General features: G+C 39.9%; 1 protein-coding gene, 2 non-coding genes and 1 pseudogene across 3 annotated transcripts; all 4 read right to left on the bottom strand.

Annotated features, from left to right (window-relative positions):
* Positions 1–836: 836 nt before the first annotated feature.
* LOC141617599 (uncharacterized) lies at positions 837–1,736 on the bottom strand. Its single transcript, XM_074434779.1, has one exon. It carries the CDS (start codon positions 1,734–1,736, stop codon positions 837–839), a length of 900 nt encoding a protein of 299 aa, XP_074290880.1.
* A 58,877-nt stretch (positions 1,737–60,613) lies between these two features.
* Positions 60,614–97,375, bottom strand: LOC141621442 (glutamate receptor 3.4-like; annotated as a pseudogene).
* On the bottom strand, positions 83,002–83,110 carry LOC141625112 (small nucleolar RNA R71). The gene has a single exon (XR_012534909.1). It is a non-coding gene; the product is annotated as a small nucleolar RNA R71 (small nucleolar RNA).
* A 17,544-nt stretch (positions 97,376–114,919) lies between the features above and the next one.
* LOC141624845 (small nucleolar RNA R71) lies at positions 114,920–115,027 on the bottom strand. Its single transcript, XR_012534649.1, has one exon. It is a non-coding gene; the product is annotated as a small nucleolar RNA R71 (small nucleolar RNA).
* Between the last annotated feature and the right edge of the window lie 29,152 nt (positions 115,028–144,179).

A 144,179-nucleotide genomic window follows, 5' to 3' on the forward strand; every position in this document is an offset into this window, starting at 1 on the left:
GTTGATGAACTCCAACCTGGTGTAAATGGTGTTCCTGAGCTATATGTTGATGGTATTGTGCTGGAGTATGTGTGGACGGCCCATAACCTATTTCATAAGATGAAATAGCTAAAGCAGCAAAAACTGCCCAAGAAGAGAAAGGAAGATATGGCAGACACACGCCAAATGTTCGATACAATGCTTGAACAAACCGAACAAGCTAATGCGAGCCAGCCCATATGTCAAGCTGCGGTAATCAACAATGAAAATACTCCAATCCAGAATGACCATATCAGTCACAAGCAATAACTATTTGCACCACTGGATGCATTGGATGCCTATTATTTCAATGATTTGGTCATCATAAATGTTAATCGAAAGCGTTTCTCTAGGCTTCATAGTTTGATCTTCCAGAGTTGTCTGCCTTTGGACCAAACGCTTTACATGTACGACGAGTTCTATAATAGTATGTAATATGATATCTAAACCAATTTGTTTCTATCGGTTAGTTTTTTACCCTGCCATTTTGTTAAGATGGGTTAGCAATTCTGGATTCTTCACCTACGTAAAGCATTTTGAGTTGAAAATGAAACGGAGAGAAAATCTACATTATAAAGAGGTACACAGTTGGGAGAAATTGGAGGTTGAATTAGACGTATTAACTGGGATTGATGGCCTAGTAAACACATTTCAATCCTCTTCTTTTCATAATTTTATCAATTGCCTACTTTTTAGTGCACTTAAATATCAATTTCAGGATCATTGCACTTAACCATGCTCATACTGATACCATTAGTATCCACCTCATGACCTTGAATTTTTTTTTTCTTTTTTTTGATAGCAATAAATAGCATAGCTTACAACAATACTTCCTGAGCAAGATTATGAGCTATCCTATTGACTCCCCTATGACAGAAACTAAGAGAGCAACAATGAAAACGAGACGCAATAGACTGAATATCATGGATAATGCAATTAATAGATGCAATCGCCTTCTCCGCTCCAGCAACCTGCATAACCAAGTTAAGACAATCCGTAACAAGTTTAACATGAAGGTACCCTTTGTCCAAAGCCCATTTGAGCGCCATGATAGCTGCATGTCCTTCGGCATCCAGGGTAGAAGAGGCAAACGAGCGAGCGTGAGCAATATTCCTTAAGGTCCCATTATCATCCAACAAGCACCACCCCATGCCAGAGCTTCTATCAGCCCTCCAAGCAGCATCACACTTCACAGTGCAAACATTTCCGCACCCAGGACCACAAACAATCCAATAGGGGAAGGAGTTTCTAATCCTCTTAGCTAAACCAAAATCAGCAAAGGAGTCAAACAAGGGCGCTTGAAAGAGGCTAGCATCCTTACTGCACACAACCTCATTCATACACTGAATGTCACCAAGTATAGAATTGAGAGCACTCATAGGCCAAGGTCGACGGTTCCTGAAGACCATATCATTCCTATAACACCAAATTCTCCAGAGGGTAGCGATAAGAGGAAAAAGGAGGGAGTTAGGATCTGGGCCAATTAAGAAATAAGTAACCCAGTTTATGACCCAAACCCTAACATCAATGTCCATCCCCCTCGTGATTGTAAGTCCTAAAGGACAGCCAAACCATAGAGCCTTTGCAAAACTACAATCTATGAAAAGGTGAGAGATAGATTCCACACAAGGAGAAGAGTCATCACAAAGAGTACAGGAGGAGCGCCAATTCATTTTTCGTTTGAGGAATTCAGACCCCACAGGAAGGGCATTAGCCATAAATTTCCATAGAAACACCCTTAGTTTGTTAGAAATAGGCAACTTCTAGAACTTTGATTTGCAAAAAGCTACACTTGTTGCGGGCACTCTAGAGCGATCAGTATTCGAGGTAAGTCCATTAGATAAGGCCATAGCAGCAACATAATATCCCGACTTGACAGTGAAATCACCATGTTTAGTGAATTTCCAGTAGAAGGTGTCATCCGAGGGTTGACACGGGATATAAGTTTCGAGGATTTTCTTTGTAACTCCCTCACCCGGATCGAAACCAAGAGAGGAGAGGTCCCATCTCCTATGATTATCATGAAGGTCACCAACCAGGAGCGTGGATTCATTAGGAGCATCAATAAAATCCCCACAAAGATCATGAAGACTAAAACCCTCTATCCATTTACTCTTCCAAACATTAAGACGAGAAGAAGAACCAATAGTCCAAGCAATATTGTTGTGGATAAGGTCGGAGTCCCAGACAAGGCTTTTTAGAGCCCATGACGACGCTTGGGGAGCCTTCCAACGATTCTGGAATAAATTATCATCCTGGATACCAAGTTTGGGACCAATAACTTTACTAATAAGGCTTCCCGGGACACTTAAGATTCTCCAAGCAGACTTGGCAAGAAGGGCTTGGTTAAAACATCCAATATTGCGAAGTCCAAGACCCCCTTCTCCCACAGGCCTACTAAGGAAGTCTTTACTACACCAATAAATAGACTTATTAGTTCTAGTTCCACTCCACCAAAAATGCACCATCAAGGACTGTAGTTTTGATGTTACACTTACCGGTATGCGAAATACTGATAGAGAGAAAAGAGATAGTGAAGAAAGAACAGAATGAACAAGAGTCAATTTCCCAGCCGACGAGAGCAGAATGTTATTCCAGGAGGATAACCTTCGCTTAGTCTTGTCAACAAGAAATTTAAATAAATCCCTCTTAGAGGACCCAATACTCGTTGGTAAGCTAAGATAGTTGCCAAGATTATGCTTAGGCGCAAATTTAAACTCAGATAAGCACTTCTTGACCGTCATAAGTGAGCAATTTGGACTGAAAAGTAAAGAGGACTTATCTTTATTAAGGCATTGCTCAGATGCAGCACAATATTCATCAATGATGTTCATGAGAAAGTCCAAATCCTCATAGTCACCACGAATAAAGAAGAGCGAATCATCCCCAAACAATAAATGGGAAATTTCCGGCCCGTTCTTGCAAATTTTGATACCCTTAATAAGGTTGCCATCCTGGGCGTATAGAATCATTTGATATAGGACTTCCGTGCAAAGCGTGAAGATATAAGGGGATAAAGGATCACCTTGCCTAATCCCACAACAATGTTCAACTTTATCCATAGGTGCACCATTCATCAGAATTTCGTAAGAAACAGATTCAATCGTACTCATAATAAGCTGAACCATAGATCCCAGCAAATTTAAGTAAGAGAGCACCCCTCTTATGAAGTTCCAGTTCAGTCTATCATAAGCTTTACTCATATCAGCCTTTAAAGCCATCATTCCCTTCTCACCATAACTCCTATGATTTATAACATGAAGAATTTCTTGGGCAATGACAATATTATCATCAATACTTCTAGTAGGGACAAACGCACTTTGAAACGGACTAACAAGATCATCCATAACCCCTTTTAATCTATTAGCAATACAGTTAGTGACAACATTCATAATAACATTGCAAAGGCTAATCGGCCGAAAATCCCCAACTCTCTCCGGGCAATCATTTTTCGGAATAAGAACAATAAAGGTTTTATTGAAATCCTTAAGCACAGTACCCGAATTTAGAATATTGAGAGCTCCTTTAGTAACATCATTCTTAACTATAGACCAATACCTTTGGTAAAAAGCCGCCGGAATACCGTCAGGACCCGGAGATTTTAAAGGTCCTAATTGGAAAACAGCCTTACGTACTTCATTTTCCGAATATACACGGCCTAACTTAGCTCTCTACTCCATGCCCACTTTACGCTTAAGATTATCAAATAAGTAACCGTACTTATTTAAGTAATCTTCAAAACACTCAGGCTCGGAATCAGAATTAAAGATAGTGGAAAAGTGTTTATGAAACAAACCACCAATCTCCTTCATATCAAAAGTCCATTCATTAGACTCCTTCTTAATACCCAAGATAAGATTAGCACCAGATCGTCCTTTGACCCAATTGAAAAAATACTTAGTACACGTGTCACCCTCACAATCCCATTTCAATTTGGTACGTTGTCGCTAATAAGTGCCAGCAGCAAGAGAGAATTCCATAAACTTTTTGTGACATAATTCGTAATTAACAGTATCACCACCCTTCTCAATATCCAAAAGATAGGACTCAAGATCCTGATCAAAAGCACTCCACTTTAATCCCCATTCATCTTTTTTGTTGCAAGCCCAAACTCTGAAAGCGTTATTTATACGCCGTAATTTTGCCAAAAGAACATGAGAAGCATCACCCTTATCTTTTCTTTCCCAACTTTCTTTAACCAGGCCACTATATTCGGCATGATCAAAACACCAAGACTCAAGCCTATAAACTTTGTTCTTGGTATTAAGAGTCATATTTGTATCAAGGATTATAGGCGCGTGATCCGATATTTGAATAGGCAAGTGTTTGATAAAAGTATTTGGGAATAGAGAAAGTCAATCATTGGAAGCAAGACCCTTATTAAGTCTTTCGTATATTCGATGTGGACTCTCCCTATTATTGCACCAAGTGAATATAGGTCCCTTAAAAGGGATATCCATCAGACAGTGTAAATTCTTCCGGTATGAGAATAAATTTGCTCCTCTAATCAGTCTATCAGTACCACCTAACTTATCAGAAGAGAACTCAACTTGGTTGAAATCACCTATAAGCAAGAAGAGTTTGTTAAGGGAATTAAGGCGGCAGGTAAAGTTTTCCCATACAGCACCCCTCTTTGTATGACTGGGTTCACCATAAACACAGCACAAATACCACATGCTACCCTTACACTGATTAACCAAGAGAATAATAAGATTGCAACTAATAAAGACACATTCTAATTTACAACTAGTTTTCCAACCAACCCAAAGCCCCCCTTTAAGCCGTCAGCATCACATCCAGCAGACTGAAGGAAACCCATCGGTCGGAGAAGAACATCAACTGACTGTACATCACACTTAGTTTCAGAAAGAAAGACGAAATCTAAATTATTATGAAAAGACCTACATATCGCTCTAATTTTAGGAATAGCAGGGGCAAGCGGATCCTTAAGACCCCTACAATTCCAAGCCAAACCTTTCATGGAGAATAATGAGGTTGAGACCACTGCATCCGGGCCATCCAACAACATTGACAGACCCCGACTTCACCCTACCAAGCACATCTCATACCGGAACCGAACAATCGTAAACTAACACCAGCATAACCACCATCTCCTAACCGTCTAACCCAACCGAGGAACCCAAAACAAGACCACCCGAACACAAAAGAACCACTACACCCAGACTCACCATTCCGAAAAGAAAGAGACAGGACAAGACGACCACCATGACAACCCACATAGGAGCCAAGAACCATCAGCAGCCACACACACCAACACCATGACTGCCAAAAACAACATGTCTCGAAGACTCGAAGCATCACAGACACACTAGCCAAGAGTAGGAGCAGGAGATGAAGACCCTCCAACAAGACAACAAGGTGGACCAAGACACAACTGAGACACCCGAAACCCAAAGGATACCTGTCCTTTGACCACCGCCAATCAAGAAAACAGATACAAGGAAAAAAGGGAGAGGGAGCGACAGGTGGGGGAAATGGGGGGATCACCGTATCGGACCCAAAAAGCAGCCACTTAGGAGCGAATTAACTCCGACGGATGAGTAAACTCATCGCCGCAAACAAAGAAGGACAAAGCAGGACATAGAAAACCAGGGGTGGGGGGAATAAGAGAATCACCCCTGAATTGAGACCGAAAAACGGCGGTGACAGGACAAGATACCGGAGAAACGGGACTAATCAAACATAAACTTATACAAATGGTGACAAAAAAACACCATTTTTTGAACCCAATAAAGGTTCACCTCCAATTTTACTCCTTTTTAATAAACTCTTAACCAAGAACCAGACAAACAACAAACAAAGACGAACACACAGAAACAATCCCAACACCACACATAGCACAATCAATGGGCCGACAAAAAAAAGCACCAGACACAAGATCCAACCCATGACCCACAAAGAAACGGGTTAAACAATCGAAACGGAAAGGAGGGTGATTGGGAAAACTGGACTTAAACAAGAAGGAACGAGTAACTGACCGTCACCGGAGCTAGACCAGGACGGACCCAACCCCGACGGCAGAGCATCGGCGAAGGAACGGCGGGTGGACAGGAGATGCGCGATTAACGGTGAGAAAAATTGGGGGTTATAGAGTATGAGCTGTGTCGAATCGCCGGAGATAGGCTAAGGGACAAACCCATCTCCGACGATTGAGTAGGGGAAAAAGAGGGGAGGCAAGTGTGGACGGTGGAGACGGCGGAGCAGTCGGATCTAGGTTAGGGGTTTTTCTTGTTTATTTTTAGAGAGAGACTCGATGCTTTATTATTCAGGCGTTAGAAGATTAGAATATGATTGACCTTGAATTCTTGTGGTAGTAGTAGTAATGAGAATGCTGATTTGATAATTGTCCACTACATGGACTTAAAACCTGGTGCTTTAAATGCTATTCACTTATCCCATAAACTTGAGCTACTTTTTATGACATAATATGCCCTGTTTTAAGTTATGACCTTGGTGATTATATGAGTACATGTAGGATATCGGATCAATATAGATTATTTGACCCTGAAATCCCAGTAAGTGATACTTCAATCTTGTTTTTCACCTACACCCTTGAGGCTAAGGGTGATTTTAGGGGTGGCGAAGATACTAGTAGGGAATTAATTGGAAAGTGTTCAACCCTCTAACCTTATGCTCTCATTTTAATGCTAGTAGGACAAACAAGAGTCATTTGTTCCTTAATTTTGTTTTTGACCCCGGAATTTTGTTTTGGCAATGTGATTTGTTGGACGTTCATTTACATAATATTTTGTATTAGAGTGGACCAAATTTGGGGTTAAGCTTGGGATTAAGCTTGGAATTTTTTGTGGGTTATTTGGTGGTATATGTGCTAGATGAGTTATGAAGTTCAGTCATTTGGTTGTCACTACTTTTGAACCTATCATACAAGAAGAAGGATTATGATCTTGACTTTGAATTTCAACCACACCCTTGAGAACATTGATTGGTTGTTTTAAGGAAGTGATGTGAGAATTGGCAATGTGTTAGGTCTAATAAGGAAAATGCATGGTGATAAATATTATGGCATTTGTTGCATTTTGTGTTGATTAAATTATTGGAACATTGCTGTTTTGGTATTTTTTTTACCGAATTAGTTAATTTAGAGTTAAAGCGGTCTTATAACTTAATCGCGTGGTTTTGTATGCGTTTGATTGGTTGTATTGTGAATAGTAATGATCGTAAATAAATAAATTGACACAAGAGATTTGGTGACGCGGAACACCCAATGTGGGAAACGAACGCGGGAAGGTGACGGTACCCTTCCAAGGTTTCACTAGCAAATATAATGATTAGGGCTACGAATACAAGAGGAACAAGACGGCTGAACTGCTAGTGATATGCGTGAGGCTACGTGTTTGTTAATGAATGATCTCCTCCTTCTCCTTTCCGTCTTATATAGGACTAAACCCTAGTAGGGTTTAGCTTTCTTGCTTCTCAAGTCAATCGCGGTCTTCATAATGGGCTTGTACTCTATTTCCAAGGACAGCTACCTTTGACCCATGATTCTCCTTCCTCTTGCGTTGGGCTCATGCGACCATAGACTCCTTCTACTCGACACCTGAGCTACCCAACTTACCAAACTCCATAGCCCAACTGCTCTCCTTGGCCCAACTACTCTCATTGGCCCAATATGCAAGATTTGGCCCAAAAAATTTGCCCCTAATTTCTTGCGAGTCATGCTTCAGACTGACGAGCGGGAAATTATCTGACTGAAACGTGTACAGTCTTTTGCTCGGCTTCTCATGCACTCATCATTACCCTACCTACTTCCCTATTAATTCTCCCACTTTTCCTTTATTTACTCTCCCTCCTAACCGTCTTTCTCTCTCTCCTATTTAAGCCCCACAATCCCTTCCTCTCTCATCCATTATTCCCTAAATGCTCACTTTTCCCTAAAACCCTTCCACTTCGTCTTCTTCTTCCTTCACCGCCTTTTTTTGGAAATCGCCACCTTTGCCGGAACTCCAACCTCTGCTTCTAGAAAACTCATTCCTCTTTGCCATTTAATTTTATTTATCATTTTCAATGGGTAAAACACGTCAAGCCTCCTATTCCTCCAACCCGATCAAATTAGAACCCGATGAACTCTTCCCGTCCCAAAATCTTCTAAAACACTCCCATAACTGCGACTCTTCTCTCATCCCCGCTGTTAGGCCCAAATTCTGGATATGGGCTGATCTAGGGAAGCAGGTCAGGGGCAGAGTAGTCAGGAGCTAGAGCAAGGGCGGTGGGCGTTGAAGACGTGGGCCCGGATTTGGTGATTTACCTATGTGAGAATATTATAAGGAAATCCTATCACTTACCATATTCCGAGGAAGGAAAGTCCTACCTTGTGCCAGATTAGGAATACTTGGTGAAGAAGCAAGGAACCCTAGACGGAGGAACTCCACTATATAAGGGGCATCAATGCAAGGCAAAGAGGATCATCGGAAAATACAGAGAAAAACCCTAGCCTTCATAATATAGCAAATTCATCCATATTGTTTTCTCCAGGGAATTATAGTGCAAATATTGGTGGGATTCCGTCTCCCCCCGCGGTTGTTTCCCACATCGGGTTTTCTGCGTAACCAAAATTGCTTGTGTTCTTCGTTTAGTTACGCATACATTCCAACATACATACAAAAATACAATAATCAACCAACAGTAATATTGATCTAACGCTAAGACCACTTTAACCCTAAATTGGTAGAAATTTACCAAAACTGTTTGGCGCCTACCGTGGGGCATAGTGGTCGTCTCCGTTAATCAGTATACAGAACGAAGCTGCATGTCAGGACAACCGAAAGCAAATCTAGGCAGGACGGACGGCGTCCCAACAACACGGGCACCGTCTCCCTCCACCACAACAGCACGCGCAACCTCAACTCAGCAAGCCAGTGCTACACAGATACCGGCCGTCAAACACATCCAAAGCTCCCAGACGGTGGCAAGTCAACAACAACCAGAAAGGGCACAGATCAGAGACTCGGGTGTCGGCCTGGGTAGATACGGGATGGGACAACCAGAGAAAGGATGACAGTCTAGAAAACAGGTCCCAACTCCAGTAAGTCCTACCAGTATCATGATAAGCGGACTAGATACCCTGGCAAGGACCATCAGAACAATGCAAAGCGAGAATAGGAGCATGAGATCCCAGATGGAAGAAGATAACAATCTCCTTCGGGTCCAAATCAACGAGCTGCGACACCAAACTTCCAGTTCGGCGGTCTGGATGTGGGAAGCCAGATCCAGAGTGACACCAGAGGAAGACAGAGAGCGGAGGTAGATACGCATACTGCCACATGACGTGGTAACTCGGTTAGACATGAAAACAACACCGCAGCCGAGAAGAGGCCTTATTCCAATAGGGTTGGGGGCACTAACACCAGATGACGAGCCAGCACGCCAGGAACCAACACCCATGTCAGGTACTCTACCTACAAATAATTTGATGCGTTCTGACAACCTCTCTGGTGCTGGTGAAGGAGAGCATCAGCAGGGCAGGTTGACATCTGCAGCCCCGCTGGCCAGAGGACCAGTCGCGAACAGATCAAAATATACGTGGACAAGTGGCCTGAGTCCAGCAACATCGCAGATGCACCAGCCAGCAGCAACTGGACAATAGAATTTCGCAGGAGCTATGGACCTGCAACCACAGACGCATCAGCAACTCACCGGAAGGGAGGCATATATAGAGCAGCAGTACCAGGAACTACGTAGCCTTCTCCGGAGAGTCCCAGGAATGCCACTACCTATGGAGATGGCAACAGCAGAAAGCTACGCTGATTCGTCCTTCACTGATGCTATAGCTACTATCGCTTTGCCGAAAGGATTCAATGTCCCAACGATGACTCTCTTTGATGGAACCACAGACCCCTATGATCACATTAGCCAGTATAAGCAGAAGATGATGGTGACTACAGCAGCGGGAGTCTCGAAAGAGGCATGTATGTGTAAAGGATTCGGATCAACCTTATCGGGGGCAGCACTGCAATGGTTTGTCAGTCTACCCAATAAATCCATATCCTCATTTGCTGACCTAGTCAACGCCTTCAACCAACAATTTGCCAGTAGCCGACGGACTCCAAAGCAGCCAAGTGATCTTTACAGGATTGTCCAAGAAATTGGGTAATCAATTAAGGACTACATCACCAGGTTCAATACAGAAAAGGTTGTCGTACGGGATTGTGACACATCTACGGCCATTAACGCCTTCAGAGAAGGCTTAGATAAGGATTCAGATATCTACAAGGAGTTGACAATGCATCCCTGTAAGAGATTTGAGGTAGTTCAGCAGCGAGCTACAGCAGCATTAAGGTTGGAAGAGGATATACAGTCTAGAAAAGGACCTTCAACCTTCGACAAGGCAAGCAGAAAGATCCCAACATAAAAGAAAGACGAGAGAGCCATGCCGTACAGTAGACCAAACATCAGCAAGGTAGCAGAGAAGACCCAACAAGTGGAGGATTCTCAATATCCTCCCAGTTTAGATGAATATGGATTCAACACAGGAATGGAAGGTTTATTGAAAGCACTAAAAGAGTTGGGTGACTAGGTAAGGTGGCCTAAGCCGCCTACGCAAAGCCGGCCTAATGACGACCGAGACAACAGCAAGAGGTGTGAATGGCATTAGGATATCGGGCACTGGATAGAAGATTATTTCAGGCTACGAAAAGGAGGTAAAATTTCTGGTACGAAGAGGGAATCTGGATCACCTGTTATCACGTGGGGGCAAGCAGGATAAGAGGGAAACAGCAAACCAGGTGCTCCCTTCTGCTCCGCCCATATGAACAAAAATTATTATTGTGATAACAGGTGGATCTGAGCTGTCAGGTTTAACGTACTCTGCGGCCAAGAGAAGAGCTACCAAAAGTAAAAGAGACCATCCAGAAACTTCATGCAAAGTGAGCCAAAGTGACTTGCCCATGGTGACGTTCGATGAAACTGACGTAGGGAATGAAACAGAGCAGCACCATGACTCCCTTACCATAACATTGTCCATTGGAAGCTGCACCGTGCGAAAGGTACTGGTGGACAGCGGGAGCTCCGTGAACCTCATCATGTTTGAAACTCTCAAAGTAATGGGCTTCGACAAAGAAAACCTGGTGAAGAAATCTGTGCCACTAGTGGGATTCAGTGGTGAGACAACGCATTCGGTAGGCGAGATAACCATTCCAACTTATATTGAAGGAGTCAACAAATTAGTGAGATACCTAGTCACCGAGGGTCCAGCCACTTACAACGTAATATTGGGAAGACTGTGGCTGCATCAGATGAAGGTGGTCTCCTCAACATATCATCAATGTCTCAAATTCCCAACTCCGTGGGGGCGTGGTCGCAGTGAAAGGGGATCGTGAGGAATCTAGAAGCTGTTATAAGCAAGCCCTAAAAGCTACGACTAAGCTCCCCTCATAGCAATTACAGGACCGGGGGACCTCAGAGGAATACAAGGAGCCACCCTCGGAGGAGTTAGACCAGGTCCACCTGGATTAGGTGCACCCGGATAGAGCAGTACTGATTGGAGCAACCTGCAGTGGAGAGCTACGTGATCAGCTAATTCAATTTCTAAAAATGAACATGGACTGTTTTGCTTGGTCTCACGACGACATGGTCGGCATAGATCCATCTATTATCTCACATAAGTTAAGCGTAAATCCGGGCTGTACCTCAGCACATCAGAAGAGAAGAAAATTCGTGGCAGAATGGAACGAGGTTATTAATAGGGAAGTAGACAATCTCCTGGGGGCAGGAAAAATCAGAGAATTCAGCTACCCTGAGTGGCTCTCTAATGTGGTAGTGGTGCCCAAGAAGAATGGAAAGTGGAGGGTATGTGTGGATTTTACAGATCTAAATAAAGCTTATCCCAAAGATCCTTTTCCACTACCACATATTGATGCAATTGTGGATGCCACGGCCGGGCACGAAGTGTTTACCTTTCTAGACGCTTGGAGTGGCTACAATCAGATTAAGATGCACCCGCAGGATCAAGAGAAGACAACATTTATGTCAGAGCGAGGCATATATTGCTACAATGTCATGCCCTTTGGCCTAAAAAACGCTGGCTCCACCTACCAGCGCCTAGTAAACAAAATGTTTAAACAACAGATAGGAAAGACGATGGAAGTTTACATAGATGATATGGTGGTGAAATCTAGGAAAGCCAATATTCATATGGAGCACTTGGCGGATACCTTTAAAACATTGAGGGAGTGTAAGATGAAGCTTAATCCATCCAAGTGTTCATTTGGAGTATCCTCCGAAAAGCTCTTAGGATACATGGTAACTCAGAGGGGGATCGAGGCCTGCAGAGAACAGATTAAAGCAGTCCTCCGGCTAGAGTCACCGCAAAGGCCAAAGGATGTACAACGATTAGCAGGAAAAGTGGCAGCCCTTAAGTGCTACCTGAGCACGCCACCACTATTGGCAAAGCCAGAGCAGGGAGAGCCATTGTTCCTGTACCTGTCAGTTACGGAAGCAGCGGTAAGCGTGGTTCTGGTCAAAGAGCAAGAAGGGATGCAGCATCTAGTATATTATATCAGTAAGTCTCTGCTTCCTGCAGAGACCAGGTACACACCTTTCGAGAAATTAGTCTTAGCTCTGGTCACTCCTTCGTATAAATTGCGCCCATACTTTGAATCTCACACCATCCACATAGTGACTAATTATCCACTGAAAACTATCATGAGGAAGCCTGAAATATCTGGAAAAATGACCAAATGGTCAGTACACTTGAGTGGCTATGATTTACAATTTGAACCTAGGACGGCAATAAAATCCCAGGCGCTGGCAGATTTTGTCTCAGACTTTTGTCCCGCTACCCATGTGGAGGCAGAAAAAGGGATGTTAACATTACTAGGGGACCAAGAAAGCGGAGTTTGGGCCCTATACGTAGATGAAGCCTCTAATGCCCGGGGAGCTGGGTAGATTTGGTCCTCCGGTCCCCAAAGGGCGATATGATGGTACAAGCAGTCAGGTGTGAGTTCAAGGCAACTAATAACGAAGCTAAGTACGAGGCACTTATACTAGGGATGCAAATGGCACAGGGGCTCAAGGTGAGGAACCTAAGGGTGTAAAGTGACTCATTGCTTGTGGTAAATCATGTGAACAATGAGTACGTGGCGCGTGACTCGAAGATGATAGCCTACCTGAAGATAGACATGGAGCAAAAAATGAAATTCAGGTCCTTTAAAATTACTCAGGTGCCAAGGGATCAGAACGTGGAAGCAGACGCTTTAGCCACATTGGGAGCCACCTTCCAGTCCGCAGAACTCTCCAACATACCAATTACTCATGTATTAACTCCAGCTATACAGAAGGAGTTAGAACAGGGTCATCCAGGGGAGGAAGCGCACATGCGACACGTAAGTAGGGAAGGAGTCCTGATCTCAGATGGAAACCAGCAGGGTGTTCTAGACTGGAGAACACCTTATGTGGAATGGCTAAGGGATGGGTGACTTCCGGAAGACAAGAAAGAAGCACAAAGTTTCGAAATAAGGGCCTCCAGATTCGTTCTGATAGAAAATGTTCTCTTTAGAAAATCTTTGGCAGGACGTTATCTCAGATGTCTTAGTAAAGGGGAAGCTGATACAGTGCTACAGGATGTACATAGCGGGGAGTGTGGAAATCCCGCTGGAGGACGAAGCCTGTCTTTTAAAATCGTAAAGCAGGGATATTTCTGGCCCACTATGAGGGCAGACTCTATCAATCATGCCAAGCGCTGTGATTCGTGCCAGAAGGCGGCTCCAGCAATTCACCAGCCAGCAGAACCAATGCATCCAATCATCTCTCCATGGCTATTTATGATGTGGGGGATGGACATAGTAAGGAAGCTGCCTAGGGCTCCAGGCAACAGAGTATACATGCTCGTCATGACTGACTATTTTTCAAAATGGATTGAAGCTGAGGCTATGACAGACGTAAAGGAGGCACAAGTGATTTCTTTTATAAAGCGTAACATCATTAGCAGGTTTGGAATACCATCTGAAATCATATGCGACAACGGATCCCAGTTCATATCAGATAACACTAAGGGATTTTGTTCACGTTGGAACATAACGCTAAGGAAGTCTGCTCCCCGATACCCACAAACCAACGGCCAACCAGAATCCAGCAATAAAATCATTGTGGAAAACCTCAAAAATCGGCTGGAGGAGCTAGGAGGTAAGTGGGCAGACGAGTTGCCGTTGGTACTCTGGTCAGACAGGACAACACCGAAAATGGCAACGGGCCAGACGCCATTCAGCCTAGTATATGGGGCAGAAGTAGTGATTCCATCAGAACTTCTGGTACCTACACATAGGTACGGCTGCCAGGCAACAGAGCAGAATCAAGTCGAAATGACTAGGAGCATGGACACAATTGATGAGCTAAGGGAGAGTGCTTACATACGTATGGCGTCATACAAGCAATCTTTAGCCAGAACATATAACAAGAACGTCAAAGTAAGGACCCTTGCGGTAGGGGACCTGGTACTCAGAAGGGTATTTGAGAATACCAAAAATCACATGGCAGGCAAGTTCGCTTACAAGTAGGAAGGACCATATCAGGTCGAGAGCATCGTCAAGAATGGAGCATACAGGTTGATGACCATGCAAGGTCAGATCCTGAACAAACCCTGGAACATCCGTTATCTGAAACAGTCCTTTCTCTGACAAAGTGCTGAACCTTTAGTGTACAGAGGACCTTTCAACAGTCCGTAAAGCAAAAAAAAAAACAACAACAAAAAACAACAAAAAAATTTCAAAAAAAGGGGGTAGGGGTAGTATATGCTTTAGGTGTTGGTTTGCTTTTTAATTTTCTTAAATTTTAGTTTTTCGTTTTACAAAGCAAATTGAGTCATTTTTAAACCGAGTAGTCCAGGCTGTGGCTTCCTGGATCCAGTTGTTGCCATGGAACACCATGAGATAGCACCAGGTAATTTGTACTACTTTGGAATTTTACGCTTCTAGGAAGAAAGGCTTTGAATATTAATGTTGGTTGCTTGTCAGGCAAGGGAAACTCTAAGGGTCCAGCCCCTGCCATGTGGGCTACGAGACGTTTACTAAGTCAGCTACATGGAGAGCATACGGTAGGATGGAGGTAGCAGGGCACGGTGATACTAAGACCATCTGTACCTCACCGTTAATCTCAGTAAATCCGTAGCTACGACGTAGGGCAATACACATAGGTGCATGCACGAAACTACAAACGCTGGAGCCACAAGGAACGCAACATTCCTTGTTAACCGGAAAAGGATAATGAGAGGTACGCTTTAACTAGCTATCCTATTGGTAAGATATTTTACGTCATGGGTAAAATATGTTATCAAACATCTGCCACCAGGGGCAGAGGCTGTGCACTTGGAGCCAGGTCAGCCTCCTGGGTAAATCAGAGTGGGAACAAATCCCAGACACCAAAAGCACAACACAAAGATATAGCAAAAAGGGCCTAAGAGCTAGGCCCAAAAGTAATTCAAAATAAGGACACCTGCTACCTATAGCAGGTGCCACAGTAGTTTCAAGCCTGCACACCGGCAGGCGCAAGCAAACGCAAAAAAAAAAAAAAGAGTTCAAAAGTATAATTACAAAACTTGCACCACGTAGGGCCAAGTTCCCAGAAAATATGATTAAAATTTTTTAAGAGAGGTCAATCCTCTCAACAGATGCACTCTGACCATTGTCTTGCTCCCCATGCTCCATCTGCTCCTCTGATGTAGGTACTTGGACAGCTACAGGAGCCATAGCAGCGCCGCCACCAGCCTCCTCTACTAGGATTTCCTCTACAGCATTGGCCTCAGAGATAGGTCCAGAGATGTCCATGGCAAGGAACTCGGGTTCAGGATTGGCAACCTCAGCATCAGTAGGAAATAGGGCACTCAGATCCATACCATTGGGGAAAGCACAGGCAAATTCCGCCTGCTCCTCCTCCAAATTTCATGAGGTGTGCCTCCCTTCGGTGTAGGCCCGGATGCAGTCAAGCCTCCCCTCAAAGGCGGTGTAGGCTCCCACGTTTTTCGCCAGTTCAGCCATCTCCTCAGCACGAGCCTCAGCCTTGGACAACCTAGTGGTCAGAACACAATTAGCCTCCTGCGTCCTGGCAAGTTGATCCTTGACTACCTCCTTTTCCCTCTTGGTTGCATGGAGTTGCTCCCTCAGTTTAGCACAAGTGGCCATGAGCTCCTTGTTCTTCCTCACGGATGCCAGACATTCAACCTTGGCTCTCTGCAGCATCTTGCGAAGATAAAAGGGACGACTGTAGAGCCTGGGGCACATGAGGAAACCGTCAATCAGAAAGAAAATGGGATATTTTGGACAACAGACGGGGGCTATAGAAAGCAGACTTACGAGGAAGCAATGTTCAGCAGCCAGATCAGTCATCTCCTGAGGATCTGTCTTGTCAAACATACGGGTGTAGGTTGGTGTCAGGAGCCGCTCGAACGAAGGCCAGTAGCTGACACGTTCAGCATCCCCAAGGCCGGCAGGAAGGCAAATTAACTGGTCATCAGCACGGGTAGGGGAACTAGGAGCGCGTGATAGGGGAGTAACCTCAATGGGTTCTGGAATAGGTCTGGGGGCAGATCTCCTTTTGGACGAAGCAGGTGAGGGTGTAGACTCAGATGTCCTTTTCCTTGCCTGACGCATCAAGATATCGGAGGCAGAAGGGCGGTTGCTTCCTACAAACACGCCAAAACACAAATATGAGTATTCAAAGTGGATGGTTGCGGGACCAAGCAAGAGTAAAAAAGAAGCACTTACCAGAAGACATGGTTTCTTCAGCAGTGGAATTATCTAGACCAGAGAGCAGAGCACGAAACAACCTTTGTTCTTCAGGGATGGAGAAGAGCTTGGCAACGGAAACGTCCTCGTCCACAGATTTCTCAGGGTTCTTGAGTTCTGCAGCAAACCACATAGTAAGAAAAGTGAGTAGCAGAGGGAATCACAGAAAGAGACATGCAAGAATACTTACTCTTGGCCCGGATCCAGTGCTCAAAGAGATAGTCAACGTGTATAGGAAGGGATTGAAGCTTGATGAAAAAGAAGTCCTCATACCGACCATCGTCTTTGCCTTTGGCCGCAGACTAAAGAAAGTTTTCAGTCTTTTCCATGGCCCTAAAGGTATATTGGCCATTCCCAAGTGACCGACACTCAAACCTGTGGGCCAGATCTGGTAGCCCGATTTTAGCACCCAGGCTGTTATTGAGAGCAACGGTGGATAGAAGGATCCTCCATGCATATGGGACAATTTGGACCATTTGAAGAGAGTTCAGACGAATAAACTCTTGGATCATTAGGGGGAAAGGAAACCTGAAACCAAGGATGAACGGGTACGTGTACAAGCATATCCACCCCTCGCGGAAGGCGTCAGCTTTCTGACCGGGTCTAGTGATGTGAATCACCACATCATCGCCCAGACCCAAGAGAGCTTTGATTCTGGGGATGTCATTTTGGGTCAAGTGGGAGTCACAGGAATGCAGTTTTTTGAGGATCCCCTGGGAAGGAAAAACATCGTCCTCAACAAGGTCGATGGTGGCGGACGAAGATGCGGTGAAACGGGTTTTTTCCATGGAAAAAATGAAGAAAAGAAGAGAATGGAAGTACCTGGAAGATGGAAGGAGAGGGCGGCGATGACGGCGAGAGGAAAAGGGGGAGACGAATTTTGGGAATCGAGGTTTTGAGGGTTTTAAGGAGATGCAAATGATTGATGAGAGAGAAAAAAAGGGTGGGTGAGATTAAATAGGAGGAAGTAGGTGGGAGTTTAAAATGTGGATTAAAAAGAAGTATGCGGGAAGTCATTCAACGGTACACTGCAATTTCCCGCTCAAAATAAGTAGGGATAGACTTTCGCGAAAAATTGGGGGCAAGCTGTTAGGCCCAAATTCTCGATATGGGCTGAGCCGGGGAAGCAGGTCAGGGGGCAGAGTAGTCAGGAGCTAGAGCAAGGGTGGCGGGCGTTGAAGACGTAGGCCCGGATTTGGTGATTTACCTATGTGAGAATACTATAAGGAAATCCTACCACTTGCCATATTCCGAGGAAGGAAAGTCCTACCTTGTGCCAGATTAGGAATACTTGGTGAAGAAGCAAGGAACCCTAGTGTGGACATGGGCCCACGGGGGCGCTTGGGAAAACAAGCGTTTGCATTTGTGGAGTCGCCACCAATTTATTGTGGAAAATTGGAAACCGTTCGAATACCTCATGCCATGTCAAGACACAAAGTAGTGACATGAACACCAAGAACTCGTTACCCTTAGCATTCTATGCCTAGAATGACTCTCGTGGATGCCATTGAACATGGATGTTCATAGAGATCTGGAGTAAGGGGTGAGGGTACGTATTAGGAAGCTCTTTTGATCGAACACGTAATCCTGCCCGCCTCGATAGCGGCCTCTACTAATGATTCGGGAAATTGTCTATACTTGATATATCGTCGATTATATGCATGCAATGCAACATCCAAGTTTTAATCCTAACATGTGAAGATTTAACTAAGTCGGTGAACAATTAATTTAGCATACAATAAATGTCAAAGTAGGGATTTAAGCTCAATTATATGTGAAGCATACAAATGATACAATAAAAGAAATACAATAAAATACAATAATGAAAATTACAATAATTACAATGGATTCAATTGATTTACGTCGAAAATACTTCCAAAACGTTTAATTTGAGAAAGAAAAGAATAAAGGAATAAGCGAACAGGAATTAGGCGATAATACGATTAATAGTTAATTAAATACATAAGCTAATTAAACTAGGTCAAGGCAGAACGGAAGTTCAGAGACAGAAATCATCCTAGAACAGGCGCGGCAGAGCTGCACCCTCTGGAAGAGGCGCAGCAGTTGCTGCGTCTGTTCCAAGGGTGAGGTCTGGCTGTGAAGCCGGAACTGCAAATCGTTAATATTCGTTAGTGAATTTAAGGATTGATTATGATATTAGACTCGGATGAAAGTGATTTATTGTGTTAATTACATGCAAATGAGTCATAAAAGTAATAAAACATGGATGAGACGAACGCAAACGAATTAATTACATGAACGAAGGATTGATTAGTGACATAGGTGAACTAAATAGGTTAAATATGACAAATTAACGACGAATAGGACAATAGACAGATGGAAATATACCAAAGATCGAATTCCAGAAACTCAATATGAAAGAATCGAATCTCTACAACCCGGATTGATTTTAATGACGAAAACCCGCAAATATTGGATTACTTGGGATTTAAGTCGGGATTAACGGTGAATTATACGCATTAATGATGATAAACAATATACATGTGAAATTATTGCGCTTGTATGTCAAAGAATTGAAGAACAAACGAAAACAAATAACGAACAATGAATTGACAGAGGACGAAGGAAGAAGAAAAGAAGCAGGAAATGCGGCAGCCTCACGAAGAGGCGCAGCAGGTGCTGCGTCCTTTCAAAGAGGCGCAGCAGTTGCTGCGTCCTTTCTCGACGGTCATCTTCTGGTAATCCGTAAAAAGGGTTTTAAAGCATGGTTTTATAAATCGGTTTTAAGAAGTATTTTCGACATAAACCTTACATTAATGATACAAAAAGTAAATAACAATAATAAAAGAGAGATTTACACCCTCAGACTTACATGTTTGACGAAACGAGATGAACTAAGTTTATGATTAGTGATGCTCTACTCGAATGTAACGAAAGTGCCCTCGTAAGAGGAAAACGATTAAGATTAATTAAATTGATTGATGTGGAGGTGGTCAAATTGGTCGGTCATGCAAACGAGGCTGGTACTCAAAAGAATCTGAGCTTACGTGGTCGAATTTTCAAGCACGTAGACGCCAAAAAGTAAGAACGTGGTCTAGAATGCAAAGGGAGAAGAGAAGGGCGGACACTCGCGTGAGAAATATGAGGAGCGAAGGCACCTATTTATACTAATCACGTGGAAGAATAGGGTTTTCGGATAAACTTTGGAAGTGAAGCTCGAAAAGATATGAAAAGATACAAAAAATACGCAGAAAAGGACCTGGGAAGAGGCGCAGCAGTCACTGCGTCTCTTGGAAGAGGCGCAGCACCTGCTGCGTCTGTTCCCAAGTGGTTTCCTCCTGCGGAAGAAAGATTTCCGTGTTTGGTCTATGGAATGACGGGATAATCTTATTTTCCTTAATATTTTGTATGAATATTACGGGAAATACTTTACCAAATAATAAAAGATTGTGAAAGATTTATAAAATATGGAATAGAAATATCCGGAACATTCCAGAACATTCTGACTCGAGACTTGGCGGTTATTAGAAAATGAAGACGGTTTTAGGCCCGGACTCCAAATGTACTCTAATTATTGTCAAAACGACCGTATCGGCGGGTAGATGACAACTAAGAGGTAGACATCAGTGTTTGAGCAATCACTTGACAATAAACTTACGAACTGTCACAAATCGTTCCGCGTACCAAACATGCGGCCCAATCATCACCGGGTGGTTTGCGGAAGGTGCAGAAATGAGGTATCTACAGAGCCCCCACTTTGACTGAGGCTTGGACAAGGCAAAAGTCAAAGTATAGCCATTAGGTCAATCAAAGATTACAACCTGACGACTATGGCGACGCGAGGCGGCTCAAGGGGTCTGAGCCAAGGACCTGTCGTCGGGAACATTTTAGAGTCTGTCGACTATCGGGGAGGGTCGTTTAAAGTCCATTAGACTACGTAAGGAGGCTCGCCAGCCATAATAAGAGATCATACCTGAAACTTCTTGAGAGACGTTTCCGGAGGTGCATAAGAGCTAAGGGTAAGTGTAGGAGCTAAAGGATAAGCGTAGGAGCTAAAGGGTAAGTAAGGATTTTGCTAGGGTGTGGGATCCCAAAGGAAAGCATCAATGGGAAGGAGGCCCAAAATGTAATTTCAAACTGAGGGGTAACTAAGGCTTGAGTGTAAGAACTCTGCTGGTCTGGGAACTTCTGGAGAACGACACCTTTATCGCACTCCGCGGGGAAACAAGAAATATCGTGAGTAGCAGGACACAGGCGGGAACTGCTGGGAGAAATCTGCTTGGGTAGTCTTCAAACAAACTTCAGAAGAACTCGAGAAGGACGATTGTATGTCGCGAACTCTCGTTGGGAAAAATCTTATCAGGAATTTATCTCCATGTCTCAAGAGGGATTGTCTATCCGCTTATTCTCGCTGGGGGAATATAATGGAGGTGTGTCGAAACATCTGTCGGGGAATACTTGCTCGTTGTGACAAGCAAGGTCTTGGAAGCAATAAATAATGTATAACAGTCTGCAGTTGTCTTAGAAATGCGGGTCTGAACGAAGAATAATCGTCAAACGGACCAAAAAAGATAAAATGGAAACGGGGAAGAGGCGCACCAAAGATGGGCCCACAAATAACGAACTCATAACGAATTTTTGAAAATTCGTATGAAGGGAAGTTAAGGAAGAGGCGCAGCAAGAGCTGCGTCTCTTGGAATAGGCGCAGCACCAGCTGCGTCTGTTCCTTAGTGTGTCTTTTCTGCGTAAAAACGCGATGAAACAGAGGGTTTCATTCATTTGTTTCGAAACATAAATTCATCCATTTCTCTCTCAAACTTCAACCATTTCCGCCAAAATTTGATCCAAAAGCTTGCATTCGCCATGACTAATCGAGGTATGTATATCATTCTTACATTAAACTTCTATAACGGACGAATTGGATCGACAAAATTTGAGGTTTTCAACCCTAAAATGTCGAATATTTGGGGCTTTTTCCCCAAAAATGTCGAAAATTTGGGGCTTTTCCCCCAAATTATCTTGCCTTGTAAAATTGACCATGTAAATGGCTAATTGGTAGTATAAGGATCATAACCATGTATTTGTTTCGACTTTTTGTTGAGTTTTGAGCATTTGAGTGAAATTGAGACGGTTTCACAGCTAAATCGTAAATCGCTTCGAAAATGGCCTTAGGCTTGCCCATTTGCGATGAAACTTGACATTTGGAATCCTTGAATGATGGGTAAACTTCCTACCATCTCAGAATTTTGGTTTGTGACGGCTTTTTCAGGGCACTTTTCTAGGGCATAATCGTCGTTATAACGAAATGCTGCCGAAATTTCGACTTGAACCCATGACTAGGCTTCAACTTAGGCTGGACTTAACCCAAATTATCACATGAGTGATCGGGTTTGTGGGAATACGCCCAAAGATGGCGAGAAAAGAGGGATTTCGGGGCTTCTAAAACTCGAAAATCCCCTAATCAAGGCTCGTCGTCACTTGACGCGGCCTAAAATTACTTTAATTTTGCAGGTGACGAGGCTTCTACCTCTGAGAGAGCTCCCATGGAGATAGACACTGCTGTTGACGCTTCTCGTGCTCTCGAGGAGGCTTTTGCTGCGGCTAGGGCAGCCGGGGAGGTTGTTGAGGACGAAATCCTCGAGGAGCAGGTTGCTGAGGAGGAGGAGGCCCCGAGACGGGCCAACGTGGGGCGAGGAGGTCGCCAGCTGAGGGGAGCACCTTCGTGGGCTAAAACCTGGGACAGCAGGCACTTGCTTTGGGCGGCGGAGGGTCACCTGTCCTATAGGACGGTGAAGAGCTTGGTAACCTTGAATTCCTTACTCATCACTCATATTCTTTCGTTTAATTCGCTCCAATTTCTTTCCCAATTTCATTCAAACTAAAGATAGCTTTTGTTTCAAATCACAATAGGAGGCCGAGAACATCAGATCGTTCTCGGGCTACACGACGGCTATGGAGTGCTACGAGAGGCTGTCGGCGGAGGAGCGGGCCATGATCGAGCGTGGAGCATTCGGCGCCCTGGTGCAGGCTTGAAGGGATATCGCGAAGAGGAAGCTGCGAGCTAACCTCAGCCTGGTCCGCGCTTTCTTGGACCGATTCTGGGATACGACTTCCACTTTTCACATGCCTTTTGGTGAGGTGGAAGTCACGTTGGAGGACTACGACATGATCTCTGGGCTGCCGTGTGGGACCGAGGAGGTGGAGTGGCCGGAGACTGCCATGAGGTTGGACTCGGCCGAGGCTAGGAGGTTGATCGGCTGGAACTTGGCACCGAAGGCTATTACAGTGCCTGGTTTGGTGCCTAGTTCTTATGTCCGAGACTACTTTGCGGAGAAGACCCCGGCGCTGGTGGTGATCGACGGGAGAGAGACGGCTCCTCCTCGCTGTACAGCTGAGCAGAGAATCCGCTTGTGGCTCTGGTGGTTCTTGTCTTCGATCTACCTCGGAGACAAGGTAGAGAGGCTGTCGACGAAGCTTCTTCCCTTCCTTTCTGACCTGAGCTCCCTAGGGCGTTGGGAATGGGTCACTGCTGGTTTTGTGGTCCTCATTCGCTTCATGAGGGCCATGGTTCGTCCAGAGTTAATGGAGAAGGGGACTTCTCCTGGTGCTGTCGGCCCTGGACTACTGTTGGAGGTATGAATCTTCATTTGGACTAATAATCACTTCTTTTCCTTATTGAATCACGAAAGATCATTATTGACTATCTTGCTTCGCAGGCGTGGGTGTACTCCTACTTTCCGAGCCTCTCGCGCAAGAGGACGGAGCCGCTGGAGATGGCCTATCCCGTTGTGAGGGATTGGGTGATGTGTCGCACGAGGAGCAAGCGTTCCTCTCACGGTGTCTACCGGCGGGACGTGAACGCTCTTCAGCTGGACAGCGTGAGCATCTCACTTATATTCGTTTTGCTTCTTTATTACTTTTACCGATCATAAGAATGATTTCTTGCTTGTCTTTACCCAGTGGGTGCCCACGCCTTGGGCGGAGTACGCTGGCGCTCCTCCTTTTGTGGCTGAGGTCCTTCGACCTAGGAGCTCAAGCCGGTTGCTGTTGCGGACGTTGATGGGTCCTGTGTGGTACTTGGGCGAGCGCTTGGCTCGTCAGTGCTCTCGGGATGTCTTGACGGTTCCCATCAATCCTCCTAGGACGATGTTCAGGGAGCCTTCTGAGGCTGAGAGGGAGGCTGACTTGGCTGGCGTTGGTGGTGACGCCCTTCTTCTTCCTGGTGAGGACTACTCGGCGTTCCTCTATGGGAGGTTGGCGTACTGGCCGGTTGTGGTAAGTGCTTTTATCCTTCTTTATTTTGATTTTTGAGAACGCGATGAAAGATCATCGATTAATGAGAATCACTTGACTTTGCAGGAGGTCGAGGCGGTGGGCATCGAGCCCCCAGAGTACCCCGAGACCCTCGAGTACACTGACGCGACCGGGAGGACGACGATCTCCGAGCTGCGTGACTTTGACGTAGTTGTGACGGATGCTGGCCTGGACGACTGGCAGCATCTGATTCGGAGGGTGAGCCTCTAATTTGTATGATTTTCTTGTGTAAGAACACGTTTGATTGTATTTATCCCATTATTAAGAACTTCTTATTTGAAAATGCAGGTTGCGCCGTCCAGGTTTGTGGCGTTATGGAGGGTGACCAACCGGCTGCGAGCTACTGCCATCGAGGCACTTGTCGGCGGTCGAGGTCGTCAGGTATGAACCTTTCTTCATTTTTGAATTTTCTTATTTTCTTATGATTGAAATGAAGTGATTGACATGAGCCAATTTTGTTGCTTGCAGAGGGAGCGGGAGCTTGCCCAGTCTTGGGAGGAGACAGCTCGTCTGCTGAGAGAGCTCGAGGTCCGTGACGCCGAGGTTGCTGCTCTCGAGGCGAGAGTTGCGGAGTTAGGGGCGACCAGCAGTAGTTTTGTTATTTGTTGTTTTTGTTGGCTGTATTTTGCACATTTGAACTTTTAGGACCTACATTTTGGACATTTGGACTTTGCTTGGGGCTCGAGCCCCCAGTTTGTTGTACATATCCCTTTTTGGTTGGATATGATGGCCTGAGTGCCTTTGCTGCTGGGTTGTGTTGCTTGTACCTGCAGGTTAACTTTGAACAGGTTTGGTAGATGACGGTTTACGCCGTCATGGTGCCGAAATTTACATAGAAATCACATAGAACATGTAAGCATACATATGGCCTAAATTAGTGCAAAACAAATGACTTGAAAATGCAAAAATGCAAAAAAATTGCCGGAAATGACCGGACGGTAGGGAGGGTTCCCCCTAAAAAAATAAAACAATAAAAACGTATAAGTTTGAAATGGAAAGTGAAATGATTTCCTGAAAAGAAAATTAAAAGAAATGTACAAGTGTGTTAAAATGACGAAAATGTCGATATTGTCTCGAAATGCGCATCCGCGAAATTAGGAAACACGAAATATGGCAATTTTGACGTATTTACCAAAATAATAACCCATATGAATAGGAAATTATTCGCTAAGGAATTTAGGAAAGATCCAACGCGGAAAATCACAGAAACAATGCTGAGGAAGAGGCGCAGCAGGTGCTGCACCTATTCCCAGGTGTTTCCGTCCTGGCGGATTTTAGGAAACAGATTTTAGTATAAATAGAGACGTCGATAGAGATTTCATTCACATAATTCTTCTGTCTCTTCCTCGTCTTATTACATAAAGTCCTCAAAAACAAACATTCATCATGAATACTTTAGAGATTCGCCTAAAAGAGTGGACCAACGAGTTTTCCAACATGGAAAAACATGACATGGGTGCTTATAATCTTGGATCATTGTTGAGTTTGAAGCTCATAAAGGTGGTCAAACCATTCCTAGATGCTTGTCTTGATTATTGGGACCCGAACTATCATGTCTTTGCTTTCCCCGGAGGTGACATTTGCCCATTTCCTGAAGAAATTGCTGCGATCGGTGGGTGGGACCCAGAACACTTGCCTGCTATTCCTTCTACTTCACAAGGGTATAAGAACAAATTTAGAGACTTGCTCGGATTGACAAGAATTGAGGTGGACCGTCTAGTGACCTCGAAAGGAGTGCGAATGTTGGACTTTATTGACCGATTCATTAACAAGGCCGACCCCACCGTCTCTTATGTTGCCAGGCGAAGGGCATTCGGATTTTGCTTGTTGCATGTGTATTTCCTTCAAGGGCATGTTGATGAAGATTTGAGAGGTGATCCCCGTCTCTTGGGCCTAGTTGAGCAAATGGAACTGCGCAGGAGCCCAGCCTGTTTATGCTTATGAGAGATCTTATTGTGTTTGGATAACAGGAAAGCCAATCGCGACCTACCTTATTTGGGGAGTCCCATTATTCTGCAGGTAAAAGAATACTTTTCTTTTTCTTTCTTTCTTTTTTTTTCGTTTCGTCTTTTTTTTTTTTTGTCTAATACCCGCTTTTGGTAGGTCTGGCTTATGGAGCGCCTTCGATTGATCGAGCCCCCAGTTCATGTTCCTTCTTATCATGCTCGCTCGATTGCAATGAGGACCAGGCTTTACATGGTGGACTTCACTCTGCCCCGCAATTCTTTCGGGAAAACAAACTGAAGAGTGATGATGGCCCTTTGATTAGATGGGTTGTACCATGGTGGCATCTCAAATCTGTCACTAGAGTATCTTCCTTGGATCCTACCCGATCTGTGCGCATTCCTGGCTTGGAATTCATGGTATGCATCTTCCCGGAGAGGCTGATGAGAAAGGTTGGACTGAAGCAGATGATCCCGAAGCTTGACACTGTCCCGCAGACTGCCGTGGCGCTTACTACTGAGAGTCGAAGGGAGTGGGCCATTAAATGGGCTCAAAGAAACGTGTGGTTCTTGAACTCTTCTGTTAGTGCCCGATGGGTGTCGGACTCCTATCTGCGGTGGAGGAAGGCTAGTACTCCCGAGGAGCGTGAGAGATTGAGGAAGCGCGAGCCCGTTGACTACAAGGTGTGCGAAGTGGAAAAGGAGAAAGAGAAGCATCTGACTGAGGGAGAGGAAGAAGCCGGATTTCGAGTTGTTCGTCCTTCGAAGAAACCGAAGACCTCTCCTGTCGTGGACAAAGTGATTCACAAGAATAGGAATGCTAGGCCTCGAGAAAGACCGTTGGTGATTAGGTCCAAAGTGGCGCAAGAGCATCCGGCTCGAGGTCGTGACAAGAAGTATGACAAAAATGACAAGGGCAAAGGAAAGATGGAGGAATAGCCCAAGTCTTTATTATTATTTATTATTATTATTATTGTAATAAGAAGGTGGGGTTTTTAGAATCCTAACCTATTTTTATTTTTGTTTTAGCATTATTATTATTATGTAACGTATTATTATTATTATTATTATTATTATTATTATTACTATTATTATTAGAAATGAATGAAATAAAATAGGTTAATTGGTTATGAAACCGTTGTGATTTTCTATTCATTATTCTTGTCGAATTCCAAATGCAACTGCAAATGTCCTTCTATTTACATTTTGAAATTAATGGGTTGTATCCTGTGAAGGATTGCCTACGTATTCATTTAAAAAATGAAATCAAACCCTTGCGCGTAGTTCGAGTAAATGTAAAAGAATAATTGTTCTAAGCAAGAGCTTGTAATGAACTTTAGAAGACAAGCATGAGCTTTTACTTACTCTTAAGGTGCAGTTTAGTTTATTTGATGATATGAGGATGACAAATTGTCAAAATGCAAGAGCAGAGTGACATTAGCTTATTTCATCTTGGCCGGGGCCGTTGATTTAGTGCCACAAGAGCAACACGTGAGGTTATGCGAGGCGCGTTTTTGTTCCTATTCTAGGCATAATACCGCTTTAGTTGGTCAAGGTTTGTCGGGTTAGCGAATTCATTCCCATCTAGGTCTGTGATCCTAACCGCACCCCCTGGAAGTATGGACTTGACTAGAAATGGCCCGGCCCAATTAGGTTTGAATTTTCCCCGTGGATCGACAGGTAAAAGAGCTCTAACCGACTTAAGTACTAAGTCTCCTTCCTTGGTGTTCCTTGGCTTGACCCTTTTGTTGAAGGCTCGTTTGATACGTGCTTGATATGTTTGGACATTATATAATGCGCGTAGCCTACGTTCATCCAAGAAGATGAGTTCTTCGTATCTATCCCTCTTCCCATCGGCTTCAGGGATTTGACTTTCGAGTAAGATACGCAATGATGGTATTTCTAACTCGACTGGCTGTACAACTTCCATGCCATAGGTGAAATAGAAAGGGGTGTCCCCAGTGGGCGTCCTAACTGATGTGCGATATCCCCATAAAGCAAAGGGTATTTTGCTTGGCCAATCTCGATAGTTGTCAATCATTTTCTTGAGAATTGTGACAACGTTCTTGTTTGCCGCCTCTACCGCGCCATTAGTCTGTGGTCAATACGGCAAAGTGTGGTGATGCCTAATTTTATACTTGGCTAGCAATTGCTCAGTCTCGGCTTGGAAATGTGATCCATTATCGCTAATGATCTCATGTGGGCAACCGTATAGACAGATGATGTTGTTCTGCATGAACTTTGCCACATTTTTAGCCGTGAGACTAGTGTAGGAAGCCGCTTCTACCCATTTGGTGAAATAGTCAATTGCCACTAGGATGAAACAGTGACCTCTTGTTCTGTCCGGAGTTATCTTCCCGATTATATCAATTCCCAAGGCAGAAAATGGCCAAGGAAATGTCATCGTATAGAGAAATGAGGGAGGAACATGCTTCACGTTCCCGAAGATTTGGCAGTTGTGGCAATGCCTTATGTATTTGATGCAATCGGATTCCATTGTGGTCCAATAATACCCCAAACGTGTGATTTTCTTTGCCAACGTGGGCCCACTCATGTGAGGACCGCATTCTCCATCGTGAACTTCTTCCATTACTTTACGCGTTTGTGAATGATCAAGGCAACGTAGGATTACACCAAGAGGTGTTCTTTTGTATAGTTCTCCTTGCATGAGAACGTATTGGGAAGCTAGTAGACGTATAGCTCGTTGTCCCCTTTTGTCCATATCCGGTGGATAGGTACCGTTGAGCTTGAAATAAAGGATTGCTTGAAGCCAAGGCTCCTCTGTGACTTCCTCTTCGTCGGTGATTTGGTGGACATAAGCTGGCTCTGATCGTCGTTCGATGCACAAAGGCATTTCCACCATGTCATCCGGCATATTAATCAAAGATGCGAGTTTTGTAAGAGCGTCCGCAAATTGATTTTCTTCCCGAGGTAGGTGTAGATAGGTCACGTGGTCAAAGAATTAAGCAACTTGGTCTATTCTGGCTTGATAAGGTGCTAAGCTTTCGCTTCGGATTTTCCAGGATCCCGTAACTTGATTGATGATCAGGGATGAATCCCCATGCACTCGGAGGTTTTTAATGCTAAGCTTACTGCCGCCTATATTCCAATGAGACAAGCTTCATATTCTGCAGCATTATTTGTCACCTCGAAGTCGAGTTTGACACAGATCGGTGTATGCTCACCTTCAGGAGAAATGAGCAACACTCCTATTCCAAATCCTCTTAAGTTTGATGCTCCATCGAAGTAGAGGTCCCAGAAGTCTACATCGGTTTTGAGTATATCCTCGTCTGGAAATGACCAAGTATCTATTGTTTGTACATCATTGATGGGGTTTTCTGCAAAGAGTTCGGCAACGGCGCGCCCTTTTATAACTTTCAGAGGCACGTATTTGAGATCGAACTCTGAGAGCATCAAAGTCAATCTTGCTAGTTGTCCGTTGAGAACGGGTTTCTCGAAGAGGTATTTGACTGGATCCATTTTGGAGTATATTTTGACGGACTAGCTAAGCATGTAATGGCGTAGCTTCTTCGTTGCCCACACAAGAGCGAGGCATGTCTTTTCGAGTTGTGAATATTTTCACTCGTACTCCAAGAACTTCTTACTAAGGTAGTAGATAGCCCTTTCCTCTTTTTCTACGATTTGAGCTAGCATGGCGCCCATGGCTGTTTCAGTCACTGTGAGATATAAACCAAGAGGTTGATCTCGTTGAGGTGGCATGAGCACGGGTGGTTTAGCTAATATCTCCTTGATTCGGTCAAATGCCTTCTGACAGTCATCATCCCACATGGTGTGATCTGTTTTCTTGAGCTTTTTGAAGATAGGTTCACAGATCATGGTGAGTTTCGATATTAATCGACTTATATATTGTACTTTTCCCAGGAATCCTCTGACTTCTTTCTCCGTTTGAGGTTGCGGCATTTCGATCAAGGCTTTGATCTTGGAAGGGTCTACTTCTATACCTCGTTGGCTAACGACGTATCCCAGGAGTTTGCCAGATGTTACTCCGAATGTGCACTTCTAAGGATTGAGCCTCATGTTGTACTTTCGTTGCCTTAAGAAGAATTTGCGAAGGTTCGCAATATGCCCCTCTCTATCTTTGGATTTGACAATCATGTCGTCTACGTACACCTCAACTTCTTTGTGCATCATGTCATGTAGGAGTGTAGTTGCGGTGCGTTGATATGTAGCTCCGGCGTTGATTAACCCAAACGGCATAACCGTATAGCAATAGGTTCCCCATTGAGTGACAAAGGCGGTCTTGTGCATGTCTTCTATAGCCATCTTGATTTGGTTATAACCTGCGTACCCATCCATGAAGGATAGTAATGCGTGATCTACGGTATTGTCCACCAATATGTCGATATGTGGTAGAGGAAAGTCATCTTTAGGACTTTCTTTGTTTAAGTCTCTAAAATCAACACAAACACGGATTCTCCCATTCTTTTTAGGTACGGGTACTATGTTGGCTACCCAGTCAGAGTACTCGGAAACTTTGATGAACCCGGCTTTGAATTGCTTATCGACTTCTTCTTTGATCTTGAGAGCCCACTCTGTTCTCATTCGACGAAACTTCTGCTTCACGGGCTTGAAACCTGGCTTAATTAGGATTCTATGTTCGGCGATATCCCTGTCGATCCCTGGCATGTCTTTGTAGGACCAAGCGAAAACGTCTTTGAACTCGTGTAGGAGGTCTATGAAACTGGCCCTTTCGGTGGAGCTCAAGGTAGTCACTATCCTAAGTTCTTGGGGTTCTAGTTCGGTTCCTACATTGATGGGTTCGGTGTTCTCTATTACCGGTCCCCCTTCCCCTTCTTGTAGTATTTCCTTGGCTACTTAGGGAGGTATCTCAATTGAGTCTGGGTCTGGGTCATCCTCAGTATCATCGTAAACCGAATTGCATTCAAGATAACACACAGAGTAAGCAGAACCTGATTTATTCATATTAAAGTTTGAGAAAAGTTGAAACAAAGAAGCCATCTGATCTACGGTCAGCGGCGGTAAAGGGATAGTTGTTGGAACATTTCCCGAACTACTGTTACTATTTGAGACTAAGCTAGGAGAAACAAAAGGAGTGGGGATGATGACAGGAGGAGACTCCTTAGTGACTTCTCTAGACTCCGACTCTGACTCCGACTCTGACTCTGACTTGAATTCATCGTCTTCTGGTTCTCCTTTGAACATCTCTCCTTCTCCAGTGGTGAGCTTGAAGAGTCTTCCTTGATTGTTGGTCCACTTGATTGATTTTCTCCATCCTTGCTGCTGATTCGCGTTTGTTTCTGTGATTAACGCGGTAGGGTTGAAGTGGTTGTCTTGAAGTATCATAGTAATGATCTCATCCTGCGCGGCTCTAACAAATCGATCCTCTCCAAATAGTAGACTAACAGCTTGTTCGTCTAAGCAAGGTGCTTGATCTGCTTTGACGATAGGAATCGTTTCTGGAGGAATGAAGTAGCAATCGTGAAAGATCTCGATTCCGGCTAGCTTCCTTTCGAGATAATGCCAAGGTTCGGGAAATACGTGAAAGAGTTCTTGACTTCCTTCCTTAACAAAGTATCCATTTAGGGTAGGGAGATAGGGTCGCATTTGGACTCCTACGTACTTACGGTTTTGAACTTGAGCAAGCATCTCGAGAACTTCTTCTTTAGTGGGTTTGTATCCCAGTCCAAGTGGTATCCTTTTTTAGTTGCCTTCCTTGTAGGGTGCGAAGGTGTTTCTTTGGATAGGGTTCAAAGGCATTCCAGGGAAGTATCCCTGGGATTTGAGTATGTGGTTGACCACCAAGTTGGAGTAGGGATCGTAATATAGGGGTGCCAATTCGCTTTCTATGACACTTATGCTTTGAAAGCCCCCAAGTTCATGTACTGGATCCGCAAGGACTTGATTATTTGATTTCTTTTCGATTATTGCCTTGATGGGTGACGAAGTGATCGTCACCACTTTGCCATTTAGTGGGATTTTGATCTTTTGGTGAAGGGTGGATGTTACCGCTTTGGAAGCGTGAATCCAAGGTCTTCCCAGAAGTATGTTGAAGGAAGCTTCGATGTCCACTATTTAGAAGTTAACCTTTCGCTCAATTGGCCCTGTGGCTATGGTTAGGTTAACGAGTCCTACTACCTTTCGTCGTGTACTATCATATGCACGGACACCTTGATTGGTAGGGGTCCAATCCGACTCTTTCATGCCTAGTTTGTATGCCGTTTTCAGGGGTATGACATTGACCGCGGAGCCATCATCTACCAAGGTCAATGGCACATTCTTCTTTAAGCAAATGACGGTGATGTAAAGAGCCAAGTTGTGACTAGCGCCAAAGGGTGGCAAATCTTCTTCTGAGAAAGTAATAGGATTGCTTAGCTTCGGTGATTCTTGGAAGACTAAGTTGACTACATCGTCGGGTGTGGAGTCATGTGCTACATTTAGCTTGGCCAAAGCTTGCAGTAAAGCTTGGCGATGTGGGAACGAGCTTGCTACTAATTGCCAGACTGAAAGATCAGCCTTTGTCTTCTGTAATTGCTTGAGCAAATGATCAGTAGAGTCATCTTCATTATCATTTGGTGTAATAACATTGGTTGGACCATTTTGAGTAGTGCTTTGATATGGACGCCCCGAACGAGTTAGGTGGTCCACATCTTGGTCTTCACCATTTTGGACTATTTCCTTGACTATGGAGTGTTCAATGAGATACTCGTCCTCATCATCATCGGCCCATACTCCATTGATTGTAGCTAGTTCTCTCATTCTCATGATCTCGTCCTCTAATTGTGTGACTTGGTCGACTAGTTTATCAACCACGGCGACTATTTCTTGCATAGTGGCATTTTGAAAAAAGATAAGTGGCGCATGTTCTTTGGGTGTCGCATTGGGTTCATGTAAATTTGTCACCACATTTTCTAATTCCCAAACTTGCATATCCACACTTCTTGCCCATGCGATGAAGTCGGCGATGGTAGGGGAAATGGTAGAGTAGAACCCTTCATTCTCGATCGCGTGGATCTTGTCTTCGACTGGAGAAATGAGGTGTGAACAATCTAAGGTAGATTCTTCACAAGTGATCACTAGAATTCCAAGAGGATTCCGAGTGTTGTTGGGCTTACCTCCCGACGGTATTGGTAGTCGACCATCCTCTATCATATCTTGAAGCACATTTTTCAATTTGTAGCATTTTTCTGTGTCATATCCTACCCCTATGATATTCGCAGTATGAGTTCTCGTCCCAGAACTTGGACTTCTTTTCAGGTTCGGGCGTAGGTCCTATGGGTTGGAGTTTGCCTTGTTTCATTAGCCTTTTTAGAGCATTGGAGTAAGTGTCCCCAAGATTTGTAAATTTCCTTGGTGGGGTACTCTTCTTGGATGGCTCGAGGAGGTTAACTTCATCGGTCTTGCTAGTGGAGCCGTAAGAACGACTTGTTGAGCCTTGATATCCTCGACCTACCGTTTTGGACAAGAGCCCTTTACGGATGTCATCTTCGATCCTTGTTCCTAGTACGGTTAAGTCCTTGAAAGTTTTAATGTTTTGGTACCTCAAATGATTGACATAGATGGGCTTTAAGTTGTCAATTTCTCCACAAGGGTAGCCTCATCCGGGCGTTCAACTAGTTAGGTACTAGTCTTCCTCCACCTACTTAGGAAGTCGGTGAAACCTTCTTTGTCATTTTGGGTAAGAACCTCTAAAGTGCGCATGTTAACTTGAATTTCGGCATTATCCGCATATTGTTTAGCAAATTCGACCGCGGCATCCTCCCAAGTAGCGATTTTCTTGTGTTCTAGAGAGTAGAACCATTGCTTTGGGATGGTGTCAAGAGATGAAGAAAAGATCCTTAAGAACATCTCGGGTTTGATGCCTTTGATAGACATATAGTCCTTGAAAGCACGGATGTGGTTCAAATGGTTCTCATGCCCCTTGAATTTAGGGATATCCGTCATGTTGAAGTTGGTTGGCAATTTGGAACTCACGGCCTCATACTTGCGATTATTCTCCCTATAAATGTCATCCCCTTTAAGATACATCAATTGCTCCTCTAAGTATTGGAGTCGTTTCTCAGCTGCAGTCATACCCATGGGAGGGTTGTCGTCCCTGAAGTCATTTACGAAGTCATCAACGACTTCACTTTCTCGAGGAGGCAACCTCGTTTCTACGGTATAGATTCGGCCCTCGATGGTGTCAAGGCGATCATACACTTGGTCTTGAATGACTTGGAGTTGAGCTAGCGCGGTTAGGATTCGATCATTACTATCTTGGAGTTGATTAAAGTCGCTTGTTTCAGGCATCTTGGAAACTGGATAAGAGATCGACGACGAATCAAAACACGATCGACCATTCTAGCACACTTACTAAGAAAGAAATGTTTTGACTCGTGAAGTGGGTGTGTGCCACTTGTGTCAGTGAGCTTTTGAAGAAAAGACAAGTTTTGAAAAATGTTGGTCCTAGTCAACTTTAGTGTAGTTGTAGGAGTGGACTCGAAGTGAGGTTTTGAAATGGGCTTGGGCCCGAAATTTGACTCGACAAATGGACAGAGTTTTAACTCGGTTTCGCGCTAATCATTGGCCTTTTTCGAAATTTACATTTTAAAAGGGATTTTGATTTAACAAAAATCGTCATGGTTTCGTTTAGAAATGGTGATCACGTAAGGTACAAACATTTATAAAGCATTATAACGGGATGCTGAGTGCATTTAAAAGGGTTTTGGTTTAAACGGTGGGTTGCCATACCGAACAATCAAACCCGAAGTCTGTGGAGAGGCTCGTACCAAACAAGAGTAAGGCCGATTCCTAGTCCATTTCCTCAAGTAGTGAAAGTCCTTGATACAAACAAGAGTAAGTACCATGGTATGGATGACGTCAATCGCTATCCATCCTTGGGCCCAAATAAGAATTAGGACCGTTTAGACGGGGCGATTGGTCGAATGGGTTGGGTTGGGCCTAGGAAGGCCGAATGAAACGATCTAGGAAGACCGAGTTATGAAAACCGACAATTGTCTTGTACAAACTATTCCCTAATCTTGTTCAAGTTTCACCCTTTTGGCTACACGTAAGTGTATTATCCCCAGCGGAGTCGCCAAACTGTGGACATGGGCCCACTGGGGTGCTTGGGATAACAATCGTTTGCATTTGTGGAGTCGCCACCAATTTATTGTGGAAAATTGGAAACCGTTCGAATACCTCGTGCCATGTCAAGATACAAAGTAGTGACATGAACACCAAGAACTCGTTACCCTTAGCATTCTATGCCTAGAATGACTCTCGTGGATGCCAATGAACACGGATGTTCATAGAGATCTGGAGTAAGGGATGAGGGTACATATTAGGAAGCTCTTTTGATCGAACACCTAATCCCGCCTGCCTCGATAGCGGCCTCTACTAATGATTAGGGAAATTGTCTATACATGATATATCGTCGATTATATGCATGCAATGCAACATCCAAGTTTTAATCCTAACATGTGAAGATTTAACTAAGCCGGTGAACAATTAATTTAGCATACAATAAATGTCAAAGTAGGGATTAAGCTCAATTATATGTGAAGCATACAAATGATACAATAAAAGAAATACAATAAAATACAATAATGAAAATTACAATAATTACAATGGATTCAATTGATTTATGTCGAAAATACTTCCAAAACGGATAATTTGAGAAAGAAAAGAATAAAGGAATAAGCGAACAAGAATTAGGCTATAATACGATTAATAGTTAATTAAATACGTAAGCTAATTAAACTAGGTCAAGGCAGAACGGAAGTTCAGAGACAGAAATCACCCTGAAACAGGCGCAGCAGAGCTGCGCCCTCTGGAAGAGGCGCAGCAGTTGCTGCATCTGTTCCAAGGGTGAGTTCTGGCTGTGAAGCCGGAACTGCAAATCATTAATATTCGTTAGTGAATTTAAGGATTGATTATGATATTAGACTTGGATAAAAGTGATTTATTGTGTTAATTACATGCAAATGAGTCATAAAAGTAATAAAACATGGATGAGACGAACGCAAACGAATTAACTACATGAACGAAGGATTGATTAGTGACATAGGTGAACTAAATAGGTTAAATATGACAAATTAACGACGAATAGGACAATAGACAGATGGAAATATACCAAAGATCGAATTCCAGAAACTCAATATGAAAGAATCGAATCTCTACAACCCGGATTGATTTTAATGACGAAAACCCGCAATTATTGGATTACTTGGGATTTAAGTCGGGATTAACGATGAATTATACGCATTAATGATGATAAACAATATACATGTGAAATTATTGCGCTTGTATGTCAAAGAATTGAAGAACAAACGAAAACAAATAACGAACAATGAATTGACAGAGGACGAAGGAAGAAGAAAAGAAGCAGGAACTGCGGGAGCCTCACGAAGAGGCGCAGCAGGTGCTGCGTCCTTTCAAAGAGGCGCAGCAGTTGCTGCGTCCTTTCTCGACGGTCATCTTCTGGTAATCCGTAAAGAGGGTTTTAAAGCATGGTTTTATAAATCGGTTTTAAGAAGTATTTTCGACATAAACCTTACATTAATGATACAAAAAGTAAATAACAATAATAAAAGAGAGATTTACACCCTCAGACTTACATGTTTGACGAAACGAGATGAACTAAGTTTATGATTAGTGATGCTCGACTCGAATGTAACGAAAGTGCCCTCGTAAGAGGAAAACGATTAAGATTAATTAAATTGATTGATGTGGAGTTGGTCAAATTGGTCGGTCATGCAAACGAGGCTGGTACTCAGAAGGATCCGAGCTTACGTGGTCGAATGTTCAAGCACGTAGACGCCAAAAAGTAAGAACGTGGTCTAGAATGCAAAGGGAGAAGAGAAGGGCGGACACTCGCGTGAGAAATATGAGGAGCGAAGGCTCCTATTTATACTAATCACGTGGAGGAATAGGGTTTTCGGATAAACTTTGGAAGTGAATCTCGAAAAGATATGAAAAGATACGAAAAATACGCAGAAAAGGACCTGGGAAGAGGCGCAGCAGTCACTGCGTCTCTTGGAAGAGGCGCAGCACCTGCTGCGTCTGTTCCCAAGTGGTTTCCTCCTGCGGAAGAAAGATTTCCGTGTTTGGTCTATAGAATGACGGGATAATCTTATTTTCCTTAATATTTTGTATGAATATTACGGGAAATACTTTACCAAAGAATAAAAGATTGTGAAAGATTTATAAAATATGGAATAGAAATATCCGGAACATTCCATAACATTCTGACTCGGGACTTGGCGGTTATTAGAAAATGAAGACGGTTTTAGGCCCGGACTCCAAATGTACTCTAATTACTTTCAAAACGACCGTATCGGCGCGTAGATGACAACTAAGAGGTAGACATCAGTGTTTGAGCAATCACTTGACAATAAACTTATGAACTATCACAAATCATTCCGCGTACCAAACATGCGGCCCAATCATCACCGGGTGGTTTGCGGGAGGTGCAGAAATGAGGTATCTACACCTAGACGGAGGAACTCCACTATATAAGGGGCATCAATGTAAGGCAAAGAGGATCATCAGAAAATACAGAGAAAAACCCTAGTCTTCATAATATAGCAAATTCATCCATATTGTATTCTCCAGGGAATTATAGTGCAAATATTGGTGGGATTCCGTCTCCCTCCGCGGTTGTTTCCCACATCGGGTTTTTCGCGTAATCAAAATTGTTTGTGTTCTTCATTTACTTACGCATACATTCCAACATACATACAAAAATATAATAATCAACCAACAGTAATATTGATATAACGCTAAGACCACTTTAACCCTAAATTATTAGAAATATACCAAAACACCCGCTGACATTCCTAGAATCAAGGAATGGTTGGGTCTTGGTGACAATGTTGAGATCCACATCCCCACACCCGGTCAGAAGGTCGATGGTTACCGGAGGGGCTGGGTGTGCATGTACCACCTCCCTGTGGTCCAAGTTTCTCCTAATGCATGGAGGATACTTCTTTCTGATTTGGCCATAAACCAGTTAATGGGCGTTGACATCAGTTTGGGGGACCTTGCTCCCAAGTTTGAGGTCAGGTCTCTTGGCAAGGGCCAGTATTCCTTCAGGGCTCGGCGGGGCTCTGAGGAGTTACTGAAATCTCAATTTAAATCGAAGGATGATAAATGGTTTAAGGAATTCTTCTTCATCAAAGACTCACTTAGTCTCCCTGCTAACTACATCTTTGAGATCTGGATTCTGGAGAAAAGTAAGCCATCTCCCTAACACTTTCATTCCCCTTACTTTACCCACCCTCTTACCTCTTGTTTGTGTGCATGTCCCAAGAATCCAGAGTTATCTGAGGACGAAGCTATTTCCCTCAGCAAACTACACTGCGTCCCTGCCAACCAGAGGAAGTTCCCTGATCTGCTACCTGGTTTCTCCTTCACCACCTCTTCACACACTATGTCTTCTGGTAAGTCAACACCCTTCTGATCCCTGAGTCTAATGATGCTTTGTTATCTGCGACTAGTGACGTCTAAGCAATTTCTGACGCCTGCTTTTTTGTCTCTCCAAGAAGTGCTAAGGGTGACCCCTTCGAAGCCATTTTGGCAAAAAAGAGGGCTGCTGGGAGTTCCCTTGCTTCCGTGCCTACCAAGAGGAGGGCTTATGTCCCTGCTCCCCAATTTACCCCCGTTACCTCTGGTTCTCGTGCTACGCGCTCCACTACTGAACCTCTTGAGGTTACTCCTCTGTCACATCACCCACCTACTCCCCCATCCAATCCTGATGCTTCTGATGGAGGCTTTAACGCCAACTTCCCCGAAGGGTTTAGCAATCTTGAGCTTACAACTTATTGGCATGCCATAGACCAGCTCTTATTCCATTCGTTTGTTGAGGAGTTCAGTGGATTTACCCCTTAGCACATGGCTGATGTTGACGTGGTGAATGCCTTCATTGTAAGCATCCCTTATGAGAACCTACACATACATACATTTGTTTTTCATGTACCTTACGCATCTGCTTTCTTTATCTGAGCCATTGTTATCTTTGTTTCCTAGACCCTGCAATCCGCTCTTTACTCCAAGAAGGTGATGAAGAGGACTCGGACTAAGAGCCTGGCTACCAGCTCCAAAAATCAAGAGTTCACTGCCACCTGTGCCGACTTGCAGCGACAACGAGATTACCTTAGAGAGAAGGTGGTTAATCTGAAGGTGGAGCTGGCTGGCGCCAAGAAAAAGCGGAGGACGCAGAATAGTTGGCTCGTACTCAAGAGGTATGCAGGGAGTTTGTTGATGGCTTGACCTGAGCAAAAGCAAGGATTAGGGATCTGGTGGAGCTTGCTACCAATATTGCTGCCCATGCTACCTGGCAGGGCAAGGTTAATGGAATGCGGGCAGCGATAGATGGGTCTCTTACCATCCAGGACCTGGAAGAGGAAGAGAGGCAGATGAAGACCATTTTCCCTGTTGCTCTTGACCTTAGTCTTCTGATGCCTGAGATAAGCGCAGTCAACTCTCCAGTGGCGGCTGAAGATGTTGCGATGGAGGAGGCTGTCCCCGTGCAGGAAGCTGCTGCTGAGGAGGCTGTTGCTGAGGATGCTGTTGGGTCAGGCCCTATTCCTGAAAAAGAGAGTCAGCGATAGACAATTGGGGAGGAGATGATTGTAGGTGAGAGGATAGTCGTAACTAGGCCTCTGTTTATTTTTCTATTATTAGTATCTGTTTTGGGGACTTGGCCCTATGTGGCGCAGGTTTTGTAAAAAATTTAAAACACTTTGTTTTGTGGATTCTACCCTGGGGGTAGATTTAACTTTAAATATTATCGTGTCTACCTAGATGGCATATTTAGGCTTTTGAATGTCAGGTGGTAAGCTGCTCAGGGAGCCGCACCTTAACTGCTGTGTTTTTGTTTGTTGAAACCCAAAAGGCAGTCGTGTCCAACCAGAGGGCAAATTTAGACTTAGATGGCTGTCGTGTCTACCCAGGGGACAAATTTATACTTGGATGGCTGTCGTGTCTACCAAGGGTGCAGATTTAGACTTGTGTGTGCCATTTTGTATTTTGCTGTAGGAGCGGACTACTTAACCTTGTTCATTACGCAAGGTGTGTTCATCGTATTTTAAGCTAACATGGGCGTACCTTAGGTAAGTTTATGGTCGTTCTAGGACCATTGGAGTGTTGCAGGACGCTGGTTGGTGATCAATCATTACACTCCTTTTCTGTTTGCATGCATATTAGGGCCCTGACTACGTCGAGTACTCGGTGTCGGTAACTACCTTGGGGGTGCTATCCGGGGTAGCTGCGTGAGCTCTGAGCTACAGCCAAGCTCCCTTTCGTGTCCACTAGCCGCCGTGTGAGGGTGCTTGATCCAGGAATTAGGTTAGGCATATTGGAGTGTCGTCTGTCTTGTCACCCCGTATTCAGGAGCAAATCCTGTTTGTACCACCCCTAACGTGCCATGGAGGTCAGAGCTCAGAATTATATCCAAAAACCAAAATCAGAAAATTAAAAAAGAAAACCAAAAGAGTGACGTAGGATACCTGGTGCAATCTTATAGGGTTCCAGAGCAACCCTGGACCCAGGAAGCCACAAAACCCGCAGCTCAAATAGCAAGTTTCTAAAGTAAAAAGAGACTTAAAAGGAAAAAAGAAATGTAAACGCAAAAAATATTAGGAACACAGAACTGGTAGTATGCCTACTACCGTTTTTTTTTTGGGGGGGGGGGGGGGTTTCAAACTACCTCTGTACACTAAACTCCACACGTTATTAAATATGATACTTCTTCAGGTGGAGTATGTTCCATGGTTTGTCTATTAATTGACCCTGCATGGTCACTAACTTATACGCACCACGGCCAACAACTCCTTCCACATGGTATGGACCTTCCCATTTATGGGCAAATTTACCAGCTTTGTGGTTTTTGTTGTTTTGGAATACCTTCCGGAGAACCAGGTGTCCTACCTCCAGGAACCTGATTTTTACGTTCTTGTTGTAACTTCTGGCGACTGACTGCTTGTAGGAAGCTAAGCGTATCTGAGCGCTTGTTCTCAATTCATCTATCGTATCCAGGCTCCTAATCATCTCCGCCTGGTTCAGTTCCCCTGTCATACATCCATACCTGTGGGTGGGAACTAGAATCTCTAACGGTATTACTGCTTCTGCCTCAAACACCAGGCTGAAGGGTGTTTGACCTGACGATATCTTTGGAGTTGTCCTATCTGACCACAGCAGAAGGGGCAGCTCATCTGCCCATTTTCCTCCTAACTACTCCAATCTTTTCCTCAAGTTTTCAACAATGATTTTCTTACTCGATTCAGCTTGTCCATTGGACTGCGGGTTTCTGGGTGCTGATTTTTTCAGTGAAATATTCCATCTAGCACAGAATACTTCAAAGTTGTCTGATAGGAACTGTGATCGTTGTCACATATGATGTCTGATGGGATTCCACACCTGCAAAGTATGTTACGTTTGATAAAAGAAATCACTTGCTTATCTTTTACCTCAGTGAATGCCTCAGCTTCTATCCATTTGGATAAGTAGTCTATCATCGTTAGCATGTATAACCTATTCCCCGGTGCCTTGGGTAGTGGACCAAAAATATCTATTCCCCATGTCATGAAGGGCCATGGTGAAAATATTAGATGTAGAGGTTCTGCTGGTTGATGTATCATTGGTGTTGATCTCTGACACGCGTCACATTTTTTTACGTACTCTACTGCATCTGCACGCATCGTGGGCCAGAAATAGCCTTTCCTGAAAGCTTTGTTTGACAAACTCCTGCCTATGCATGGTTTCCACATTCGCCATTGTGGATGGCATGCAATGCAGGTTGTGCCTCTGTCTTGTCCAAGCACCTCAAGTAGGGTCCAGCTAGCGACTCCCTGAAAAACACATTATCAACTAGCACAAATGTAGAGGCTTTCATTTTGAAACTTATTACCTCCCTTAGGTCCATTGGCAGCTTGTCTTCCATTAGCCACTCTAGGTAGGGTTTACGCCAATCGGGATCAGCCTGCTGCTCGTCTATGTTCACCAATATTCCTGCCCTATTTACCTGCTCTGCATCTTGTTGTTCTTCCAGCTCTCCTTTGTCTTCTTCTACTAGCTTTTGTATGGCTGGTTCTAACACATGTATGATTGGTATGTTGGACAGTTCTATTGGTTTGAATGTTGCCCCCAGGGTTGCTAGTGCATCAGCCTCCACAACAGTGCATCAGCCTCCACGTTCTGGTCCCTGGGAACTTGAACAATTTTGAAGGCCTTGAATTTCTGTTTCAAGCCCTTAGCTACTTTGAGATAGGCTATCATCTTGGAGTCCCTAGCTGTATAAGAGTCATTCACATGGTTCCCTATGAGTAGAGAGTCGTTGCATGCCTGCAAGCACCTGACTTCTAAATTTAAAGCCAGCTGCAGCCCTAGTATGAGGGCTTCATATTCTGCCTCATTTTTTGTTTCTTTGAATTCGCATCGGACTCCCTGCATTATCAGGTCTAATTTGGGGATCGCAGAACCAGACCAACTCCTGCTCCTCTTTGGTTTGAGGCTCCATCTGTGTGCAGCGTCCAGGCTTCGCCTTCCCTACTTTCTTCTAAGTTCAGTATCTTTTTCCTATCCTGATTTTGGATAGCTGGGCTGAAGTCTGACACAAAGTCAGTTAATGCCTGTGATTTTATCGCAGTTCGTGGCTCATATTGGATGTCATATCCACTAAGGTGTACAGACCATTTTGACATACGTCCTGATAACTCAAGCTTCCTCATTATTAATTTCAGGGGATAGTTAGTTACAACATGTATAATATGAGACTCAAAATAGGGGCGCAACTTATAAGATGCAGTGACAAGTGCTAGTGCCAATTTTTCGAGAGATGTGTACCTGGTATCTGCAGATAGCATAGACTTGCTTACATAGTAAACGGGTTGTTGCACCTTGTCCTACTCCCCGACCGTAAGCTGTTTGCTGCTACATTCATGTGGATCGATGATACAGGAATAGAGGCTCTCCCTGCTCTGGTTTTGATAATAGCGGCGGGGAGTTTAGGTAGCTTTTCAGCTCTCTAAATGCTTTCTCGTATTCTTCAGTTCACTCAAATTTCTGGCTCTTCCTCAGAATAACATAGAACAGCATGCACCTGTCTGAAGATCTATTGATGAATTTGCTTAAAGCTGCCACCTTCCCTGCCAACCGCTGAAAGTCTTTGGGTATTTCTGGTGACTCCAGCTGGAGTACTGCTTTTATCTGCTCTGTGCTTGCTTCTATTCCTATTTGTGTCACTATGTATCTCAAGAACTTTCCTGATGACACCCCGAAGGTACACTTAGATGGGTTTAGCTTTATCTTGTACTCCCTTAAGGTGTCAAAGGTATCTGGCAGGTGCTCCATGTGTTTATCAGCTTTCTTTGACTTTACTACCATGCATGTCATCAATGTACACTTCCATTGTCTTCCCTATTTGCTCTTTGAACATTCTGTTCACCAACCTTAGGTAGGTTGATCCTGCGTTATTTAACCCAAAAGGCATCACGTTGTAACAGTAGATTCCCCTTTCCAACATAAATGTTGTCTTCTCCTGATCTCCTGGATCCATTTTAATTTGATTGTAGCCACTCCAGGCATGAAGGAATGTCAGCATCTCATGTCCTGCTGTAGCATCGATTATGGCATCAATATGTGGTAGTGGGAAATGATCTTTTGGGCATGCTTTGTTCAGATCTGTGAAGTCCACACAGACTCTCCATTTTCCATTCTTCTTAGGCACTGCCACCATATTTGATAGACATTCTGGGTACTTGACTTCTCTTATTTTGTCTGCTGCTTGCAGGCTGTCCACCTCCTGGTTAATTACTTGATTCCTTTCAGCTGTGAACTTTCGTCTCCTTTGCTGCACTGACTGGCATTTTGGACCTACATTTAGCTTATGTGTTATGATGGATGGATCTATCCCTACCATGTCATCATGGGATCAAGCAAATCAATCCATATTAGTTTTAAGGAAATTAACCGATTCTTTTCGGATGTTACGCACATTCAAATTGCCCCACCAAAGATGTTTTTTCTTTACGGATGCAACTTATCTAGGCTGACTTTGTCTAATTCTTCTGCAGGTACTCAACATAATCAGCGTAGACGCACTGTTTCTATAATTGCTATGTTGGGGGACTGGTTGTGCATTTCAGTGCCTTTTTATAGCACCTTCTAGCTTCCTCCTGATCTCTAAGTATTTCTTCTACTCCTCATGGCGTGGGGAACTTTACACACTGGTGGTATGTTGAGGGTACTGTCTTCATCAGGTGTAACCATGGTCTGCCAAGGATGACGTTATAAGTTGAAGGGCCATCAATGACTAGGTACTTTTCTTGCTTATTGAATCCTCCTGCATAGGATGGGATTACGATCTCTCCAAGTGAATGTGATGTCTCCCCACTTATCCCACCAGTGGAATAGTCTTTTTCTGTAGGTCTTTCCACCAGTGGAATAGTCTTTTTCTATAGATCTTTCTTGTTGAATCCCATGTTTCATATGGTGTCCAGCATGACCAGGTTGACTGAGCTTCCAGTATCCACCAGAACTTTCTTCACTGTACAGTTTTCCATGAAAAGCGTTATGATGAGCGTGTCATGGTGCTCCTGGTTATCATGGATGTACACCTTGTCGAAGGTAACAGCTGGAAGGTTGCTGTGGGTAACCCTGCAAGAGGACTCTGGCCTGTTACCCTTGACTTTAGCGGCGTGCCTTTTTGCAGCTGAATCCTGATGAAGTCCCTGCCTGAATGCCTCTACCGCCGTTGGCACATCATATTCCCGTATTGCTACCTTCTCTTTGTTAAACCTGGTGATGAAATCTCTGATTTTCTCGTCGAACCCTTGAACCACCCTGTAGAGGTAACTGGTATACTTCTTAGGCTTCCTACTGCTGGCAAACTGTTGGGTGAACGCATTTACCAAGTCAGCGAAGGTTGCTATGGATTTGTTTGGCAAACCAACGAACCATTGCAGGGCTACTCCAGACAGTGTTGACCCAAATCCTTTACACATGCAGGCTTCCTTCAGATGTCCAACTGCTATTATTACCATCATCTTCTGCTTATACTGGCTGACGTGATCAAAGAGGTCTGTTGTGCCATCATAGAGTGCCATCATGGGGGCATTGAATCTCTTTGGCACGGTAACCAGTTATATGGCGTCTATGAACGAAGAATCTGCATAACTGTCAGGGGTTGCTTTCTCCAAGGGAGCAGACATCCCTGGGATCTTGCTGAGCATGTCCCTGATTTCCAAGTACTGCCTGTCTCTAATGCTGTCATAGGTTGCACGGGGATCGTGGGCAGGCTGCTGATTCTGGATGCTGCCCTCTGGTTAGATCGTCATGGGACTCTGGTGCTCGGTGACCAGGGGGTCGCCGTCATTAAGAATCCTGGTTGCCAGTCTGTTTCCTGCCTACTGATAAATTATACACCAGGTGTGTGATTAGTTATAACAAAATTACCAGTTGGGACGTTACCTGCCCTTGGTTCCATACTGCTTGTTGTTGGCCAGCCATCAGGTGTCAGACATCCTAGCCTGCGTGGAATTATTCCTCTTTCTGGTGGTGTTCCTGATAGATCTAGCTTGGTGACCAGCTCCGTGGGGAATGAGCGTGCTGGCTCCCTACTACCTAACGCTTCGTCCTGGCAGTTTGTTGTTGGAGTCTGGCTCCTGATTATCATGGGTGTTGGGATAACCCTTCATTGCTGCAAGGCTTTTATATGTGCCCAGAGTGCACGAATATCCGATGTTGCCTGCTCCTTTCCCTTTCTGTTCTCCTCCCTCATGCTATCAATTGTCCTTTGCAGATTATCCATCCCACTGATTATAATTGGGGTTGGATTAGGTGGTGGGGCAGTATGGTGCCTGACGTGACTTGCTGAGCGGGTTTCCTGCTCTTGCTGGACAGGCCCTATTTCCTTCTCGGTTGGACTTCCATCTCTTTGGACACTTTTGGATGACTTGTTTTGGGTGGAATATTGGCTTTTGGCGGAGGCCCTGATGCTGAGGCATGCACTCCTGTTACTGGCGGTGGTCTTGAGGCCAAGTGTGGCGACTGGCCCCCGTCAGATCTTGGTACGATGTTCTGCTTGTTTCCTGACATGGTGTATTGTTGCTTGTAGTACGTTTAACGATGACGGCCACTATGCCCCACGGTAGGTGCCAAACCGTTTTGGTATTTTTTTTTTTAATGAATTAGTTAATTTAGGGTTAAAGCGGTCTTATATCTTAATCGCATGGTTTTGTATGCGTTTGATTTATTGTATTGTGAATAGTAATGAACGTAAATACCCAATGTGGTGACGCGATTTGACACAAGAGATTTGGTGACGCGAAAAAACCCAATGTGGGAAACGACCGCGGGAAGGGGACGGTACCCTTCCAAGGTTTCACTAGAAAATATAACGATTAGGGCTACGAATGCAAGAGGAACAAGACGGCTGAAGTGCTAGTGATATGCGTGAGGCTATGTGTTTGTCAATGAATGATCTCCTCCTTCTCCTTTCCGTTTTATATAGGACTAAACCCTAGTAGGGTTTAGCTTGCTTGCTTCTCAAGTTAGCTGCGGTCTTCGTAATGGGCTTGTACTCTGTTTCCCATGGACAACTACCTTTGACCCATGATTCTCCTTCCTCTTACGTTTGGCTCACGCGACCATGGACTCCTTCTACTCGACACCTGAGCTGCCCAACTTACCAAACTCCATAGTCGAACTGCTGTCCTTGGCCTAACTACTCTCCTTAGCCCAATATGCAAGATTTGGCCCAAACAATTGCCTCTTGTACGATTTTAAAGGTGATATTGAAGTCACTTGCAATAATATAAAGTCAAGTCCTTGAGTACAATCATACTTTTATTTCAACATGGTCTATGATCCATGTGCTTTACACTCGATAAGAGAGCCTTGCTCAGGGGAATGTCTCTGAAGTACATCATAGGCGACCATTATTATGTGTAGTGAATTATAGGCGTTTAATTTCTTGAATTATTTTATTCATCAAAGAACTTTACATGAATTACATAGCCGTGACCATGACTAGTCAAACCCTACACCCTACAGATTATGCACCTTAGCACCAGTTTTTACTTCACGGGGGCACATTTTTTGTTCACAAGTGATAATTATGTTGTTGTACCTACTAGTGTAACTCCCGCGCAAAAGAGCGGTTTTTCTAAATAAAGGTAATAGAGACTTTGTCTATTAAATTTACGGTATTTAACTCCATTTTGAAATGGAAATGTCGCTAATCAATAATTTATGGAAAGATTGTGTCCTCATACTTATCGTAAATATTATGGTATATAATCATTAATTAGTATGCAAATATTTGTTGGAGTAGTGTCCTCCACAATGCGTGCGTTTACATATTAAATCTCGTAAAAGGAATATCAGGGATTTATTCTTTTATTTGTCAGCTGGTCATCGTTAATCGGTAATGATTGGCTTACTAGAGTTTGACATTACTGTCGTGTGACGGCGGTGATCAGCTGATCCCTTTAGGTCACACCTATAGGATGACGCCCAAATAGAATAAATTAATTATTTGTATGAGATACGAGATACGAGATAATTAATTCCTTGTATTATTTGAATTTTAGTTAGTCACATAAATGTATTATTTGATGACGGGTTACGAACTCGGGACAAGGAGATTTATTATTTAATTATGTGATGTTTAAATAATAAATGATTAGAATTATTAATTAATTGTTAATTAATTAATTTTATACGATATGTGTATATGTTTTGAGGTAGAATCAATTAGCTATTAAATTTTACAAGAGGTTGTAAAATTAGTTAAATGGGTTAATATTAACACATTGTATGTTGATAAAATGGTCTTATGATTACTTAATAGTTAAGTATTCATTGGTAGTTAATTTATATTATTTAAGTGTTAAATAATTAAATTAATATTTAATTATATAAGATAATTAAATATAAGACTTATAAGCATTTGTGGGGCAAATGTCAAAAACCGAAATGGACCAAAAGTAGTCCATATGGACCGGTTTTTTTAAGGCTTTAACAAGTGTCTTTTTAGTGGATTTTCCACTAAGATTTGTTCCCATATTTTGCTATATATACTCCACTATTCACCTCATTTGTTAGGTTGAAAAATTTGAGGAAAAAATTGTCCATCTTTAGCTCATAAAACCGGTTGGCATTTACCCAACTAAGGGACCAATTTTCCTTCTTATTTTTCCATATTAAACATCCAAAACTACATATATTTATAAAATAATAATATTATCAAAGTAATAATATTATCTATTATATCAAATATACAATAAATAAGGTTTACTACTACATATTCCTAGTTAGTATTTTAGTAGTATTTTGGGTTGATTCTTGGGTGCTTCCTTAGGAGACCATCTATTTTGGTGGTTTGTTGTCTTGGAGGATCATCCATTTTCATAGCTCAAGAACAACATCAAGGAAGAAGTCCTTGAGTTGTGCCTAAAATTTGCCTTGTAAAATGTAAGGAACTTTTATCTTAAGATGGTTTAATACCATCTTTTATACTTTTATTTGCATGCATGTAGATTTTGACCATTTTAAATTAATTTGTAATTTTAATATCATAATATGAGTATTAATATGGTCTAAATGACCAGCAAGTGGTATCAGAGCTTTGTTAAATACATGCATGTTGTCTTAAGACGATTTTAGTAATTTATGAGATAAATTAATAAAATTGATATTATGTTACTAAAATTAGTTTTATCGTATAATATGGTCTTGCATGTAAATAATCTGGTCTGAGGATGATATGGGACAAAAATTTGATTTTTGTTAAATTTTTCCACTTTTTATAACTTAAAATGGCATAAAATTGAGTAAAAATGCATTAAAATTAATTAAGAGTTAATTAAATTTGGTTGCCTGTTTATTTTATGCATATTTATTTAGAAATAACCACATGCATGTTCTATTTATGAGATAAGTAGATACTTTAGATTAATGTGATTAATTTAGGTAGTTTATTGATTTTTATTTGATAAAAATTGGTAAATAATGGTTATTTTATAAATAAATATTGATTTAATTTTTGGGCTCGAACTTTTTGAATTTTTAGCTCCTGGAAATTGTTCCAAAATTACAAAATTTTATTTTAAGTCATTTCAATTTTTATGGTTTGATTTAGAATTAAATCGTAAAAATTGTGGTTTTACCGAGTAAATTATGAAATTGTTTTAAATAAATTTTAAAATAAAAAATTTTCACATGCATGTCATTTTGGTGAAATACCAGAATGTAGAAAATTTTAAAATTTATTTTTCCATAAATTTTATAATTAAATGGAATTTTCCATAATAATTGTGAATTATTATGTCTTTTTGTAATAATTTATGCTTTATATCCCATATAACTTCAAGATAATTGTTGAGAATGATTATTTTGATATTATACCAGATTAGTATCATTAGCATATCTTAAAATTATTTTAATAATTGATTATGAATTTTTATCCTTAAAAATTCCGTCAAAACAAGCTCAATTGATCGTTGTTGGTAAGTAAGACGATTTGGCATGTCATAATTTACATAATGCATTTTTTTTCTTATTCATTTAGATGAATATTTATTTATTTATTTTTTTAGCATTATAATTATGTAATTTTTTTTCCTAATATGGCCATAGGTAGAAATTGGTATTTCCCGTAATGTAAGGGAATATTGATTTGTTTTGTAATTAATTGCGATTTCGTATCGCCTAATTTGTAATTAATTAATAGTTTTTATTTTAATTTTATTACAAATTGTATAATAGGGTATTGTTATGTAATTTAATTATTAGTAATTAGATGAAGCATCTAAAGACGGAGTTTTCATGAAGACTGTGTTTTCGGAAAGGCATTCCGAAATCCTAAAGAAGGAGGCCAATTTATGAACACTCAAGGGACCAAGGAGTTGGTTTCTGATATGTAATAATTTTAGTTAATTAGATTAACTAGGTGGCCATGTTAGGACTTACGTGTTTACATTTATGAATTCATGCCAAATCGTCACTACATGTTTTTTTTTTGTTATCGATTTAATCGTCTAGCATTCACTAATTTTGTTCACTTAAAGGTGATAGACAATTAAATTGATAAGATCTCTCACATTTGTTTAAAATTGAGATTAAGTCTTACCAAATAATAGCACCTATGAATCCCTTCTTCATTAGAGGTAGGTTCGGATCACCGAGGTTTACTCTTTTTACGTTGGGTAAGTAGGGTAATAAAAGTTATTACGCGTGCAAATTGGTTGGACTCAACGGGATAAATATGGGTTGAATCGGTCCACCGTGCCCATATTTATTCTGGGGCAAAAAGATAGATTTTAAGAAAATCCGTCAACCAAGAGTTCTAGTAGTAGAATCAGTCAAAATGTTGACTCACCAAATTTATATAAATGTGGGTTGAATCGGTCCACCGTGCCCGTGTTTATATAAAATTGGATCTTGGAATCATTTATATAATTCAGTGGGAGATCATTATATAAATGGGAACTTGTTAAAATAGTTTCACAAGTTAAAAATTTTTTAGACGATAAATGTTAATCTTTCCTTTATTTCCTTTGTAGTAATCACGATGACTTCTACTAGTGAAACCGTCACCATAGCTAGAGATTCATAGCTACGTTCTTTTATGGACAAATATGTATTAAAAGCCGACGGTAGTAATTTTAAAGATTGGGAGGAACAACTTCGATTAGCTGCCGCAGGTGATGGCAAATTACGCTACCTTGTCGATCCCTCTCCCTCTTCCCCTAGTACTAGGGCCACTGCCGATGTAAGGGAGGCTTTTTCAAATTATCAAAAGGAGTCCGCTACAATTAAATGTTTTGATATTTTCAATGGATACTCCTTTACAAAGGCAATATGTCAAGTTTCGTGATGCACATGAAGCATTCTCGAGGCTTTCAACTATGTTTTCTCAAGCCCCGAGAATAATTCAATATGACACCGCATGTAACACCCTGGCCCAAACCGGGTCGGGAGCGGTTACTTATGATAGCTCACCAGGCTGTGTACATGGCCCACAGATCAACACGGGTCCTTTATAGCGCATTTTGTCCTCACTCATGCGCATCCCGGGAACCTTCCCAGGAGGTCACCCATCCTAAGACTACTCCCAGCCAAGCACGCTTAACTTTGGAGTTCTTTCGCATGGATGACCATAAAAGAAAGTGCACTTTTTTTATATGAGTAGTACTTCCAATCCCTTTAAGTACTAGTCATTTAAGCCTATCACTGAACCTCTTCAATTACCGTGGGGTATTACACCGCAGTTCGTTTCTTTGAGGCTAACCTCAAAGATGGTCAACCTGTAAGTTCACACGTACTTAAAATGATTGAGTACGTGGAAACTTTAGAGGGGTTGGGATGTAAGATCCCCGACGAACTAGTGGTGGACCGAGTGCTCCACTCTCTCTCTCTCTCTCACGTCAAAGGATTTACCCAATTTAGGGTAAATTATAATATGACAAACATGAGAAAGAGTTTACATGAGCTCCATTCTCTGCTTGTGCAAGCAGAGAAGGACATGGGATTGAGTGGGAGTACAAGGAAAGATGTGCTTGCGATTAACATGAAGGGGAAGAAGCAGTTTAAGAGGAACACAGGTAAGAAGCCCGTTCAGGTGGAGGGCAAAGGTAAAGCAATTGCGAATTACTCTACCAAGCCTAAACCTATAAAGAGTAATCCTCTTAAAGATACTTGTAATTATTGTAATAACAAGGGACATTGGAGACGTAACTGTACAAAGTACCTGGATGACATAAAAGCTGGCATTGTGAAGCCGACATGTAATTTATCAACCGAATCTTTTATGATAGACATAAATTATGCTTCAAATACAACTTGGGTATTAGATATTGGTTGTGGTTCTCACTTGTGTAATCATTTGCAGGGCCTAAAAAGCATAAGAAAGCTAAACAAGGGTGATGTCGATCTCCGAATGGGAAACGGGTCTAAAGTAGCTGCCGTCTCAGTAGGAACTTATGTACTTAGTTTAGCTTCGGGGTTGGAGTTGCACCTTAATAATTGTTATTTTGTACCAACGCTATCTAGAAATATAATATCCGTATCTGTGTTAGACACAGAAGGGTTTTCCTTTGTAATTAAACACAAGTGTTGTACTTTTTCCCTTAATGGGATTGTATATAGTCAAGCTATTTCAATCAATGGTATTTATATTCTAGACACTTACAACGATGTTTATCATTTAGATAATAAAAGACTCAAAACAGGTGATCCCGATCAATCTTATTTATGGCATTGTCAATTAGGACACATTAACGAGAAATGCATTAAAAGACTAGTGTCGACTGGTATAATTAAACCTTTTGATTTCGAATCATTTGGTACATGCGAATCTTGTCTTCTTGGCAAGATGACTCGTTCACCTTTTCTAGGAAAAGGATCTCGAGCTAGTGAGTTATTGGGTTTAATACATACCGGTGTATGTGGTCCAATGATGATCCACGCTAGAGGTAATTATGACTATTTCATTACTTTTACCGATGACATGAGTAGATATGGGTATATCTACTTAATAAGGTATAAAAGTAAGCTTTTGATAAGTTCAAAGAGTTTCAGAATGAAGTAGAAAACCAGTTAAATAAGAAGATTAAAACATTACGATCAGATCGTGGTGGGGAATATTTAAGCAATGACTTTAAAGATCACCTTAAAAACTGCGGTATTGTATCTCAGTTAACTCCTCATGGCACACCACAATTAAATGGTGTGGCTGAAAGGAGGAATCGAACTTTATTAGATATGGTTCGATCGATGATGAGTCAAACAGAGTTACCTAAGTCATTCTGGGGTTTTGCCATTTTATTTGATGTACAATCACTTAATAAAAGTCCCACTAAAGCAACTGACAAAACTCCATATAAGATATGGAAAGGGAAAGTCCCGAATCTGCGATACATGAAAGTATGGGGTTGTGATGCTTTTGTCAAGAGCAAGTCTGACGATAAGCTTGCACCTCGTTCTGAAAAATGTATTTTTGTAGGCTACCCTAAGGAAACTTGTGGACATTACTTCTACAATAGTAACGAGAATAAAGTGTTTGTTGCTCGTGAAGCTATCTTTCTAGAAAAGGAGTTTATTTCTAGAAGACAGAGTGGGAGAAAATTTGAACTTGATGAAGTTCAAGAGCCACAAACTGATGTGACAGTGCAGGAAGATGTTCCTTCTACGTCAGAATCGGTTATTGTTCCTGCTGAACCTAGGAGGTCAGAAAGGGTTAGTCACCAGCCTGATAGATACCTTGATATTATCGAGGAAGATGGTGACTATGAGGTTTTACTTTTAGAAAGTGATGAACCCAAGACCTATAAAGCAGCTATTACGAGTTCTGACTCTAAGCTATGGCTCGAGGCCATGCAATCCGAAATGGATTCCATGTACGATAATCAGGTATGGGACCTGGTTGACTTACCTAAAGATGTTCGACCTCTTCAATGTAAGTGGATATTCAAGATTAAAATCGGCATGGATGGACATAAAGATGTCTACAAAGCTAGATTGGTTGCAAAAAGTTTCACCCAGGTTCATGGTTTATACTATGATGAAACTTTTGCACCAGTTGCTATGCTTAGATCTGTTCGGATAATGTTAGCGATTGCTGCATTTCATGATTATGAGATATGGCAAATGGATGTCAAAACCGCTTTCCTGAATGGATTTCTGGAAGAGGAAGTGTTCATAACACAACCTGAGGGTTTTGTGGATCCTAAAAATCCCAACAAAGTATGCAAACTTAAGAGATCCATTTATGGTCTTAAGCAAGCGTCAAAGAGTTGGAATCATCGTTTTGATCATGCTATTAAACAGAATGGTTTTGCTCGAAGTGTTGAGGAACCATGTTTATACATGAAGTTTAGTGGGACTAAAGTTGTTTTCTTACTTCTTTATGTGGACGACATATTACTCATTGGGAATGATGTAGATATGCTTGCTTCTGTTAAGAAGTGGTTAGGAAATCACTTCCAAATGAAAGATTTGGGAGAAGCTCAGCGCATCTTAGGTATCCGGATCTATAGGGATAGATCCAAAAAGATATTAACATTGAGTCAAGAAGCCTATATCGATAAGATTCTTGACCGATTCAATATGAAAAACTCCAAGAGAGGTTTTCTACCTATGGGCAGTGGGATCACTTTGAGTAAGTCACAGTGTCCTATTGAGCCTAAAGATATTGAACGCATGAAATCGATTCCCTATGCTTCCGCTGTTGGATCAATCATGTTTGCTATGATGTGTTCTCGTCCTGACGTCTCGTATGCTTTGAGTATGACGAGTCGTTTTTAGAAAACTCCAGGTGAGAGTCACTGGATAGCCGTCAAGAATATTCTAAAGTACTTGAGAAGGACTAAAGATTCATTCTTAGTGTTTGGAGGAGAATCTGAATTACGTATAAGAGGTTATACGGATGCCAGTTACCTAACCGATAGGGATGATTTGAAATCCCAGGCTGGTTTTGTCTTTTTGTTAAATGGAGGGGCGGTTTGCTGGAGAAGTTTCAAGGAGTCTGTGACTGCTGATTCTACAACGGAAGCTGAGTACATTGCAGCCTCTGAAGCTGCAAAGGAAGCTGTTTTGATTAGGCAATTTTTAAAGGGACTGAAGGTAGTTCCTACCGACGAGGATCCTATCACTTTGTATTGTGATAACAGTGGGGAAATTTTTCAAGCAAAAGAGCCCAAGTCTAGTAAAAAATCTAGACATGTACTTAGGAAATTTCATGTAATTAGAAATTTAATCGAAAGGAAAGAAATTACGGTTTGTAAGATTTTTGGGACAACTGACAACATCGCTGATCCTTTAACCAAACCTTTGTCTCAAGCTAAACATGATAGTCATGTAGTTTCGATGGGGTTGAGACGAATGCCATAACTATTGTAAATTATATGATATGTATAATAAAAATATTGTATTTATTATTTCATATATGATAAGTTGCATTTATCGTTATATTCAGTTTTATGTCTGAATTTATATACTTTGTTTTCTCCAAATAGGTTGTAAAGACAATGTCGAACCCTATTAAGTGAACTGGATTAACATTGTATTTTGTCCCTAGTTACGTAATGAGGTGACGTCTCAGAGTGACTAGATTGTAAGGCGATAGATGACAGGTTCGACTGTCATATGGTCATAGTGATGACTGGTCGATTACATAGGCATATTGTGAGACAATTTGTCGGACAGTGACCGTTTATAGAGTCCTTTTGTTGCTAGGTTGTGGAAATGATTTCTATTTATTCTTTTGAGTTAATCTTTAGACTTGTGACTATTTGTCTGAGTTGGTACGGTTTTCCGGTGGCTTTGGTTTTTGTTCTAGGTCGCACCGTAAAAGGAGGCCGATGAGCATTTACTGGGTCATTGTGATCCGTATCGAATGAAGAAAATAGGTCAACGGGATTGTCCTTTTTAAGTCATATTTTATCTCATGGACACTCGAGGAGAGATGACTGTGAATGCATGGCCACGCTCGGATGCGATCTATAGTAGATTATCCGGTGAGACAGTCATTCTCCTGATCGAGGAAACCACTTTATGATATGATCACGTGCAAGAACGACCTGAAAGACATCTTGCATTGAGTGGGAGATATTATTGGACAAGAGAATTGGTAACGCACACTTGTGTCAGACAAGTGGGAGATTGTTGGAGTAGTGTGTAACACCCGCGAATTTTCCATTTTGACATTTATAATTTAATTAACCATTCTATTGTCTTATTTATATTTTAAATTATTTAATTTAATTAATTTCATTATTAAACATGATTTTTATAAATATTATATTTTTAAAGCTTAAGTTATACAAAATAAATATTTTGGTCGGATAATAATGATAATAATAATAATATTTCTCGTCTTGAGTTGTAGTGGGCTTGAGACGTAATTTCTAGTGTATATCGACTCAATTTTGCATGTTGGGCCTAGTATGACTATTGGGCTCACATATTATTCCTTCCTCCTCATATAAATCATGAAGGAAACCCTAACCCCTCCTCCTTCCTCACAATTTCAGCACCACTTTCACCAAACACCACCATTGTTACACATTTTTTTTCCCTTACAAATCTTCAAAACACCATAACTTGCTCAATTCTTATCCGATTCAAGTGATTTTCGCGTCTATCTCTTCCTCTCATCGCCCTCCATCTTTCTAGGTAAGAAAAGATACGACTTTCCTCCTTATTTAGGGCTGTCGACCCATATTACACATGGTACCCTTTTTCTAGTTTCGATTCTTAGTCTTAATTTGTGTTTTCTCATGTCTAGGAGAAAGATTAGTTAACCCGGAAGTGGATTCTTGAAAGGTAGATGAGTATATTGTGGATTTAAGTTCAAAAAGGTAACGGTGATGGGTTACTCGACATTATGTCAAATTTGTGTGTTTATATGTTGTAGTTTGTTCATATGTATGTTAAAGTTTGAATCTTTTCTTGTTTCACATGTTTGTTGTTGAATGAGTTTGTATGAGAAACCATCTCATGGTTAGTTGAAGGAATTTCCAATCCTTTGGGTTACATGAATGTTTATATGGATGAATTAGTAAAGAAACCGTCTTATTCATGCTTAATAATTGTGTTTAATTGTGTCACGAATTTGTTAGTTTGGAATTGTTTGAATTTGAATCGAATCTTGTGTTTTAATCCCTCTTTTATGCTTTGATTTCACCCTTAATACTTGTATAAAGTTGCTTGGGTAATATATGGTGGAATTAGGATTGTAATGGCATGATAAAAAAATGATTTGGGGATGAAGGTGAATTTGTTGTGTCGTGCAAATCAGCACCACGGCGCAGGCTGCGCACCTCGGCGCAGGCTGCGCACTCAGCCTGGACTAGTTTTCGTAAAATGGCCATAACTTCTTCGTTACTTGTTTGTTTGAGGCTTATGACCTACCGTTATAACCGTAAGAGGATAAGATATCACCTCCAACTGGTTTCACCTCATTATCATGTATAGAACTCAAGTTATGACCGTTTGAAGTTTACCCTTGTTGTAGTCGAGTACTAAACTTGTTGTTATAGATTGGGTTTTGAGTTTCTTGTTGGGTATGCATCTTAACTTTGGTTCTAATGCTTGTGTATGATGTGTTGAGACTCTTTTATCATGGGATTACTTGATATTTGGTATACTCTTATACTTATACATGCTTCACATGAATTGTTTACGTTATATTCGTGCAATCATGGTTGCTCGTATTTGAGACCCAAGTGCGACGATTTACATTGTGTGACTACTTGACATTCCTTATTTATTTACCCTTCGGGCCTTTGGTATGAGTGCGTGCCATGTTCCCAGGTTGGGTTATCCTTCCGCCTTTCTTCGGACCTTGGGTTACGAGTGCGTGCCATGTCTCCGATTAGAGGTTACTCGACCTTTGGATACGAGTGCGTGCCATGTTCCGAGTCTTGGATACGATTTGGTATCGTTTGTCGAATCGGGTGTCGCCCATCCCGAGAGTCTGGATCCAGGTTTAGACTAGGACCGTATTATGATCGTCGTCCTACCAAGAGGTTGGAGTCTAGGGGTCTGTCTTGTTTGAGTCAAAGCCTTTGTAAATGTCTTGCTGATTATGGTCATTGGCGTGTTCTTATATACGAGAGTGCACGTCTTCTATGATTGTTTGTGAGAGTCTTGGTCCTATCGGATACTAGTGGTGAGATGCAAGCCCCTAGTTGCGATATGATCGCCGGGATTGATGTTCCCATCCGTTCTTATGGTGAGATGCAAGCCATAAGTATGAATGTGACATTAGTAGCCACATCCCGTGCTATGGTTGTTAAGAGGTTTTCAAGTAATGGCTATTGGTTTCCATCCATGTATTTTCTATTCAATTGATCCGTTGTTTACCTTCTTCATATGATTCGATGCCTAATCTCATATCCATGTTTTGGTTACCTTGAATGCATGTTTAATATAATGTACCATGCCTATCTCATTAAGAATGCAATGTGCCTATCTCATTAAGAATGCAATGTGTCTATCTCATTATGATTATCGTTTATATTCCCTTGTTCATATTATTCAAGTATGATGCATGATCAATATGTTTAATTAAGTTCTTGCTTATGTGCATTTTGACATATTGTGGTGGGAGAACCCGAGTTACTCCCCACCGACCGTGGCGTTCATGTTTACATGAATGACAGGTTTGTGATGCAGATTATGGGGAAGACGTGTGAGCTAGCGAGAACGTTGAACCTTGGACCTTAGTCATAGTTTGCCTAGACTCACCTATCGTTAGACTTGTGTTTATTCGTGGGATATCTTTTCCCCAACGCACTTCGTTTTTAATTGTAAAACTTATTCATCTTACTTTTCATTTTCGTTTGATCACTTATGGTGGATTTCACACTTTAACTTTAAAGGTTTTAAAAATCCCTTATTTTTCCGCTTAGATTTAATAGTTCTTTTGATGCCTCATCGAGGGGTGTCACATAGTGTCCTCCACAATGAGTGCGTTTACTTATTAAATCTCGTAAAAGAAATATCAGGGATTTATCCTTTTATTTGTCAGCTGGTCATCATTAATCGTAATGATTGGCTGACTAGAGTTTGACATTACTGTCGTGTGACGGCGGTGATCAGCTGATCCCTTTAGGTCACACTTATAGGATGACGCCCAAATAGAATAAATTAATTATTTGTATGAGATACGAGATAATTAATTCCTTGTATTATTTGACTTTCAGTTAGTCACATAAATGTATTATTTGATGACAGGTTACGAACTCGGGACAGGGAGATTTATTATTTAATTATGTGATGTTTAAATCATAAATGATTAGAATTTATTAATTAATTAATTTTATACGATATGTGTATATGTTTTGAGGTAGAATCAATTAGTTATTAAATTTTACAAGATGTTGTAAAATTAGCTAAATGGGTTAATATTGACACATTGTATGTTGATAAAATGGTCGTATGATTACTTAATAGTTAAGTATTCATTGGTAGTTAATTTATATTATTTAAGTGTTAAATAATTAAATTAATATTTAATTATGTAAGATAATTAAATATAAGATTTATAAGCATTTGTGGGGCAAATATCGAAAACCGAGATGGACCAAAAGTAGTCCATATGGACCGGTTTTTTTAAGGCTTTAACAAGTGTCTTTTTAGTGGATTTTCCACTAAGATTTGTTCCCGTATTTTGCTATACATACCCCACTATTCACCTCGTTTGTTAGGTTGAAAAATTTTGAGGAAAAAATTATTCATCTTTAGCTCATAAAACCGATTGACATTTACCCAATTAAGGGGCCAATTTTCCTTCTTATTTTTCCATCTTAAACATCCAAAAACAGATATATTTATCAAATAATAATATTATCAAAGTAATAATATTATCTATTACATCAAATATACAATAAATAAGGTTTACTACTACATATTCCTAGTTAGTATTTTAGTAGTATTTTGGTTGATTCTTGGGTGCTTCCTTAGGAGACCATCTATTTTGGTGGTTTGTTGTGTTGGAGGATCATCCATTTTCATAGCTCAAGAACAACATCAAGGAAGGAGTCCTTGAGTTGTGCCCAAAACTTGCCTTATAAAATGTAAGGAACTTTTGTCTTAAGATGGTTTAATATCATCTTTTATACTTTTATTTGCATGCATGTAGATTTAGACCATTTTAAATTAATTTGTAATTTTAATATCATAAGATGAGTATTAATATCGTCTAAATGACTAGCAATATTGTAGTAAATATACATAGTAGGATTAATTAATTAATTAGGAAGAAAATATTTTATAGTAGTATATCACTTAGGCGGGAAATTTAGAGACTTTTAATCTTTTAGTAGTAAGGAGATTTTAAAAGACCGCCAATTTAGCTAATGAATAATAGATAAATCCCTAATTAACACTTCCTTATATTCTTTAAAATTGCCCGTTTTTTAAAAATTGTTCTTGCATATCTTAATTTTTAGGCAAGTGCTAAAAAATCAAATGAAAAAAGATAAAAATAACACTGTATTCATTTTTTTAACAAGTTTTAACTGTATATGTAAAATTTCCCTTTAAGTATTTTTTTTAGGCTATTTTAATTCCGGATAAACTATTTTATTGACATTGAAACCAACTCACCATATTAAATAAATCATATTCTATGTGAAAATAAGATGGCATGGGAAGTTAGGAATGATAACTTTCGGGTCTCGGAAAAAGGAGAAGATATAGGATTGTAAAGCGGTAAATGTAATCAAGACCACGACAAAAACTAATCTGCACGTATGCCTAAAATTTTTTGTTTGAAGAGGCTTGAACCCGCATCCCTTTTACTGGAGATACATTACTTCAAGACCATCTTTAGAAATACTAAACCAAGATAAGTTTTCTAATTTTTGCAAGGCAAAAATTACTGTTATTTCTAGACTTGGAGGTATGCACTTTCCCACCCTACCCCCAAGTTAAATCCTGCTTAGCAAGAGATATATTCATAAGATAAATACAAGATATACAAAGGTGATAATAAAACCTTTCATATGCAAGGAATGCTATATAATTGATCTACTAATGAATAATTTCGAGACATTTTTATATTTTTATTACTACTAATATATTTTCTCTTTTACATTTATAAATTACTCTCGAACACATTTGAATTGCAACATTTTTTAAAATTTTACTCATGTGTTTTGTCAAATGTTGCAATTCTATTGAATTGTAGGGAATGATTATTTACAAGAATCATGTACCATTCACATGCATGATCGTACATGCATTTATTCAGATGTATTATATTGATTAATTTATTAACGTAATACACCTTTGAACAATACAATCTATAATCATATTGGCGAATGAGATTCCGTGCCTACACTATAACTCGGACTAGCTTGTAATCGTGTACTATCAATACTATTTTTTCGTTTAAAACTATCCTTGACCTCGATTTCTTTTGAATCAATGAAATCAATCAAGTCCTTGAAGCTGGCTGATTTGAGACATCTATTAGGCCCCGACTTGGTAGGTTCTACTACCATAATTTCGTCTTGGCTAACTCCAGGACCATATTTAGTGTACTGATAAAGCACCGTGGAAAAAAAAATACCAAGTGCTAAAAAGCATGAACCGCCACAAATTAAGAACAACCCCCAAAAACTTTCGAGCGAAAGCCGATTGTTGTATTCATTGGTTTGGCTCGAGCAACCTTTGAGTGACAACCACTTGTCATGAATTCTTTGTAGTTCACCGTTTTCAGAGAGTTGAAGAAGTGTCGTTGATAAGTCAACCGCCACGGGTGAGTCACGTTGGAATGCCTGCAATTGTATAGGAAAATTTCAAATTTGTAATACTATTCTCGATTTTTTTTCTTTTTCACAACACATCTAAGACTTAAAAGATCGAACTCAATTATCTGAATAAACTCACATATTTTGTGAAGAACATTAAGATTTTTGACCCTTAAGATTCTTTTCATTCTCATGAACTAAGGATTCTTGCTCTATTTCTATATCAGTCCTAATTTTATTATTTGAATGATCAGTTGTGTACCACTTCCTTAATAATGGTCTATATAACAGTTCATATTAATAATTCTTTTTATTTCTTATAGAATCGTAATTGATATTTGATATACATATCTTACTAAATCATTTCCATGCATTACTGTTCTCCTATCAAAAAAAGGAAACTAAATTCTCTCCTTTTCCCTTTCTCCTAAAATCTAATCAATTTTTTTTCCAAAATTTCTTAATTATTGATGTTAAACTGCATATCACACAAGTAGTAATAGTAATAATGATAATAATAATAATAATAATAATAATAATAATAATAATAATAATAATAATAATAATAATAATAATAATAATAATAATAATAATAATAATAATAATAATAATAATAATGATGATGATGATGGTCGATTTGCAAACTACTACCTATTATAGTCTGAATTTTTTAAAATACTACATATTATATTTTTTTATTCAAACTTCTACCTACAAAGTTACAAATTTTCCAAAATTACTACTTAATCACTGGATTTAGAATTTAATTAATGCTATTAAGTGAATTTCATTAAGTAATCCCCTTTTTAAATTTAATCCTAAATAATCTACTCTTGCTACCTTTATATTAATCCTAATCCATTTTTAATCTTCCTTATTCATCATCTTAATCCACCCACCACCACCACCAACTTCCACCACTCTCAACAACCACCACCACCACCACTACTAATCACCATCTTCAACACCCACCACTATTTATCTTACTCTAGGTGACCACCATCAATTTCCACGATTATCGCCACACCTGCCGGAAACCCTTCACCACCATAACCTCACTATGACTATCATTGTCGTATAGTCCTCCTTAGATATAGGGTTTTCAATTGGTGGGGACTTAAGGTGGTTGTGGTGGGTTAAATGTGGGACTTTAGAGGCATTATGGGTGGTGGTAGTGGTGGTGGGTATGGCAAACATCGAAAATAGTGGGACTATGGTGACTTTGTGGTGGTGGTGGAGGATGATTCTTGTGGTGGCTATATAAGGTGAGGAAGATAGTGTTAAGTGGATGTTTAAAAACAAAAGAGTATAATATGTAGTATGTTGAAAAATCTTGACTATAATAGGTAGTATTTTGCAATTTATCCTAATAATTAGGGCTGTTCACTCAGTGGTCCAGACCAAAAACCAGACAGAACCGGACCATTTGGTCCGGACCAGACCGGACCGAATTTTGTTTGGTCCGGTCCACGGTCCACCTATTTACTCTACTTTGGTCTTCGGTCCGGTCCTGGACCAAACCGAATAGACCGCGGACCGGACCATGGACCGAAGTTATGTAATAAAAGAATTTTTAAATTTGTAATATTATTGATTTTATTTTCTACTTTGTTTACACGTATTATAAGATGTGTAATTATGTAGTTAAATGTAGTAAGAAAATAATGTTGTTTAGTTTGATCGTTACGAACTTCTCGAGTTCTAGTTTGATATGCTAAAATATGTCAATGACAATAATATTTGGTCCACTTTGGTCCATTTGGTTCGGTCCGGTCCGGTCCACATGTTTTTATGGTCCAGACCGGACCGGACCAATATTAATATGGTCCGGTCCTCGGTCCACCTCTTAACCCTTCTTTGGTCTTCGGTCCAGATAGTTTGGTCCGGTCCGGTCCCGGACCAATGAACACCCCTACTAAGGCCCTGTTCTTTTGATGAAACTAATCGATCGAATCGAATCGAACTTATAGGATCTCGAATCGAATCGAACTTAACTTATAGGATCTCGAATCGAATCGAATCGAACTTATAGAATCGAATCGAATCGAACTTATAGGATCTCGAATCGAATCGAACTAAACTTATAGGATCCGAAGTTAACTTAAATTAAGTGAGGTATAGGATCCGAATCGAACTTATAGGATCTCGAATCGAATTGAATCGAACTTATAGGATCTCGAATCGAACTTATAAGATCTCGAATCGAATCGAACTTATAGGATCTCGAATCGAATCGAATCGAACTTATAGGATTTAAAGTGAACTTAAATTAAGTGATTTTAAGTCCAAAAGAACAGGGCCTAATAATAAGGTGAGGAAGATAATGTTAAGTGGGCGTAAGTGTGCTAAGTACGGGGATTTATGCGCGGCAGTTGGTTATGGTTTCCTTCCCTTCTCTTTCCTTTCGCTTGGAGAGTTGGGTTCAGATGTTGTTGCCTTGCTCAAGCGGATCCAGAAATTCTCGGTATCTCAGGATGCGGGGTTCGGGTGGTCGCTTATATTTTTACTAGACTTAGCTTTTCTGTTGCTAAGGGGGTGGGGGCCCAGATTGTCTCCCGGCTCCCCACTAATTTCATGTAAACTTTTTTAAAAAAAATAATAATACAATAATAATAATAGTAGTAGTACTACTACTACTAATAATAATAATAATAATAATAACAATAATAATATTATCATCATCATCATCATCATCATCATCATCAATGATAAATTTTGTGATGAAGGGAAAAATGAACAAGAAATAAAAATTGTTGGGTGAAAAACTGAATAAAGGAGGAAAAGACAAGTTTTACATGTGTATTAGAGGTGATCAAATGGCCCAAGCCCATTGGCCCGACCCGGCCCAGCCCGCTTTTTTGAAGGGCTTGGGCCTTTTATTTTGGCCCAAAAAAGTCCAATGTACTTTTGGGTCGGGTTTGGGCTAAGCGTTTGGCCCAAATTTTGGCCCGGCCCGGCCCATATTTATTATTAAGGAATATTTTTATTATAAAATCGGTGTAAGTAGCGTAAATTTTATATATAATTCCTTATAAACTCATGTATATATTTATTGTGATTTAAAAGCGATGTTTACGTATCATAAATCATATCTACTAGATATGATTAAGCATTATAATGTGTCGATGATTGTCTTTTATTCCATTTTTGAGGATTAATTCATATGTACTTCATCATACTTTGTACGATTTTTTATACTAAGTGCACTTTTAAAGTACTAATTGAAGGTATTATACTACTTATCTCGTTCGGTAACTCGTAAATTTTAGGGCCTGAAAAGCCCATTTAAGCCCAAAAGCCCGATTTAGCCCATAAGGGCTGGGCTTGGGCTCGCTAAATAAGCCCTCTCATTTGGCCCGGTCCGGCCCAACCCACACATGTGGGCCATTTTATCATCTCGGCCCGGCCCAAACCCGCATAGGCCCGGCCCATGATCAGCTCTAATGTGCATTTAACAATCAAGAATAATAAGGTTATTTTTTTTCTGGCTTCCTTGGTAATGTGTTTAATGTTTAAGAGATTGTTCATTAACTCAAACTAATTAAAAGAGAGCGTTTGAGAAACGCCCCTTCAAGAAATCAGATTAGAAGCACAAATATGCAAGTCATTATGTAAAGTGAGAATGCTGGACGATTTTTCTTTAACAAAACCATAATGAAGCGGAAAAAAATGCAATTACTTACAAATCCCCAGCCGCTTTTTGTAAACACTTGCCCTACTATCTGGAACTCGCAATTGCTGTAAGACAGGAACAATTTGACATAAGGAAGTTCATCAACTATGCCAGCTACTCCTCCATTATTTGGGCCACGCCTAAGTGAATCAACACACTCTTCTTGGTTTTTAAGTGATTTTATCCTAGATATATCTACATTGAGTTCTTTGACAAGATAATCATAAGCAATAGAACCATCCTGAATCCCAATTGGCTCATTACTTGAGATCAAAGTATCGATTCCATCGATTCTCGAAGAAAGTTGTTGCACTGTCAATATGGAGGTTAAACTAGCAGTATAACTTGAATTGATTATTAAAACCACAAACAACCATATAATCAACACAAATCTCCCCAAGGTGCTCACAGTGTTCTCTTCTGCAAAGTCAAACAAATTAATGTCATAAGTTTTTCCGAGACCAAAATAATTATTTAAGAAAGTGACAAAGCGAACAACCCAATTTAGGGAGAAGCAAGCCGAGAAGGAAAGAAACAAAGTTGCTGGAACATGACAAAAAAAATATATAAGAGCGTAGTTTTACTTACTGTGTGAGAAAAACATCGTTGAGAAACTAAACCTACAAAATTAGAAAATTAATGTAAGAAAATTGACATCTAAAATACAACATTAATGAATAGAAGAGCAAGAAATTATTTTTCACTTACGAAATTATTAGAAAACCTTTTCTAAGTCACGAATAACAAAAACATTTGTTAGCTAGATCCGGCAAAAAAAAAATAGTAAATAAAAATTATGAATCTTATGTAATGAGTAGTGCAAATTCCACTAGTAATTGTTTCTATTTCCTAGTACTTATCATTTCATTTCTTTAGGGACAAAATGCATACCACACAATTGTGATAAGTTGTTGACTTGGTTGACCACGAAATTCGCTATTCACTCGATGTTCAAGAATCCAAACAACAGCTCCAACAAATACGAAGAAAGCACCAGTAACACACCACATCTGCACAGTGAAAGGTTTTAAAAAAGCCCATGCACTTGATTGTACCTTCCTTACTGGAACAACAACGACTAGGCCCGATTCAACATATGGCTGCGTAAAGTCCACTATTCTAGTTCTGTCATTCGTGATAATTATGTCCCCTCTTTGCAGCATCAAATTTCTGATAACAAAAGTGCATACAAAAAATAGCCACGCAATATTAGTTGTCTTACTAACAGAATCGGTGCAAAATGAAAAATAAAGAAAATTGATTTATAGTGACCCAGGACATTATTAGTCATATAGATTGAAAAACAAAATTATTCGAGTTAGGATATTATGGTAATGATACCTTCTCTATATGAAAATAACTGTGGAAAAAACTATTAAAATTGTACTTACATTTTGTGAAACATCGTAGACGAGATTATCATAACTCGGGTTTCTTAAACCGTCACCATAGAGTACATACTTGCGGGGAACAGCATAAGGAAGTAGTCGTACTGCAGCTTCAAAGACGTCTATACAAAATCCTTGTGCGCCTGGTGGATCATTGTCCTTCCCAACAAAATCTTTGTAAGTTGCACGATTAGGCACTGCTATTAGTAGCGGCTTTCCATTGTTGGGAAAGGTCCATCCCCGAGGAACATTGCTTGTTTGACCTGGCCATATGACACCATTAAGTTTTTGACTGCTCGCGGATTTGTTTGCAGGCTTTAGATATAGGATTTCTGGAGCAATAATTGAAAGTCCCGAATAATTTGACCAGTATCCAATATTATTGCTTCCACTTCCAAAAATATTTAAAATGTCAAGTGACGGACGAGCTATGTTCTTATCTGATTCAAATTGGATTTCTCCCGATACACCGGTGAACTTAGTAGTTAGTAGTATCTGATTAAGTTTTTCACCTCCTTGAAATACACGAAGAGATGATAAGTTCAGTGCGCTCGGACTTGTAGAACTCAACTTGGGATCACTCGAAAAGGATAAGTTTCCACCTTGATTAAAAAATGTTTCAAGAGCATGAGCTGCTAACATGACAGAGTCATATGCATATAAAGCATAGGAAATAATGCCCTGGTTCTCCATGGATGTCAATTCTTTCCATCTGGATTCCAATATTTGTCTCTCTTTAGAATGTACAATGTGATGCCGAAATGTTAACACTCCTTGCAATAGATCCATGTTTACGGTGTCTGTAGATTTTGGGGTCATGTCAATTACGGAAGCAAGCCAATTCGTTGCAATCCAGACAAAGCCAGACTTCATCATCTCTAAACTCTTGGCAACTGAAAATATTGTGAGGCCGGAATCAGGGTTCACATGAACAACATAAACCTGAGATTGCATCATGCTGACTTGGACTAACAAATCAGTAATAACAGTCCTTGGAGCATCGGGAGCAAAAGCTGCCTTGAAAGATATTTTGGCACGTTTTTTCGCAAGAGCATCTCCTAAGGCAGAAATACCACTTCTGCCATAATCATTATCAACATATATGGCAACCACATCTTTCCATCCATAACGGTCAACAAGATCCGCAATAGCATTCATTTGAAAATAGTCACTCTGTATCGTACGGAGGAAAAATGGATATTGTAGGGAAGATAAAGAAGGGTCTGTGGCTAACGATATTAGGGGAACATGAAGCTCATTCACCACATTAGAAATGACATGAGCGATGCCAGAGGATTGTGGACCAATTACAATTGCAACATTTTTTACCATTAGCTGCAAAGCTGCAAAATAGATATAATTATTTCAAATTAACATCTTTTCATCTTAGGGCCGGGATAGTTAAACATGAACATTCAGTACTAGTTATATTATTTACCAAAGAGAAACTGAGTTGTCACGTAATCACCATCTTGACTGAGAAGATAGATAGATACCAAAGAACATTATCTATCTTGGTTCTTGTATAATTCTTAATTCTCTCAATCAAATGACACATGCCGTTATGAAAAACCTATAACTTGTTAACGGACAACCAATAGTTTTAGTCTAAGGCTATCTTAATCCTCAGACTTCAAATTGGCCTTAACCTCAGATTTTTATATATTTTTTTCCACTTTATTCATAGACCGATGCTCAAACTCATGAAAATTTGTTACAACAATATATGAGACCTACTTTCTCACTCATATTTCAATACATAAGTCTTAACTTAAGTCCTGTATTTCAAAGATCCAATTTAAAACTTTGCCATCATGAGAGTACATTATCCCTAATTTTATGTTAAGACTTGAGTCTTGTATCCAGACTCAAATTGAGCACAAATAGGATTATACCTCGAGTTGTACAATAGCATTGTATGACCATCTAATATCTGACTAGCATTGTACGACCATCTAATATCTGACTGAGCTTATATGTATTTTTTTTCCGAGCTTTTAAAAATTCATAGATTACATTTTAGGTTTTTGATATCAAAACAAATGTAATGTTTTTGAGTTATATTATATTCATTTTTTAGCTTAATATTTAAGTGAATGAACGCATAAACTTTACAGTAAAACTCATAATTTTTAAAACAAAACTCGAAAACTTTATTATAAAAATCAGAAACGACACCAGCTTCAAATTGAATCTAGGGATAAAGATAGTCCAAGTATAAATAGCTAGAAATTTCTAAATAGCATACATGCTCTAATAAAAATTGAAGTGAAATCAATTATGAATGTTATTTTGTTCTACAACTGACTTTTTGGTAGGATAAAAAGGTCATCTATGCTTGGAATTTTCAGATTGACTTATGCTATTAGGTTGGATAATGTTCTTAGACTTTTAAAAATTTCAAATTTTTTGAATTTTAAAAAATGTTATCACTTTTTAAAATATATATGGATATCCATTAGGTTGTTGATTTACAAATACCCCTAAATATATTGTAGCATAAAAAACCATTTTTTTTATATTTCCACACATGGTAAGAATTCGATCAAAAACATTTATTAGTCAAATAAATTACTCACCCATATCTCTATTTATCATATAAAATATTTCCACACTTTTCAATTTATGGATTTAATTTATCGATAAATAATATACTGAAAAAAATATTTAATTTATCAATAAATAATATATGAAAACTATGAATAAGCGTCATGTGTTAAATAAAAAAAAAATCTCAAATGGCATTTATTAAAATTTAGGTTTCTATTTTATATGTATATAACAAAGTATCATAGTTATTGTCAAAGAAGCGGAATAATAAGAAATTATATGTGCAAAATTAACCGAGGGGAAAAAAAAAACTAAAGCATAGGTATTTTCTTTTTGCCAAATATTACTTGGAGGAAATTCCATTTGAGGAAGAAAATATTTTATCCAAGCACACAATTATCAAAACGCAGACAATATCAAAGAGTAACAAACAATTTAGGATGGTATGATTATTAATTGGGTTTTTCTATTATTAACCTTGTCACTCCGAACATAAATCTAATGGACTTTTTTTTTATCTTTAGATTTTTTTTATTTACGGGAATAATAAAGTGGAGATCTATTATTTGTGGGCCTAAGGTAGAGATTTTTTTATTCGGAGGCCTAAGATGATTGTATAACTAGCCCTATAAGATTCCACAATCTTGACTCCGACTTATCGTGATACGTTAGTTTTACATACATATATAACTCTGACACTCGTACTCATGCGTGTGATAAACTTGAACTTCGTTCATTTTTTGAAAATCGATAGTATATATGAGGCCCTTTCATAAGCACTCGTGCACCCTTATTAGTTCGGACTTGGGAGTACTTTAAGGAGGCCTAACCTCCGAGTAGCTTAAGTTACATTATTGATAGCCTGATGTTCTACTCATAAATACTACATTTTTGTTTAGGCGTCATGTAATAACTAGCATTCCCAAATTTGTACTAGAATGTTTTACCAAAAAAAAAAAAAACATAATATCAGCGAGAATTATGTATTCATGTTTGTGTATCCAATGTTTTTTTATTGGTACATTGTATATCCAATGTGGATTCATAATTCTGTCGCATGTTTCCATTAATGTAAACTACATGGTCTGATTGTGTCTAGGGCTTAATTCATTTGTCCTCCACAAACTTTCTGTTATAGTTGTAGACAAGGTTATTGGCTTAGCTTCTTATGAGATATTGTTGTAATTCATTCTCTAAATGACTCCTTAACATGTGTCCATTAGGTAAATGATAGAAAAACCCTAAGTTTATTTGGGATCTCTCTCTAATAGTTTAGAGGGAGAAAGTTCCTCTGAAAAAGCAAAAAAACCCCAAAAAATGAATATGGGTGTTGAATCCTTTCTTGGTCTTTCCCATCTAGTTCTCCATGTCTTTCTTTAGAAATTTCTTGAGTCAATTTTCTTGATTTCTACCTCCTCTAAGATTTGACTCTTTTAACTCTTTATTTTAAGCTAGAAAAATTTGTTTGAGTCATCTACCTTAAGAATAAAGGTTTAAATCAAGAATCTTAATAAAAATTGTAAGTTTTATTATCATATTTTGATTGATTATAGCAAACAATGTTGGTATATCTTGATTAATTGTCCTTTTTTAGCTGTGAAACGCATTTCATTGTATTCTCAATGAATAGTGAAACAATATTGCGGCTGCCTGGTCATTTTTGAGATCCCTTCTTGGTTTTTATTGAATGACACAGGTGGAAGCCTTCTTCAAAGACATGGGGACTATTGAATGACATGCTTGTTTTTGGCTGAATTTTTAGCTTTGTAGGCAATTCAATGTCAACATTAGCAGTTTAAAGTTAACACCCGATCTTTTAGACTTGTTTTTTTCCGTCTTCTTAAAGCTGGTTTCTTTTCCTTTTCGGCTTTTGAGGATTAAGATTTTCGGTGTGAGAGTCTTTTCTATGCCCTTCTTTATCTCGGTCTTATTATGATTTTCTTGGTATATTAAAAGTCTTTCACTTTCGTTTACCATTTACATCCGCGAGGATGATATAGGTTGATTTCGATTAACTTAGTTTCTTTACCTTATCATAAAAAAAAAAGGAGAGTTAATAAGTTTATTTGACCAAAATTTAATTTAAGCTTAGATGTTTATTTGCGGTAAGTGTTTGATAAATGGCATTTCAGCTCCCTAAAATATAAAGCTACTCCAACTTTCTTAAAAAAAGGGACCTTGTCGGACAACTTTTCATAGTTTTTGAGTAAATTAGAAATTACTCTCTTTTAAAATCCAGTTTTAAAAAATTACTCCGTTATAAAAAAAAATTCTTAAAAATACTCCCTTACAAATACACTTTTATTAAAAATTCTTCATAACTCCAACTTAAACAACTTATTTCGTCTGTTTTACGTCATTTTCAAATATCAGTAACCTTTTCAACTATCTTATAAATAATTAGTTTTCAAATAGTACATTTTTAGATTTTACCTATCATTTCAGTTTTCATTTGTATTTTCAGCTAGATTTATCAAAGAGCAAATCCTTACTTATCCTAAACTACTAAATTACATACATAAGTACATTAATATTAGTGTTAGGAGTAATTTAATTATCTTTTCAATATTAACCCTACAATTATTAACAATTAATATATTTCCTCCTAATTTAAAGAACACTGTGTTATACAAAAATAAATCAACAAATTTCTTTCGACTTTATTGTATTCTCAAGTCTCAACTATTAATGTATATGATTGTGTTCATCATAAATCTTAACTTTGATCTTTGATCATTTACTCATCTTTCTTCTATTTAATCTTTATAGTCTTAGAAATAAGTTTTTGACGTGCGATTGCACAATAACGTATTGACAACTATCAAAGTACTAAAACAGTGCTCCCTTTGTCCCAAGCTCCAAATGAATAGTTTACGTTTTCTTTATTTTTCCCTCACAAAATAAAAGTAAACGTAATTGTTGGAAGTATTGCTTCAAATGAATCTCCTTTTATCCCACATTGATAAATTATGTTGGACTACTATAGTTTATAAGTGATCACCTATGTTGGACTACTAAATGTGTAGTAGGCTAGTAGTAAAGGGACCGTACCACCAAACGCGCGCGTTCGCGCCAGGCCGGGTCGGGCTCGGGCATGGGCACGAGCACTGGTAGAGCACCTGCGGGGCGTGTCGTAGGCTCATTTTGGAAGTAAGATCACTTATCTCTATATTATTTTTGCACAATTTTCTAGACTGATTGTTCAGTCTTCTATAGGTGATTGCTGCGTTTTCCTAAACTGAAAGTGCAGTCTTCTGTAATGACTTTTGTGGTTTACCATAATGATTTTGCAAAAATCTAAAAGATATTTACGAGACACTTAAATATAATTCTGGAACCTTCCTACTCTCCCTATATATACCTCCTACCTCTGCCATTTCAGAACACACAAAAATCTTACTCTCATCTTCTATGTTCTATCTCTATAAAACGTCTTCTGCTACAAGTCGATTTTGGCAACGTTCTGTTATTAATCCTCAATCTGATCTGAGTCTTTGTCGTACACCTTAAACTCAGACGTCGTGTAACCCTGGGAGTTGGTTGCCAAGAGGCCGTGTGTATCAAGCGAGGCAAATTCAACTTTAGTACAGTGATTTTAATCACGCCACGACATTCTTCTTTACGGGTTCTGTAAGTTTTTCCCGTTCATTGTTTATCTAATAGTTATACCGCCTATAGTCTAAAGTTGAATTTTAATTTTTTTTTTCTTGCTCGTTAAAATTTTATCTTAGGCGATATGGCTATGGCAATTTCTGCCGCTTCATTTAATCCGACTCTTATGCCTACAGTTTTTATCCCTGATATGTCAAAATTGGAGTTACTTGACGGTAAAAACTATAGGATTTAGTCCAAAAGAATTGATTTTATTGTAAGCTAGTTAAAGACAGATTATACTTTAACTGAAACTGAAGCACCAGAAAACAGTGAATGGAATTATCCTGCAGACAATAAAACTTGTCGTAGTTTTTTACTGCACTATATGACCGAACCTTTATTTTTGATCTATAGCAAGCTTGATACTGCTAAAGACATCTGGGCCGCTCTTAAAACAAAATACGGAACAGATGATTTTGGCATTAAAAAATATGCTTGCAATAGATGGTTAAATTTTCGTATAACTGATGAAAAACCTGTGCTAGATCAAGTTCATGAGTATGAGACTTTATGTGCTGATATTATAGCGGAAGGTATGAAAATATGTGAAATTTTTCAAGCTAATTGTCTACTCGATAAACTTCCATCCTCTTGGCAGAATTATGTGCACTCCATGAAACACAAACATAAAGATTTTACTCTCCTTGCGTTGGTGTCACACATCAAGATTGAAGAGCAAAATCAGATTCAGTCAAAAGGAAAATAAGTTGATCATTCCTCTTCCAATGCCAATCTCGTTGAGACCAAAAATCGCAACAAAGGTCCTAGACGTAATAATAACAACAACCACAACAACAAGGGACCAAACCAGATTCACGGAGTGAAAAATCGGACAAATTTTAAACCTAAAAGGCCGTTCAAAGGAGAATGTTTCACTTGTGGTGAAACGGGTCATTTCACAAGATACTGTCCGCAAGGATCCCAAAGAAAGTCCAGAAACAAGCATCAAGCTCATCTCACCGAAAAAGATGAAGTAATTGCCGCCGTGGTATCCGAGGTAAATCTAGTAAGCAATGTCACAGAATGTGTTCTGGATACTGGAGCTACGAGTAACATATGTTGTGACAAAGAAGCGTTCAAAGAATATGTGCCAGAAACAAATGGACAATGCGTGTTCATGGGCAACTCTAGCACTACACGCGTCATTGGTAAGGGAAAGGTACAACTGAAGCTAACGTCCGGTAAAGTTCTCGAACTTAATAATGTTCTTCATGTTCCAAAAATTCGTTGGAACCTTATTTCAGGGTCTCTACTTAACAAGGTCGGTATAAAACCCACCTTTGAATCCGACCAACTTGTACTCACTAGAAACAATAATTTTGTTGGAAAAGGTTTTTGTAATGGCGGGCTTTTCGTGCTCGATGTGGCGACTATTAATAAAAACTCTACCACTTCCGTTTATCTCGCTGAGTCTATTACTTTATGGCATGCTAGATTAGGTCATATAAATGTTGATTATGTTAAAAAATTGAAACATCTTGACCTTATACATGGTTTTAGTAATACGGCTTTTGACAAATGTGAGATATGTGTAGAGGCTAAACATTCCAGGACACCGTTTAATAAACAAGTCCATCGTGCCTCAACTCTTCTTGAACTAATCCATTCGGATTTGGGAGATTTCAGAAACACAATGAGCCAAGGAGGTAAGCGTTATTATGTCACTTTTGTAGATGATTTCTCTAGATATACGAAAGTGTATTTGTTAAGTACAAAATATGAAGCCGAGCAAAAATTCATGATCTATAAAGCTGAAGTTGAGAATCAATTAGACCTAAAAATCAAACGTGTTAGGTCTGATAGGGGCAGTGAATATGAGGGTTATCCACTTAAAAAATATTGTGAAGAAAATAGCATTATCCATGAGATCACCTCCCCATTCACTCCTCAACAAAACGGAATAGCCGAAAGGAAAAATAGATCTTTGAAAGACATGATGAATGCTATGCTTATTAGTTTTGGTATGCCTACTAACATGTGGGGCGAGTCCATTCTTTCTGCTTGTTTTGTACTTAACATAGTTCCACACAAAAAATTGGAGACAACTCCTTATGAGCTCTGGAAAGGCCACAAGCCTAATCTCAACTACCTCAAAGTGTGGGGGTGCTTGGGAAAAATTGGAATACCTGCATGCCAAAGAAGCAAAATTGGACCAAAAATAATCGACGGTATATTCATTGGTTATGCTTCTAACAGTGCGGCTTACAGGTTTAAAGGATGGTTCAGGTTTTGGGTCTATTAAAGAATCAAGGGATGTTGTATTTTTTGAGAATATTTTTCCAATGAAAACTAACTCTGAGCCTCGTTTACCACTTGTTTCCAATAATGTTGATAATGCTTCTACTAGTGCAGTAACTAATGCAGATGCAGTGACTGAACCTAGAAGGAGCAAGAGGGCTAGAATTGCAAAAGATTTTGGCCCAGACTTCGAGACAAGTTTGGCAGAAAAACAATTTCTTGATGAGGAGGACATTCGTGCTTATGTTGTAGAAAATGATCCTAGAACTTACAAGGAGGCCATGAATTCCATCGATTCTACTTTCTGGCTAGAAGCTATCAATAGTAAGATAAACTCCATCAAAGGTAATAATACTTGGATTCTCACCGATCTGCCTAGAGGGTGTAAACCTCTAAACAACAAATGGGTCTTCAAGAAGAAACTCAAACCTGATGGGTCTATCGACAAATATAAAGCTAGATTGGTTGTTTGTGGTAATCGACAAACCAAAGGTTTGGATTTCTTTGACACTTACTCTCCTGTTACTAAAGTTGCTACTATTAGGGCTTTAATTGCACTAGCTTCTATACATGATCTATTTGTGCATCAAATGAACGTAAAGACAACTTTTTTGAACGGAGACTTGAACGAAGAAATATAGATGAAGCAACCAGAGGGTTGTGTAATTTCAGGACAAGAAGACAAGGTATGTAAACTGGTTAGATCATTGTATGGTCTAAAGCAATCTCCGAAGCAATGGTATGACAAATTTCATCAAACTATTACTTCTTATGGTTTTCATGTAAATGATTCGGATGCTTATGTTTACGCTAAAAATGACACAAAAGGATGTGTTATCGTGTGTTTATATGTTGATGACATGCTTATTTTTGGTACTAATATGGATGTCATCAATGACACTAAAGTTTTCTTATGCTCCCGTTTTGACATGAAAGACCTAGGTGAAGCCGATGTTATTCTTGGTATAAAAATTACTTGGACCAAATAGGGTTTGAGTTTGGATCAGTCACATTATGTTGATAAAATTCTTAAAAGATTTGACTGTTTTGATTATGCACCAATCAAAACCCTATATGATCCTAGTATACACCTAAAAAAGAATGAGGGTGTTAGCGTGAACCAAGAAGAATATGCTAAGATAATTGGCAGTGTCATGTTTTTAATGAATTATACAAGACCAGACATTGCTTATGCGGTAAGTCGTCTTAACAGGTATGCATATGGTCCAAATCAGTCACACTGAAATGCCTTATTTAGACTTCTAAAATACCTTAGGGGAACAATGGATTGAGGTTTGAACTATTCCAAATCTCCATGTCTTTTAGAAGGATATTGTGATGCTAATTGAGTGTCTGATAATGATGAGATTCATTCTACTAGTGGATATGTGTTTACTTTGGCTAGTTGTGCTATTTCTTGGAAATCTTCTAACCAAAGTTGTATTGCAAAATCAACAATGGAATATGAGTTTATTGCTTTAGAATTGGCAGGTCAGGAAGCCGAATGGCTAAAGAAACTGTTAGCAAACGTTCCATGGTGGGGGGGCGGCTCCATCAATTTCAATGCATTGCGATTCTCAAGCAGCTATTGGCGTGGCAGGCAATCAAACTTACAACGGAAAGAGGAGACATAACGCTTGAGATATTCTATAGTGAGGAATCTCATCAGAAATAATGTGATATCACTGGATTATGTAAAATCGGAGAGGAATATTGTGGATCCTCTCACGAAAGGCCTCTGCAAAAAATTAGTGTTGGAGTCAGCACGAGGAATGGGTTTAAAGCCTATTGGGAGTGAATCGTGACAGGGCTCCCCCACTTGGGTTTACCAAGTTCTATGGGACAAACGAAGTCACGAGGATATTATGTTGTAATACTACTACCATTTCTATTTTATTAAAAGTGATGTAGTATTCTTTCTATATATTGCGCTATTTCTGTCATGTGAGGAAGGTTGAGCTAAGCTCTTAATAAGTCCATAGTCCTTGTTTAAGGATGTTTTGTGGCAGTCAAACCTGATGGACTTACCTATGTGAATGTGAGGGAAATGCTCTACCCCTATCAGGTCTTTAGGCTTTAGGACCTCTAGAGCGTTCTCGAGATACCAGACACATGAGGGGTACCTTTTTTATGACCTTTCGCGAGGATGAACACAGATTCGAATGCAGGTTTGTGCACAGTTATCCGTTATAAACCACCGTGGAGAGTCCAATGCCGAGAGCAACTCAATACGGCTGTAGCAGGTAATTGTATGCACTGGGTGACAATTCAATTCCTCAGGAACATTGTCATCTTAAGACTTACGTTCCGTTGCCTTAATCAGCTATTTCTCTTCTTCTTCTTTTGAATCATGTGGGAATTGTTGGAAGTATTGCTTCAAAAGAATCTCCTTTTATCCCACGTTGATAAATTATGTTGGACTAATATAGTTTATAAGTGATCATCTATGTTGGACTACTAGATGTGTAGTAGTAAAGGGACCGTACAACCACACACGCGCGCGCGCGCACGCCACGCCATGCCGGGCCAGGCACGGGCTCTGGTAGAGCACCTGCGGTGCGTGCCGTAGGCTCCTTTTGGAAGTAATATCACTTATCTCTATATTATTTTTGCACAATTTCCGAGACTGATTGTTCAGTCTTCTATAGATGATTGCTGCGTTTTCCTAAACTGAAAGTGCAGTCTTCTATACTGACTTTTGTGGTTTACCATACTGATTTTGCAAAAATCTAAAAGATATTTACTAGACATTTTAATACAATTCTGGATCCTTGCTACTCTCCCTATATATAACTCCTACCTCTACCGCATTTCAGAACACACAAAAATCTTACTCTCATCTTCTCCATTCTATCTCTATAAAACGTCTTCTGCACAAGCTGATTTTGGCAACGTTCTGTTAGTAATCCTCAGTTAGAGTCTTTGTCGTACACCTTAGGCTCGGACGTCGTGTAATCCTGGGGGTTGGTTGCCAAGAGGTCGTGTGTATCGAATGGGACAAATTCAACTTTAGGGCAGTGATTTTAATCACTCCACGACATTCTTCTTTACCGGTTTTGTAAGTTTTTCCCGTTCATTGTTTATCTAATAGTTATACCGCCTACAAAACTATCCTCCAGAAGAGAGGGAATACATAATATATAGTAACAATATGTAGTAAACTGTTGGAGATATTGATTTTCAAAACCATAATAGCTGAACTTGGATCCTAGAAAAGTTCAAAAATAAGAGTTAGTTAACTATTTACTCCATAATCATAGTCCCCTAAAATCTTAGACATATATAGCCTTGATCGGAGTAACATATATAGGAATATAGCATATATAATCTTGTACCAACAAATTTAAACTATTAGTTAAATATTGTAAATTGATAGTGTGTATCAATTAGTTATATTGTTTCCATAGTTAGCCATATCTTTTCCTTGTAAATAGGATACTTGTTATACATTGTAACTATATATATGTTCATAAGAAGATCTCCCAAATCAGGGAATTACGTTATTCTACATGGTATCAGTATCTAGGTAAACCTCTTGTGTTTTCTTGCTCACGACATTAACACAGATCTCGGCCTTCATCATCCCGCCTAACCTCACGCTAAAATGGTCGGTGATGATAAAACTAAAACTGAAACCACCAAACCCTCTCTCCTTCCAGTCTACACGGTCACAAACATACAAAATAAAGTCTGTGTCCTCGATGGTATTAAGGTCTCCTACTCATTGTGGGTCGACCTCTTCACTCTTCATGCTCGCGGATATAAAGTTCTTCATCATATTGATGGCACCGATCCTCCGTCGACGACGGATTCGTTGTATGACGCGTGGATAGAAGTCGATGTCATTGTTTTACAATGGATATATGGCACAATGTCAGACGACTTGCTTCCCCGTGTTCTCAAACGTGATTCCACGGCTCGCCAGGCCTGGACTCGGATTGAGAACATCTTCCTCAATTACAAAGGTGCGCATGCTGCTAGCCTTGAGCACGAATTCATAAATCTCAAACTCGGTAAGTTTCCTAATTTTGACGCTTACTGCCAACGACTGAAGGAATTATCTGTTGCTTTATCCGACGTCGGCGCCGCTGTCACTGATCAACGTTTGGTTATTCAATTAGTTCGCGACCTTCCCAACGAGTATGACACGGTCGCGGCCTATATTAATCAAACCACGCCGAACTTTGAAACGGCATGCAGTATGATCGAGCTTGAAAACCATCGCCACGAAAGCCGTGAAGAACTAGCGGCTCTGGTGGCCCCGACTTCCCCCCTGCTGACACACGGAATTGGGATAATGCACCCAAATCCGGCCAGTCTCGAAACAACCGCCACAATGGTGGTAAACGCGACAATAATTCTGGTCACAAAGGCGGGGGCCGTCAATCGAAGCAACCCTCTACTCCGGCCATAAACGCTCCTATGTGGGGCCCTATGCCGGGATGGCCGCCCCAGTGGACTCCCCCACCGTGCCCATACCTTACCTTCTCAGGTTGGACCCCTCAATGGCAACCATGGCCCACGCCACAGCCCTCTGCTCCCCGTTCCTTTTCTCGCAGCAACGCCATTGGACCTCGTGCCTCTGCTGGTTATGGCCAAGCTCACGTAGCCGCTTCTGAAGACGGACCTCAACTTACTGATTTAGGGCAGGCTTTTAGTGCTCTTAATTTACAGCCCTACAATCCGGGTCCGTTTTATATGGATACAGGGGCATCGTCTCATCTCAGCGTGGATGCAGGTATATTTCATTCCCTTCTCAATTCTAGTACGATTCGCTCTATTTATGTCGGGAATGGCGCAAGCATTCCAGTACACGATTCTGGTCACACCACATTAAACACACCAAATCGCTCCCTACACCTCTACAATGTCTTATATACCCCGCAAATAATTAAAAATCTCATATCGGTAAGACAGTTCACTAAAGACAATAATGTGTCCGTTGAATTTGACCCACGTGGTTTCTCTGTGAAGGATTTAGCGAATGGGAATCTGATTCTGAGGAGCAACAGTGATGGCGACCTTTACCCCGTGTCAGCCGTGTCAACCGCATCCAAGCCTAGCCCCGTTCTTCTTGCTCTCTCCCATGATGTTTGGCACTCTCGGTTAGGCCATCCGGGTGCCTCTATTTTTAATTTACTTAAGTCTAGCTCTCGTATTTCATGTAATAGCAAGTCCAACTCTTTGTTGTGTCACTCGTGTCAAATAAGCAAACACAAAAGATTGTCGTTTTCCGATTCTCTATCTCGCACTCTCACACTCTTTGATATAATCCATAGTGACTTGTGGACTTCGCCAATCAAAAGTAAAGCAGGTTACAAAAATTATTTAATCTTGATTGATAACTTTACTCAATTTGTTTGGGTCTATCCGCTAAAATTCAAATCCGAAACCTTTTCCAAATTCCTTAAATTTCGAAATTATGTCACTACGCAATTTAACCGTCCTATCAAAACATTTCAATGTGACTTAGGCCGTGAATTAGACAATAATGATTTTAATAATTTCGCTGACCAAAACGGTCTAGTTTTTCGATTCTCGTGCCCTCAGACCTCGTCCCAAAATGGTAAGGCTGAACGCATGATCCGCCGCATAAATGAAATCGTTCTAGCTTTATTACATCACATATCTATCCCTCTTGAATATTGGGTCGGTGCATTACATACGGCAGTCCATCTCCATAACATTTTGCCCACCAAAATCCTCAATTCCCTCACACCAACTTCCGTTCTCTTTCATAAAGACCCTTCCTACTCTCATCTTCGTGTTTTTGGTTGTGTCTGCTACCCGAATCTCTCTGCCAAAACACCTCACAAACTAGCAACCCGATCCACCAAATGCGTCTTTCTCGGTTATCCCCAAGAGTTTCGAGGTTACAAGTGTCTTGAACTATCCACTGGAAAGCATATTATTTCCCACCACGTTACTTTCGACGAGTCGGTAGTTCCATTCGCTCACCCTTGGCTCCCTCCTACCAGTGATAAATCCAACGTCCACTTAAACCCAGCCCTCATCGATGCCTTCTTAAACCCAACCCAGTCCATGACCATACCAACCCACGTTCCACCAGACTCACCCCGACACAACACACCTCCTGTCCAAACTCCCAACCCCCCTCAAACCCCCATGTCTCTCCTAACTCCCCTGTCCAACCCGGACTCCCTGCAACACCTTCAACCGCAACTCCCCACACCCCTGCAACCATTCCACGTACCCAGCCCTCCCCCTCTGTCCATACTTTCTACTCACCTGACCCGCCCCCTCTACCTTTCGCGACCATCGCATGACCACTAGAGCTATGAATGGCATCTTTAAGACTCGTGTCTTCGCTGCCACAAAAGAAACCATCTCCCCTCTTCCAAAGAACCCCCACGCTGCCCTCCAGGACCCATACTGGAATACCGCCATGACCGACGAGTTTCGTGCTTTAATTGATAACAATACCTGGTGATACGTGCATATTCTATACACTTTATTTGCAGTTTTGGCACGTATTTCCATGCATAATTGTTAGCTTAAGGCTACTATTTCTCCCGAAACGGTTTACTTTGCATTTTCTATGATTTACTGTAGGAATGAGTGGAAGTAGGCTAAATCAAGCCTAAATCGTCCTCCGGAGGCAGCTTTTGGGAAACTTTGAAGAAGGGAGCTCGGATTCAACCACCTCGGGATGCGTGCTTGGAGTAAAGAGCTGATTTGAAGAGAGAAAGAAGCCACTACACAGCTCAGTCCAGTCGATCGACCATGCTACACAGTCCATCGACCGTTGAAGTACAGCAGAAGCTACTGTTCTGAAGTGACCAGTCGATCGACCATGCTGATCAGTCGATCGACCAGTCTGCGAGCTGGGATTAATTCTTCGTGTTAGACTTTTAAAAGCCCAATTTGTAATTAACTTTGGGCATCGCTTATCAGTAGAACGCAGCTAGACTTTTAGGCTATGCTTTTCATTACTGAAGAACTTAATTTAGATCTGGTTTTGGAGGAGACGACGGATTTCGAATTTGAGTACTTTGTTCATCAATCCTTAGTAATCTTTTATTCAATTTACTTCTTCTTTTATTTTCTTGTTAATTCAATTCTTGTTTTACTAGTTTTATGCAAGCAATTCAGTTTTATTCTTTTATCTTAAATTCAATTTTAATTATGTCAATCGTGTTCTTTATCTTCAATTTTGCAATTGATATAGCTTTAGTCATGCGTAGCTAATTGTTTTGATTGGGAACTAGGTGAGCCATGGCATAAATTAGGGTCAATTTTATTAGTATGAATTCTTTCGTATCGATCTTATTACCTTTTGATAAATCCATCTTGCTAGATTGAAAGATTAGTAGGTTAGGTTGTCATGAGATTTGGAATTTTCTTTGAGCGAAAGCTTTGAGAAATTCTAGGAATTAAAAGACCGTGAGGTTAATTTTGAGCATTGATCGAAAGGCTTGCTCGTATTTCCTAAAACCGTATTATAGGACCTCTGCTACCTGTTTGACCTGACCTTAGCCATGGTGAACCGAAGTTCCCGATCTTCTTTTTATCTTGTTGAGAAATTTTATATTTTAGCAAGTAGTCATTAGAATCAACCAAATTCAAACCCCCATTAATTGTTACTTTTATAGACTGAAATAAGCAAATAGAATTGATCTTGTCTCTCTGTGGTTCGACCCTTACTATCACTAGCTATAGTTTTAGTTTGGAATTATAAATTTAATTTTGATACAAAACGACGGTATCAAATTTTGGCGCCGTTGCCGGGGAGACGGTGTAATTCTGTTTGCTTTATTTTTAGTTTATTTTTCTTGTCTCGAGGAACTTTGGTTCCTTGAGGCCGTTGCTTACTCATGCTTCTAGTTTTGCTTTTGCACAGTTAGAAGACAGGTTTTTGAGAGGAAGACTTGAGTACTCTCATTTCGGCAAGCATGACTACGATATATGACAATCTTCAGCCAAAAGAGCAGCACCTTCCAAATGGGCACGTGCTACCTACCCCTACTACTGGTCAGTTCGAATTTCGTTCCTCCTATATTGATTTAGTGGAGCGAAATCAGTTTGCTGGTCTACCAGATGAGGATCCCTTGAAGCATATGGAAATTTTCACAGACTACTGCTGTTCCATACCTATACCGCCTGGGATGACTCAGGATGAAGTAAAAGGGGTGATGTTCTTATACTCATTGAAGGATTCGGCGCGAGATTGGTACCGCTACCTTGATAGGATAGCAGCTGGAGTCACAGATTGGACATCTCTCGCATTGGCCTTCTACAAAAAATAATTCCCACTTGCAAAGACTGATGCCTTGAGAAGTAAAATTGCTAATTTCCAGCAAGGAAATGATGAGGAATTTTGTGAAGCATGGGGACGTTTCAAAAGTTTGGTCCGAGATGTCCCTCACCATGGTTTCCAGCAGTGGTATCTTTGCAACTTATTCTACAATGCTTTATATGATGATTACAAGGTCATCCTGGACGCAGCTGCGAATGGTAGGTTCCAAAACAATACCGGTCAAAATAAAGGTTGGAACACTATTGAGGAGATGGCAGTCCATAGAGCTGAGTTTGGGAGTTCACGTGGAAAGTCACGAAAGCAAAGTGATGAAATGAATGCCGTTGTGACACTCATTACTTCTATTACTGCCCGTCTCGAGAAGCTCGAGACCTCTGAAGCTTCCAAGGAAAGAGTTGAAATTCCCGTTCATAAGTTAAATGAAATCGAGGAATTGAGGGAAATGGTCCGAGCTCTTCTGCTGCAAGTCGCGAAAATGGAAGCAGCCGGGATTGAGTCCTCAAAGAATTTTGTGAAGCAGTTGGAGAATATAGAGGCTAAGCAAGTCGCCAATTCTTCAAGCAAATGTGAAGGGCCAATTGAAAAGATTAATGCCATTAATCTCAGAAGTGGCATCTCTTATGAAGGTCCCGACAAGCCAAGAGGAGACTCGGGAAATGATGAAGGAGCTAGTTTAATTTCTGGTGCAAAAACGAGCTCAATTGCCAGTACTTCTGGTCGATCGACCACTACTATCAGTCGATCGACTGGAACGTCAGATGAAAAAGTTTCTGATCAGAAACTATTCACGCCCAGCCAACGGTCGATCGACTGAGATTCCTGACGAAGAAGTTTCTGTCCAGGAACTATTCACGCCCAGCCAACTTGGTCGATCGACCACCCCTATTAGTCGATCGACTGGGTCTCCAGTACAGGACGCAATTCCGTCAACTAATTTGCATGATTCTACACTCATTGATGATTTGACGGAGGTTTTAAACTTACGGAAGCCGAAGGTTACTGATCCTACGGCCATTGTTGCAGTCCCGTATCCGGAGCGTTTAAAGAATACCAAGTTGGAGCGCAAGTTTGGTAAGTTTTTGGAGATGGTCCAGAATCTCGAGGTAACGATTCCTTTCACTGATCTAATTACCCAGGTACCCTCTTACGCAAAATTTATGAAAGACATTTTAAATCGTAAGAGAAATTTTCGTGATGATGGTAATGTTGCTTTTGTGGAAGAATGCAATGCTCTTTCACATATTAATATACCACCTAAATTAAAGGACCCGGGTAGTTTTTCAATTCCTTGCACTATAGGTAACCACGAAATTGGAAAGGCCCTCTGTGATTTAGGGGCCAGTGTCAGTGTCATGACGTACTCTGTTTGCGAAAGGTTAAATATTGGTAGACTCAAGGTGACCGATATTACCGTTCAAATGGCAAATAGATCGACTCAGAGACCTATAGGAGTTATAGAGGATGTACCCGTTCGAGTGGGTAAGTTTTTTTATCCCTATCGATTTCGTTGTTTTGGACATTGCAGAGGACAGTCAGATACCTATTATTTTAGGTAGACTGTTTTTACATACAGCTGGGGCTGTAATAGATGTCAAACGCGGAACCATAACCTTAGAGGTAGGGGATGACACCATTGAGTTCAGTCTTGCTCACAAGGCGACTGAACCTGCTAATGATGATACGTGTTATTCCATTGATATTATTGACAGGGCTGTTACTTGTAATTGGAGGGAATCCTTAGCCAAGGATCCCTTAGCTGATCTAACCTGTTTAGATGAGTGTACAGGTAATGCAGTGGAGAATGCTGAGGAGCCAAATGCTTTGGTAGCCTCAATGGAGAGCTACGAGCTCAACGAGGAAGAAGATGAGATGCTCTTAAGCCTGGCCAACGAGAACTTGGTAAACACTTGCTATACCATTGAAGCTGATTCTGTCTGTGCTGTAGAGGTAAAGGTGCCTGAGCGTAAGCCACTTCCTCCTAATCTTAAGTATGTTTTTCTAGATGATACAGAGCAGTACCCAACTATTGTTAGTGCTAAGCTTAATGATGACCAACATGCGCTGATGATGTGTGCTTAAGAAAAACGGGGAAGGCTCTAGGTTACTCTTTGGATAACATTAAGGGCATCAGTCCCGATGTTTGTATGCACAGGATAGAGCTGGAGGAAGGCCACAAGCCTTACGAGGCATGTGGTCAACGCAAGTTGAACCCGAAGATGCAGGAAGTTGTTATGGCTGAGGTGATGAAACTACTCGATGCAGGTATTATTTATACAGTTGGCAACTCCAAGTGGGTTAGCCCAATTCAAGTAGTTCCGAAGAAAGGAGGGACTACTGTGGTTAAAAATGAGAAAAATGAATTAATACCAACACGAGTTGTGACAGGGTGGCGGATGTGCATTGATTATAGACAGTTGAATGCCGCCACCAAGAAAGACCACTTCCCCCTCCCTTTTTTTGACCAAATGACTGAAAAACTTGCTTCTAACAAATTTTTCTGTTTTCTAGACGGATATTCAGGGTTCTTTCAGATCCCTATTCATCCGGATGATCAGAGTAAGACCACTTTTACCTGTCCATAGGGTGTTTTTGCATATCGTAGAATGCCTTTCGGATTGTGTAACGCCCCTGCTACCTTTCAGAGGTGCATGATGGGGACTTTTTCTGATTATATAGAGAATATTATGGAGGTATTTATGGATGATTTCTCAGTTTATGGTAATGACTTTGATCGTTGTTTAGCTAACCTTGATAAAGTCATGCAGCGTTGTATAGATGTTAATCTTGTTTTAAACTGGGAAAAGTGTCAGTTTATGGTCAATGAGGGAGTTGTGTTAGGGCATCTGATTTCTGATAAAGGTATACATGTTGACAAAGCAAAAGTGCAGGTGATTGAGCAATTACCTCCTCCCGTGAATGTTAAAGGAGTGAGGAGTTTCCTTGGTCACGCTGGTTTTTATCGGCGTTTCATTAAGGATTTTTCAGAAATTGCTAAACCACTCACACATTTGCTCCTTAAGGATGCTGTCTTTGAATTTACTGATGAGTGCCTTTCCGCTTTTAACAGGTTAAAGGAGGCCCTAGTTTCTGCGCCAATCATTTAGCCGCCTGATTGGGACCTCCCATTTGAGATCATGTGTGATGCCAGCGATTATGCGGTTGGTGCAGTTTTGGGACAGCGGAAGAATAAAGCTTTGAATGCCATATATTATGCGAGCGAACTCGGATGAGGCTCAAATTAATTATTTTACCACCGAGAAAGAGTTTAGTTTTGTAGTTTTTGCCTTAGACAAATTTCGGTCTTATTTGTTAGGTTCTAAGGTTATTGTTTATACTGACCATGCAGCGCTGAAGACTCTTTTTCTTAAGAAGGATGCAAAGCCGAGGCTTTTGAGGTGGATACTCCTTTTGCAGGAGTTTGATTTGGAGATCAAAGATAAGAAGGGAGCAGAGAATGTGGTAGCTGACCATTTATCTCGTCTGCGGTGATGAAAGGGAGGATTCGTTACCTATTAATGATTCTTTTCCCGATGAGAGTCTGTTAGCTATTACTACTTCAGGGTCTTATCCACCTCTGGTTTGCTTTGATTTTGCTAACTTTTTTGTGACAAGTAAGATACCACCCGAGCTTTCATGGCGCGGAAGAAGCGGTTTGCTTATGATGTTAGACAATACTTTTGGGATGATCCTTATGTTTTCAAGGAATGCGCAGACGGTCTCATCAGGAGATGCGTGCCTCAATGGGAGGTGAAGGATATCCTAGAAGCTTGCCACTCTTCTGCTTATGGTGGTCACCACGGTCCAGTCCTGATCGTAGCTAAGGTACTCCAACTGGTTTCTATTAGCCAACTTTGCATGCGAGATAGTCGCAATTTTGTTCTTTGAGTGCGATGCTTGTCAAAGATCGGGAATATTTCCAAGAGACATGAGATGCCACAGGTAGGCATTCTTGAGGTTGAGATTTTCGATGTCTGGGGCATTGATTATCAAGGACCTTTTCCGAGCAGTCAAGGTAATAAATATATCCTCGTAGCTGTAGATTATGTGTCCAAATGGGTAGAAGCTATTGCTACTCCCCATTGTGATGCAAAAGCCATGATTACACTGTTTAAAAAGATTATTTTCCCTCGTTTTGGTGTCCCTCGGGTTGTCATTAGCGATGGTGGAATGCATTTTAAAGAGAAACAACTTGGTGCTTTATTGACTAAATTCGGTGTCCAACATCGTAGAGGTTTGGGGTATCACCCCCAAACTAGTGGTCAGGTTGAGATTTCTAACAGAGAATTGAAAGAAGTCTTAGCTAAAGTTGTTTCTAAATCACGGAAAGATTGGAGTCTTAAGTTAGATGATGTCTTATGGGCCTATAGGACCGCATTTAAAACGCCAATCGGGATGTCACCATACCGATTGATTTATGGTAAGACATGTCATTTGCCTGTTGAGTTAGAGCGTAAGTCTTGGTAGGCTATATGTGATTTAAATTTGGATCCTAACCTCTCTCGTGAGAAACGCATGACACAGCTGAATGAGTTGGAGGAATTTAGGCTGCTGGCCTATGATAATGCAAGGATCTACAAAGAGAAAACAAAGCGCTGGCACGACAAGAGAATCATCAAGCGCGAGTTCCATATTGGCGATAAGGTACTTCTTTTTAACGCTCGTATCCGTTTATTTCCTGGTAAGCTGAAATCCAGGTGGACTGGCCCTTACACGGTCACAGCAGTCACAAAGTTCGGATCAGTTGAATTGGAGACCTCTGCTGGAGAAAGGTTCAAAGTTAATGGCCAATATGTGAAGCATTATCACGGATCAGATGAGTTTGTTGTGAAAGTCGAGGTATTGTACTTCGACCCGTTATCGGATGATGCAAATTGAGGTAAAAAGGTCGTGCGGGACCTCTTAAACCAGCGCTAACCGGGAGGCAACCCGGCTTGTAAACTTTTGTAATTAGGATCTTTACAGTTTTATTTCATTTATTTTGCATTAGAACCCTTAGCTTGTTTCCTTTTGTTTAGAAATTTTTTTGGTTTGGAGAATATGCGCCTTTGAAAATTTTTGTAGGTGATTTTTGAGCTAAATTGTCAGCGTCTTCAGTCGATCGACTAAGCTATTCAGTCGATCGACTGAAAAGGAACAGGTCAGAGGCTACTGTGTACGGAGTTTGGTCGATCGACTTGGCAATATAGTCGATCGACTGAAGAGAAAAGTCCAGAAGCTGTTTAAAGGGGAGACTGGTCGATCGACCGGGTCAGGTGGTCGATTGACCAGAGCGCGGGATCAGAATGCAACTCATAAGGGAAGTATTCCTTCATTCCTCATTCATTCATTCACTTTCAATAAATCGAAAAATCAAAGGCAAACCCTATTTTCTCCCCTTTTCTCGCGATTTTCCTGCAAATCCCGTCTCATTCTCGAATTTTCTTGCTTAAATCTTCAAGGTATGTCCCTAATCTCTTTTCCATGCTTTATATTCGATTTTTACTGGAGTTTCATGCCATATTTCCGAGTATTGTTACATTGAGATGGAAAAATCGATTTGGGGAAAATCGATTTAGGGCTAGTTCTAGTCGATTTTTATGCTTCGATTTCTTTTCCTACCCTTTTCCTTTGATTTTCAAGCCTTATTATCAATTGTAGGATGCTTAAATCAGTTTTCCCCCAAATTTTGGAAACCCTAATTTCGGTTCCAGCTTCTGAATTTTTGATTTTTTTTATTAATCGGGTTTCATGAATTGTTATTGCTAAAGGTTAGGGGAAGCTTATTGCTAATTTGATTGTTCGCAGGAAACAACAATGTCAAAAGGAAAGGAGCACATGTTTGAAGGGCAATCGAGCCAGGGCGCTGCCAAGCGGCCGCGGGGTCCGCCACTGATGATTGAGGCCACTACGGATAGTCTACCTGACTATCCGCAGGTTATTTTTTCCGACTCTACTCAGCGAGCCAAGTTCGCTCTTTTTGTCACGAGAATGAAAGTGACCACCGGTTTCTTCACAAACCCACTTTAGAGAAATTGGGTCACATGAGTCCGTTGTGTCCCTGCTAAATGGGACAGGAATGATGGGTCTTGTGGACATGGCTGAGTTCACGTATTACATTTTGACCCTCGAGTTCTTTTCATCTTATGCTTTTAACTCGGCTTCTTTTGAGGAAAATAAGACTAATGCTTGCATTTCCTTTCGGCTTTTCAATGTCAACTACTCCCTGACATTAGCCGATTTTGCTGGTTTTCTGGGTCTTTATTTCGAGGGTAAAACCTCGGAAACTTCTGATATTCACCGAGTCATGTGGTCATGTATTAGTGATTTTTACGGGCCTAAGAGGACGGGCACTTCCGTCCACTTGCCCCCTCTTCGTTATTTTCTACGGCTAATGGGTAATACCATTTTCGGCCGTAAGGAGTCGAATAATGTGAATACTATTGAACTGTCTATTTTGGCGGGCTATCTGAACATTAACAGTCGGGTAGCCCGTATATATAACATCGCTTATTTGACTGCCGCTCACTTTCAGACTGTTAGTGAGGGCACTTTGGCCACTATTGCTTGTGGCGGGTTGGTGACGCGTCTCGCCAACCGTCTTGTTTTACTTTTCCCTCGAGAAGAGGCCCCTATAGACCCTGACCTACGCTTCATGGATCTTGCCTACGCGCGGTCCGTGAAGTGGATCGATAGAAGGAGTCGGTGGAAGATCGATTCTTTCATCTGCGACCCCATCCCTGTCCTAGGCTACCCTCCTATCCTGCCCCTCACCACTGTTTCGGGGGCAGCTCGCCCGCCCTTGCCTAGTTACAGGCTCCCTATTAGGGCGGGTACTGCTACTACTAGCACTTCGAGGAGAGCTCGTGCCTCCTCCTCTTAGGCACCCTCTCCATCCACTACTGCTCCCACCGGCTTCCCGGTCACTTTCCGTCCCCCTCCCCCTACTGTTATCCCTCCGGTCATGGACCAAAGGGGGATGTCACGTATGTTGACTGACTTGTGCAGGAGCTTTGACCAGCACCGACTTGACACGGCCTTGGCTCTGTACCCAGTTTACGAGGAGTACGCCCGGGAGGATGCTTCCACAGGGTGCCTGGACTCACCCGTCCTTCTTTGTCCCTCCGGTGGGCAGTTACCCTCGGCCTGCCAGGAGACCTCCTACTACCACTACTACTGCCGCTGCTGCTGCGGAGGAGGAGAGCGACTCGGGGTCCGGAGAGTCTAGTGGTGAAGAGTACGATGGTGGTGATTAGATGCTTGTGACCTCCCCTGTTTTTGGCTGGTTTGGGGAGGTCGTCTTTTGTGAGTTTCCGAACCTTCTTTATTAGTTTCCTTTTTTTTTTTTATTATGCTTTTATTCTTCCCTATTTCTGCTGGTGATTTGCTGCTGAGCACAATGAGGGCATTGTGCGTTTTGGTTTGGGGAGGGTATTTGCATATGTCTTTTGCATCTGCATTTGCTTTTTATTGCATTTCAGTCACATGTTTAGTGCATTTCTGTTTGCATTTGTTTTTCCGTTCAGAAAAAAAAACAACAAAAACAAAGAAAAAAATTCAAAAAAAAAAATTCAAAAAAACTTCAAAAATATCACGCTTATTTTTGCATATAGTTGAGTCGGATTGGAGTTTATTAATGATGATGTTGCACTATTAGTCAAATATGCCATTCCTTGCCTTTTCACAGCTGCTTAGCGAGAATTAAAAGTGATTTCTCAAATTTTGTTATGGAATTCATTTCGGGTAATTAGACTTGACTCATTACTTTTGGCAAACTACTTATACTTTCTGAGATATAGAGCCTTTAACTGGTGACATTCATGACCGGTTAATTTAGGATTAAGAGTAGTACTCCCTTCATTTCATGTTTTGCACGTGTATGAGTTTTGATTGCTTATTGCCTATACGCATTGGTTTGTGGTCGGTATTGCATGTTTTGAGAACTATTGCATCTTCCCCTTTCTCATTTTACCCCATTAACTCCACTTTAAGCCATATCTGCCAGTTGCCCTTTAACTACATCCCATACTTAGCTTACCATTGTGCCAAGCTAGGAAGTAGTAGAGGAATTTTGTCGAATCATAAGCAGTTTTGGTTCGTTTTTGTAATGTTGGAGTGAGTATTTATGAGAAGTGGAGGAATTGCAGGAGTGTCAGCCTAAGGTAAAATAGAGGAGAAAATCAGAAAAATGAAAAAAAGAGGATGTTCACCTGGGCAGAGAGCACTGGAATGCGCAGGGTGGTCGATCGACTACCATCACTGGTCGATCGACCACAGCTCAGAAGTTGAAAAAAAAAAGAATGAAAAGAAAAGAAAGAAAGAAAGAAAAGAATAATAAGACATTTGAGAAAAAATAATAATTTGGTTGAATTGAGAACACGCCTCATGTGCATATTTCGTGAATTGGAGGTGTTTGTTTTGGGATATTGTGTTGCTTAGTCTTTTAAAGGCATGGTTTATATTTCGAGTTGGAGGAACGGGATACGGTTTTTGATGGTTCGTTAGGTACTAGCTTGGCTCTTACCTTCACATTTCCATACTTGTTTTGCCCTTTCTTTCCCACTTAGCCTCACATATCCAAATCTTGCAATAGTTCGGCATGTATTAGTCCTTGACGGTGGTTATGCGTGTGTACGGTAGCTAGAATCATTATTCATACTAGTCAAGCATACATGTTTTGTCGGTCGCAGTCTAGGTGAGAGTATGTATTTTCTTCCCTCTCTTTTACACATATTCTTACCATTTGCTTTGCTGAGGGAAGAGTGACCCGGGAGAGTCCGAATTTATGAAGTCTTGCAAGGTCGAACGCCCGATTTAATTCCATGATATGCATAAGTTTGTTCACTTGATTTGAGCTTTGCGGTAGTTGACTATGTACATTAAACGGTTTGGCATTGACTTGTAGCTAGCTCTGAGATATACTCCTTTCCATTAGGTTTTTATATGGGTCATAGTGCTTGCTTGGGGACAAGCAAGGTTTGGTTTGGGGAGATTTGATACGTGCATATTCTATACACTTTATTTGCAGTTTTGGCACGTATTTCCATGCATAATTGTTAGCTTAAGGCTACTATTTCTCCAGAAACGGTTTACTTTGCATTTTCTATGATTTACTGTAGGAATGAGTGGAAGTAGGCTAAACCAAGCCTAAATCGTCCTCCGGAGGCAGCTTTTGGGAAACTTTGAAGAAGGGAGCTCGGATTCAACCACCTCGGGATGCGTGCTTGGAGTAAAGAGCTGATTTGAAGAGAGAAAGAAGCCACTACACAGCTCAGTCCAGTCGATCGACCATCTTTGCCGCGATCGATCGACCGTTGAAGTACTGAGAGAAGCCTCATTTCGAGTGACCGATCGATCGACCATGATCGATCGATCGACGATCTGAGTGGGATTAATTCTTCGTGTTAGACTTTTAAAAGCCCAATTTGTAATTAACTTTGGGCATCGCTTATCAGTAGAACGCAGCTAGACTTTTAGGTTATGCTTTTCATTACTGAAGAACTTAGTTTAGATCTGGTTTTGGAGGAGACGACGGAATTCGAATTTGAGTACTTTGTTCATCAATCCTTAGTAAGCTTTTATTCAATTTACTTCTTCTTTTATTTTCTTGTTAATTCAATTCTTGTTTTACTAGTTTTATGCAAGCAATTCAGTTTTATTCTTTTATCTTAAATTCAATTTTAATTATGTCAATCGCGTTCTTTATCTTCAATTTTGCAATTGATATAGCTTTAGTCATGCGTAGCTAATTGTTTTGATTGGGAACTAGGTGAGCCATGGCATAAATTAGGGTCAATTTTATTAGTATGAATTCTTTCGTATCGATCTTATTACCTTTTGATAAATCCATCTTGCTAGATTGAAAGATTAGTAGGTTAGGTTGTCATGAGATTTGGAATTTCCTTTGAGCGAAAGCTTTGAGAAATTCTAGGAATTAAAAGACCGTGAGGTTAATTTTGAGCATTGATCGAAAGGCTTGCTCGTATTTCCTAAGACCGTATTATAGGACCTCTGCTACCTGTTTGACCTGACCTTAGACATGGTGAACCGAAGTTCCCGATCTTCTTTTTATCTTGTTGAGAAATTTTATATTTTAGCAAGTAGTCATTAGAATCAACCAAATTCAAACCCCCATTTATTGTTACTTTTATAGACTGAAATAAGCAAATAGAATTGATCTTGTCTCTCTGGGGTTCGACCCTTACTATCACTAGCTATAGTTTTAGTTTGGAATTATAAATTTAATTTTGTTACAAAACGACGGTATCGACTGGGAACTCGTACCTCGTCCCGCTAGTGCCCCTGTTTTTCGATGTATGTGGCTTTACCGTCACAAATTCAGATCCGATGGTTCTCTTCAACGCTATAAGGCACACCTTGTAGTAAATGGTAAATGCCAACATGTGGGAATTGATTGTAATGAGACATTTAGTCCAGTGGTCAAGCCAACCACGATCCGTACTGTGATTAGTCTTGTCGTTTCTCGATCGTGGCCTATACATCAATTAGATGTCAAAAATGCCTTTTTATACGGGGACCTTGTTGAAACTGTGTAGATGCATCAGCCACCCGGTTTTGTAGACCAGAAAATGCCGCATCATGTTTGTCGGCTCCGTAAATCTCTTTATGGTCTTAAGTAAGCCCCTCGGGCTTGGTATCAACGGTTTGCGAGTTTTATCTTGTCAAAGGGGTTTAGCAGCAGTGTTTGTGATCCTTCACTATTTATCTATAATCATGGTACTGACATGACCTATATGCTACTCTATGTTGACGATATTATCTTAACGGCCTCTAGCACTTCCTTACTTCGACGCATTATTGATGATTTATCAAAGGAGTTTGCAATGTCGGACCTTGTTAAGCTGCATCACTTCCTCGGGATTCAGGTAACACGCACAACAAATGGGATGTTTTTATCGCAAAATCAATACGCCCGTGACATACTTAGCCGTGCATCGATGGCCTCCTGCAATCCCATGTCAACCCCTGTTAAAGCCGGGTCGAAATTAAGCTCCACTGCAGGCCCTCTTCTCGCTGACTCCACGCTCTACCGCAGCTAGCCGGCGCTCTTCAGTATCTAACCATCACTCGCCCCGATATCTCCTATGCGGTCCAACAGGTCTGTCTTTTTATGCACACCCCACGTGAGCCCCATTTTCAGTTTTTGAAACGAATTTGACGCTATGTAAAGGGGACACTCGATTATGGACTCACCCTCACAAAACCCGCCACAAATATTTTAACGGCTTATTCCGATGCGGATTGGGGTGGATGTCCTGACTCACGCAGGTCTACTTCCGGCTATTGTGTTTTTCTTGGTGACAACTTGGTGTCTTGGTCATCCAAACGTCAAGCTACCGTTTCAAAATCTAGCGCGGAAGCAGAATACAGGGGTGTTGCTAATACAGTTGCCGAGCCGAGCTGGTTACGAAACTTACTTTTTGAGCTTCACGCTCCCATATTTATGGCCAGCCTTGTTTATTGTGATAACGTCGCCGCAGTTTATTTATCCGGCAACCCAGTCCAACATCAGCGAACTAAACATATAGAAATTGATATTCATTTTGTTCGCGATCAAGTTAAACTTGGGAAAGTTAAGGTTATTCATGTTCCCTCCGAGTACCAATATGCCGACATTTTTACCAAAGGACTTCCCAAGCACCTTTTCACACGCTTTCGCTCCAGCCTAAGCGTCCGTTCCTCTCCCACTTAGACTGCGGGGGTGTATTAGTTAAATATTGTAAATTGATAGTGTGTATCAATTAGTTATATTGTTTCCATAGTTAGCCATATCTTTTCCTTGTAATTAGGATACTTTGTTATACATTGTAACTATATATATGTTAATAAGAAGATCTCCCAAATCAGGGAATTACGTTATTCTACATAAACAATAATCCTTTACTTTTCATCCCAAGTTGCGTTAGCAAATTACCTCCATAACTTATGAACTATGTGCAAATCAGCCTCCTAAGTTTCACTTGTAGCAAATTAGCCCCATCACTTTCCAAAAATGTGCAATTAAGCACAAATAAAGTTTTTTACTCTTTTTTTAACTAAAACTTATTATTTTTTTATTATAAAAACTATTATAAATATATTTCTTAAATAATTAAATATAATATTTACATATTCAACGAAAAATGCGAACCAAGTTTAGTATAAATAAAAATTTGGTCATGTAACTTTTCATTGTAACATCATTAATAATTCTCATATTAGGAACATTTTTCGCCAAAATTTAAAAAAATATTTGAACATGTTTTTTAATAATCAAGAATTTTAGGATTAAAATTAATCAATAATTTTGATTTTTAATAATAGTAAAATATTTAATTAGGAAAATTTATTCTTGAAAATAAGATACGAAGTTAACTGCACATTAAGAGAAACTTATGGGGTTGATTTGCCACATTTATAAGTTAAGAGGTTTGATTGCACATAATATCAAATTTATGGGCGTGATTTGCTATATTTCCCCTGTCCAAACGTACCAACAAATTTAAACAATAAACCTCTAACTAATGGTGACTACGTTTAGTTTACCATGCAGAATTGCATTTCCCTCCAACTTTCAAAACTATGTCAGCCATAACCAAATAAATGCAAATAGATGACTTAAGAGCATCCTCAACCATGAGGAATAGACTCCTTGAAAAATTGAGGAAGAGCAAAGTTGAGGAACTAAAGCTCTCCAACCATGAATATACTGCAGCGGAAAAGCGAGGAACAAAACGCACAGCGGAAAAGCAAGGAAGAAAACGCACAGCGTGAACACCAAATTCTACTGCTAAAATATTTTTTTTACACAATCCAAGGTAGGGGGCCCACTTTTTGTGGAGATTATTTTAGTCATGTTTGTATTTTGTTAACTATTTTGTCTTCAAATTTTATTTTCCCCAATAATTAATATGTAACTAATTATTTAAAAATAATAATTACACCATAATTTGTATCTTTTTTTCTCTTCAAATAGGTAGTAATATTGATATATATCCACGCACTTTTGTAATTAATTTTTTTTTTTAAAATAATTACATCATAATTTCTATTTTGTTTCCTCTACAAATAGGTAGTAATATTGACATATATTCACCCACTTTTTTTCTCTTCCTTTTTTGATTTTCTTTACACTTTTAAATATCGTTTTTTAATGGACGTCTTACTTTTTTTATAATAAAACCGAAGGCGATAAATTATGCAAGGAAGGAAACGCGCAATGCTGAAGGACAATTTCCACTGCAAAAGGACAATTTCCACTGCAAGTGCACATTTCTAATACTCCCTCCAAATTATAGTGTTTGCCCCATTTTATTTGGGCACAAAAATTAAGAAAACTAATAAACAATGAAAAATTAATGTATAAGTTGGTAGTGGGTTGTACTTAAAATGGAGGAAACTAATAAATAATGAAAAATTAATAGTGTTTGTCCTTAATTGAGTGGCAAAAGTTGTAAATACAAAAAAGTATAAGGACAATATGGTCAAAAATATGTCTCAAAATAGAAAGTTAAGAAATGAGGCAAACACAAATGTGTTGCCATTAAGAGGAAATGGGGCAAAAATAAGAATTTAGAGGGAGTACAATTAAATATTGATAAAAACGATTACACTGATAACTGACAACACATAAATAAAACTGATAAAAAATAAAGCTAACACGTAAATAAAGCTGACGGAAATAAAGCTAACACATAAATAAAGGTGACAACTGAAGTCGATTAATAAAACTGAAGTCGATTAATTATCGAGTTGAAAACCCGAACAAATTACGAAAATAGATTTTAATGTAAAAAAAATGTGTGGGGTATGTTAAACTAAGAGAGATAAATGATGAAAGAGAGTGATGAGGAATAAGTGTAAATTATTGTTGGAGAAGTGTTTTGGTTGTAAATTGAAAAGTTGAGGAATAATGAGGTGGATGAGTGAGAAGTGATAAGAGAGAGTGAGATGAGGAGGTGAGAAAATCATGGTTGGAGATGGTCTAAGCAGGAAACAAGAAACTAAATAAATACGGAGTAAAACAAATGATTAAAATGAAAGGAGGAAATAAATACCTCCGATAGTTCCAATATATCCGCTGCAATTTGTGTCATGAACAATGATGTTTACCTTGGTACCATTCAAAATACTCGGGCTCGAATTGATGTCATCAACAGCAGCATCAATGGCAGGCCTCACAGCTCTTCCAATAATGGAATTGAAAGTGAAAAGAACACCAATATTAACAGATTTTGGCCTGGAAGATGCTGAAGTAGTAGATGCATTATTAGATATTTGAGCTTTTCCTCCAACCACTATAACAAACAAAACCAGCAAACTTAAGAAAACTTGTCTTTGGATATAATTATAGAAATCCATTTTCAAGTAAGAAAATGTCTTCTAGCTCAATTGTTCAATCTATCAACCCATAAATACAATTTGTCGAGGATATAATTATAAGAATATATCCGTGGACCAACGATATTGTCCAACATGATATGCCTACGTATAACATGTGTAATCTACAAAATCGATAATAAAAAAATATATTACAAAATTCCTTCCCTCCACTTGCTAATAAGTTTAAATAAATTGCAACTACTACAACAACAACAATATTACCCCAATGTCTCAATGGCTCCCGCAAATTACGGGGTAAGAGGGGTCGGATGTACGCAACCTTACCATTGTGTTAGAAACACAAAGAGGCTACATCCGAATGACCTAAGATGAAAATTGCGTCGAGAACTGCATCGAAGGACTGCTACTTCACAAGAGAAAGAAGTGCAGCCACTTTAGTAAGCCATTTTGCTTGACTCCATCATAATCCAGAACCAAAGAGTAATGAGTGTTTGGTTCCATTGGAAATATGGAGAATTTTAAATAAATTGCAACTATCCGAAAAAATTATTAAATGATCGAGTACAAAGTTTTTTTAGAGGGCTGATTTTCATCGACGACGTTTTAGTAACTATCGATGACGTTTTAAAAAAAGAAGACGATGACTACCCTTGCACTCACACACTACTTTCTCTCTCTAAAAATTTTCCTCTCAAATTCTAGTAAAAATCAACTAAATTAAAAAAAAACCAACAACAACAATTAACAAGATTAATTAACATGACGGATCCCGAATCACCGGTACGTAAACAACTTAATCGCTTCATTATTTGCTTAATTTTCATTTTTTTGCGCATCGTTAATTCTATTCGATAGTTGATTTACGTCACGTATTAACTTAGTAGTAGCGAACATTGCGATTTTTCTGCGTAAATCTGAAATTTGTGCACCCAAGGTTGAACCATGGACCAAACGTTGAGATCCAACGTTCAGCCATGGACGAAACGTAGGAAACCAACGTTTGCCATGGACCAAACGTTGGAAACCAACGTTTGCCATGGTCCAAACATGGGAAACCAACGTTGGCCATGGTCCAAACGTGGGAATCCTTCGTTTGCCATGGTCCAAACGTGGGAAACCAATGTTTGGCCATGGTTGAGCGTTGAGTTTCCTTGTTTGGCCATGGTTGAACGTTGGTTTTCCCTGTTTGGCCATGGTTGAACGTTTAGACATAATGTTTGCTGGCCATGGTCGATTGTTGAGTCTCGTGGTTTAGCCATGGATTACTCGTTTTATCTTGTTTTGCTTTCGTTTTACGCAATTTATTTAGGTTATGTATCGTTTTTATTGTCTAACTATAGTCTGTATTGCTTGGAACAGGTTTCATGGGAGACTTTTGGCGAGAATTCAATTGATTACAACCCGTTGTTCGTGACTAGTTTAGATTTCGAAACGCGTGACAATGCTTTCAATTGGGCTAATAAAGTTGCGTTCGAGAATGGGGTTGCTTTGGTTAAAGCAAATAACGGAGCTAAAAACAGAAAAAAGAACGGGTTGTTGGCAAGTTATTTTCGATGTAAAAGACATGGGTTACCCCGCCAACATAATCCGTACAAAGAGACAAACATAAAAAATAAAATAAACTAGTCGTCATACACGTCTTCATAGTAGGGACGCATGTCCGCAAACAAATCCTCTAGAGTCTCTCTCTCCATCTCCTCACTAGGTTGTTGGAAGACGTTCTTGAATTTACGACTAAGAGCTAGGGCGACCTCCGGCTCCTCATGAAACTCGACAGTACGAAAATGGAGGCGGTGTGAGGGGGGATAGAAATAGGGGTGTGAAATATCCGCATACCAACTCATGTACCCCTCAGCATACTCGAAAAGCATAACTGCTTTAGTTGACAGACGCCATAACGATATGATTGAAGTTGCGATCCCCCATGTCCTATCGGGCTCTTCCCCGAACTGAAGCCTGTAATTCCCGTTCCCCGGGCGAGACTCAAGAGACGGAATCGGCATCGGGTACGGGATAGTCTGACGGTACCCAAACGGACGCATGCACCGATCAGGCTGGTACGACTCTACTATATCAAGATGTCTGATAAAACCCGAGTAAAGCAATACTCTGCAAGATACCTGGGGACGGTTCCCGTAGGGCAACCATCGGACATGCTCCGACCTAAGATCGTCTAAACTATGGCGATACATCTGAAAAGTCTGAGAATCGCCCTTAGCCCGAGGCAAGCGGGCCCAAGCCTCGACTAGAGGTCGGTCCTCAAGAAAGAATCCGACGTCGGGTCGGAACTTCGGAAAGTACTCATATATCCATGCCTGGAGTAACGGTAGACACCCACTAACACCAGTACTATCTCGGCGCGATGCTATCCCTAACTGTCGGTACAATTAAGCCAAACAAGCGACACCCCAAGCATAGGAATCAACCCGATCAAGACAATCAAACAAGGGCAACAACTGAGCGTTCTCTCAGGATCCAAGAAGTATCCCTCTTCGGCCTCCTCGACCTATCCGTGCTAGAGGACGTCTCTCTTACACTCGAATAGCATCCTCTATGATCCCGGCCCAACCTCTGAGTCAATAATCTCTGGGATGATGGGTTCTCTAGGACCCGATACTCTCCAACATCCACATCCTCCTCCGAACCCTCATCCGACGGCTCATCCTCTCTAACATGCCGGTAACTAACGGCAACCTCGCATGACCTCGCCTCCTCCGAATTACTACGGACGTGACCGGGAGTAGGCATCATAACCATGCGAGCCGGCTCTCGTAGTGGCGGTGGCTCTTGGTGGGCCTGCTTAACACGCAAACGACGCTTCGACATCGTAACAATCCACCCATCGGTACGGTCGTGTATGGGTGGCGGAGGCGGAGCTTGCATGATGGCCTTTCCTCTCTCATTTCGATTTTCCATCTGCATTAATAAAATAAAAGTTGTTAGAAAACACACTAATCGACTAGAAAACTTATAAAATAAAAAAATCGGCAAATAATAGCAAAAAACACGGTTTTAAAAAAAAATTGAACGTACCATGGTCAAAAGTTGACATTCAACAATCGACCATGGACGAAAGTTGAATCTTAACGTTTGACCATGGACGAAAGTCGAAATTCAACAATCGACCATGGACTAAAGTTGAGTCCCAACGTTGGAACCATGGACAAAAGTTGAATCTCAACAATTGACCATGGCCAAATGTTGAAACCCAACGTTGGAACCATGGCCAAAAGTTGAAATCCAACGTTTACCATGGATAAACGTTAGAATCCATCGTTTCCTATGGTTCAAACGTTGAACCTCAACGTTTCTCCATGGTTCAAACGTTGGATCTCAACGTTTGACCGTGGTCAATTGTTGAGATTCAACTTTTGATCCATGGTCTTGATCCCCTTCCCCAAATCGACACTTCAAACGCATTAACAACAATAAAAATCGTCTCAAATTCTAACCTATTTTCGCAAACAACATCAACCTAATTACAAACAATAATAAAATTAACATCATACTAATTAATTAACAAGAAATTCACAAGAAAAACTAACCTATTTCAAAACTAACTAGGTTTGTTACCCGTGAAATTCACGGGTTTATCTGTTTTAGTTTTGATATTTTTATTATTGTTAATATTTGTTCGAGCAATTAGTTGCTGATCCATTTAAAAATATACAGTCTTGAAATACATAGAAATTAGTTAGTTAATACCTTATTTCTTTGACAACTTTGGTTTATTTTTAAATCGAATCCTGCAAGTGACAATGTGGTAGCTACTAATTTTGAGAAACTTGACAACGGAGCAATGACAAAGACGACTCATTATATATCCTAGTGTTTTACTCCGCAATATAATAAAGTGAGTTTTTTAAATATTAAAAGTTGAAACCATCCGTATATAAAAAATTCAGTATGGAAAAATCTTCAATGACACCTTATAAGGTTGTAATCTCAATACCTCAGTATAGTCATCTCCAAATTATTTCCAGACCTCTCCATCAACCCTCCTATAGAAATATCTTTAAAGTAAATATCTTTGAAGTCTTATCACCATGTGCATGCTTCAAATATTATTTACATCCGAAAAATATTTAGTATATCGATAGAAAAATATTAGATACGATTCAACGGTTGGTCGGTATCTACTCCATGTATTACGAATTAAATTTTCATTTCAATTGCTCAATAATCTAAAAAACTATATTCCCTAAATCCGAACTCCAAAAGGTTCATAAAAATTTCTAAGTTCCTTATTACTATTTCAAGAATTTGATCCATCTCTTGTTATACTTATGTCCACGATCCTATATAAAAATAAAAATAGTATTAAAGACTATAAAATAATCTCTTCCGGTTTTGAAAAAAAAACACATAAACTTAAAATATACGGATTAGAATTTAGAAACCATACTATTTAATATTTATCTGAAGGTTCACTTTCGCTTCCTTTTAGTACACTTCTTTTTAGTACATGCCTTGATAATAGTTCATATGAAATGAAAAAGCAAAATATATGTTAGAGATGATTATACTCATGAATACAAAAATACAAATTCAAATAGGTTGATCGGGAAAGCATAATAGTAAAATTACACAACAATATACGCTTAATAACAAATTTAAAGAAATATTATAAGATCTCCATTTTGAGATCAACTATCATCTTATAATGGTTAAAAAAGCATAAACCACTTACAAAAGTAAAGTAAATTTTATAGAAAAACAATCAAAAGGCGGGAGTTGGTGAAAACTTAAATTGGAAGAGGAAATGACATAATTAAAATGATTAATTATTGTTATGATGGTTCAAAAAGTAAATTGTGAAATTTTAAAGATTTTTCATTCAATTATTTGTACTTATTTATTTACCATTATTTATGAGTAGTTTTTTTTTATTAGGAAATTATGAGAGTAAGTTTATGTATTATTCCTGTTTTGACAAAAAAAAAAACACATAAACTTAAAAGCATATGAAGTAGAATTTAGAAATCATACTATTTAATATTTACTCGAAGGTTCACTTTCGCTTCCTTTTATTACATGCCCTGATAGTTCATATAAAATGAAAAAGAAAAATATATGTTAGAGATGATTATACTCGTGAATACAAAAATACAAATCCAAATAGGTTGATCGGGAAAGTATAATAGTAAAATTACACCACAATATACGTTTAATAACAAATTTAAAGAAATATTATAAAACTTCTATTTTGAGATCAACAATCATCCATTACTTACCAGTTTCTACCTTACGTTTTTTTACCTTTAATTTTACCTCAGTTTCGCGCCTTTTGTATTTCTTCCCTCTTCAGATTACCCACGTGATGGTTCGTCTTATCTGCATTCACATACGTTTCATGGTGCTTTAAAGTTATATAAAAAATACATTGACCAAAAGATAAAACATCAACCTGGCAAAAACTTGACAAACGAATCAAAACATTGTCACATGTAAGTCACTTAAATTAAACCAACTGAAAAACATGAATTCAAATATAAAGCAAACGATTCATAAAACCAACAACATAACAAATTAAAATATACTTTATTAGACACAACAACAACAACAACAACAACAACAACAACAACAATAATACTCGACAATAATACTCAGTATACTCAATATAATCAATATAATCAAATAAATAAATTCAACCATAAAATACAATCCACAACTTAGAAACTCATGACAAATGGGCATGTTTTAAATAAATAAAGTGAATAGAAACTATTATAGGTATTGTAGGTTTTATAGTCATTACACAACCATAAATTCCCATATTTTAATTTAACTTTTAATTTATTTTGTGGTATTATTAAATTAGATAATTGATTGCCGAGTACCTCAAGAGATGAATTAAATAGGACAAAATGTTAATGAAAATAATGGGTGTTGAGTAATATAAGGAGTTTTAATAAAATTATTAACATATTATATTACAAAAAGTAATTAAATAGGAAAAACTTTTAATTAATTTAATTTGTGTTAAGTATTATGAAAAGTTTTAATCAATTTATTACCATGTTTAATTAAAAAAAAATAATAGGAAAATGTTAATAATGGTGGGTGTTCAGTAATATGAAGAGGTTTAAGTAATTTATTAACAGGTTTTATTAAAAAAAACAATGAATTAAATAGGAAAATGTTAATAATGGTGAGTGTTTAATAATATGAAGAGGTTTAATTAATTACTTAACATGTTTTATTACAAAAATTTCAATTAAAATTTCAATTTTAATTATAAATTATGAAATTTATTAACATGTTTTATTACAATATTTCAATTAAAATGTCAATATTAATTATAAATTATGAAATTTGATGTAAATTTGTAAGGGTTATATAAATTTTGGAAGACAATATATTTAATATACAAAATTAGCTTAAGAATAATGATAATATCCTTTCATATTATAGATATAAGCGAATTAAATTAATTTATAGATAAATGATTTAAATTAATGTCATGTAATAATAAATTGATAATCCATGTCACATTAAAAATATGCAACATCACATTTAAATATGCCATGTCATAGTAAATTTTAATCTAGGTGGCTTTTTGGATCGTACGTGCCTTTGTCTAGGTGACGTTTATTTGTCATTTTAGGGTAGCCTTTTAATTATATTTTATCGATTCAATTAAGTTTAATAAAACCTAAGACATAAACTAATTTACAAACTAATTCAATTAAATAACAAAATTAAAGTCATATAATCAATTACTAACAACAATAAGGGAAGGGGAAGGGAAACAAACAATTAAAAGCAATTATTTAACAAGAATTTAGCTAACTTAAACAAAAAAAAAATTGAGACTAACTTCTTATGGTGGTGGCGGAAGTAGTGGCACCGGTGGTGGTCATGGGCTGGCGGCGTGGTGGGCATGGTGGTGGCGTGGGGGAATCGAGTGTTGGTGGTGGTGGTTAATTGGTGGGTGGTTTTTTAATTTTTTTGGGTTTTTTTGAATTAGAGAGGAAAATGTGTTTGTTAGTGAGAGAGTAGAGGTAGTGTCGTCTTTTGCAATGAAAACGTCGTCGATGTTTACTAAAACGTCGTCGATGTTTACGATCCGGGTTTTTAAATAGCTTCAACTACATATCAGTAAGTCTCCTATAAGACGACACAATTCATCTTAAGATTAAGACGGGTCAAGTACATGCTACTTGTGTGTATAAAGAATGCATAGGGAAAACAATATATTTGTCTTATGTATATAAGTGATATGATACTTAATTCGTTTTAAGTCTAAGATGGATAGTGCCCGTCTTAAATGGAAATTTATAATCATTTATATATTACACATTGGTAGAGAGTTGTTTTAAAAAAATAAAACAGGCTTTGCATGACAACACTAAACAATGCATAATATAACGTTGTCATCGGTAGCGTGTTAAGAGAAGTATGGTCAACGGTTGACAAAAGTTGGCATAGGAATATTTTGTGACAAATGATTTAAGTTAAAGGAATCAAATGAATCGCAGAATGAAGAATAGAAGATACTCGCATCCCCCAATTAATTAACAATCATCGCTTAACAGCTAATCTTTCAAAATAAAAATAAATGAATTTTATAAATAATTAGTAGATCGGTCAAACGGATCAGGTTCATGTATGGGACATATGGGCGGGGTTATTATTATTGTCACAAATATGGACAATGTCAGAATACAGGTCAAAAATAATTTATAAGATTTTTTTATTTAGCATTTTTAAATTTGAAAAAAATATTTTTTTAAAAAAATTAAATCATATTTAAATTGATATTGATAATAATATTAATATTTTAATCATATTTAATGTAATTAGCGTTCTTAAATTGAAACAACTAATGATATATTGTTCGAGTTAAATTTTAAGAGGTATAATAACTACAAAAGTTAAATACACAGCATAATTTATAGGGTTATGATAAATACAACCCAATGGGTTATTGGGTTGTATTTAAGAAATTTAAAAAGGAAATAAACACTTCATATATACATTAATTGCATTGATTCATGTGTAATTCATTCTCTAATTTCTAAATTAATACCAAATTTAGAAGGGTATTAAATGCTTAAATACAACTCATTGGGTTGTGTATAACATTTCCCTTAATTTATACTCCCTCCGTACAGGTCATTTATTGTCCTTTGATTTTGGCACAAAGACCAAGGGAAGGAAAGGGGAGAAGACCAATTACTAAATCACAAATGGAATAAATTGAGTGTGAATGATCAAATTACTCATCAAATTCATTTTTAAAATAGAAAAGGACAACAAATGACTTAGACACCAAAAAATAAAAAAAGGGCAACAAATGACTGGGACAGAGGGGACATAGAGTATTACATGAAATGAGAAAAGCGAAAATAATTGTGGTCGGTAAAGCTTGTAAATTAAATGCGTTTTAAGTTGTAAGCACGGCAAGTCGGCATTGACTCTACCCGGTCTCTAGTAAGTGGGCATCAATTAAGTATCCAGGCTGCCCATTTTATAGTACCTCACTGCGATAATTCACGGCAACAACCAACGTGACTACGTGCAACCGGCTAAACCCATAGCTAGGATTGTGGAATTTATACAAGGAAATTTAAGGGCAACTTGACAAATCTTACTAACTAGCACCAACTTAATAAGAACCCGAGTATCCCATTCAACGGATAATCTACAAATTGATAATCGATAAGACGGTACGTCTTGGTTATGGCATTGTTTGTCATGTACTCCGTACATCATAACCGGTCCATAAAGGTGCAGCAGCCTCATTATGGTATTTGGGGGCAATCAATTAAGGATTATAAACGTACAGCAAATCTTTGATATTTGGCACGTTACATATGCTGAACGTTGAACAAGTTTCCTAGCTGTCAAACTCAAGGATGCCGTAGTTTTAAGTTGTCAACTCCGTGGATGCATGCTGCTAGAACTGTTCTGGCCTCTTCGGCACGAGATAGGAAATTTAATAGTGTCAGTCACATGTCTAATCTAAATGTATCCTTGAGAATGCTGGACATGATCCTCATTGCTTAGAAGATGATACGGTTATATTTGGTATATAGAATCTTCTACACCTCGATTAAGTTTCATGTTAATGTGTGTATTTTGCATGGACAGCTTAAATGCTTAGGTTTCATTATTGGTTACTCCTTTTAAAGAATGTACTTGGTTTGTCCTCAAAGGATGAATATAATTGTTTTGGTATATTTACCGCTTTTCTGTTGAGGGTGAGTTAAAGTAGGCTTATTCTATAATCGCGAGATTTGCTATATAATTTATGTGATTGTATGGCGTGTATAGAACATACGTAAATGCAAACAAGAAGGAGACACACGGTTTGGTGACGAAGAAAAATCCTAACGGGAAACAACCGCGGAGGAGACGGAATCCCACCAAGTATTTCACTAGCAATCAATTAGGTCACGAATACAATTGAATTTGGCGGCTAATTACTAGTGCGCGATTAAGAGGCTTCTCGTATTGTATGTTGAATGCCCTTCTTCCTCATATTCTCCTTGCTTTTATAGTACTTAACCCTATTACGGTTACATGGCTTGCTCTTCAAGATATCCGCCGTGGACCATTCAGACCGTATTCCTTATTTGAGCTCTTCGCTAACCTGCTACCCGTGACCTGACTGCTGCCCTTAATATGCTTCTGGTTCCTGGTCTTGTTATCTGAAATTAGGCCCAAACAGTTTGCCCCCAATTTCTTGTGAAACACACTTCCGAGTTGTTGAGCGGGAAATTGCTCAGTTTGATTCGTATACTGACTCGTATCTTCCCATGCAATACTCTCCCAACTAACTTCCCCTATCATTACTCGCACACCCCAACCTCTATTTATTCACTCCGCCGCCCTTTCCTCTCTCTTTACTTCACCCTTTTCCATTTTTTTTTTTTAAATTATATCATCTCCCTTTTCCCCACCTCTTCTTCTTCCGCCTGCTTCACTTCCCGCCGCCATCATTTCCACAGGTACCATCTTTTCTCTCTTTATTTTAACAATGACGAGAAGAAATACACGTCCTTCCTCTTCTTCATATTCCCCAATCAACCTTGAACTCAATGAGGAGTTTCCCTCACAGGGCATTTTAAAACACCCAGACGACTGTGACTCCATCCTCACTACCGCCGACCTTCCTTTAATCAGAAGTCTCCTCGGTCTCGACGAGGAGGTGGAGGTCCACCTCCCTTCTCCTGGTCAAAAAGCCGATGCTCTCCGGAGCGGTTGGATATGCCTTTATCGTTACCCATTCAGGTTAAGATTTCCATTTCCTCCGATAATCCCAGAGTTTATCTTGGTAAATCGCTTCGTCGTTGCTCAGCTGAACCTCTACGCCTGGAGGATCCTGCTATCAACTCTTGCCCTAAATCAGACACTAAGGTCTAAAATCAGCCTTGGTGATTTGGCACACCGATTCCAATGCCGCTCACTGGGTAAGGGACAGTACACCTTCAGGTTGAAGGACGGTTACGAAAATTTCCTCTCCATTTCTTCTAGGTCCAACAACGAAGACTGGTTCCATAAATTTTTCTACGTTAAGACCGGTTCTCTAGGCGTGCCGACTGATTACATCTTTGAGGATTGGTTTCAAAATTAAAGTAAGTCACTTGTGTTGGACCCATTTATCCTTTGCTCACCTGCTTACTCTTCTCTTGCATGCAGGTCCTGTCCAACCTCGCAAATCTGATAGTGAAGAAATTGTTGTTGCCAAGATCTTATCCTTCCCTGCCGAAAGAAGGAAGTTCCCTGCCCTCCTTGCCGATTTTGCTCCTGCAACCCCATCAACTGCCCAACCATCTACTACCTCTATGTCTTTAGGTAAGGCTTACTTGATTTAGTCCTGTCACTATATCTTCGACTCCCTGGATTTCTGCTGTTTGATTCTGTTAGGTTCCTGACCTGGTACCTGATGTCTGACTCCCAACATAGGTAATGCCCCGCTTGACCCAATCGATATCCGAGTTGAAAATTCTAGGAAAAGAGCTGCTGGTAGCTCGTCCTTTTCTGCTGCTAAGAGCAGAGCCTCTGAATCTCCTGCCCCTCACCATACTCCTCGTACTTCCACTCGGACTATACCTTGCCCTCTGCCCCAGGGTTTAGACGCCACTCCCCTATCAAGGCTGGAACCAGATTTTACTCCTAGCCTAGTCCGTGGAGAAGGGAGCTACGCTATTTAGATTCCCATGAGATTCGGGGACCCAGATCATGCTCCCTTCTGGCCTCACATGGAGCATTTTCTAGTACCCACCAGCCGTCGTGACCTCGACGATCTGGATCCTTAGGACATTATGGATCTTGGGTGTGTTGAAGCTTTTATGGTATGTTATTTTCTTCTTCATTCTCTCTTTCCCATCTGCTTTGCCAGCCACTAGTAATCCTTTATTTTCTGGCCATTCCTTATTTTCCCATTATCTTGGTTTGTAGGTGATGCAGCACATTCTTTATGCTCGTCAAGTAGTGAAGAGGTCTCAGATTGAATGCGCAACTACCAGCTCCAGAAATAGAAAATTGACCGATGAATGCGCTGAGCTAAAGGGGCATCTGGCTGAGGTGAGGAGGCAGAATTTGGACCTGAAGAGGCAGAGTGAAGTGGATGATGTCCAGTTCTCCTGTACTCAGGGGTGTGCTAGGCATTGATGGATGGCCTGGCTAAAACTGAGGCCAGAGTTAAGGAACTTTCTGATTTGGCTGTCAATGTGGCTACCTATGCTACATGGTCTAGTAGGATTAGATGCATGCAGGCTTATGAGGAGGGCAAGCATACCTCTTGGGATCTGGCTTCAAAAAGGAGGCTCCTTGCTGAGGAATTCCCCGTGCCTCCAGATATGAGGAGTCTGGTCCCTGAAGTTGGCGAGGTGAATTCTCTGCTAGTCCCCGAGCAGATGGTTGATTCCACCATGGAAGCGGTCGATGACGTCACAGCCGCTGAGTTTGCTGAAAAGGCCTTTTCAGTTCTTGAAGAGGTGGTTGCAGCTGGTGGCCAGGAGGAGAAGGGACCTGTGGAGCAAGGTCAGCAAGCAGAAGGCGCAGAGAAGGCCGCTGAAGAGAGAGTAGAGCTGGTGTAGCCCCCTCCCCCTCCTTTAATTAATATTTAGGTTTTTGGGACTTATCCCTGTGTGGTGCAAATTGTAATTTTCAAACAATTTGACATTATGATCTGTCTGCCTGGTGGCAAATAGTATTTTGAACATGTGGTGCCTGTCTACTGGCAGGTTATGTTAGGAATAGTTTGCGCCTGGCGGCAGGATATATTCTGTGTTATTAACATGTTTTAAATAAGTCTGATTGTGCCTGCCTTGTGGCAGGAAGTGTCTGTGCACATGCGCCATAGATCCTTTATTGGACATGACAGGATGTATACGTGATGTGTCGAGTGTGGCTCCACTTGGGGTCATGCAAAGATCTAGCCAACTGGAGCGTATATGAAGTTTTAGCCAACTGGGGCATTTGCGTGGTTTAGCCAACTGGGGCGTCAGCCACAATTCGTAGGACAAGTTTAAAGTTTTTCTGGGACGTTGCACACATGCGTTTAAGAGTGTACATTTAGAATGACCAATGTTTGAGTAGCTACCTTAGGGGTGGTTACGGGGATGCTGGTGAGCCGGAGCTTGTCTTGCCAGCACCCTTTGGTGTCAGCCTGCCTATTGAGGGTGTTCCATAGGAGTTGGTTAGCTAAGTTGAATACCGTGTGCCTGTCGCCCTGCATATTATGAGGAGGGAGTGATGTGTCTAATTTATATATGATTTTACCCCCTATTTTAGCTCGGCTTTATTTGATTATTTCACTTTTATAAGTGTATTTATGAGCTAATTCCGTGTTTTAGGTGTTTTTGCTTCTACTCATTGTATTTTGTACGAAATAAAGCATTCAGTAGCTTTTTCCCGTCAAATTACCAAGCACTGAAGTTCACAAAGCTAATGGAAATAAGACTTGATCATAGAAGGGCATTTTGGGAAGAATTGAAAATCCCGAGCATGAAACCAACTTGGGTTGATGCACAAGTAAAGAAATGAAAATGCAAGCCCAAATGAAGTCCAAATAATCAAGAGAGGTTGCAAGCTTAGGATTCCCAATTGTGCAATTAGTCGTGGAATTAAGACGAGTTAAGAGCAAAGCTTTGGATCCCTTATGCTAATTAATCAAGGCATTTAAGAGAATAACTCGGATTCCTGCGTCCCCGATCGGGGTGGGGTATCCCCGATCGAGGTCACCTGCATTTATGTTGTTTACGTTTCACCCCTTAAGTCCTATATAAGATGTGTCGAATCCGTTATTTAGGATATACACTTTCAAACACTTAAGCACACAATTCTTCAGTTTTCAGAATAGTTTAGAATTCCTTTAAGCATTTCCTTATTGTTATAAACAATTTCCTTTAGCATTTTAAGTTATAACTCAAGCTTTCCATTCAAGTTATTTGGGTTTTCATTTGTGTTCTTCATATTCGAGTTCTATTTCCTTCGCTACGGTGATTTCATTTCTAGCATTATTTCGTTAATTCATTTATCATTATCGTTATTACATTGTTTTCATTATCGTCATTAGTATTTCCATTTTACTACTAGTTTATTACTCCCTCCGTCCCGGTCATTTGTTACCTATTTCCATTTTGGGGTGTATCAGTGAATTGTTATCTATTTCTACTTTTGGTATGTTTTATATGTTAAAGGTAGTTTGCAAGTAGATGAAATAATAATATTATATTACTTTGTCAGACATCCACTTGCATTTCATCGGTCTTTGTGTTAAATACAATATATAACATATGATCGAGTAAGAGGGAGTACATTTTATTATTAAGTTATTTTCATCATAGTTTATGTATAACATTTTCATATATATAATTAATCATAGTTATTTTGCTAATTACATATTATTATCATTCCGTTGTTATTTGGTTATGCATTATTTCTAATATTTATGGTTTTATCATCATTTAGCAATATCTTAATTCTCAATTATTCATTTAGTTATAATTCTATTATCATCATGTTTATCATATCATATGTTATTAGTTTAGTTTTCAATATGTGTGAGTAGTTTATCTTGTCTAAGGATTAGGAAAGCCATGCATAAGTAGTACTTGTAAATATTAAATTAGGATGCTATAATATCGTTTAATAGTTTCTATCACATGCTTGTTTTATTTGCTAGTCTTTGATAATTAATCACTATATTAGATTAAATTTGTTAATTCTCTTTTAAAAGTCAAGAGGCACGAAATTGAATTAGTCTAAGTATATTTTAGTAGATCGATCTAGTAATAGCGAGAGCTAGCTAGCTAGAACCCGTTCTATGGTTGATAATAAGGTCGAGAGGTGGTTGTCATTAGACCTAAACAATTAACGTTATTATCTATTCCTAGTTTAACATGAGCATTTACATAATTACATGTGTGACCCGACTCTCCTAGACTCTTTTATCATTATTAATTTTACTTCATTTTACTACAAGTTTACCAACCAAACCAAACAAACAATCGTAACCGACCTTAATAGAATCTATTCATAGCATTTCACTACGCAACTCCGTCTCCTTGTGTTCGACCCTTACTTTACAACATTCATTTGTTAGCCAAGTCTAGGGTATTTTTGTTAGGTGTGCGATAGCCTATCAAATTTTGGCGCCGTTGCCGGGGACACGATTTTATTGCATTTTGCATTGTTGATGTGACTAATTTATATATGATTTTACTCCCTATTTTAGCTCGGTTTTATTTGATTATTGAACTTTTATAAGTGCATTTGAGAGCTAATTCCGTGTTCTAGGTGTTTTTGCTTGTACTCATTGCATTTTGTAGGAAATGAAGCATTCAATAGCTTTTTCCCGTCAAATTGGCAAGCACCAAAGTTCACAAAGGTAATGTAAATAAGACTTGATCATAGAAGGGCATTTTGGGAAGAATTAAAAATCCCGAGCATGAAACTAACTTGGGTTGATGCACAAGCAAAGAAATGAAAATGCAAGCCCAAATGAAGTCCAAATAATCAAGTGAGGTTGCAAGCTTAGGATTCCCAATTGTGCAATTAAGACGAGTTAAGAGCAACCTTTGGATCCCTTATGTTAATTAATCACGACATTTAAGAGAATAACTCGGATTCCCGCGTCCCCGATCGGGGTAGGGTGTCCCCAAACGGGGTCATCTGCATTTATTTTGTTTACGTTTCACCCCTTAAGTTCTATATAAGGGGCATCGAATCCGTCATTTAGGATATACACTTTCTTACACTTAAGCACACAATACTTCAGTTTTTAGAATAGTTTAGAATTCCTTTAAGCATTTTCTTATTGTTATAAACAATTTCCTTTAGCATTTCAAGTTATAACTCAAGCTTTCCATTCAAGTTATTTGGCTTTTCATTTGTGTTCTTCATATTCGAGTTCTATTCTTTCGTTACGGTAATTTTATTTCTAGCATTATTTCGTTAATTCATTAATCATTATCGTTGATACATTGTTTTCATTATCGTCATTAGCATTTCCATTTTCTTACTAGTTTATTACATTTTATTATTAAGTTATTTTCATCATAGTTTATGCATAACATTTTCATGTATATAATTCATCATAGTTATTTTGCTAATTACATATTATTATCATTCCTTTGTTATTTGATTAAGCATTATTTCTAATATTTATGTTTTTATCATCATTTTGCAATATCTTAATTCTCAATTATTCATTTAGTTATAATTCTATTATCATCATGTTTATCATACCATTTGTTATTAGTTTAGTTTTCAATATGTGTGAGTAGTTTATCTTGTCTAGGGATTAGGGAAGCCATGCATATGTAGTACTTGTAATATTGAATTAGGATGCTATAATATCGTTTAATAGTTTCTATCACATGCTTGTTTTATTTGCTAGTCTTTGATAATTGATCACTATCTTAGATTAAATTTTTTAGTTCTGTTTTAAAAGTCGAGAGGCACGAAATTGAATTAGACAAAGCATGTTTTAGTAGATTGATCTAGTAATAGCAAGAGCTCGCTAGAACCCGTTCTATGGTTGACAATAAGGCCGAGAGGTGGTTTTCATTAGACCTAAACAATTAACGTTATTATCAATTCCTAGTTTAACATGAGTATTTACATAATTGCATGTGTGACTCGACTCCCCTAGACTCTTTTATCAGTATTAATTTTACACCATTTTATTACAAGTTTACCAAACAAACCAAGCAAATAATCGTAACCGACCTTGATAGAATTCTATTCATAGCATTTCACTACGCAACTTCCGTCTCCTTGTGTTCGACCCCTACTTTACTACATGCATTTGTTAGCCAAGTCTAGGTTATTTTTGTTAGGTGTGCGATAGCCTATCAAGGGAGCCTCCGGCTGTACTAGAACCTGATAAGTAATGCAAGTTAGGACTCATAGTTTTTCTTCCATGAACAATAGAATTTAGACAAAGGAATGCAGAATACCTGGTTCCATCTCATGGGGTGACAGAACAATGTCTGGATCCAGGAGGTTCCAGAACGCACCACTTTGACTTATTTAGACGGACACGTATGGAATTTGAAAAGTTTGAAAAACAAGTAAAACTGACATTTTTTTAAAAGACACAAATCTACTATCATACTCACGGGTTTTTTTTCTTTTTTTGGTTGTTCATGGACAACTGAAACGTCCTCTGTGCACTAATTCTCCATATATGAGCATTTACATAATTGCATGTGTGACCCGACTCCCTTAGACTCTTTTATCATTATTAATTTTACATCATTTTACTACAAGTTTACCAACCAAACCAAACAAACAATCATAACCGACCTTGATAGAATTCTATTAATAGCATTTCACTACGCAACTCCCATCTCCTTGTATTCGCCCCTACTCTATTACATTCATTTGCTAGCCAAGTCTAGGGTATTTTTGTTAGGTGTGCGATGGCCTATCAAATTTTGGCATCGTTACCGGGAACACGGTTTTGTTGCATTTTCAATGTTGATTTCTATCTTGTTTTCGTTTGTCTTGAGGAACACTTGTTCTTTGAGACCGTTACTTACAAGTTTCATGTAGTTGTTGTCTTATGCCCAGGTCGTCTCGCACCGGAGAATTGCTTCCTTTTGATCCGGAGCCTGAGATAACCTTCCATAGCCAACTTAATTATTTTAAGGAGCTTGCTGATTCTTCTAGTCCCGGTAGTTTGGCTCGCATTCGTGCCAATTATGCACTTCGTGATAAAGAAGAAGGTTCTAGTTCATCATCTCCACCGCCACCACCATCACCAATCAAGAAGATGGTGAAACTTTCCGATCATTCCAAGCCCACCACGGCTATGCTTCCTAAGGGTATCACTACTACCCAAATTGGAGCCACCGATTTCGAGATCAAACCGACTTTCATTAGCCTTGTGGAGAGAAGACAAATTTTTGGAAGTCCTTTGGAGGATCCCGATTTGCATGTGTAAAACTTTTGTGACTATTGCTCAATGATTAAGCAAATGGGAGTCACACAATCTCAAATAAGGGAGGTACTTTTCCCGTTCTCATTGAAGGACAAGGCTAAGCTATGGATCAATAGCCTTGATAAAACCACCATGGAGATCACCAATTAGGATACTTTGGCTCTTGCTTTTTATCAAAAGTATTTTCCACCGGAGAAAACACAAACTTTAAGGAGTCAAATCACGGGGTTCCGTCAACAAGGGCTAGAGAGTCTATATGAAGCTTGGGAAAGGTACAAGGAATTGCAAATACAATGCCCACATCATGGGTTGGATCCTTGGTTTCTCGCTATTACATTCTAAAATGGATGTTGTGCCGAGTCCCGATTTGTTCTAGATTTCGCCAACAATGGGCGGTTTGATCAAATTGACACCGATATTGCTCATGCTACAATTGAATCTATGACGATTAATGATTGGCAATATGTCAATTCCCGAAGTGTGCCATTGAAGACTAAGGAGGAGTCTTCCGATACATCCGTTTTGAAGGCTCAAATTGCCTTGCTTCAACAATAATTGGAGACCCAAAATGCAGGTTCATCTCTTCAACAAGTTAATGCTTTGTCCACTACTAGCCAAATACTTGTATGTGAAGGTTGCGGAGGTGCAGGACATTGCACCGCTTTGTGTAGGGCAACCACTGAGGAGGTAAATGCTTTTCAAAGTTTTAGACAAAATACACTTCCACCGGGTACTTTCTCAAATACTTACAATCCCAATTCGAAGCACCACCCAAATTTGTCTTACAAAAGCACAAATATGCTAAATCCTCCACAACAAAATACCTTTGTGCTTGATACCATCGTTTTAGTACCAAAAATAATTACCTAAAAATACTAACAGAAGCTAGCGTAAGTAGGTTCGATCTCCACAGGGAGGCTATTATATCTATCTGCTAATCTAAGTCTGTCTGGTAACAATCGGGGGTTTTGAATTGATTTCTAACTACTAAAAAGATTAAGGCAAGATAATAAGACAAAAGAGCAGTAAAAGCAAAGAGGAAAAAAATGTGATCAAATAAGGAGAAGTATGCTAGGAATTTGGTTCACCATGGCAATTAATTGACTCAGTCGTAAATAGTTCAGACGAACTAATGTGAGAAGGTCAAGGGAAAGGTCATTCCGGTCCGCTATCCACCCTAGATTACAACTAACTTAACTTCCGTCCTCATTAGGGTAGTCTACTGTTCATAACAGGTCTGTTCATTCCAATCTTCCGATCAAGGATTGAATTTAACCAATTTAAGGGGTTTAGAAGCGTGCACTCAACTAAACGATTACAGTTATATTGTTAATGAAATAGTTCTCAGAATTTAATCATCTAACCTATTCACAATATCGTCAACTCATTACCATGGCTCCCCTAATCCTAACATGGAGGGAATTAGCTACTCATGCTATTAATGCTACTAACAATAACAACAATGAATAAACTAGAGAAAGACATATTAGATGAGCAATAAAGATGAAACATAAACTAATAACAATAATAATAAAATAGAATGTAAGGAACAAAGATTAAGAGCAACAAAGAAGAATTAAATTAAGAGTAAAGAGTGAAGAAAGATTGCAAAGATAAGATCCGGAATTAAAGAGCAAGGCAACGTAGTAAAGAGAAAGGAGAAATTTGCTTAAAGAAAATTAGGGACTGATTAAGAGTGTAAAGTATAATAAAAGATAATAGTTTAACCTAATGACGTATTCCTTATATAGGGAAGAGTTTATTAACTAAAAAATTAACTAATCACGGAATAAAATCCCATGTAAATAAGTAAAGTACTCAATCGAGGCATTTGAGACCTCTCGATCGAGTAATTCTTCAGCATATATTCTTGATCGAACAAAAATGGCCTTCGATCGAGAGCTTCTAATTCAACCCACTTCGGTCGAGCTCAGCAGGGACTCGATCGAACTCCAGCAACCGTCAAAACCACTCGATCGAGTAAAAGGGCTCTCGATCGAGTACTCAACAACTGAAAACAACTTGATCTTCGTTTGGTCAGCTTCTAAGGACTCCGTCACGCTTCCCGAGGCATGGCATTTCCGCTCTAAATCCTCCGTCCCCATAGGTGCATGCTAGGAGGAACGAATAAGGCACGATTTCACCACTTTGAGGCCCGTTCCTGCAAATGAGACAAAACAAACCAAAGTAGACTATTAGGGGCATTTTGCAATACAAAACTATAGAAATGACATGGAAATGCGTGCAATAAGAGGCTAAAAAGACTATATAAATTGCACGTATCAAATCTCCCCAAACCGAACCTTTACTCGTCCTCGAGTAAACTAAATGCAAACTAATGGAACGGAAATGAAACTCAGAGCTAGCTATAACTTATCCACTTAAACCGTTTAATGCAAACAAAAACTGACATTTATAGCTACAACAGTCAAGCGTAAATGAGTTATATGGTATCTATAAATAAGCTGAACTGTCAACCTTGCAAGACCTTTAAAATTGGACTCTCACGGGTCACTCTTCTTTCATGAAGCAAAGGGTAAGCATAATTGTTAGAGAAGAAGAAAAAATAGTCACTCACCTAAACTACGACCCACATAACATGCTTGCAACTAAAATGATAGACAATTCTAATCACCATACATACATTCCAACCAAACAGTGTCTGTCACAGCCGAGGGCTTACAAAAGTTATGGAAAAGTGAGGCTACGGGTAAGAAAAGCAAAACAATTATGGAATAAGTGGAGGTAAAGCGTCAAGCTACCACCTAAACAAAACCATATTAAGCAAATCCGATTCTCAACCGATTATAAAATCAATCTCAAGTGGCCCTCTTTTGGCACACAGACTCACTAACCAACATAACAACTCCTCAAAAAGATATAAATAATGCATAGGAGTAAAACCGTCACAAACTTCCCTTTTTTACACGGTCTGTTTTTCTTTTTCTTTTTTTTTTATTTTCTAATTCTTTTCTCATTTTCCTGCCCACATCTTTTTTTTTTCATTTTTCACAACTTTTTTCTTTTTAATTCCAACATATCCTCCTTTCTTTTTCTTTTTTCTACCAACTCCAAATAGGATAAAACAAACCAACTCGCATCAATGGAATATATACCGCAAAAATACACTAAACTAGCTTGACGGACAAGGCTTAATTTGGGTGTAGTTAATAGGTCAAAAAGGCTAAGTTTGGCTAATGTGGAGCTAAATGGGTGAAAATGAAAGAAAGGGAAAAATTGCAAGTGCCTCCCCGCATGTGACACTGACCACAAACCCGAATGTATGCAAGCAAAAAGCAATCGAATTTCATAAAAGTGCAAATTGATAAACATGTTATGCAAGTAGTATACTACTCTCAATTCCTACATAAACTGGTCATAAATGACACCAGTTATACGGCTCTAATAACATAGAAATTTTAAGTAGTTTGCCAATTTTTCAGGTCAAGTCTATATGTTCAGCTGTATTTTTTAACATTAACTCGTAGACTATGCGCATGACAAAGCTAATAAAATGTCAATCTGTTACAAGGCTTAAGTGAAATGACAAGTTACAATGCAAAATCATCACAGAAATCTACCGTTCCAACTCGACCTATATGCGAAAAATAAACGTGATATGTTTTGAAATTTTTCTATTTTTTCTATTTTTTTTATGATTTTTTCATTTTTTTTGAAATTAAAAACAAATGCAAGCAGAAAGGGAAACGTGAATGCAAAACAAATGCAAATACAGACTCAAATGATGCAATACCCTCCCCAAACCAAAACGGACAACGCCCTCGTTGTCCTCCAGCATACACCAGCAGTATATATACGGGGAACGAGATAAATACAACCAATAAATGAATGAATAAATAAATAAAGCCGAAATAGTTACAAAATAAGCGAACTTCCCCAAACCAGCAAGAAAACTGGGGAAGTGAGTAGACCAGTAGCTACTCGTCAGCCTCCTCCTCCTCGCCAACCACCGTGAAGTCAGGGTCACGCTCCTGCTCCCGTCTTCTCCTCTCGTCAGCTCTAGCTCTCTCCTCCTGCGCAGCTGTGTCTGCCTCGCTCTCCGGCTGTGGGTACCCCTCTGCCGGGTACCGGTAAAAAGAAGGGTGCGGCCAGCCGTCTGGAACGGGACGTCCTCTCCGCATGTGGTACTCATATAGAGGGAACGAGGCAAATGCCTGATCCCGCTCTATACGAACCACTCTCCTGCACATCTCAAGCAGCAAACCATCATGACGCCCTTGGTCCATGACCTCGGGCGCCTCAAAGGGTGGAGGAGGAACAAAGTTAGCCGGAAAATCCGGCTGTGGAACAGAAGGAGTAGGGATAGGGGTCGGTGTAGGCGTGGGCGTGGACGTGGACGTGGACGTCTGTCCAGCCTGAGTCAGTAAGGACCCCTCTCCGGTCTCAGGTCTCTTCCGCTTCTTAGAAGCGGAAGAAGTGGAAGGAGCAAGTGTAAGGAGGTAGGAAGGTAAAGGTGGAGGCAACCTACCCGACACAGTGGTCAAAGGTGAAAGACGGGATAAGTCGGGAAACGGTAAGGTCACGGACTCGGAACCACAGATCTTTCAAGTCCGCTAGTCCTTAGCTAACCAAAACATCGCCTGCATGGCGTTAATATCTAGGTACACATCCTTATCTACATGTGTCAGGCCACGGGGGAAGTCAGTGAAGAGGGTACGGGCGATGTAGGATGCTATCCCACCACAGGAAATCGTGCCCGTCCTCTTCTGCCCGACAACGTTAAAATGTTGAGCTGTCAGATAAGCAATGTTAAGAACGAAGGGGCCAGCACTATCAATGTTCAAATAGCCCCCTAAAATAGACAACTCAACGTTGTTAGGCTCGCGGCGCCCAAAGATCGTCCCTCCTACGAGACGAAGAAAGTAACGGGCCAGGGGAAGATGGACGTGAGCCACCTTCCTCTGGTCGTAGAGAGTCTGTGCGATGGTAGGCCAAAGTAAAGACGGGATCTTCCAAGGAGGATCCTGATGGCCGTGAGAAGACAAACCCAACCTCTTCCCGAACTCAGCTAAGATCCAAGTAAAGGTCTAGTTAAACAGTCTAAAAGAAACACAAGAACTCTCCGGGTCAGTGGCATAGGCAGCGGATGAGAAAGTAAAAGAGCTAAAGAACTCGAGGGTCACTTGCTCATAGGTTAGCGCTCTCATCGTGGTCAAACTGGTCATCCTCGTCCCGTTCCATAACTCAGCCACGGGTTCTAAAATCTCCAACTTATCTAATGAAGAACGACATAAAATTTTTGTAGAGGTAATGTCACAGGTCACCAAATGCTGAAAATGCTTACGATGAAGCGAGTTAACAAAACATACCCGGGGATACTCGGGAAGCGAGGCTAGAGAGTCATCGGCCACAAACCTAGCAGCCGTGCGCTCAAGAGCTGTGGAACCCCCTCCTCGTCCCCATCCTCGTCCTCGTGAGCCGGAGGCAGCAGCAGCAGCTAAGGCAGAAGTAGCCAGTCCAGGAGCGCGGCCGGAGACTGGACGAGGTACAAGTGTAGACGAGGTAACTGTGACAGAGGGTGTCGACGCAGCAGGGGTCAACACAAAAGACGGTACAGTAGCTGTAGTAACAGTAGCAGTGACAGGCGCAGCTGTAACAGTAACAACGAGAGTAACAGTGGCAGTAACAACAGGGCTAATGAAGGTGGTGGCAGCAGGGACCACCGTCTCAGACGCAGACGGAGTAGCAGTAGAACTAGAAACGGGTAAAGAACTACTATCCATCCTATTAAACAAAGTAAGTCCTAAAATCAGAGCACAATCCAACAACATAACAATTTTCCCTAAATTTCGAAAAAAATTCGAAACCCTAAATGCATAATTAAGGGCGAAAAAAAACGCAATTAAACAAAGGGAAAAAGGGAAGAGGACTTACTTGTGAATTACCCAAGAAGAAATGCAATTAAAATCAACAAATAAGCACCAAATAATCGGATTAAAACCCGATTTTTTCGCAAACCCTAAAATCCTTAGAAAACCACAAAAAAACACAAAATTTCAAGGGGGAAACAAGAGGCTTTGGTCGAAAGTATTGCAAGAAGTAAAATAGGGTAATTGATTTGGTAGAAAAGGGAAGAAAAATGGAGGATTTGGGGATTTTAATGGCTTTTTCGCAAAACAAAGGAAGAAGAAGAGGTGAGAATGAAAATAGAATAGGGAATAGAAACACTCCCATGTGTGTTAACAGCGTTTTCCCTCGATCGAATAATTTGAAACCATTCGATCGAGACCTTTCTTCACCATTCTGTTCGATCGAGGCCTTGGAAGTTGCTCGATTGAAGGCTTCTTTCTCCTCTTTGAATTCTTCTCGATCGAAGGCTTCTGTCTCCTCTTTGAAATCTTCTCGATCGAACCCAGCAGGGATTTCGATCGAGGACTTTTGCTCCTCATTTCTTCTCGATCGAGTATAGGACAGCTCGATCGAGGAACCTTCATTTTGGGCATTTCGATCGAGTATTCTAGTTTACTCGATCGAAGGCTTTGGCTGGGCATTCTGCTCGATCGAGTACAAAAAGTGCTCGATCGAGATCTTTTTCCTTTGGCACGCATCCCAGTGCATTATATCTTCCCCAAATCTGCATAAGAATACGGTAAAATACTTCCCAAAAATACCAAAAGAAAAAACACGCAGTCTATATTCGGTCTTTACGCTAAAAACTAACTACGCTATTGTCTAAAGTCTAAACGCAAATTAAAATATCTAACAGAAATTCAAATTACAAAGTTTTTACAATGGGACATTTCCCATTTATCTTTTGAAGCACTTTAGCAGCCCAAAAGAGGGCTTCCGCCTGGAGGAGGTCCCTTTAGCATCATGGACCGTCTTCTTGGATTTCCATGCGCTTGAACTTGTTGACGGATAATAGTTCGCGTCCACATACGCCTTCACTTTCTTCTTCCCTTTGTCATTCTTTTTGACATCGTCTTTCTCATCATTCCCATCATTGAGCTTGGTTTTCAGTGTACCTTTATCGACGGGATCTCCAATATCCACTCTGTTTATACCTGCAATAATGGAAACAACAGAATGGTCCTCCATATTGCTCTCAGTCTAAGGTGGAGGTGTTAATATAGCAGCACAAAACTCAATATTATCAACTGGAGAATCTGTGTCAGTGTTTATAGAGGCCATGGCATTGCAAGGTTAAACCTGCATAGGAGCCCTACGAACATTTGACTAATATAAAATCAGCTCCTCATCACCTACCTGGAAAGTAAGAGTCTTCCCGCCGACATCGATTATTGTGCGAGCAGTAAATAAAAATGGTCATCCTAATATAATAGGAGTGTAAGAATCTTCGGGGATGTCTAAGACCACAAAGTCAACGGGAATAAATAATTTCCCGATCTTTACAGGTATGTCCTCTAAGACACCCAGGGGCCGTGATATTGTATGGTCGGCCATCTGCACAGTCATATTGGTACAGTGAAATTTGGTCAAACCCAGTCTCTTAGCGAGAGACAGCGGTAGAACACTCACGCTAGCTCCCAAATCACATAATGCATTATCAATCAAGTGGGACCCTATATGGCATGGAATAGAAAAGCTACATGGGTCAGACTGTTTGGGTGGTGTCGACAGAAGATGACAAATCAGACCCGAAAATCAATGTCGACAGAAGATGACAAATCCGACCAGAATTGACCCGGCCCGAACCCGACCCGTTGACCCGTTTTGCCAGTTCAGGTCAAGAAAGCTCGGGTGATGTTAGGGTTGGGTCGGGTCAATTCGGGTTTTCGGGTCACATTCGGGTGATGTAGTTCGGGTCACTTCGGGTCTCGGGTCAGCTTTTTCGGGTCGGGTTGCTTTTGCCGGGTCTAGAAAGACCGCTCCTCAGATTAATTAGATTCACCGTCTTATGATGTTTCTTATCTGGTTGGGACGATAAATGACCCGGCTGCCTCGAAGCTTGATTAGTGGCAAGTTGAGCTATTTGAGACTCAAGTGACTTAATTGATGCATCATTTTGTTGGCCACTCTTTTGAAATTGAACAGTCAACGCTTGTATCATTGACTTCAACTCAGTCATCTCACTTATACCACTAGAGAAAGCACCTTGATGCGGCGGTGGAAACGATGGAGGCTTTTGAAAGCCTTGTTGAGCATTATGAGGTGGAACATAGGGTTGTTGCTGCTGCGGTGGAGGTGTAGGATTTAATACATTCTGACTTGTCCATCTCAAGTTAGGATGGACTCCACTCTGATTGTTGTAATAGGAGCTCCCTTGCCTATATTGGTGAAAGGCAAGAACCTGCTCCTTCTCAGTTAGACAGTCAACAGCAAGTGTGATCGTCATTACTTCCACATCTCTCACATAAAATGGTTTCTTGTATAGTCAACAAGTGAACCGTTTGTTGCTCCCGCATTCTGCAACCCCAACTTGTCAAACCTGGTGTTCATGGCTTCCAGCTGAGCCACAACTGCACTATCAATAGAAGAAACTGTTCTAATTCCTCCTCTTGGGTTCCCATATTCAGTACAATGGGTAGCCATCTTCTCTGTAATGCCCCATCCCTTGTCATCATCAATATTCTTTTGGAATCGCCCATTTGATGAAGCATCCAAAATAGCATGGTGATCGTCATACAACCCATTATAAATCTGGTTGCATAAGAACCACTGATCGAAACTGTGATGAGGAAGAGACCGCACCAATTTCTTAAACCGGCTCCATGCTTCATAAAAGTTCTCATATGGAGTTTGCTTGAAGCTTGTAATCTTTCCTCTCAGCTGATTAGTTCGTTGTGGAGGGAAGTACCTTTTATAGAAGGCTAGGGCTATGGTCTCCCAGTTAATGATCCCAACGGCAGTTCTATCAAGATCATAGTGAGCCACTCTTGGGCTCCATCAGTCAGAGAGAAAGGAAATAGGACCTCCTTAATCTTGTCCTGAGTCACTCCCTTAGTAGCGGGAATGGTAGAACAATAGTCTGTGAAAACCTTATTAGCATGCTAAACTTGATCATGAGTGAGTAGTTCTTTAGCTAGGGTTAATGGGGAATTAGGGAAACAAACATGGGGATTGATCTATGCTTAATCTAATATGTTTTCATAATTAAATTGCTTGCTTGTTGTGATTTTAACCTATGCACATGTTATGTTTGATGAGATGCGAGCCTATGAATCCTTGCATTGTTTACCCATCTCTTATCGTTTCAATGAGGCTTGTAAGACATAAACCAACTCGAACCTCATTAGACCATGCATAGAGTTGAATAGGAGGAGACTAGGTCGACTTGTAGGTGTTGTACAGTCTAGACGACTCGGCTCCGGTACCTAAATATTCCTAGGGATTGTAAGATATACACTAACTCGATCCCATCACAACAATAAGTGCTTGCTTCTATTTGACAACATGTTTGTATGATTTATTTCTATGAATACCCTATGAACCCATGACACCCTAGTGCCTTTAATCAATTGTTTACAAACCCCTTTATTTGCTTTACTTTGTTTTCATTAATTTACATTCATCTTGTTGATTAGTTTAGATTACACCTCATGTCAACCCATAATTTATGACACCCTAAGACATAGCTACTTACAATTAAAAGACCTACATCAATACCCGTCCCTTGGGATCCGACCTTTACTTACCTCTTTACTAAGAGTAGTTTATGAAGTTATAAATATTGTTTTGGTTGGTAGCTTTTGACGACGAGTTTTAACCGGACCAATTATGCATCCCGTTTGAAAGGTTGTGACAATAAAACCGTCGAGGATTTATCAATGAAGATCGCACGCGTCGATGAGGTCATCCTCTTGAAGGCTTCCGATAAGAAGGGTACACCTCCTAGGAAATTTACCGACATTGGTATTACATACACCGATGCCCTTCAGAGACTCATGAAACAACGAATGTTGAAGCCTATCGGTCCAATACCAGATCCAGAAAAGAGATCTAAATTCTGGGATGGCAACGCCCATTACCAATATCATAGGAGCAAAGGACACGATACTGAGATGTGCTATAGGCTCAAGCATGCGATCCAGGACATGATTGATGACGGGAAGTTGTCCCTCTCAACCTTTAACCCACAAGGCAACTTAGACAATCTTCATGGATATACCACTTGTCAGGAAACCCTTCTTGACTGTTCTACACCCATCATCCTAAACATAGAGGACGAGGTGCTCAAATAAATGAATGCTCAAAATCGAGAGTCAAAGCCAGTTGTTGGAAAAGAAAATGTTCAAGCGTGGGCCGATGATTACGAGTCTGGATCTAAGATCGAGTCAGGGTCTGAGTCCTAGACTTTCTATCCCATAATTATTTTAGTGTCTGTCATAGTTTTCATTTCCATTCCTAGTGACAACCTGGGGCCTGTCCCACGAGTCACATGTCTTCTCTAGTCTATAAATTCATTCTTCATTTCAATAAAAAGCAAAATTTTTAATCCACATATTCTATCCTATCTCTTCCTTTACCATTTCCTGTGACAACAAGAATTGGTTTGAGACATTTTAAAATGAACAACAAATAATGCATGACAAGTCAATATGAGTGCACTTAAACGATGTTCCATTCCAAGTTGTAGAGGACCCGAAACTCCGTGTCCATTTTCTTTACCTTTTCCATGTCTGGCAATAGAAACCCCTCGTTATACCCTAGTTTAGTATGAGCATATCTCAAGAGATTCTAGGACGAATCCAGACCATCTCCCTTGTTAATGATCAATAACGGAACGCAACCCATTCCCCACAATAAACAACTTGTTTACTAAAGACCAACCCGTTTCACACCAAAGGTGCTAGTCTGACCCAAATCCATGGTAGCAAGCAAATCCAAGACGATACGAGCCATGATCAAAGACAAAGGCTCAATAAAGAGAAATGACCAAGATCAATATTCATGGCCGCAGTTATGCCCATAATTCAAGACAAAAGAATCAAAATAAGAAGGCTCAATCAAGCAAGTCAATGTCAATATCCAAAGTCAAAGTTATGTTCGAAAACCTGAATCAAGAATCTGAGCACAAAGCTGAGATATATTCCAGACCAAGAATCTGAGTCTGAATCAAGAACAAGCCTGAAATCAAATACCGAACAAAATAATGCTGAAGTCTATAAAGAATCAAGTTACATGGTAGAATTAAGACATCGATGAAGATGGTCAGCTAGCACCCCCGCTTAGCCTTTCACACATCACACACCCTAAGTCCTTCTCAAGACCGTTACAGGGAGATAGTTAGGAATTTTGAGAATCCTCTCAAGCTTGTCAAGTATACCCATCCTTTAGGGCTAAGACATGGAAACTTGATCCCGCATCAATTAACCTACCTTTATGTGCTCAGGCTACATCAAGCCTGAGACCTCATTTCCAATCTATATTACAAGCCATAATTCCATCGAGCCTTAATTCCACAAAATTAAGCTCCAGAGATTTGTTCATCAAAGCCTCTTATTTCCTAGATCCACATTCCAAATATCCAATCCAGTTTCACCTTGACCCAGACACGGAGTCTTCAAATACATTGCTACCTAGGACGGGACATACCCAATTCATCCTTAGGGTCCACTTTTAACTGTGGTCACACGACAAGGAAATTTTTACAAACTTAATTATACCTCTTTGGTATATGATCAGAGGGAGTTATCTCAAATCGATACTTTGAGTCACCAAAGGATTGTTACCTTCATGACCCATACACTTTAAGGCCCTAACAACATAGCTTAGGCACATACTCAGAACTACGATCTTATTTTATTTCACTTCACGTGAATACGTAGGCAGTCCTCAAGGACACAACCATCCCCACTATCAACTTTCGACCTCAATTCTCAAAGCCAACTTAGAACTATGATATGGTTTGATTTCACTCCACGTGAATATGTAGGTAGTCCTCAAGGACACAACCACCCCAAATATCAACCTTCAACCTCAATTATCGACACCCGTTTTACAACCATCAACTTCCAACCTCAATTACCATCCCTTACACAACAAACACCTCTTTACTGGGGGCTCCTTCTCATCGCCTAGTCTCCCGTTTTACCGAATTACCGGATCATCTTCTCATCCTGGGGGCTTCTCTTCTGAGGCACCACCCTTCCTTTATTCCTCCCTTTTACTCTTCGAGTGTCATTTGAGTCAAGCTAGTACTCGGTCTAGGCGATGACAAAGGTCTTAGATCAATTCTCCAAAATTATCGTGCCTCAAGAGGGGTCTCTTTTACAACAAACGGTGGTGAAAGGCGTCCAAGTAGACAGCTGATCCATGGCTCATGCCTTGCCTTTATATGTCCCTATCATTCATGCAATTCTTCTACCTTTGGAACTGATACGCGTTGTCACCCACACTTGGCTAGGGGTTGCGCATACTTAAGCAAGGTCTGTCAAGGTCATCCCCGTAATCTAAGTCAGTGTTGTGTCAGTCTGTCGTCCTGTGTCTGTATGAGTCGATGTCATGTCAAGTCATGTGACTAAAGACCATTGAATATGCTAACGCATTACCAACGACAAATTTCTTTAAGCAAGTTTTAAACAACTTTTATAAAGAAACAAATTTTGCAAAACCAATGTGTTTCCTCATTCGAGGTCCATGTGCTAATTGTTTACGTGCATATGTGTTTACGTGTTATTTTTCTGTTAGACTGCGTATTTGTGTGTCCACTAACCATGCAGGTGAGTATAAAAAGTGGTCGGTCCGCTTTGAGCTTAGATTTCGGTTACTTGTCGTTAGGAGCACCTAGACCAAAACAATATTTATAACTTCACAAACAACTCTACTATTAGTAAAGAGGCAAGTAAAGGTCGGATCCCAAGGGATGGGTATTGATGTAGGATTTTCGATTGCAAGTAGTGGCGTCTAGGGGTGTCACAATTTGGGTTGAGATAAGAAGATTACTAAACTAAATAACAATAAAAGTAAACAAGCAAGATGACTAAAATGAGATGTAAACAATTGATTAAAAGCACTAGGGTGTCATGGGTTCATAGGGGATTCATGGGAATTGATCATACAAACATATTCTCAAATTATAAGCAAGCAATTATTGTTGTGATAGGATCGAGTTGGTTTATATCTTACAATCCTAGGAAGGTTTGGTTTCCGGAGCCGAATCGATTAGATTGTACAACACCTACAAGTCGACTTAATCCTCCCTACTCAACTATATGCATGGTCTAATGAGACTCGAGTTGGTTTATATCTTACAGGTCTCATTGAAAAGGTAAGTGATGGGTAAAAAATGCAAGGATTCATAGGCTCGCATTTCATCAAACATAACATGTGCATAAGTTGAGATCACAACAAGCAAGCAAATAAATTATGTGAACATATTAGATTAAGCATGAATCATCCCCCATGTTGGTTTCCCCTAATTCCCCATTAACCCTAGTTAAGGAAACTACTCACTCATTATCAAGTTTAACATGCTAACAAGGTTGTCAATCATATCAACAAAGCAAAACATGATGAATAAGTAAAGATGAATAACAATAATTAAAAAGGGATTAAGAAAATTATACCTAATGATGATTCCAAAATAATAAGCAAAGAATAATAGAAGTACTTGATGAACGATTGGAAGGTTATCAATCCTCCAAATAAACCCAAATAATCTTCAATTACCCAAAATAAAGGATGAACAATAGAGAAATTAAGGAAATGAGATTTGTATTAATACTTGATTAAAAGTTGATTACAAGATTAAAGAGAGATTCGAATAATATAAACTACACTAAAGATTGATAAGAAGAACATGATAATCTAATTAGTATAATGGGGTATTTATAATGGGGATTAGGTGCACAAATTAGGGTTACTAAGGGCTTAAATGACGATTAAGTCCTTAAGAAAATTTGAGGAAATGCTCCTCTCGAAGAGAGATGCGAGTCTCCTTTTTGCTAGTCTTTCGAAAATATGCGCATCCCGAGTAGAACAAGAAGAAGCCGGGCTGCACTGGAGAACAATCCGAGCGTCCAAAGGGTCGGGACGAGCGGATTCTGGAGGTGATGGACGAGCGGCTTGGTGTGTGGGACGAGCGGGTTCTAGAGCTTTTGGACAAGCGGCCTGGTGCTGGGACGCTCGGATTGTGGCCTTGGACGAGCGGCCCGATGCTGGGACGAGCGGATTCTAGTCCAGTGAGCTTTTTATTCTTTCCTTCTTTTCTTCTTCCAACAATCCTTCGGGATTTTGTCGGGGATGCAAGGATCTTCTTCATCATTGCCCATCTACTACATTATTTACAAAGGCCTTCTAGTCTTGTCTTTACTTTGATGCTTGGTCATTAGATTCGATCAATTTAGCTCTATTTTGCCACGAAAATGAAAGGTTTGCATTCCTCTCCTACCAAGGGAACAAAACCTCAAAGAATATGCAAAACAAAGGACTAAAGATAGTAAATGACCCAAATATGCACTAAAAAGCATAGGAACGAGGCTAATTCGGGGAGTAAATATGTTCAAATATTGGTCATATCAAATATCCCCAAACCGATCCTTTGCTCATCCCGAGTAAAGAGGTGACAAAACTAGGACCCTTATTTAAACTATCCTACTAATGTAGCCGATATGAGACAATTATCGGGTCTCACTCTTCCCCTTCAACTCACAACAAGACAACCATGAGGTAGGATGCCTTCTTGCAAGGCAAGGTGGGTTTTGCCAAAATGGCGACACATCCAATCATCAAAGCACACAAAATCAAGTAATGGATGCATCTACAAAAGGAATAGCCACTTTCCTCATCTAAGTGGGGAAATTATCTAAAGGGGAAGCAATTCAAGTATATACACTCCTTCATAGATATGGTTTCTTCAAACTACTAAGCCTAGAAGGATATCAATAAATCACCTCCAAGTTGTGTCAAGCTAGGGTACCTTTGTCCTCAATCGTTAAATGTTTTCGTCAAGAGTAGACTCCCTATGGTGTTAGAAACACTGGAAGATCGTGGAATTCCCCCTCTTGCCTAGACAAGAAGAAGGGTCGTCCCCTCTCTACCATGCACAAAAGTGGATATGATGGATAAAGGGATCAATAGTAATTGAGTTTCATTTGGGAGTTTGCTTTTGTTGTTTCCCCCCCAATTTCTTGTGGCATTTGACATTTGAGAACACTTTCTTTTTGCCATTCCTTTTGATGTTTGGCATTTCTATACTTGACAACTTTCAACTTTTGCATTTTCTTTTGAACATTTTCAAAGTCACCCCAATTAGTAACGAGGGTGCCTTATATTTGAAGCATAGGAGTTTTTTTTCATTTTTGTTACTCCTTCCTTTTCTTTTGATGCATTTGCAAACTTTTTGACTTTTCATTTCATTTCTTGAACTCAATATTTTTGAACAATTTTTTGTGCCCATTCCCTTTGATGACAAAATGTGGTAGAACATGGATGATGGTTGCATGGTTTTAAGGATCACCTTGGAATAAACGGTAGCCAAGGAGTTATAATGACACATCCTAGGGATCACCTTGGAATAAACGGTAGCCAAGGATTTTTCTTCTTGACTAGGCCTTAATCCATGGGTCAAAGGATACTATCATGACACATCCTAGGATGTTTTACAAGTATTGTAACAAGCAAAGTCTTAAGAAGAAAAAGTATCTACTAGGGCCTATGTACACTTGTCAAGCTTCCCAAATAGACGGTTTCACAAAATTTTTCTAACATGCAAACTACATGCCATGATGCAACTAACATATATACATCCTAATGCATATGATTCTACCAACTAATATGCCAATTAATCTAAATGCATTCCTAAATTTACATTGTTTATACCACATCAATCAAAATAAAGCCACATAGTCATTAACATAAAGAGGAAAAAGGAGATTGGAAAGATCATACCATGCCGTCTTCAATATCCTCATGTCTCGGATGTGGCGTAGACAATCAATGTGAAAAAGGATGAACAAACACAATATATACAAAACAATATATAAGACTACACTACAAAGGAAATGAACATGTTTTTGGATTTTTAATTTTTCAATTTTTTTGGTTTTTTCGAAATTTGATTTTTTGTACAAAAGTCAAGTTAGAATTTTCCATCCTCACACTAGTATGGGCATTATCCTCAATGGCCAATACGATAGGAAATTATGCAATGAAAATGCATGATTTTTAAATTAAATGCAAACTATATTAAACTACACTACATGATGCACGTGTTTTTGTTATGGCGAAGAGCATAATTTAGATTAGCTCCCAATGCATATGCATATACTTCCCCAGACCAAAATAGACATTATTTCTAATGTCAAGAATTTCGGGGGAGTTCATGCACATGGGATGCAATACATGAAACTAAAATTTGTCATTTTGGATTTTTTAAGTCGGGAACAATAAAAATGAACACCTTAATGTTGCTAAGGTGTTAGTCTTCCAATGTTGCTAGGACTCCTCAAACATAAAACAAATATGGCACAACAAATTATCAAAACATCAAATTCTTTTCATGAAAATTAAAGAGAGGGGATAAAGGAAACTTCACTTAAGCCTTGATGGGTGCCTCTTACCCACTCCATCTAGCTATGAAGTGATCTCTAGAGGAAACCATCATCCCCCTCTAAGTCACTATCCCAAGCTTCTTTGGCTGCATCACTCGCATTGAAGTCCATGAACTCATCTCCCTCACTATTGAGCTCCACCGTATCTCCACCACAAGACTTATCACTCCCTTCATTTTCTTGCCCATTTGCTCCTTCATTGGCCCTTGCCGAGTTTGGGAAGAGACTGTCCATTTGGGCCCAAGAGGGAAACATTCCCTCGCTAATATTCCCTTGTTGAACCAAACGGTGGAATTGTGGGTATAGAGCATAGTAGCTATCCACGGCGGCTTTATATTGACGGAGATGCATGTCTTGGAGAATCCCCGTCATAAAATCGTCTCGAGGAAGGATGAAGGGGTTAGGGTGATTGTAAGGTTGATATTGAAAAGGGTAGGGAGGTATCTTGATCTTTTCATTTTGTTGTTGTGGCTCATTTTGTTATTGTTGTTGGTTTGGAGGTAGTTCTTGGTTTGCTTGGTTCGGGTTCGTGGGGATGAGGTATGACGGGATTGGGGATAGAGGGCCCCTCCTTGGTGAAATTCTCGGTAAACCGTTCATTGGCAAGTAGATAGGATTTCTCCCTTTTGTTATCCATTTGATTCTCTTTTCAAAACCCTCGTGGGTTATCCAATGATGTTACACAAGAATTAGCTCCTCATTGATCCTTGTATTTCCCGGAAGGGGAGTGTACTCATTGAACCTTGGATTGAAGTGTTTCGCGAGTCTTGTAATGAGTTCTCCATTGACGATATGCTTCATCCCATCGTTGTCCCCATTTCGAAACTTAGCCCTTTTCTCAAGGAGTACAAGTGGTGCATTGAAATGATATTCACTTCTTCCTTGGTTCTCAAGATATGATTCCATGAATACAAGATCAAGCTCATTCACAATTGCCGGGTCTCGGCGTGCGAGGATAGTTCCGGATAAGAACCGGTAAGTGAGCCTTAGAATAGGGTTTTGAATGTGAAATGCCAAATAGTGCTTGATATACAAAAAGTCTTGACCGGTCATGGCTCTCCACAATGGTGCCACACTATACTTCTTTGGTCTTGATGTTCGGGTAGGCGAAACATCCAAACCGGGCACATTTGCAAACTCAACAAGAGTCATCATCCTTTTTACATTTTCCAATCTAAACTCTATGCAAATTGTTTTGTTCAAAGTTGTGATCTTTAAGAAACTTAAGAACTCAAGAACAAGAGGTCGATAGGTTTGCTCATGTAAGTGAAACAAGGTAGAAAGACCGAACAACTCAAAAAGGGCTTCCGTTTGATGGTATATTCCAAGCTTTCTTAATGTTTTATGGCATAGAAATTTGGTAGGAAGAATATTCTTACCAAGTAGTCGGTGAAAGACAAGCCTTTGAACATCGTTCACAATCTAAATGTTGGAAAAATCGTCAAGCTTGGTGAGATCCACAATCTCTTCATGTTCCTTCCTTAGAGTGTTGATGTGAGAAGTAGATGAACTTCCTCTCACTCTTGGTCTCCTTCTTTCCCTAGATAAAGATCCTCTTGGTCCCATTCTTGGATTTTAGATTTGGAGATTGATTTGTTGAAGTATGGAGATGCTCTTTGTGAATTAGATCTTGCTTTTGAATCTTTTTGAAACCCTAGAAATTGGGGGTTTTTGTTTTTGTGGGGTGAATGAGTGCTTGAGATATGCTTTGGAGTCATAAGAGAGGGGGTTTTATATTATAAGTGGAAGGAAGGATGAGGTGTCACGAATTGTGTGGTGGGGGAGAATTTAAGTCGCGAAAATCTGGAATGAAAGACGTAGGGAGACGATCGGATTCGTCATCAGGACGCTCAGATTTCTAGGCATTGGGACGAGCGGATTCCTTACGGGACGCTCAGATTTCTTTCCAGGGAAAAATCCCAGATGTTGAAATAGCCAGGACGAGCGTATTCTTGTCGGGACGAGCGTCTTGCTGTAGTAGGACGAGCGGATTATATAGAGGACGCTTGGATTCTCTTCCAGCGAGGAATGCCAGAAATTGTTGCTAATGAGACGAGCGGACTCCCGATGCGACGGGCGTCCAGATCAAGACGAGCGGATTAGAACTTGAGACGCTCGGATTTTGGATCAGAACAAAACAGCTGCTTGTCAGCTCTCGTAGGACGAGCGGATTACCAGTTGGACGCTCGGATTCCTTGCTTGGACGGGCGTCTTTATTACGGGACGCTCGGATTTCTCCTGCTTTTTCTTCTCTTCGATAAAAATGTTTCTCCACACTTGAAAACTAGTTCCTTCATTTATCGGAAGGATTAGTGACCCTCCCTCACTTACTCTCATGGCAATAATCATGTTTATGATAGAAATGCAATAAAATTAAAAGTACAAGTAAGAAGAGTTAGTATATTTACAAGTGGTGGTTTAGGGAGGACTCCACCAAACTCTCCTTTTGATGATTTCTTCAAAGGATGAGGAGGCCCGAGGTAGGTGACCTCGATCTCTCCAATGAATGCTCCCTCATAATATGGCTTCAATCTTTGGCCATTGACTTTGAATTTGCTTCCATCTTCCGATTTGATCTCAAAGTCTCCATACTTCCCTGCCTCGGTGATCACATAAGGACCCATTCATCTAGAGTTCAACTTCCCGGGAAAGAGTCGATATCGGGAATTGAATAGAAGGACTTTATCTCCTTTGTGCAAGGCTTTTTGCTTGATTCTCTTGTCATGAAGCAACCTTGTCATTTCCTTGTAAATCTTGGCATTCTCATAAGATTGTAGTCGGAATTCTTCCAACTCTTGAATTTGTATCATCCTCTTTTGACCGCTTAATTTGAGATCAAGGTTGAGAGCTTTAATTGCCCAAAAAGCTTTGTACTCTAACTCAATTGGCAAATGGCATGCCTTTCTATAGACAAGTTTGTAAGGGGAAGCTCCTTTGGGAGTCTTATAGGCCGTCCTATAAGCCCAAAGAGCGTCATCAAGCTTCATGCTCCAATGTTTACGAGTTTTGTTTACAACTTTCTCAAGAATTTGCTTGATCTCTCTATTTTAAACTTCAACTTGACCGCTTGTTTGAGGATAATATCCTAAACCGGTTCTATGTTGAACACCATATTTGGTCAAAAGGGATATGAGCTTCTTTTCGTGAAAATGCGTTCCTCTATCACTTATGATTGCTCTAGGGACTCCGAATCTTGGGAAGATTATTATCTTAAAGAGCTTAGTGACCATTTTTGCATGATCGGTTGGGGTGGCAATTGCCTCCACCTATTTTGAGACGTAGTCTACGGCCACAAGGATATATTTGTTTCCTTTTGATGTCACGAACGGCCTTTGGTAGTCGATCCCCCAAACGTCGAAGATCTCTACCTCTAGTATGCCCCTTTGTGGCATTTCATTCCTCCAAGAGACATTCCCCATCCTTTGACAAGCATCACAATGAAGGATGAATTCCCTTGCATCTTAGATTCATCAATATAAGCATATTTCAAATTTGGGGGAAGGGGTTTTAAAGTTGGAACTTGTACCTCACTTTCCTTCATTGAAGGTTCATTCAGAACTTGCTCCATTTCCATTAGATACTCCATTCTCGTGGCATACTCAACTTGTCCTTCACGCTCACTAATCTCATCATACTCAAATTCCATGACAAATTCTTCTTGCTCTTCGATTTGTATGATGTCTTCTATGATTGCTTGCTCTTGTTCTATGGGTTGATATGCTTCCACAAGGATGTTATGTACTAAGTCGAATTGCTCATGAGTAAGTTCTTTGTTAGCTAGAGTGGCCTCAAGAAGATCCACCTCCAACTCCCAATGCATATTTTTGGCCTCACTTGCTTCCAAGGCTTCCAATGCTTGCATGGGGTCTTTGAAGAAAGGTATACTCAAGTGGTCCTCAACAAAAAAATCTATAATATCCATCTTGCAAAATATCGAACAACTTGGAAATAATTAGAACAAACCTTGAGGAGTTTTACTTCCCCAAGGCAAAGAAAGACACAACTAATAACAATCAAAGAAAATCAAATCAAGTTAGCACCGTCCCCGGCAACGATGCCATTTTTGGTCAGTCCGCTTTGAGCTTAGATTTTGGTTACTTGTCGTTAGGAGCACCTAGACCAAAATAATATTTATAACTTCACAAACAACTCTACTATTAGCAAAGAGGCAAGTAAAGGTCGTATCCCAAGGGACGGGTATTGATGTAGGATTTTCGATTGCAAGTAGTGGCGTCTAGGGGTGTCACAATTTGGGTTGAGATAAGAAGATCACTAAATTAAATAACAATAAAAGTAAACAAGCAAGATGACTAAAATGAGATGTAAACAATTGATTAAAAGCACTAGGGTGTCATGGGTTCATAGGGGATTCATGGGAATTGATCATACAAACATATTCTCAAATTATAAGCAAGCAATTATTATTGTGATAGGATCGAGTTGGTTTATATCTTACAATCCTAGGAAGGTTTGAGTCCCGGAGCCGAATCGATTAGATTGTACAACACCTACAAGTCAACTTAATCCTCCCTACTCAACTATATGCATGGTCTAATGAGACTCGAGTTGGTTTATATCTTACAAGTCTCATTGAAAAGGTAAGTGATGGGTAAAAAATGCAAGGATTCATAGGCTCGCATTTCATCAAACATAACATGTGCATAAGTTGAGATCACAACAAGCAAGCAAATACATTATGTGAACATATTAGATTAAGCATGAATCATCCCCCATGTTGCTTTCCCCTAATTCCCCATTAACCCTAGTTAAGGAAACTACTCACTCATTATCAAGTTTAATATGCTAACAAGGTTGTCAATCATATCAACAAAGCAAAACATGATGAATAAGTAAAGATGATTAACAATAATTAAAAAGGGATTAAGAGAATTATACCTAATGATGATTCCAAAATAATAAGCAAAGAATAATAGAAGTACTTGATGAATGATTGGAAGGTTGTCAATCCTCCAAATAAATCCAAATAATCTTCAATTACCCAAAATAAACGATGAACAATAGAGAAATTAAGGAAATGAGATTTGTATTAATACTTGATTGAAAGTTGATTATAAGATTAAAGAGAGATTCGAATAATATAAACTACACTAAAGATTGATAAGAAGAACATGAGAATCTAATTAGTATAATGGGGTATTTATAATGGGGATTAGGTGCACAAATTAGGGTTACTAAGGGCTTAAATGACGATTAAGTCCTTAAGAAAAGTTGAGGAAATGCTCCTCTCGAAGAGAGATGCGAGTCTCCTTTTTGCTAGTCTTTCGAAAATATGCACATCCCGAGTAGAACAAGAAGAAGCCGGGCTGCACTGGAGAACAATCCGAGCGTCCAAAGGGTCGGGACGAGCGGATTCTGGAGGTGGTGGACGAGCGGCTTGGTGTGTGGGACGAGTGGGTTCTAGAGCTTTTGGACAAGCGGCCTGGTGCTGGGACGCTCGGATTGTGGCCTTGGACGAGCGGCCCGATGCTGGGACGAGCGGATTCTAGTCCAGTGAGCTTTTTATTCTTTCCTTCTTTTCTTCTTCCAACAATCCTCCGGGATTTTGTCAGGGATGCAAGGATATTCTTCATCATTGCCCATCTACTACATTATTTACAAAGGCCTTCTAGTCTTGTCTTTACTTTGATGCTTGGTCATTAGATTCGATCAATTTAGCTCTATTTTGCCACGAAAATGCAAGGTTTGCACTCCTCTCCTACCAAGGTATGCAAAACAAAGGACTAAAGATAGTAAATGACCCAAATATGCACTAAAAAGCATAGGAACGAGGCTGATTCGGGGACTAAATATGCTCAAATATTGGTCACATCAAAAAGCATAGCTCGCTCCAACTGGGGGATTCGCCAAAGTCTTCATTATCCTTAGCGGCAGTCAAGATGTTCCCTAGCAGTATTCACAGTGATGCTCAAGGTTTCTTCCATGACGATCAAGATATTCCTAATCGTCGATGTGTTCCCCAGCAAGAGTTCATTGCCGTTATACAACCCTTGTATTCCTCGACCAAAAGTTGATTATTATTCGGCGGTTCTCGGAAAGTCTTGCCTTCGACCAAAATTTATTATTTTCTATCAGCATTTCTCAAAAAGTCCTGCCTTCTACTTAGCGGTTCTCGGAAATTCCTGCCCTTTTCATCTGCAGTTCTGTAATACTACGGTTTTATGTGTCTTAGGGTACTCTATCGATGTGACTTACTGTGGACAGCGGGGGGCCCACGGGGGCGCTTGGGAGGAAGAGAAAAAGCGTTTGCATTTTTGTTGGAGTCGCCACCAATTTTTGTGGGAAATTAGAACCGTTCGAATACCTCGTGCCATGTCAAGACACAAAGTAGAGACATGAACATTAATCAATCGTTACCCTTAGCATTCTATGTCTAGAATGACGCTCGTGGATGCCAATGAACACGGGTGTTCACGGAGATCTGGAGTAAGGGGTGAGGGTACGTATTAGGAAGCTCTTTTGATCAAACACCTAATCCCGCCCGCCTCGATAGCGGCCTCTACTAATGATTAGGGACATCATCTATACTCGATATATCGTCGGCTATATGCATGCAATGCAACATCCAAGTTTTAATCCTAGCATGTGAGAATTAACTAAGTAGGTGAAACATGTAGTTTATCACACAATTGGGTCGAAGTAGGATTTAATGCTCAATTACATGTGAAAACATACAAATGATACAAACTACGATGAATAAAATTACAATAATAAGAAGTTACAATAATTACATCGGGTTAGGTGATTTATGTCGAAAATACCTTTAAAACGGATAATTTGAGAAAAAGAATAAAAGAAAGAATTAACGAACAGATCAGTGGGCGATAATACGATTAATAGTTAATTATACGTAAGCTAATTAAACTTGGTCAAGCAACAACGGAGTTCAGAGACACAACTCAACCTGGAACAGGCGCAGCAGGAATGCGCCCTTTGGAAGAGGCGCAGCAGATGCTGCGTCTGTTCCAAGGGTGAGTTCTGGCTGTGAAGCCGGAACTGCAAATCGTTAATTTGAATTGGTGAATTTAAGGATCGATTATGATATTTACTCGGATGGAAGTGATTAATAGGTTATTTACATGTGATTAATGGTCATAAAACAATAAAACATGGATGAGACGGAATATTACTAATTAATTACATGAATGAATGATTGATTAATGACATGGGTGAATGAAATAAGTTAAACATGACTAATTAATGACGAATATGACAATAGACAGACGTAAATATGTCAAAGGTCGAATTCCAGAAACCCGATATTGATGAATTGAATCCCTAAAACCCGAATTGAGTTTTATGACGAAAACCCGCAAATATGAGATTATAAGGGATTTAAGTCGGATTTAAATGATGATTTATACGTGCTAATGAATAAATGATAAATAACATACAGATGAAATTATCATGATTGTACCAAAGAATTAAAGAAAACAAACGAAAACAAACAAAGAACGAATTACAGAAGACGAAGGAAGAAGAAAGGAAGCAGGAACTGCGGCAGCCTCACGAAGAGGCGCGGCAGAGGCGCGCGCTCCTTCAAGAGGCGCAGCAGTTGCTGCGTCCTTTCTCGACGGTCTGTCTTCTGGAAATCCGTAAAAAGGGGTTTTAAAGCACGGTTTTAGAAATCGGTTTTAAGAGGTATTTTCGACGTAAACCTTACATTGATGATTACAGAAAGTAAAATACAATAAATAAAATAGGGATTTACACCCTCAGACTTACATGTTTGACGAAACGAGAAGAACTAAGATATCGATTAGTGATACTCGACGCGAATGTAAAGAAAGTGCCCTCGTAAGAGGAAAACGATTAGATTAATTAAGTTGATTATGGTGGAGTTGGTCAAATTGGTCGGTCATTCAAACGAGGCTGGTACTCAGAAGGATCCGAGCTTACGTGGTCGAAAGTTCAAGCACGTAGACGCCAAAAAGTAAGAACAAAGGTCTAGAATGCAAAGGGAGAAGAGAAGGACGGACACTCGCGTGAGAAATATGAGGAGCGAAGGCTCCTATTTATACTAATCACGTGAAGGAATTAGGGTTTCAGAGAGTCTTTGGAAGTGAATCTCGGAAAGATATGAAAAAGATACGAAAATTACGCAGAAAGGACTGGGAAGAGGCGCGCGGCCCATCTGCGTCTCTTGGAAGAGCGCAAAGACACTTTGCGCGTCTGTTCCTAAGTGGTTTCCTCCTGCGGAAGAAAGATTTCCATGTTTGAGTTATGGAAGGACGGAATAATTTGGTTTTCCTTAATATTTTATGTGAATATTACGGGAAATTTTTTACCAAAGGATAAAGATTGTGAAATATATATAAAAAATATGGAATAGAAATATCCGGAACATTCTAGAACATTCTGACTCGGGATTTAACGGTTATCAGAAAATGAAGACGGTTTTAGGCCCGGACTCCAAATGTACTCTAATTACTGTCAAAACGACCGTATCGGCACGTAGATGACAACTAAGAGGTAGAGATTAGTATTTGAGCAATCACTTGACGATAAACTTACGAACTGTCACAAATCGTTCCGCGTACCAAACATGCTGCCCAATCATCACCGGGTGGTTTGCGAGAGCTGCAGAAATGAGGTATCTACACTTACTTTGTCGAGTAAGTAGGTTTTTACGCAAAACAGTAGTCTGCCTGTAGGGTACTCGATCGAGTAAGCTTGGCACTCGATCGAGTAAGGGTCACTCGATCGAGTAAGTGACTTACTCGATCGAGTAAGTGTTTTTTCGGGCCGAGTTTTGACGGGTATTGTTAATGATGCGAGATTAATATATAATGATACCGTCACTTTTCTTAAACCTTTTTAACAATTCTAAAAACCAAATTGAGAAGAAAGGAGTTACGTAAGTTCATCTCATCGCATCATTAGCAAATCCTCAAGGCTACGTTCGTTGGATCATCTTGTTCTTTACGCTGTTGTGATCCTTGTGTCGAGGGTAAGCTTTTCATATAAATTTTATAATGTTTTGTTAAAGTTGGTTAAACCCTAATTGGGTGATTTGGGGGTTTTGGGTGATTTATGTGAATATGGTTGTGATTGTATGTATATATGATAGGAGGAGGATTCGTTGAGGAGAGATTCTGACTTAGCTGCTTGATCTTCTGTGGTGTTTGCTTTCCAGGTAGGGTTTCCCTAATCAGTATTGGCTACATAAGTTGTTAGTAATTGTTGTTATAACTGTTGAGTAACTGTACTGTTGGATTGGTTTTGGTGTTGTTGATAGTATACTGTTGATTGGTTGCGTAATTGTCTGTGATCTTCGGGGCACGTCCCTGTCTGAGTGGAGTCACTTGCGGGAGTGGCTTTACGCCCTTGATTCGCCCTCTGTGGAACCCGTCATAGAGGGGATGTGCACATTAAGGAACTTGGGTTTATCGCTCGATGGAGATGAGCGGGGATTTGGTGGGTACGGCTGCGGTCCCCCACAGGCGGCGTGGAGTACTTGTTGCGATGGGTACTCTTGCAGGACTACACACTTTAGTGTGTAGTCAGTCGTGTGGAGTTTGGAGATGGAGACTGGGGATTTGTGTAAACTGTTTGAGCTGTTTGTGTTGTTGTTTCGTTGTGGCATTTATTTTTATGTAATCAGTACTGACCCCGTTTAAATGTTTTAAACACTGTGGTGATCCATTCGGGTGTGGTGAGCAGTTATTGAGCAGGTATGAGACGATGCGTACGGGATAGCTGGGATGAGTCACCACGTTGTAGTTTAGAAGTCTTCCGCTGTGTCAGACACTTTTATAGTTTTAAAAGTAGACAGTTTTGAGAACTTTGTATTTTGTTTAAACAGTTTTGGAGTTGGCATGTAATCACTTTAAACTTTATTACTATTTAAGTATGTTTCCTTATTGTCTTTTGATTATCATTGCCTCGGGAAACCGAGATGGTGACGTTCTCATACCTTAAGTGGTCCTGGTAAGGCACTTGGAGTATGGGGGTGTCACAAAGTGGTATCAAAGCGACGATCTTGAAACTTGTAACCAATGAACCTAATGAACATAGGGAGTCAACTTAAATGAACCCGGGGTAGAAGTTGTAAGAGCTAATGCAAAGACTTGGGAGACGTCCTAAAGTCGCGAACTCGCCCTACAATTTTGAACCGGTCACCATGGGGTATGAGTCAGGATCGCTATGTGTTTATCTTGTGAACTGTGTATCTATATAGTGTTGTGTGGTATTAATCGGTGAATGTATGCATGTGGGGAATGAGAAATGTGTAGAGAAAGATGATGATGATGATGTGATTTTATATGTTGTAGGTTAAAAGCATGCTAATTGATTTATAATTTGGCATGTTAGATATATGAAAGGAAGGTTGTCTTTGCTTGAGTAGATAGAGAGTTATATATATATATATGTTGATTGGATGTCGGTTGCATAAAAGTATAGTAAGTTGGGAGTGTGAGTTTAACATGTGGGTAGTGTATGAGTCTGCATGACTCGATCGAGTGGGGGGCACTCGATCGAGTAGGTTAGAGACTCGATCGAGTGGGTGTGACTCGATCGAGTAGGTAGTTTTTCGTTTTTGGGTAGAAGTCTGTTTTTGGGCACTCGATCGAGTATGATAGGGGACTCGATCGAGTAGGGTCAGCTCGATCGAGTGGGGTATAAACTCGATCGAGTATGTTTTTGGGAGCTTTCTGGTCAGGTTCTGGAGTCGGGGTACTCGATCGAGTAAGTTGAGCTACTCGATCAAGTGACCTCAACTCGATCGAGTGGCTGTGGGGGCTTGATCGAGTAGGTGCGCTGCAGGTTGTTTACGTGTTTTGAGATATGGGTTGTATGTTTATGTTTGTCTTTTCTTATAGTTATAATATGCCGCTGAAAAGAACCGCTTTGTATGCTAGGGCTGAAAAGATGAGCGTTGATGAGATAGTGAAGATGTTGGAGCACCAAGATGCTCTCACTGAGGCTTTGAAGAGGGTTGGGAAGGATAAGGAAGAGAAACCTGATCACTCTAAGATCAGTGTACATATTGCGAGGTTTAATCCTAAAGAGTACATGGGTACAGGGGCGCCAATTCTGCTGGATAATTGGCATAGAGAGATGGAGAATATTCTTAATCTGGTTCATTGCCCGGAGGAGTTGAAGGTGGAACAAGCTACGTTCTACCTGAGGGAGGCTTCCGATGAGTGGTGGGACAAGGTTAAGGTGAGTGCCTTGGATATATATGTGAAACAGGGGTTGCCTATGATACCTTGGGATGAGTTTAAGAAAGCTATGAGGCGAGAGTTCGTACCAGAACATGTGCGCAATAAGCTGAGGGAGGAGTTTGGTGATTTAAGATGACATCTGACATGACAGTTACTGAGTATTACCATAAGTTTAATGAGAAATCGAGGTATGATGAGGACATGGGACTGAGCCAAGAGAACTTGGCATTGAGGTTTGAGAATGGGCTGACCCCCAAGATCATGGAGAAGTTACCTGTAGGAGCTCTTACTGATGTGAAGGAGCTCTATGAGCGTGCTGAGAGTGCTGAGAGGTTAGTTGAGATGATAAAGGAGAGTCGTGAGAGAGCTTCAGAGAAGCGAAAAGCTGAGAGTGAGGGTGGTGACCAATCTAGTTACAAGAAGGGTGGTGTAACACCCCGTAAATTTGAAGACCTTTATTATATTTTAAAAGTAATATTTTAATCTATTTTAATTTTATATTAATTTATTTGAAATAAAATTTATTTGATAAAATATAATCTTATTTTATTTTGAAGAAATGTAATTATTTTTGATAGTTTAGAAATGTTTAAAAGTGATTTAAACTATATTTAAACCTTTTCCTTTGATAAAATAGATTTCGGATAAAAGTCGTAAAATTGGGATTTTCCCATTTCTTACGGTCGTTGGGTAAACGAGTTTGGATATTGGGCATATGAGTACTTAATCTTTTAGTAAAATCGTGTTTAAGAACTTTAATTTTCTCGGAAATAGCGTTCGACGAATATTTCTAATTTCCGTCGAAACGAACCAAAACGTAAACAAATGACCCATCTTCTCATGCCTTTTGGCTGGCCACCTACCCTCCATTTGTCCCCTCTTCCAAATTTCATTTCCTCCATAACTCAATCTATCTCCTCCTTCTCTCAAACACCAAAAACCCACTAAAAATCCTCCTAACAATCCCTAAATCCACCATAAATCCTTCATTTCTCCACAAAATCTCATAAAAATTATATATATTTGGAATCCTCTCTTCAATCCTCATCTACTAGTAAGCTTTATTTTCATTTCCCCCAATTTTTGTTTAAGGCACTTTTTTTTTAGGGTTTTGAATTTAAGCTTAATAATTGTATTTTTGTTGTTCTTATAGGTGAAGAATTTGAAGATGAGTTAGGTGACTCATATATTGTAGAAGATGATGCATAATTTTGGGTTTAGAAGCTTTCTCAAGTTATTACTTGTCTCTTTGCTAGCTTAAGGTAACTATTCCGAGTTACTCGACGAATTAATGTCACATTAGTAGTTGTATTTGTTGTTTGTTGTTGTTTGTTGTTGTTTGAGACGATCTTGTTGATAAATGAATGAATGGAGTAAGATGAGTATGCTTATGTTTAATTTATGTTACCCATTTGTATATTATTGTTTGGAACAAATTTGGATGAGGAATTATGTGTTGTGACAAGTCCGTTTTTTGGCTGGAACGCGTCAGTACCAGACCGGGATGGTTTCCAATGTTTCCAAAAATATGACAGATTGAACGGCGTCGAAAAATTAGGTGGTTTAGCCACTTGAATCACTCAATTCGGAGTCCGTATGAGTAAATGGCGTCGTTTTATCGATTAAAATTTATAGAAAAGTTTACCCTTGTGTGAGACGGTTATTTATGCTATTTTATTATGCGAGAATTTTGGGGAATTAGTTATTTTGTAAGTTAGAATGTTTTCTTTATGTTGATAGTGTTCACATGATAGAAATTGGAAATAGCATGAGAATGATATTGTGATGAATTTTGTGATTTG

This window comes from Silene latifolia, chromosome X (assembly GCF_048544455.1).
Source record: "Silene latifolia isolate original U9 population chromosome X, ASM4854445v1, whole genome shotgun sequence".
NCBI lineage: Eukaryota > Viridiplantae > Streptophyta > Magnoliopsida > Caryophyllales > Caryophyllaceae > Silene > Silene latifolia.

Excerpts from the sequence above, each read along its gene's own strand:
- LOC141617599 (XM_074434779.1), bottom strand. The coding sequence starts at position 1,736 with ATGGCTAATGCCCTTCCTGTGGGGTCTGAATTCCTCAAACGAAAAATG.